Genomic DNA, 144,179 nt, shown 5'->3' on the forward strand with positions numbered 1-144,179 from the left:
TTTGAGGATTCTCCATACTTCTTTCCAAAGAGGCTGTATTAGTTTGCAATCCCACCAACAGTATAAAAGTGTTCCCTTCTCTCTACATCCACACTAGCGTGTGCAGCTTTGAGATTTTGTGATGTGGGTTGTTCTCACTGGGGTTAGGTTATGATCTCAAAGTGGTTTTGATATGCATTTCTCTGATGATTAGGGATGAGGAGCATTTTTTCATGGGTTTGTTGGCCATTTGTCTGTCATCTTCAGGAAGGATCTGTTCATGTCTCTTGCCTGCTGATAAATGGGATTGTTTGACATTTTCTTATTGATTAGTTTGAGTTCTCTGTATATTCTAGTTTTCAGCCCTCAAAGGTTATTTTAACTTTATGGGATAAAAAAGAATTATAGATAAAACTGAATTGATGTAGCAAGTTGAGGAAAGAAGGAAAATGGGAAAAGTTACAAGAGGTTATAAAAGGTTTATGGAAATCTTATATAGCCAAAGCTAATTGAGATTGGATGACTTGTGAGGTTTTATTAAAATTAGCTATTGTATTAATATCAATATATTGTTACAAAGGTAGAATTTAGATTTTTCTTTTGAACAAGATTTTTGTGTAGTATTAATTAGAAATAGTAAAAGACTAGTTTGCCTATTGAATGAAAAGAAAATAGGGGACACTTTGCCTCTGTTGTCTTTTTTTAAAATATATTGTTTTTTAGAGTCTTGCACTGTTGCTGAGGTTAGAGTACAGTGGCAAGATGTTAGCTCACTGCAGTCTTAAACTCCTGGGCTCAAACAATACTCCTGCCTCAGCCTCCTGCATAGCTAGGACTACAGGCACACACCACCACACCTGGTTAATGGTTTTTTGTGTTTGTTTTTTGTAGAGATGAGGTCTTGCTCTATGGCCTAGGCTTGTCTTGAACTTATGGCCTCAAGCAATCCTCCTGCATCAACTTCCCAATGTGCTGAGAGTCACAGGTGTGAGCCACTGCACCCAGCCTTATGTTGTCTTTATTAGGTCTTTTGAATGTTTGGAAAACTTAGTTTCCTTTCTATAAAAGTTTTTCTTGCTTTAATTTTTTTTTTTTTTTTTTTGTAGAGACAGAGTCTCACTTTAGCACCCTCGGTAGAGTGCCATGATGTCACAGGACTCACAGCAACCTCCAGCTCTTGGGCTTTCGCGATCCTCCTGCCTCAGCTTCCCGAGCAGCTGGGACTACAGGCGCCCGCCACAACGGGCGGTTATTTTTTGGTTGCAGTTCAGCCGGGGCTGGGTTTGAACCCGCCACCCTCGGTATATGGGGCCAGCACCCTACTCACTGAGCCACAGGCGCCTTGACTAAATGAATGACTATTCTTTTATACTTGGGATCCTCTTTTAATATCAAATGTTTTAAACCTTTTATATAGCAAATCAACCTTTCATATATGAAAAATGTCTAAAAATAAAATTTAAAATTATAAATTAAGTCTTTTTGACATTTAATTAACTTTTGGACATTCCCAAAAGAGCCCCCGAAAGTCCAAGAGAGACATGTCAGGATTATTTGCTATGTTAATCTTACAGAAAGCATTGCCAATTAAGGAATTGTGTTTAACTTTCTTTGAGTTATATTTATATAGATATATTATTAAAGTGCTCCAAAATTGTATGCAATTTCTACAAATCTAGTATATCTTGATATATGAGAAAATTGATTTATTTTGATGTTCTTTTTTCTATTATAATAGTTCCTTGCAAATCCTAATGTGTTGTGTCTTCCAGGAGGCTCATGTAAAAGACTCCGACAGGTACTCTGAAATACAGACCTCTGCTTATGATGTTGAAATTATACAATTGGATTGTGTAAAATTTAAAAAACTAAACTCCATAAAAAAAGGACTCATAAAATTGCTAATCTAACATCGAACGGAACAAGAATTAGTTACATGAGACTAAACTGATGCAGTACTAGAATGATGTTTATGATGTTTTACTTGAAACATTGCTGATTCTTTCTCTGTTTTGTTTTCTAGAGTCTTTTTTTCTCTTAAGGGTCTTAAGTTTATAGTAATTGGGTGAACTATACTTTAATGAGCAAAACTAGAATATTTATATGTCGCTCTACCTGAAATCTCCAGAATTTGGAAACTATTTAGGAGTATTCTTATTTTATGACAATATAGTTATTTACATAAGTTTAATAAGAATATGTTTTCTTTTGTAACAGGACATAATTAGAAACATTAGCTATTTTGCCAATGCTTTGACTAGAGTGTCATATTTTCAAATGTGACCAGGCTGCTTTGAGGAACTGAGGTTGACTTTAAAGGCAATGGAGTTGGGAAAAGACTAGCCCTGTGCCTTGTCAACATTGTTCCTTTACACTTGCAGGGGTATTTGATTTGACGCCCATGGGCTATATGCAGATTGCTTGTCTGTGCTGTCAGATATCATACAAATAATGCACAGACCTTGTTTCTTTTCTCATCAGCTTGCACTAGTGCTTGTATATTTAATGTGTGGCCCAAGATAACTCTTCTTCTTCCAGTGTTCAGCAGAGAAATAAAAAGATTGGCTATCCCTGCAAATATACAGGGGTCCTGACCTTGTAGTAAGAAAAGAATGTCTTTATTTTTTTCCAAATCAAACTTGAAACTGAATCAAACCTTCACACGTATAACACTGGAGTTTTACAGTAATGCAGCATCCAGAAAAACCACAGCATTAATACAAGTTTCAGCACTTTATGATGTTAAAGGATAAATAAATGAATATTTTGATTAAAGTGGAAATCACATAAAATAAAGGTACAATTTATCATATTAATATCTTTTTTAAATTAAAACTTCTAGAAACATTTTAAGCCTAAGTAAAACTAGGACATGAAACAGTCTTAATTCAGAATTCATTTTAAAATGGCAATGCTAAAGTTGAGAATACACGAGAAATATAAAGTCTCTTTGAAGGGAACATGACTTCCAAGTTAAAAATAAACATTGGTTTTGTGAAATTCAACTATATAACACACCTAAACTTTTTACAGTCTGTTTTTACTTAATGGTAAACAAAAACTACCTTGAGCTTTAAGTTTCATTTTATGAAAGACTATTTTGTAGAGCAGTTTTAGCATCACAGCTAAATTGAGAAGAAAGTGCAAAGATTTCCCATATACCTCCTGCTTTGCACATGAATAGCCTGCCCACTACAAGAGTATACTTGTTACTATCACCTGAACCCACACTGCCATATTTTAATCACCTGAAGTCCACAATTTACACTGGAATTCACCCTTGGTGTTGTACTTTCTATGCTTTTGACAAATACATTGTTATATATATCCACCATTATAGTATCACACAGAGTATTTTCACCACCCTAAAAGTCCCCACCGGAATGGAGAAGCATGAATCCTATGTATTCAACTTTGATATGAGGACAATTAATGACACGGTAGGGGTGGGGGAAGGGGAGAGCAGACTGAGACAAAAGGAGGGAGGGAGTGGGGGAAAGGAAAAGAATGTCACTTTCAGATAGCCACAGGAACCTCAAGATATTTTGACAATACCAAGAAGAGAGGAATTCACCCAATTCGTGCAGATATTTTAGGCCCTGTCTGATTATTAGAGTAGCAAGGAAGGAGAGAAAGGAAAAGTTAGTCAACTGGTTCAAACAAACAGCCCTTGATTGGACAGAGCTTAGGAATAGAAAATAGCCATCAATTTTCCAGGGTTTCACAAGTACAAAATGACCTTTCCTCCATTATATAGAAGTAAGAACAGAATGAACACTGACCACCCAGCCTTTGACCTCAACAAATAAAAAGAGCAACTGCTTGAAGTTTGGGGCAATTGCTCTTTTCAAGACGGTCCACTCTACTCCCTTTCTTGGGAGTGTACTTTCACTTCTGCATGAACCTTGCCTAATCCTGTCCACTTTCACTCAATAAACTTGTCACTATCACTTAGTTGTTTACATGTCCTGAAATTCCTTTCTGTAACATTAACAAGAACTTTTATGCCAGTGATATGATAGCAAATCCTTGAAATGCTTTCCCAGCTTTAAAAGGCTTTTTAAAAGTCTAATCTGAGTTTCTTATGTAAAATTACAGCAAAGCCAACTTTAAAAGACCCCAAATAGCCAGTCACTATTCTTACTACTCTTTATGAAAACAACCGGGCATAGTGTATTAAAAGTAAAACTTATCTTGCAGATAAATTGGTCCTACTATGACTTTTCTTCGGTAGGAATGGAGGGATGGGGAGAGAAAAATTGTTTGAGAAGAAAACTATAATATATCTGTTTTTAGATTGTAGCCCTAACCATTGTTTTTAAGTTCTTATTATTTGCCTACAATTTTGACTGAAGCCTGAATTCTTTCCTGGGTAGAAATCTCCAAACTAACATTTCCAGATTTTTCTGTTTTTCTGACTTGGACTCACTAAAATTGCTACTACCTTTTTCCTAAAAAACTGCAAGCTGAAGCTTACATAGAAACAACCCTATGACATACAAATCACCGACTAGAAAAATCTGTCAGGTTGACACTGCCTATTTCTAATTTATAAAAAACTGGTATAGTCTGCTACAAACATTAACTCTATGTTTCTTCGCTTTGAGAACCCATCTACTCATAAAATGCCATCCCCTTGAAATGAGATACAACTGTTTAATTGGACAGGACTATTCTAAGAGATGGAAAACTGGTTTAATGGGATCCTTTGCCACTAAGCTATTAACTCAATTCTTCTCTCCATGGGCACCAACTCAGCTTTCAGTGAGTGAAGCCTCTAAGGAAGTTTCAGACAAAATGATTTGGGGGTACAGAAAAAGGATTCCCTCAAACATGGTGCTTTGACATGCTGAGTGCTTTTAGAAATTGAAAGTGCTCACAAATAATCCTCAAAATCAATGTCTTTCTAACCTTATCTTGTCCCTCCCTCCTCCAAGGGTAGGGAGGGATTCTCTGTGGAATTTCTTTATCTGAGCAATAAAGCTTCTTACCAAAAAAATAAATAAATAAGCACAATTAATCGCTGTCTGTTCCCTCCCTGAAGTCTCATCTTTTTCAAAAAGAAGACTAAGGAATGACTTTTATTTTTTTTGTAATTTACTTTTTTTTTATTTCAAATTAACATAGGGGTAAAATTTTTTAGGTTACATTGTTCTCACTTCCAGGGTAAAGTACCCTTTGTAAAAGAGCCCCTCACCCAGAGGGTATGTTATATACCCTCACAATGTGCACATTAGGTGAGATATCGCCTCTTCCCCTCCCTCCTTCTGCCGATCATCCTCCTCCCTCTGCTCTCCCTCCTCCCACTTCTCTCTACCCCAAACTGGATTATATAAGTGTTCTATTGTTCTTATGAGCATGTAATTGTTTACATATTGATTTCATGTATAACACTGGATATTTATTTTCCATTCTTGAGATACTTTACTAAGAAGAATGTATTTCAACTCCATCCAGGTAAATGTAAAAGATGTAAAGTCTCCATATTTTTAAAGACTGAATAGTATTCCATGGGATACATATACCACAGCTTGTTGATCCATTCATGGGTTGATGGGCACTTCCATGACTTGGTAATTATGAACTTGAAGGAAAGTACTACCAAATCCAAAAGGGAGGGGGACCAGATATGTAGCAGCACCCCTCGCCCCCTACCATAAGAATGTGACCTTTTGTAACTGTCCTAGGAAATAGCCCGAGCTGAACCAGATAACCGGTAACTGGTTCTGAAAGAAAAAAGCTAAGCAAATGTTTAACTGCTGATCTTGTCTTAAGACAGATGAGTAATGAACCAGAGTTCTTCTTATCTGGAAAAGCCCCTATGTCTCCTACTCCTCCCTAAAGCCCCTGCTATGTCTGCTACCCCTCCCTAAAGCCCCTGCTATGTCTGCTACTCCTCCCTACTTTGTGGTTTTTGCCTTTATAAGCTTGTGAAAACTGCTGTTCAGGGCTTGACTCCTCGGCTCCTAAAAGAGTTGTGAGTCAAGCCCCAGCATGCTGGAATAAAATCCTCTTGCTATTTGCATCAAGCGCCGTCTCTTGCGGTTGATTGGGGTCGTCGGAGCTCAGGGCAGAGTGGGGGGGTCCTGCCCCAAGTCTTTCAAACTGAGCCGCAATAAACATTTTGTTGGAAATGTTTTTGTGGTAAAATGATTTTTATTCTCCTGGGTAGATACTTGGTAAACATATTACAGGATCAAATGGAAAGTCTACTTTTAGCTCTTTGAGGATTCTCCATACTTCTCTCCAAAAAGTCTGTATTAGTTGGCAATCCCACTAGCAGTATAGAAGTGCTCCCTTCTCTCCACATCCATGCCAGCATCTGTTCTGTGACTTTGTGATGTAAGCTAATCTTGCTGGGGTTAGGTGATATCTTATAGTGGTTGTGTTTTGCATTTCTCTGATGCTTAAAGATGATGAACATTTTTTCACATGTTTGTTGGCCATTCATTAGTCATCCTCAGAGAAATTTCTGTGCAAATCTCTTGCCACTTACAGAGAGAGTTGTTTGCCCTTTTCTTATTGATTAATTTGAGTTTTCTGTAGATTCTAGTTATCAGGCCTTTGTCAGATTCATATCATGCAAAAATCTTCTTCTATTCCCAAGGCCATCTGTTTGTTTTGTTTGTGGTATCTTGAGCTGTGCAAAAGCTTTTCAGCTTAATCAAATTTAAGCATTTAGATGCCTCATCAGGAAAACAGAAAGAGAACAAACAAGTCAACAACCTAATGGGCCATCTCAAGCAACTGGAAAAGGAAGAACAATCTAATCACAAACCCAGCAGAAGGAAAGAAATAACCCAAATTAGAACAGAATTAAATTAAATTAAAAACAAAATAAATGACTTTTAGACATGGTCAATCAAATGTATTTCTCTCCTGATATATAGCTAATCATCACAGACTAAGACTGGCCTATTTATTAGGATTGTTCCTTCGTTATTCAAATTTGACCCATCCCTGAAGCCTTGGATATACATTGACATTTTTTGGTTTGTTTGTTTGTTTAATCAAGCCTTCCTTATATAGACACATTAACATTCAACAACTCCCACCCTGTGACATGACACTCTAGAAACAGGAAAACAGATGACAAATCTGTGGCCAGTCAATGGATGATTGATCAGTGACGCTTCCTCATACCAGATCCTGATCAAAAGGAAAAAATGTGAAATGTGACATACGAGATGGCATCACTCTGGTTCCGAGTTCTGAAATGTAGTCCAGAAGGCATTCTAAGAAGGATAAGTGTCTTTTTTTTTTTTTTTTTGTAGAGACAGAGTGTCACTGTACCGCCCTCGGTAGAGTGCCGTGGCGTCACACAACTCACAGCAACCTCCAACTCCTGGGCTTAGGCGATTCTCTTGTCTCAGCCTCCCAAGTAGCTGGGATTACAGACACCCACCACAAAACGCCTAGCTATTTTTTGTTGCAGTTTGGCCGGGGTTGGGTTTGAACCCCCGCCACCCTCAGTATATGGGGCCGGTGCCCTACTCACTGACCCACAGGTGCCGCCCAGAAGGATAAGTTTCAACCTTGAAAAAATAAAACAGGAATTTGCCTTGAACCTTTCAACTAAACTGCAATGACAGCAACATCCTGGAAAACAGCTGAATTTCACCAGCACGGTGGTTCCTGAAGAGCAATAACCAATGAACTAAGCTATGTACTGAGCCAGCCACCCCCACCAATGATAATTCTTTCAAAACAACTTATGCAATAACCCTCAGCATCCTTTTAAAAATCTCTACTACCCTTCCTTTCTTCGGAACAATGTGGCCTCTAGCTGAATTTGTGTCTCTGAATTCTACTTTTGAAACTCCAATAAATACTCTCCTACTGAATTGCAGTCTAGTCCTTTGCTTCTTCCTGGTTGGCATAGTGCACTTAAAACTCTACTTCTAGTTCTTTAAACTTTTGATAGTATCTCTTGGAAAGAATGCAAATGTGAGCAACACAGATAACAATCAAGGTGGGATGTGTATAGGCAATCTTCCTAGACATGCAACCTATGCAGTCACAAAGGCCTTGGGCTTGGAAGGACCAAGTACTTGGATTAATGGTGTGTTATCATGGTTTTGAAATCATTAAGACCTTAAAGAAAATCTTAAAAATTAAAGGGGATGCTTTGGTCATGGTTGGGTGATTCCTAATTCAATGTAATTTAACTAAAATCACAAGAGATTTTTTAAAGGAACTCAACAGGTGCATTCTTAAATTTCTATGCTTAAGGATATCCAAGATTTGCCTTTGCTATATCAGCTGTCAAAAATCATTATAAGACAACATTAATGTGACATTTGTATAGAGATAAAGGAAAAACTGAAGCAGAAATAGAGTATAGAAAACACGGACATGAATATCAAGCAATGATATATGCAAAGAGTGGTACTATAGAAACAGATTATTTAATAAATGATTCTGGGACACCTGGATATCCTACCATGTGCTGTACTCAAAAATCAGTTGCTGATGGATTAAAACTTTAATATAAAAAAAAAAACTTACACAGGAACTCCCTATTAAATGGAAACTACCTGATGAGCACACTCAAGCACAGAGGAACTCACCAGAAGGGGAAGGCTAGAGCGGGGGTTGTGCGCAAATCTACCTAAGGGGTACAATAAATACTATCTGGATGATAGGAACACTTATAACCCTGACTCAAGCATATCAAAATTGATACATATAAATAAATACATTTTTACCCCCATAACATTTTAAAATAAAAATATCTAAAACATAGGGCAGCGCCTGTGGCTCAGTGTATAGGGTACCAGCCCCATATACCAAGTGTGTCATGTTTGAACCCAGCCGGGGCCAAACTGCAACAACAACAAAAAAAAATAGCTGGGCATTGTGGCAGGTGCCTGTAGTCCCAGCTACTTGGGAGGCTGAGGCAAGAGGATTGCCTAAGCCCAAGAGCTGGAGATTGCTGTGAGCTGTGATGCCAAGGCACTCTACCGAGAGCGACAAAGTAAGACTCAGTCTCTAAAAAAAAACTAAAAAAATCTAAAATATAATAAAACTTTCTTTTTGAGACAGAGTCTCACTTTGTCAACTTTGGTAGAGTGTCATGGGGTCATAGCTCATAGAAACCTCAAACTCCCGGGCTCAAGCAATTCTCTTGCCTTAGCATCCCGAGTAGCTGGGACTGTAGGTGCCCACCACAGCACCCAGCTATTTTTTTTTTTTAGAGACGAGGTCTTGCTTATGCTGAGACTAGTCTCAAACTCCTGAGCTCAGGCAATCTGCCCTCTTGGGCCTCTCAGAGTGCTAGGATTGTAGGTGTGAGCCACCACACCTCACAAAATATAATAAAACTTAACAAGATTTAAAACAATATAGGAGGATATATTTATAAACTCAAACTAAGAAAGTAATTTTTTAACTAAGACTCATAAAGTAATAACAATTAATTCAACTCCATTAAAATTATTAAGTTTTGTTCATTACAAAAGACAGGAAAAAAGACAAGCCATAAACTCAGAGAAGATATGTGCAACAAATATTCCCGATAAAATGTTAATAGTTAGAGTATAAAAAGAATTCCTACAAGGCGGCGCCTGTGGCTCAAAGGAGTAGGGCGCTGGCCCCATATGCCGGAGGTGGTGGGTTCAAGCCCAGACCTGGCCAAAAACTGCAAAAAAAAAAAAAAAACAAAGAATTCCTACAAATCAACAAGGCAAAAAATTGAATAGAAATTGGGCAAAGACATGAACAAACATTTCATAGAAATGGAAAATGAATGGTATATAGCTATGTAAAAAGATGTTCAACCTCATGAATAATCAGAGAAATACAAATTATACCACAATTAAATATAATTTTATACCCATTAGCTTGTAAAAAATTAAGAAAGAACCTGATAACATCAAATGTTTGGGGGATGCATATCACTGAGAACTGCTATTGGGAAGGGAGTATGAACAAGTATAAATACTTTAAAAAACCATCTGGCACCATGTTGTGAAGTTTAACATTCACATGCTCTATGAACCAGCAATTCCACTCCTCAGGATATAACCAGGAGTATTTGTACACCATGCTCATGGCAACACCATTCATAACAGCAAAAGAAAGAAAGAGAGAGAGAAAAGAAAAGCACAAATGAAATGGCCAACAACTGGTGAATATAGACATAAAGCAGTATATTCATACAATGAAACATTAGAAATCAGATAAAATGAATTTGATGTAACCAACAACATGAGTAAATCCTATAAACATAATATTGAGAGGAAAAAAGCAAGTCACAAGACTACTACAGGATTTCATTTTTATAAAGCTCAAAAATAAGCAGAACTTGTGTATCATAAACACAAAATTTAGGCTAATACTAATAGTTAGCTTTATAACTATTAGTTACAAAGAAAGAAGTGTCCACACAAGTGGACAAACCACCCAGCATCTTTGCTAAAACAGACAAGTTTTCTTGTTCTCTCCATTTTCCAGAAGATGAAACACAGGCAGTCCCCGGATTACAAATGAGGAAGGTTCTGTAGATTTGTTCTTATGTTGAATTTGTATGTAAGTTGCAATTACCTATTACCTGTAACAGCCTCTGTTCATAAGTGCAAGTTAAATGTCATTTGGATGTTTGTAACTCAGGGACTGACTGTAATAGCTTCCATCCATAAGTGTGAGTTGTATATAAGCCGGATGTTCATAACTCAGGGACTGCCTGTATTTCTAGTTCACTGTTTATTTAGTATACTCCAGCTTTATGTGCAGTCCCATGAGTTTATCTTCTGTCCTTCCACAGTCATTGTATCCTAAACTCTTTTGTTACTGAGATTGGAAAACATGATGGCAACAGCTTCAACCCCAGTTCTACCTTACCTCAATGGTTTTCAGCTCCATTTAGTTTGTTCCCTGAGAATTGCACTTACTTTCTTTTGACCTCAGATATGCTTTTTAGGAGATGTCTGTGAAAGTGTATCCAATGTTCTCTGGTAGTTTCTGCCATGGTACATCATAAGTCACATTTTAGTTTCTTACATGAAATTAGTTTTTTCCAGTTTATAACTTCTAATTTGGTCAATTATGGTCATCAAATACTAAAAGGAAATCATCAAGACCTCTATTTTTTCAGATCTGTTGCCAAACATATGCATATAATATTGATTTATAATTCTCTCATTATATATATATATATATATAGCTGTAAAGGGAGCTTCTTATGCTTACAAATTATGTTAATTTTGCTTTCTCACTCTTTTCCTTAATTAGTGTTGCTTTGGTTTAGCTAATTTATAGGCATTATCAAAGAACAAGCTTTTGCATTTTACCCTATCTTCTATGATTTTTTTCTAAGTTATTAATTTTGGCCTTTATTTTTTGAATTGCTTTTCTCCTAGTTTCTCCCGGCTTCTCTCATTGTTCTTTTGCTAATATTTTTAGATAAATACGTAGTTTCTTTACTATTCACATTCTTTTTTTTTTTTTAAATGACGATACTCATGGCTATGAATTTTCCTCTGAGAATATACATTTTGGCCACAGCCAAGTAATCCACAACCACTGTCTAAACAGGCTCACCCAGCTGCCACTGTCACATCCACTGGATGACCCTATCCAGAGCAATCCCCCACAACAACAGCCCCCATGGAGAGTGTCAGAACCAATACCCAACTTGAACCTCTGACAACGAACTGGGGAACATCTCTCCACCCAAAACAAAGACCACCAGCACTAGCTCAAACTGTTGCAATCACAGCAGAATGAGCTAAAACAGAACAGCTCTTCTACAGGCTCTCAATGCACACACCCTCCCCTGATAGATTGACATTTCAGAGCAGGACACAAAAGGTCCATCTATGATACTCCCTATCTAATTAAACAGGAGAGTTACTAGCAAAGGAGAACAGATGCCTTACATCCCTACTAACCCAGAGTGGAGAGAAGAGAAGCCTGATGAGAATAAACCTGCAAAAGAACTCTGGAAACATGAAAATAGTTTGATACCCCCAAGGGATTACAATGGAGCTATCGTAATGGATTCCACCCACAAGAAAGTTGCCAAAATGACAGACAGAACGGGAATTCAGAATACATATGGCAAATAAGATGAATGTAATTGAAGATAAACTTGAAAACCAACGAAAATGAGCCAAAAAAAAAAAAGTCAGGCAATCAATGAAAAAGTGGCTGAAGAGCTAGACAACATAAGGAAATATATAATAGAATGTTAAAAAATGAAAGAGTCATTTGGAAAATTTCAAAACACAGCAGAAAGCTTCAACAACAAATAAAACCAAGGAGAAGAAAGAATTTCAGAGCTTGAAGTCAAGGTTCTCAAGATAACCTACTTACTCAAAGAGGCAGAAAAGAATTAAAAAATGTCTGAGCAAAACCTGAGAGAGATATGAAACTATGCAAACTGAACCAATTTTCAAATTATAGTATCCCTGAATGAGAAAAAGAAAGCACTAAAAGCATGAAAAACCTTTTTGAGGGAATTCAAAATACCAGGAAAACGTCTCTAGTATCTGCAGAGATTCATTCAGACATACAGATACAGGATAGTATTGAACACCAGGAAGATTCATACCCAATAAGACATCTCCAAGACACACAGTAATCAACCTGGCCAAAGTCAAAATGAAGGAGAAAATTCCATAAGCAGTAAGACAAAAGCAACAATTAACCACAAAGGAAAATCCATCAGTCTAATTTCAGACTTCTCAGTGGAAAGCTTATAAGCTAGAAAGAATTGGAGCCCCATCTTTAACCTTCCTAAGCAGAACAACCACAAGGCTAGAATTTTCTATCCTACAAAACTAAGTTTCACAATTGATGGAGAAATTAAGTCTTTACCAGACAAGCAAACACTGAGGGAATTTTCCATGACCAAACTTGCCCTCCAGGAAATACTCAAAACTGCCTTATACATGAATCTGCACAACAGATACTCACCAGTGTAAGACTGCTCCCCGCAAACCCGTAAAACTCACAAATCCTATAAAACAATACCACAAGTGGGGAAACAAAGCAATAAAGTACTGTTCAACTCTCATTGTTTTCTAAATAGTTTTCAATTTTCTTGTTTTTAATTTATCCAAAGGTTATTTAGGAAAAACAAAAGAAAACAAAGAATAATGTATTAGGACATCAAAGACAAATTTGCCAAAGTATCCAAGTTCTCTTGAAAATCCTGGAACCTCAGAATCAAACTATTTATTATTTTTCTTGATTAGAAATAACAAATTATGCTTTCTGAAAAGTGAGCAATGGAAGCCTTTGAAAAACAGAGGCAACAGAATATATATAATGGACTACTGTATGTAAGGAATATATATTTACTCTTAACAAAAAGATATTGTCACTATCTCAATGACATCCAATCCTTTGCCCTAATGTAATTTGTATCTGAGTTAAGTACTTTTAGTCTTAAAAAATAAATCCAAAACATTTTAAATAACTGTTTAGTACTTTTAATTTCAAAATAACTGGTGCAAAACTATAAACCAACCTATGTCTTGTTTCATATACTTTCTTCCCTTTCATTTTGACTTATTTTTCTCATATTGTGTAGAATTTAGAATTTTATAGATATTTAATCAAAATAAATGCGACTCAAATTTAAAAAGTTTATAATATCTAAATTGATAAATGTCACCTTTATGCTACTTATTTTCAATTTTATTTAAATTGGATCAGTAAATATAATCCATAAAGAAACTATTTTTAAAATTTTGTTTCAACTTTTTTTGGACCAGCTCATGATTAATATTTTAAATGTTCCATTACTTCCTCCATTTTCCCCACAGAATAGTATGCTCATCAATCCACACATAGCTATTAGCTCAAGTTTATTGATTGTGTTTATTTAAATCTTCTATCAAACAAGAATTGTATTCAACTGCTAGAAAGAGAACCAATAACAAGATAGAGGTCATTTTTTTTTCCTCACACACTGAAAAAGCAAATTTGGCAATAGATAGCCCAGAACTGATAAGGTAGCTCTATGGTATCATTAATGCTCTTGGTTCCTTTTTATCTTTCTGCTTCCCTTTTTTTTTGAAGACACAGGCTCTCTCTCTTTTACCCTGGCTGGATCACAGTGCTGACATAATAGCTCGCTGAAGACTCCAACTCCTGGGATAAGCGATTCTCCTGCCACAGCCTCACAAGTAGCTGCAACTACAGGCACACACCACCATGCCCCACTAATTTTCCTTTTCCTTTCTCTCTCTCTATTCCCCCCCTCTGTTTTTAGATACAAGGTTTTGCTACGGTGCTCAGGCTAGTCTTGAACACGGGGCCTCAAAGTGATCCTCCTACCTCAGCCTCCCACTGTGCTGAGATTATAGGCATGAACCACCATGCTAAGCCTACAATTTTGAATACTACCTTCCATCCTCAAAGTTGCTTCATGGCTAGGTGATAGCTATTGGAGTTTTAGCTATCACATCCAACATTCCAGGCAAAATAAATATGAAAGAGAAGGGGCAAAAAATATTTTCCGGTTGAGTTCTCCTTCTTTAGAGAGCTTTCCTATAGGGATGGCACCTGTGGTTCAGTGGGTAGGGCACTGGTCCCATATACCAAGGGTGGTGGGTTTGAATCCGGCCCAGCCAGCTAAAACAGCAGTGGTAAATACAACAAAAAATAGCTGGGCGTTGTGGTGGGCACCTGTAGTCTCAGCTTCTCAGGAGGCTGAGGCAAGAGAATCACTCAAGTCCAAGAGTTGGGGGTTGCTGTGAGCTGTAATGTCACAGCACTCTACTGAGGGCGACAGAGTGAGACTCCATCTTGGGGGAAAAAAAAAAAAGCTTTCCTACAACACCCACCCTATGATTGTTTATAAGTCAGTGACTTCCCCCTCTATGTATGTATTTAGCTACTATATTGTTTACTGCATGTAGGTTTTGTGTTCATAAAACCTTGCCTTTTATAATTCCATAACGTTATTTGTCCTTTTTAATGCTTTTAACTTTAAATTCCACTTGCATTATTTTGTTGTTGTTGTTGTTGTTGAGAAAGAGTCTCATTTTGTTACTCTCCGTAGTGTGCCGTAGTATGACAGCTCACAGCAACCTCCAGCTCTTGGGCTTAGGCGATTCTCTTGCCTCAGCCCCCCCGAGTAACTGGGACCACAGGCACCAGCCACAACACCCGGCTATTTCTTTTTTTCAGACAGAGCCTCAAGCTGTCACCCTGGGTAGAGTGCCGTGGCATCACAGCTCATAGCAACCTCCAACTCTTGGGCTCAAGTGATTCTCCTGCCTCCGCCTCCCAAGTAGCTGGGACTACAGGCGCTGGCCACAATGCTCAGCTATTTTTTTTGGTTACAGCCATCATTGTTTTTTTTTTTTTTTTTTTTGGTTTTTGGCTGGGGCTGGGTTTGAACCCACCACCTCCGGCATATGGGACTGGTGCCCTACTCCTTGAGCCACAGGCGCCGCCCACAGCCATTATTGTTGTTTGGCGGGCCGGGCTGGATTTGAACCTGCCAGCTCAGGTGTATGTGGCTGGAGCCTTAGACACTTGAGCCACAGGCACCAAGCCCCGGCTATTTTTTTCTTGCAGTTTGGCTGGAGCCAGGTTTGAACCCACCACTCTCTGTATACAGGGCCAGCGCCCTACTCACTGAGCCACAGGTGCCGCCCCCACTTGCATTCTTTGTAATTTGCATTTGCCTAATATTTTTGCCTATCCCCTTAATTTCAATATTTATCACTTTATTTAAGTGTATTTTTTTTAGAAACAGAGTCTCACTTTGTCACCCTCAGTAGAGAGCTGTGATGTCACAGCTCACAGCAACCTCCAGCTCCTGGTCCCTCCTGAGTAGCTGAGACTACAGGCACCCAGCTATAGGCACCTGGCCACCACAACACCCGGCTATTTTTTGTTGCACTTTGGCCGGGGCTGGGTTTGAACCCACCACCCTCGGTATATGGGGACAGCACCCCACTCACTGAGCCATAGGTGCCACCCTATTGAAGTATACTTTTAATGTAATTGACTCTGTATGTTAATGAGAGAGATAAGTCCTTTCAAATACAATAGAACCTCTATAAGTTGACAACTCAAGATACCGTAACAAAATGAGCAACATACAGAGGTGGTCAACATAAGGAACTAGGCCTACTGTACTGATACATACATGTGCTGCATGTCTAGTCTATGAAAATTAGGTCAACTTAAGAAGGTGGTCAATGTAGTGAAATGGTCAACTATGGAGGTTCTATTGCATAATGTAAAGTCTGTTGTGCTTTATTTTACTTTGCGTCTTACTTTTTATTTATGTTTTATTTTGTATTGTTGTTTTCTACTTTTTCTTTCTGCTAGTACATATATATATTATTTATTCAAAAGAATATATCAAATGTTGTCTCCATCAAAAGACTTGATTTCTTCCCCCACTTTTCCCTATGCTAGTAAGATGAAACATTTAGAATACTTACACTTCGCCTTACTATTTTCTCCTTATCATTTGAAAGGCTTTTATTTCCTCTCACCTCCCATCTTTCAGCCTAACTCTACATTTAGTGCTGGAACAACTGGATATCTACTTGAAAAAAACGGAAGCTCAACTTATACTCCCAAACCTATACAAGAATTAAATTGAAATGAATAATAGACTTAAACTTAAAAGCTAAAACTAAAACTTCTAGAAGATAATTTAGGAAAAATCATTTTCCACCTTTGAGCAAGCAATTTTTTTTTAGGTATCACATACAAAGGACAATCTATAAAGAATAAATAAATTATAGTGCATCAAAATAGAATAATAAAAGAAAAAACCAAAATGGGCAGTCCTAGGTATGGTGGATGTTTGTAATCCCAGCTACTCGGGAGGCTGAAACAGGAAGATCATATGAACAAGGAGTTTAACTCTAGTCTGGGCAACACAGTGAGAGCCTGTCTTTAAAAAGAAACATGGAAATAAAATTTTCTGGGCACAGTGGTGTGTACCTACCTGTACTCCCAGCTACTCATGAGTCTATGTCAGGAGGATTGCTTGAGCCCAGGATTTGAAGGCTTCAGTGAAGTAAGATCGTGCCATGCACTCCAGCCTGGTAACAAAGTGAGAACCAAAAACAGAGGGAAAAAGATATTTTGGCAGTTTGCCATAAAAATACATAAATGCGTAATAAACATATGAACTTAACACAACTACTCATGAGGGAAATATAAATTAAAACCCATATGTGGTATCATCATACATCTATTAGAATGGATATTATTTTTAAACTGATGTTTATTTTCCGCCAACCTTATTTCTGTCTTGTTTAAGAACTTGTAGAAGAACAGCTTAAGACCACTCAGTGGTTATTCCTACCAATTCAGTGGCCTGAGCAGTGGGAGCTGCTGACCAGTCTTCCATGGCAGGCTGGGTACTCCAGTCTTCATTGGAGAACTGCTGAATAGCACAGGCACTTGCACACCTCTGACCAGTCTGCAGCCTCAGATGGAGGAGCAGTAAACTCGGGAGCTGGAGCAGTCCATTCACTCTGAAATTCCTCCTTGGTCACAGCTTTCTCAGCAGCAGCCCGCTCTTCCTTTTCAGTCTGTTCAGGATCTCTGTAGAAGTAGAGATCAGGCATGACTTCCCACAGGTGTTCACGGGAGAGGGTGCCAGGCATGCGGAGAACTTCCCAGGCCAGCATCTACCACATCAGACCTACTGAGTGGGCTCCCGTGTTGTTGCATGGGATGGCCATGTCCACATAATACAGAGAGAATCTGTGTGACTCAGAGCAATGCTAGGCAGGTTAACATACGACGCTTCTATGAGAGGCTGCTGGTCAGCCCTGGGATCAGTAATCACTAGAAGACGCGGCTCCTGGAATGCTGCCTGGACCTGGTTAGTGAAAGTTACGGGAGTGAAGCGGCCAGCAATAGGAGCAGCTCCAGTGACAGCAGCAAACTTTAGCACAGCTTGCTGGCCAGTATTCCTAGAGGATATGACACTGACATCGGCAGGGTTTTCAACGACAATAATGTACTGAGCTGCCAACAGAAGTTTTTCCCAGGTCCTCTTCAGATTTATGATGTAGATGCCATCACTTTTCCTTTTGTAGATGTCCTGTTCCATTTGGAAGTCAAGGTTGGTGCCGCCTAAGTGGGTTCCTGCTGCAACAAATTTGAAGACATCCTCCTCCTTCATCTGCAGGATGTTAAGGGCTCCGGACATTGTGGAAGTTTCCCTTTAAGTTATAGTGGGAATCCAGAACAATGCCATATGGACCCTCCATGAGTAGGGCAGAAAGGGGAGAATGGACATTTTTTTAATGACTATACCCAGTCTGGACAAAAATGTTGAGCAACATACATTGCTGGTGGGAATGCAAAACAGCTACCTTCAAGAATCAGATGGCAATTTCTTACAAGGGTAAGCACACATTTGCCATACAACCCAGCAATCAAATTCCTGGACATTTACCTGAAAGGCACTAAAACTTGTATTCATATACATATTTTTATGCCAATATTTATACCAGGTTTATTTATAATCTCCCCAAAGAGGAAACAACCCTGTAGCCTCCAAATAGTGAATAAACTGTGGTAGGAGTATATGTATGCACATAATATGTTACTACTCAACAATATAAATAAACTTATGCCACAACATGAATAAAGTTTAACAACAGTTTATTAAAGACAAAACTTTAGACTCCAAAGACTACACATTATGTGATTCCATTAAGGTAACATACTGAAAAGGCAAAACTGTAGAGAAAGAAAAGAGATCAATGGTTGGCAGGGGTTGGGTGAGGGAAGGAGGGCTTGTGGTTGTACAACTGTGACCATTCATCAAAACTCATAGACCTGTACACTGAAAACATTTAACATTGCATTTATGTAAATTGTACCTCAATAAAAAAGGAAAGTAACAAAAAAAATTATATACTCTGTGGTTACCTCATTATTAACGGTAATAAAGTATAGAATCTGTTTCTTCCTAGGAGTCCAGTGAATAGAGTTCATAAAATCTTTAAGAATGAGGGATAGTTTTGCCAGAACCACAAGAAGTTAACCAGAAGTCAAAATTCCTACAGAGCCTTGTGTGAGCCAAAGCCAGTAACATATTCTTTAGGAATTTAACTACTTTGCTTGGAGTTGGTAATTCTAGCAGCTCACATTTTGCATGTCCAATCAGCGTCTGTTTTCAGCAGCCATTTGACTTGGGGGCAACACTCAATCAAGCCTGTCTCCCCAATGTTCAGCTTTCTGGAAAGGTTATTTTTTCCTAATTCTATGTCTTCTGCAGGCCTATACTCAGACTCATCTCTGAGTGCTGCAGCTGGGCAGTGCAGCTTCTCTTCTGCCAGGTCTTATCTGACTTCCCTCACCTATCTGGCTTATGGTATCGTGTCTGATTCTGGCTGTGCATGCAGGAGGAACCCGTTATGATACACAAAAGTAGGGAGGTGGAAGTCTCAGATGCCTTGCTGCGTTTATTCCTCACCTGTACCCAACAGAACTAAGGTTGAACTCTCAAGGCTATACATTTGTCTCCTTTCCAATACCATCCACGTATAGCCCTCTGCCATCTTTCACTATCTACATTTTCCCATTTTTTTTTACCACGTAATTTTTTCTTTTAATTTTTTTTTTTTTTTTTGGCCAGGGCTGGGTTTGAACTCACCACCTCCAGCATATGGGACCAGTGCCCTACTCCTTGAGCCACAGGTGCCGCCCTTTTCTTTTAATTTTTAACAGTGATTTAGTTTTTTTTTTTTTTTTAATTTTTGGGGATTCATTGAGGGTACAAGAAACCAGGTTACACTGACTGTATTTGTTAGGCAAAGTCCCTCTTGCAATCGTGTCTTGCCCCCAAAAGGTATGGCACACACCAAGGCCCCACCACCTCCCTCCTTCCCTCTCTCTGCTCATTTTCCCAGTTTTTATAAGAGGAGTTCAGATTCCCCATTTGCCAGTTCAGATACCATAACCTTAAGCCAAGATTTTAAAACATTCTCAGAGGAAGAAAACAAAAGAAAGCAAACAAACTAATCTTTTCCCAAGACTTGTGGCCTTGAAAAAATACCATTTAGTACCAACTGTCTGGTCTGATTGACAATATCACCAACTCTAATATCAGCTGCCTCCCACTCCAGCAAGGTCATCATCTCCCACAAATAAAACCATATCTAAATAAAAATAAAGTATTTGATTTTCTAAAGTTACAAAATAAGGAAGTATTTTAATCATTTAGGTCTTTGGTCCCCAACACCTGGGCTGCAGAGCAGTACCAGTCCATGGCCTATTAGGAATTGGGCTGCACAGCAAAACATCAGTAGAGCTTCATCTGTCGCTGTCTCCCATCACCCCCAAATGGGACCATCTAGTTGTAGGAAAACAAGCTCAGGGCTCCCACTGATTCTACATTATGGGGAGTTGTACAATCATTTAATAAATATTACAATGCAATAATAGAAATAAAGTATACAATAAACATAATGCACTTGAATCATCTCAAAACCATGCCCCCTTGGCTCAGCATCTGTTGCTCAGTGGCTAGGGTACCAGCCACATACACAGGAACTGGTGGGTTCAAATCCAAACAACAATGACATCTACAACCAAAAAATAGCTGGGTGTTTTGGTGGGTGTCTGTAGTCCCAGCTACTTGGGAGGCTGAGGCAAGAGAATTACTTAAGCCCAAGACTTTGAGGTTGCTGTGAGCTATGATGCCATGGCACTGTACCGAGGGTGACATAGTGAGACTTTGTCTCAAAAAAAAAAAAAAAAGCCCCCCTTCCACTGGTCTTTGGAAAAACTGTCTTCCATGAAACCAATCCCTGGTACTAAATAGGTTGTGGACCACTGCTTTAGGTAAATCCTCTCAAGGCTGTTTTAGTTCATTACCATTGGGAAGCACAGATCATCCTGGAAATGCTGAAACTTAAAGATTAATTGCTTATACCCATCTAGTGTCCAAAAAGCTTCAGATTTACCTAATCAAAACAACTGGATACACTCATTCATATTTTAAACAAAATTTTAAATAGAAATTATTTTTGTATCTTTAATCAATGGAAATTTTAGATCACATTTACAAATGAGGTCTGACAATTAAGTTTATGAACTCATACTAGAAAAAGTGCTGCATACCTCATTACTGAATATCACCATGGTAACCATCAAATTACTTCTCTTGGGATTCTGTGCACCAATACCAGTGCCTAGTCTACTTTTCAAAGCAATTTTGGAACTCTTTTTCTGGAATTCCTATCAGAGCTGTCATCATATAAGGTCTGACAAGTTCACAAACTTGCCACTGTGCGCTTACATTGGCAGCATTGTACAAACAACTCTGTAAGGTTTCCTAACCTTAGGATAACAGTGTCTTATAGCTGTGTTAGTGTTGATGTGTGGTGGTGTCTTGCTGAGCAGCATTCCTAAATGTTGTTGGGTGCTTTTGTGTGCTGTACGATGATTTATTGTTTTGGTGGGGTCCTAGTCTATGTAGAAAATTATTTATAAATGTCTACCCTCTGACTACCATTTAGATTCAAGTCATCTTTAAAAAAGAAAGTTTTAGTACACATTTTAAGAGTTATTCTTAACTAAAAACTTTAATTTGGATCCCATTTTCTCCTAAACTACTTTTTCAGGGAAATTCCACAAAACAAAAGTTTTTAAACTTTACTTGTATAACTACTAAACTTTCCTACATTTAGCCAGGTGTGGTGGCTCATATCTATAATCATAACACTTTGGGAGGCTAAGGCAGGTGGATTACTTGAGCTCAGGAGTTCAATACCAGCCTGAGCAAGAGTGAAACCCTCACCTCAACTAAAAATAGAAAAATTAGCCAGATGTTGTAGCAGGCACCTGTATTCCCAGCTACTCAGAAGCAAGAGGATCGCTTGAGCCAAAGAATTTGAGGTTCTTGTGAACTATGATGATACCACATCAGTCTACCCAGGGTGATAGAGTCAGACTCTGTCTCAAAAAAATAAATACATAAAAATAAATTTTCCTGCATTTATAACTTTGTGTATTTATGCCCCTTGGTTTTATAATCTGTGTATTTCAGACAATTTCTACAAGGAGAGTCAGCTCCATGGAAGTTAAAGCTTTCTCTTATTTGCTGTCACTATTTCTCAATTTGAAAAGCCTTTGGACTTATGAGGTTGTTCTCAGGACCTCCCTAATCTCTGTTACTATCTGTTGTATCAGGCCTTGAGGCAACTATTTGAGACACCTATTTGGGCCTCTACCAGAATATCAGAGTTTCCCGGCCTTTGAAATTTCAACTCCCTTTTGGTGCTAAAGAATAAAAATAATAAAAATTATAATTGGCTAAAACATAAAAAGTGGACCAGGAAGTAAGATACTTCCATGCTTTCAAAACAAGAGAGACCTAGAAAGATTTGGTAAACAGCACTAATGGCCATCACAGCATGGGAGTAGAGGGAGCATTACTTGACATGGCTTTGCCCTTGCTTCTAGGTTCTATCTGGGGATGCAGTTGCCAGTGGCACTTTCCATGTAGGTAGGGTCCTCCTAGATCAGAGAAAGTAGCTAAACTGTTGCTACTTATATCACTGTCCTTTAATTCTCAGGCTCACACATCACCTGGATAATATGAATAAACTGAGTCCTTTCATGTAAGGTAGGGTTTACAAACATCAAGCTCTCCTCCTTGACTACAACTCAGAATCAGGCAGGGTAGGAAACAGTCAGTATTCTGAGTAATACTTTGTACTCCACTTTTCTGGTGTCCTGGAAAGCTCATTTCCCCTTGGTGACTCTTCTCATGAGCCCAGCTAGAAAGTTGGTGAGCTTCTTTCATCTATACACTCAAGTTTTTACTCTTCTCAGGGAGATTTTCTGCTCTAATTTTTTTTTACTATTGATGCTCCTCCATCTTTTCCATTTTTTTTCACTCCTGGAACTCCTACAGCTTGCACATTAAATCTCCTATATCTGTCTTCAAAAATATTCTTTCTTTTCTCTCATGATTTCCATCTCTCTCTAACTTTTCTTTGTATTTTAAGTTATGTTCCAGGCCACAAATTTGGATCTGAATAGTGAGTGTTCTTTCCTTCAGTTTACCTACTATATTGTTTAGTTGGGAAATTAAGTTATAAATTTTCAGAATTCTGCTTTGTGCTTCTCCTGCACTTCCTCAAATGTCCTTATTTTCTACTGAAGTCATTCTGAACTTGATCTTAGTCAAAAGGCCAAGAAATGATATTGAAGTCATACTATTTATTCTATCAAATCTGTTTACCTGGATGTGTCCAGTGGATCTTCCTCTCTCTGGCTGCTGAGCTCCTGAGCTGGTGCTTATTTTTGTTGCTGTTGTTTGCTCCTTGCTCCTCAGTTCTGGACTTTAGAAAGCCCTAAGTTGAGGCAGTTCTACAAGTGGAGGCAGGGTAAAAGACAGCCCTGTGAGTCAAGAGTACAGAAACACAAAGTCCCCTGTAAGCAGTCATTGAGTATATCTCCCTTTTGCTCTGAATATGAAGCTTATCCTGGAGTAGTGTTCTCTTGCTCAGCTTAGGGTTCCTGAATGCTGATCTCTGGGTATTCCTTCATCCCATGGAGGAGAAAATACCATACCAATTCCCTCCTGCAGAGCCTAAGGCTCTAGGTATCTGCAACAGCTAGAGCATCCATTTACCTCAATACAGAGAGATTAGAGTTGGGATCTATACAACCCAAATCTCCCTCTTCACTTCCAAAACTTTGTAACTCCACTAATGTTAGAGAATTTTTTATTTCAAGCCATAAATCAACTTTCAAATTTGAAACTCTACCTGATTTTGCTCTGGGTTTATCATAAGCCTTTTCAGAAATTTATTCTGATAAATAAGCTTTTGATTTAAGAAAAACAAAAATTTATAAGATTCATGCCATTTTATTTTATTTTTAGAGACAGAGTCTCACTTTATTGTCCTTGGTAGACTGCCACGGCATCGCAGCTCACAGCAACCTCCAGCTGTTGGGCTTAGGTGATTCTCTTGCCTCAGCCTCCAGAGTAGCTGGGACCACAGGTGCCCACCACAATGCCCGGCTATTTTTTTGTTCCAGTTTGGCCAGGGCTGGGTTCGAACCCGCCACCCTCCGTATATGGGGCCGGGGCCCTACTCACTGAGCCACAGGTGCCGCCCTGTGCCATTTTAGTGTTTCTCATACAATCACCTTATCACAAGCCTTAACTGTCAGTGATCAGATTAATACCAGCTCCAAAGGCGAATGCTGACCAATTGATCTCTTCTGAATAACCAATTGGTCAGTTTCCATGAATAATAATAGTGTGTTTAAAATGTAGCTTCTTATTTTCCTTTTTACAAGACAAAATCATCATTTACTTGGTGAGAGTAACATTTTCGAATACACATCTTTCAAGCCAAACTGCTTTTCATTTCCTTTTTTGCTGTATTGTATTATACTTTGGTCAGCATTCGTATGTCAGGCTTCGTATACTAAAAGAACCCAACAAATAGGACTCAGTTCTACAGTAAGGTCTTGCGAAATACATCATGGTATAAACCTGATTCTCAGGTCTTGCCAACCTAGATGTAAAAAGAGAGTTACAATAGCAGCTGCACATTAGTGTTTCTCTGATCATGCTCCTATATAATTCTGAGAAAGCATTGGCCTCTTTGGCTTCTCAAAATTCAATCTGTTTGAGTCCCCTGGCTGTGATCCATGTGTTCTCCCAGAACAAGCCTTCTTGGCTGCTGTGGAATTTTCTATTTTCCTCTTTTCCTGTACTGTTATCTCCTATCCCTAAAAGTACTCTACTATTGCCAACCAGAAGCATCATTGTTAATTATCTCTGCCCTCTAATTAGACCACTGCTGTTCCTGGCATCCACTAACACCTTCATAGATTGCTCAGGCCTATTGCTGCAAGTACTGTGATAAGCACATTGAAGATGCACATTCTCGTCACAACTAACACAGCTGGTATCACCTCCATTGCTTATAGAAAATCTTAAGGTTAGTGCTATTGATACTTTATATTTTAACAGGCTTCTTGTTCTTCCTGACAAATTGACTCATGGTGGACCTTTCCCCCATCTATTTTTTTTTTTTTGTAGAGACAGAGTCTCACTTTACTACCCTTGGTAGAGTGCTGTGCCGTCACATGGCTCACAGCAACCTCCAGCTCTCAAGCTTACGCCATTCTCTTGCCTCAGCCTCCCGAGCAGCTGGGACTACAGGCGCCCACCACAATGCCCAGCTATTTTTTGTTGTTGTTGTTACAGTTTGACCAGGGCTGGGTTTGAACCCGCCACCCTCGGTATATGGGGCCAGTGCCCTACTCACTAAGCCACAGGTGCCACCCCTCCATCTGTTTTCTAAGACATACTTAAATTTTACTTGTGAAAATACCTTAGGTTCATACCAGTACATTTGGATCCCATTCATTCTAATTATAGTTGCTGTTATTTAAATGCAAATACTTATTTTGTAATATAATATTTTTTCCTGAATTTTTTTTAAGACAGAGTCTAACTCTGTCCCCTGGAGTAGAGTTCTGTGGTGTCATAGCTCACAGCAACCTCAAACTCTCAGGCTCAAGTGATCCTCTTGCCTTAGCCTCTGAGTAGCTGAGACTATAGGTGCCCACCACAAAGCTCAGCTTAGGTTTTCTTTTTCTTTCTATTTTTAGAAGAGACAGGGTCTCACTCTTGCTCAGGTTGGTCTCAAACTCCTTAGCTCAGGTGATCCACTCACTTCGGCCTACTAGAGGGCTAGGGTTACAGGCATGAAGCACCGAGCCTGGCCTAGACTTCTTGTTACTTGAGAAAATAATAATTAAAAAAACCCTTTACTTCAAGTCAATATTTGTCAGGTTTAAGTGATATGTACCTAAATGTAACCAGACTTATAAACAGAGCTGCACTTGTAACACCTACTGACCCAGTAAGTGCAGTAGGTAGTGACATTCAGTAACCACTTTAAATAACCTCTGAGAAAAAAAGGAGGATGAGAAATATGGCAGGGGATTGGAGATGTATGATATTCTACATTTCAAAAGGAACAGATAGACCTCCCAGCTTAATTGGTTCCTGGAAAAACTCTAAACACAATTCTTACTAAACAGATCCACACTTCTGAAACAATTTGCTTACTGCACTTCAGGTAAAAGTTCATTTAACTTTGGCAGTTCATCAAGCTGAAATGAGTGCTCAATCCAAGGTCCATTACAGCTTAGAAACATTTCTCCACCCTGGTGTTAGGAACCCTCTTAAAGCACTGCTTGATGTGAGAACAAACCAGTCATGTGTGCTGCTCCTCAGAGTGAGGCAAAATTCTGTGTGGGATTGTGGCTGATGGTGCCACCACATGCAGAGGGATAGGTCCACAATCCAGTTTTAACATTATTGCAAAAAACCTTTATTGCATGCAGATACTGGTTAAGCTCATTATATAGAATATTTCATTTGAGGCTTATAATGCCCCCAATGAGGTGCACACGTTATCATTCCCATTTTATAGATAAGGAAACTAAAGTGCAGAGAGAGCAAGTAACTTTCTCAAGAAGATTGATTAAGGAAAAGACTCCTTTCTAACTCAGAAAACTTTAGTATGCTATCCTTTGCTTGGATCCATTGTGCACCTGGGACAGACTGCTATAGCCTCCACCTCCTTGAAAACTGCCATTTTCTTATGTTACTGGTCACTGGCATTTTGAGTTTCAGAGTCAATATCCCCTCTACAGCTCATGTAACATATGAGCACAACAAATAGCATTTGGCAGGTCTGTAGTCCTTGGTATTTCAATGGCATTGAAACTAATCTTTGCTTTAGTTCTTTGAATGGGTGGGCATGACTCACTGTAGCCAAGTTTATCCCTGGTTCTTCCTAGTTTTTATCTATTAGTCTGATTTCTTGGTTTTGTACCTCAGATTCCACAAAGGTTATATGCACTAGCAGTTAGAAGTGCATATATCTCCAAGTTACAGAAAAGCCAATTTTGGGATATATAAGCAAATAGAGATTTATTTGTCTTACACAAGAAGTCTGGTTCACTGATGCCCCTGTGATTCTCTTGACCATAGTCTCAAGGTTTCCCTATCTTTCCGTGTGATGTTCATAACAAAAGCAGTCATTACATAGGAAAGACATTTTCCAAATTTGTTCTTTTTTTTTTTCAAAAAAGCAAAAGCTTTCCCAGAAACTTCCCAGTAAATTTATGTTTATTATCTCATTTGTCAAAAACAAAGATACATCATGTGGCTATTCTACCTGCATAGATGGCAGAAAACATGCATATTTAGGTAAGTTTTTACCCCTTATTCCCTCCTACAATTTCCCTTTTTGGATGCCAATGACTTTTACATCTCCTTTTTCCCCATGAGAAAGGGAATTTAAAATAACTATGATTAATATGTTAAGGAAAAAATAGGACACATGCAAGAAGAAATGTATAATGTAAGTGAAAAGAGGGAATCTCCAAGAAAGAATCAAAAATAAATTATAGAAGTAAAAATACATATTATGGTTCAGCGCCTGTGGCTCAAGCAGCTAAGGCGCCAGCCACATACACCTGAGCTGGTGGGTTCAAATCCAGCCCTAGGCCCGCCAAACAACAATAACGGCTACAACCAAAAAATAACCAGGCGTTGTGGCGGGCACCTGTAGTTCCAGCTACTTGGGAGGCAGAGACAGGAGCTGGAGGTTGCTGTGAGCTGTGATGCCACAGCACTCTACCCAGGGCAAACAGCTTGAGGGTCCGTCTCAAAAAAAAAAAAAATATATATATATATATAGTAAGAGAAACAAAGAATTCCTGTAATGGGCTTATCAGTAGACTGGACAAAACTCAGGAAAGAATCAGTGAAGTTGAAGATATGTCAATAGAAACTGAAATGCAAAAATTAAAAATAATGAAAATAGGAAACAAAATATCCAAGAACTGAGAGACAATTATAAAAGGTGTAATATGCATAATGAGAATACCTGAAGGAGAGAAAGAACCAGTATAAATATATAAAGTAATAAAGGCTGACAATTTTCTACAACCAATAACTTCACACAAAACCATAAATCCAGGAAGCTCAGAGAACACCAAGCAGAATAACCATAAAAGGCATACTATGTCCAAACTTCAGAAAACTAAAGACAAGGAGAAAAATCGAAAGAAGGCAGAGGAGCATAGAAATTCATATAGAAAGGAATAAGGAAAATAATTACATCAGATGTCTCATTAGAAACCAAGAAAGCAAGAAAAAATGAAGTAAAAATTAAAGTATTGAAAGAAAAATGTAATTCTGTACATAGTGAAATTATCCTTCAAAAGTGAAGAATAAATATATTCTCACACAACCAAAAACTGAGAGGATTTGTCACCAGTACACATGCCTTGAAAGAAAAGTTAAAAGAAATTCTTCAGAGAGAAGGAAAATGAGGTAGGTCAAAAACTGAAATCTACATAAACAAAGGAGGAGTTTTCAAAATGGAATAAATTAACATTAAAAATTCTTTACTTTTTTAAATCCTAATTAATCTAATAGACATAACTACTTTTTTCAAAGCAATAATAGCAACAATTGAGTGATTATAGTATGGATAAGTGAAGTGAATGGCAACAAAATTATAAGGGACATGAGAGAGGAATTGAGAATACTCTATATTAGTCTATAATAAGATGCCTCCACTACCCATGAAGCACTAGAATTAGACATTCTCAAGCATGAACTTTGTAGACAACAACATAGTGTCACAATATCATATAATTTATATATATAGTTTATTTTTTATCTATTATTATGCACTTATTTTATTTTCTTTTTTTGAGACATAGTCCCACTATGTCACCCTCAGTAGAGTGCTGTGGCATCACAGCTCATAGCAACCTCAAACTCTTGGGCTTAAGCATTTCTCTTGCCTCAGCCTCCCAAGTAGCTGGGTCTACAGGCACCCACCACAATGCCCAGCTTTTTTCTTGTTGTAGTTGTCATTGTTGTTTTAGCTGGCCTAGGCTTGGTTTGAACCCACCAACTTCGGTGTATGTGGCTGGTGCCATAACCACTGTTCTATGGGTGCCAAGCCGAGTATTATTGTTTTGGGGTTGGCTTTTTTTAAGAATGTTTTTGAGTTAGGGTTGGTTGAATCTGTGGATGTGGAACCTACAAATATAGAGGGCTGACTCTGGATAAGAGGAACCAAAAAAAAGAGGTCAAAATTAGACCCATACAAATATAGTCAACTGATGATTGACAAAGGAGCAAAGACAATTCAATGGAGAAAATATTGTCTTTTCAACAAATAGTGCTGTGATAACTGAATGTCGATATGCAAAAAAAATTTAGAGACATATATCTTTCACAGAAAACTACTTGAAATAGAGTAGTTTTGTACACCTAAATGTAAAACACTAAACTATAAAATGTCTAGAAGATGACAAGAGAACATCTAGGTGAACTTGGGTTTTGTAATGGCTTTTTGGATATAATGCTGAAAGCATCATACATGAAGGAGAAAATCTATAAGTTGACTGATTTTTTTAAAATTAGAAATTTCTGCTCTGTGGACCAGGCGCAGTATCTCACGCCTGTAATCCTAGCACTCTGGGAGGCAGAGGCGGGTGGATTGCCTGAGCTCACAGGTTCAAGACCAGCCTAAGCAAGAGGGAGACCCTGTCTCTAAAAAATATCTGGGCATGGTGGCAGGCGCCTGTAGTCCCAGCTACTCTGGAGATTGAGGCAAGAGGATAGGTTGAGTCCAAGAGTTTGAGGTTGCTATGAGCTATGATGCCACAGCACTCTACACAGGGCGACTAAGTGAGACTGTATCAAAAAAAATTTGTTTTCTGCTCTGTGTAAGATACTGTTAAGTGAATGAAAAGACAAATCACAGACTATGAGAAAATATTTCCAAAACATGTGTCTGATAAAAGGATGATATCTAAAACACACAAAGAACTCAAAACTCATCAAAATGAAAACAATCCAATTTAAATATGGGCAAAAGATCTGAACGTACCCCTTATCAAAGAAGATACACAGATGGCAAATAGGTATATAATGATACCCAACATGTCACTAGAGAATTACAAATTAAAACAATGAGATTCTACTGCCCACCTATTAGAATAGCCAAAATTCAAAACACTGGCAACATCAAATGCTGGCAAGGATGTGGAGCAATAGGAACTCTCATTCATTGCTGGTGAAAATGAAAAATGGTACAGCCTTTGGAAGACCATTTGAAAGTTTTGTACAAAGCCAAATATAGCATTATCTTATTATCCAGCAATTGTGCTCCATGATATGTACTCAAATGAGTTGAAAACACGTCCTCACAAAAATTTGCACCAGAAAGCTTACAATAACTTTACTTGTAATTAAGAAAAAAAAAATTAGAAACAATCAAGATGCTCTTCAATAGTTACAGGACTACACAGTGGCATATCCATACAATGGAATGTTATTCCATGATAGAAAAAGGCTATTATGAAAAGACATAAAAGAATGTTAAAATGCATACCGCACAGTGGGAAAAGAACAGTATGAAAAGGCTACATACCATATGATTCCAAATATACAACATTCTGGAAAAAGCAAAACCATACAGACTGTAAAAAGGCCGGTGATTGCCAATGGTTGGGGGTAAAGCTGAAAAATAGATGAAGCACAGGGAATTTTTAGTGCAATATAAATATTCTGTATTATACAGTAATTGTAGATACATTATGCATTTGTTAAAACACACAGAATTGTACAACACAAAGAGTGAACCTTAATGTAAACTATAGACTTTAGTTAATAATAATATATCATTTGTAATAAATGTAGCACAGTAATACAAGATGTTATAATTACAATAGGGGAAATTGCAGGAAGGAGGGGAGGTTAGGGTAGTGGTATGGAAACTCTCTGTACTATCTGCTTAATTTTTCCATAAATCTAGAAGTGCCCTAAAAAATGAAATCTATTAACTAAAATTTTTATAACAAAAAAGGCAAGGTCAAGGTGAGGTGATATTATAAGAAAAAGCATCATGAGAGACTTTTGCTGGGTCCTGACGGGTACATAGAATTTCTAGAGTTGGAAGGGGTAGAAGGCATTTCACCCCTTTTCAAGGCCTCAGCCTTGAGACTGAGGCATGAAAAAGACTGAGAGGGCTCAAACTGTGAAGAAGCAGGAAATAACATGAATAAATCAAAGCAAAGACAACAGGCAGTAATTTAATGGAAGCCAGGGGGCAAGGCAGGGATAAAAACACTTAAGTATCATTCCAATATCAGATAAATACAGGCATGGGAACCTACTTGACCTCAGCCAGGTCCTCAACACATATTCGTTCATTTATTCAATATTTAGTAAACATCTACTATGTTTCAGACATTATGGTAGGCACTGGGAGAGAGAAGTGAATAAAACAAATGAAAATCTCTGTTTTTACTGAGCTTACATCCTAGTGAGGAGAGACTGACAGAACTTGCTTGGTAATTTCAAGAAACATCAAAGAAACCATTATGGCTGGAATTGAGTTAAGGGGTAAGGTAGAAGGTGAGATAGAGAAGATAACAAAAACCAGGGGGCAGAATAAAGACTCTGGCTTTTAATCTGAGAAATTTAAGTAGCCATTGGAAAGTACTGAGCAGCAGAGTAATTTGATTGACACCTGAACAGGGGCATTCTGTCTCCAGTGCTGAGAGTTAATAAGAGAGGTCAAGAGTAGCTCCAGGGATACACTGGTGAAGAAGTTGCTGCCATAATCCAGGTGAGGATGATGGCTTGGACTATGGTTTTAGAAGCACAAGTTGTAAGATACAGATTCTGGAGTCTGCTGATGGATTAGATGTGTGAGACAAAGATAATCAAAATGACTCAGTTTTAACTTGAAAGTAAAGATTGACAGTAACAGAGAGAAAAAGAGAAATAAGAATATAGGAAGAGCAGGCTTATGAGTAGGGCTGAGCTCAGTATCTGAATTCAGGTAAGCTATGGTGAAAGGAGAATTTCAAAAGCTAGAAATCAGAGTAAGACTAAAATACAGAATCAAGTGGGCAAGACTGTTATAGTATGTACCAGTAGTGAGAATAAACATTTATTCATTCATTAAACATATCTTGAAATCAACATTTTTAATGTGACAGGGACACAAAGATAAATAAGACATCTTCCAAGTCTGGAAGGAACTAACAATCCATTGAGGGAAACAGAAATATAAATAAATAATTCTGGTACATTAGGCACCATAGTGGAGGTATTCAACATTTATTGAGTCTCTGATATATGCCAGCCAGTGTGTTGAGGAAGCAGGAAGTATGCATGAAGTTCTATAGGAGCACAAGAGAAATTTTTGCAAAGGTTGGTACAGACATTCGCAAGGGTTTTTACCACAGTATGAAATCAGGGAGTTGGCAGTAACCTAGATGCCCCCATCACTAGGGATATGCGCCAGTAAAATCTATGAAATATTCAGCAGCAGCCAGAAGCAACTAAGTAGGTGTATACACAACATTGTGGAAATAGCTCAAAAACACAGTGTTGAGTAAAACAACAGGGAACAGATTTACAATCCAATATGATATCTGTAAGTGTAGAATACATACACAAAACACTACTTGTTTTAAATTATCAAGGATCTATATCAAACATACTGTAGTTTGTGCCTAGAAGAATAGAGTGGGAGCTGATAAAGATGAGAAAAATGAATACAAAAGGGACTTTGTAGGGACTTATAATGACAGTGTGCTGAGAAATGAGGAGCAAAGTTAACTCAACTCTCTGAACCTGAGGAAAAATAACTACCTAATAGGAATCTGGCTGATAACCTTAAGGAGCTGGGCATTTTGGGGGGGTCCAGGAAGCACGTGCAGAGACTTGAAAGTGCATCAGAGATTCAGGGAATAGTACCAGGTTGAACGTGACTTGTAAAGGTGGTTGGGAAGAGTTGACATATTTGCAAGTCCTGGGTAATTACTTAATATCTTACATGTGGAAGGTGTAATCATTCTAATCGATACCTTCCCTTGTACTGCATTGGGGTTAAAGATAATGCTCTGCTCCCATTCAGCCTATGGTGGGATTCTCGTTCAGCCCTATTAGGGTCTTTGCCTCCTGTGACTACTACAAAGTAGGAACTCCAATAAGTCACTCCTGATAACTATGATCTCCTTGATCTACCTCTTTAAGCTGGAGTTCTACTAGCAGCAATGTCGCTGCTCTGGCTGGGAGTGGGGTGGGGAAGGAATAAGAAGCCCAACAATGCGTGTCATTCTGGGGTACCTGCCTTGGACAGTTCACTCCACTTTTGCCAACCCATTGTTGCCAGTTAACTCTCACCTGTCACATTACAATTGGAATCATTTCCCCTTTTCTGACTATCCCTCTTTAACCCCAGATTGGGTCATGTTCCACTGTCATAGCTTTGCCTATCTTCACAGCCTTTAGCACCGTTGCAAGTCCGCATTCACTTTTCTGATAATTCACATTCACGTACTCACCTAGGGTTCCAAGTTGAATGCTGGCAGTCTTCTCTTTTGCTTACCAATGTCTTACTAGTACTTACCACAATGCCTGGCATGTGGTAGGTGCTCAATAAGTTTCTCAGTTGGTTACAAGTATTCCAAACTATGGGAACATGGATTGGGTCGATATAAGCACAATGCAGAGGAACAAAAAAGGGGTGTTTTTTATACAGAAGAGGGTAATGAATTGCAAGAAGGTCCACTAGTCTTGGACACTGCTTTTGTGACTGCTACCCCCATGCCTGCGCCACCCTCTGGTACAGACAGGATGGGCATACAAGTAGGGGCAGAAATGCAGTTTAAAGAAATTAACCAGTGCTTGACACGTTCTTTTTTTTTTCTTTTTTTTCTTGCAGTTTTTGGCCGGGGCTGGGTTTGAACCCGCCACCTGCAGCATATGGGGCCAGCGCCCTACCCCTTTGAGCCACTGGCACCGCCCCTTAACACGTTCTTTTTTAACCAAGTAAGAATTGAGGAAATGCGAGTATATTGGTCAGTGTCGGCTCTGAGGAATGGCTAACATTTCCAGAGATCTTGACGCAGTGCATTGACCCTGAAAAGGCATAGGATGTCCCCACAGAACAGACCCTAAAAGCTCTTGATGGGGAGGGCGTGACTCCTCGCCCTCTGCCTCTAAGGGTCGCACAAGCCTGGGTCATCGTGGTTGCCACTGTTACTAGCTCAAAGTCTTCTCCAATCGAATCTTTCACCATTATTCTCATCCTCCACCCTCCTCCAGCTCAGTCAGACCCTGCACTGCTTTGAAAAAACCAAACCAAGGCTCGGCAGCCATAGCTCAAGCGGCTAAGGCGCCAGCCACATACACCTGAGCTGGCGGGTTCGAATCCAGCCCAGGCCTGCCAGACAACAATGACGGCTGCAACCAAAAAATAGCCAGATGTTGTGGCGGGCGCCTATGGTCCCAGCTATCTTGGGAAGCAGAGGCAGGAGACTTCGCTTGAGCAAAGGAGTTGGAGATTGCTGTGAGCTGTGATGCTACAGCACTCTACCCTGGGCGACAGCTTGAGGCTCTGTCTCAGAAAAAAAAAAAAGAAAGAAAGAAAAAAGAAAAATGAAAACCAAACTAAATATCCCCCTCCAATCCAAGCGAGGTGGAACTCAGATAATCGGATGCAGTTGATCTCCAAGGGAAGCCCTGTCCCTCCCATCTATTTGCACCTCGATATAAATGGGCATTCTGGCCCTCGTCAGGCGACGCAAAGCGGCGCAACCTGTCACCTCACTTCCCGCCTTCCCGCCCTCCACCGAGCCCGCGCACGTCAAGCTCACGCTTTACGTGGGACCGGCACGCTAGTCGGCTCCCAGCAGTGCGCATGCGCGCGCGTCCGACCAGCTAGGAGAGCGAGGGCGGGGCTGAGGGGATGAGCCGGCAAGAGGAGGGGCGGTGTCGGTCACGTGAGTCCGTTTCACTGTTTACACGCGAAGCGGGCCGAGCGTTTGGCCTCAGTCAGGCGCTCGGCTCCGTTTCGGTTTCACTTCCGGTGGAGGGCTGTCTAGGAGCGGGCGGCAGGCCGACGGCTATCGCGGGCGGCGGCGGTGACGGTGGCGCCGCTGCTGGGGGGCGTGCGGCAGCGCGGCGGCGGCGGCGGCGGCGGCGGCGGCGGCGGCAGCAGCGGCGGCGGCGGCGGCTGGGCCTCGAGCGCCGTGGGCTGCAGGCGCTCGGCTCGAGCAAGGCTGACGAGAAGATGGAGGAGCTGGTGGTGGAAGTACGAGGTTCCAATGGCGCTTTCTACAAGGTACTTGGACCCATCTTCGACCTCTCTGCCCTCCCTTTTATTTTCGGCGTTGGCAGGGGCCAGGCCCGGGGGTCCTCATCCCTAGCGTCGCTCCGGGGTACCAGGGCGCCTTCGGCGGGATGTTGTTTGGGAAGGAAGGACTGGACTTGGGGCCTATAGGAAGCCCCTCCAGCCCCACTCGATCTCCGACGAGAGGCCCTAGCGCCTATCGGAATGAGAAACGGGCATGAAGAGGAGGCTGCCCTTTCGAGGCCAACCTCTGCCAGGAAGAGCTGGGGATGGGCGAGGGCGAGGGCGAGCGGCAGGTAAGAGATCCCGGCGGGAAGGGCCGGGATCGGCGTTAAGTGACGGCGACCAATTATTCCTTCTTTCCTAAATATCCTCTCCCAGTGGGATCCAGGCCTGACGTGTGGGTAGTTGTGGAGGAGCTGGGGGCGCTTCAGTCCGGCCGCCTCTTGCGGCGCCAAGAGGATGTAAGGTCTCCTTTAGCTTTGCTTTTCCGGCTGGCTTTGGGACTTCGGAGAGCTCCTCTGTTCTGGGCGAGGGGTGTGGAGATAGAGTAGTAAGAAGCGATAGTCAGCACCAAATTACAATAACAATTGATTTTTAGTGCCTTCTCTTTGTAGATTTCAGAGGTGATTATAGATCCAAAACTTTCAGAAAGACCCCAATATATATAGAGCAATGAATTAAAGAAGTTGGTCATCGTGAATATTCGCAAGCCTCCTGCCTTTCTATAGGTGGGGGTAAATTCAGGAATACAAATGTTTCAGTGTCTAAAAACATTAGCAGTTCTGATACTTAAAAATTGTGTTGTGTGAGTCTCTAAAGACCTAAATATTTCTCATGAAACTTTAGAAATTAACTGAGTATATTTTTAATAGGAATTTAAAAACTGAGTGATTGGAAATATTTGTTTTGGGCTCTTAAGAACATGACCATATTTCCTTTGAATTTGTAGTGTTGCGGTGGACTGGATTTTTGGAGCGTTAAGTGCTTTTTTAAGTTACACAGTTGCAGATGAATTAATATCTTGTGTTTATTTTTAAAGGGAAGATTAAAAAATAATGGGTGTGCCACAAAAAGTATACACATTTAAAGCGATGTTATCTGTTAACTTTCCAAAGTTGAATTAAATTATGATAGAAATGTGTAGTGTGAGGTTTTCAGCACCTCTTTTAGTTGCAGAAGTCAAATATATATTCAGTATTACAGTTTTAATAGTTTTTTCCTCTCTTAAAAGGTGTATACATTTTAATGATACCTGTATTTTGATATAGCAGTAGTGTGTTTATTGATAGGTACCCATTATAGAGCTAGTGATCTATAAATTCTCATTTCCTCTTGAATGTTGTTAACTTCTGTAACTAATATACCACCTTGCTACAGTATTTTTGGCAATAAAAGGTGCACATGGAAGGAATCTTGGGAAATGACTTTTACCATTGTCCACAATTGTTAAAGTTACTATAGGATAACTTGAACATTTCAAATGGGACACATTTGGCTATAGAAAAATAAACAATTGACTTTATTTAACATACTGTATTATATGTGTACCAATTTTGTGGAGACATTTGGAGATCAGAATATTTCAGAAGTGAGTAAAGTATGTAAACTGTTCTGTACTTTTAGCAGAAAGATAAAACCCTTTGCTGTAAATGGAAGCAAAAAATAACCCTGCATTTGTGTTCATGGCAGTCTCACCAATATAAAATTGTTTCAGTTGACTCTATAGTCAGAGTTTTAGCTGCGTTTATTTCATTGATCCATAATTTCTACCAGTTGGTTTAAGATTGTTCAGGGTCCAGGATTGGTAGTTTTGATCACTAGATTTGTGGCACTAACTGTAATATGTATGTGAGTAGGGGCTAATGGCTAAGCAGTATTCTAATTGATCTGTGATATGAGGTTGGATTGTACACCACTGAAGTTTGCTTGCCATGAGGGCAAGTAGCACATCCTGATCTGGAAGGATTTATTATTTTCTTCTCTTCTAGCAGCCTATGATCTGCTTCAGTGATTTTGCTTGCACATTGACTGGAATATAAGAAATGACCTCTATTTTTGCTGTTAATTCCTCCTTTTTGGTTTTGTTTTTTAACAAAGTTGCTTAATTTGAAGGGGAATTAAAAAAAAAGAATAGGTTGTGCTTTAATTCTGTGAAGGGAATAATACTTGAACAAATATGTGCAGAGAAATTACTGTTACGCTTGTTTAATTAAGGTGGATTCCTAAGAATACCTGAATGATCTATATTGATGGAAAAAAAGTTTCCATAATGAAAAAGGTTGAAATTTTTATATTACTGTGAGTTATAAAAGTAAAAAGTAAACTGAGTTGCTTGTCCAATGAGATGGACAGGAAATAAAGACCAATGAAAAATGAACTGCAAAGAAATGTTGCATTTATGGAAAAAGAAGTAGAAACATTGCTCAGAAAAATTTATAGAAAAGCTTTAAAAAAAAAAAACTAAGCATATCAAATGACTTTAGTATAATCAAATTCAGATTTTCTGTGCCTATCAGGACCACCATATTCCCAAGGACAATTCTCCATCTTCTGAACATGTTGTCCAAAGTTTGCAATATAAACTGGATAGAATATATGCTGGGAACTGTTTGATTTTTTTCTCGTTAAAAAAATAGTTAAGAATGAATAGAACCATGAAACTTAAACCATAAGATTGTAACACCTCTCTTGTTCCCCCCACCTCTGGTGTATATTCTTAAAATCTTTAAAGTTAGATTTAGTAACACTTGCTACTACCTTTATGCTTAGGCATTTCTTTGACTTAGAAAAACTTGGTTAAATGTACCACTTCCAGAGCCCTAGGGGCATGTTTTTTTAAAACATGAAGACACTGCTCATAAAATCTTTACAAAACATTTTGTAAATGAATAATGTCAAAATAAAGTCTTTATTTTCAGGACATCTGCCCTAAATAATGTAGTTTTCTTTGGACTAGGAGTTACAATGTGTTGAGAATGGTAATGAATTAGCTCCATTTTAGATGTAAAATGCTTATCATTGCAATACAAACGCACTAATCCTCAAACTCATAGGTTTTATGTACTAGTATTAAAATTTCTAAAGATGGATAAATCACATGTTGAAGACATTAGATACAAAACCTTTTTTTTCTGAAAATACAGTGGTTCATAGCTGATTCATTATTGTAATACAGTGTAATTATGCTAGATTGCAATTTCATTGTTAGATTATACTTGTGTTTTAAGTTTGGGATCTGAGGACAGATTTTTTTCATTTGGTAAATATTATGGCAACTAGCAGCTAAATATGATAAAATGTACAATCAAGAGGAAAGTTTTTTTTAATGAAGATATTAGTAGTAGCCTAACATGTCATTTTAGCTACATTGCCTCTTAGAAATCACTGTTTTACTTCAAATAAGCTTGCATAAGGTTTATAAATGTATAAGTTTATAAATAACTTGTATAAAATGCAAATAAACTTGCATGCATGTTTTCTCTGAAGTTTCTTGAGCTAACTTTGCATAAAGGTGTTATTCTGTACTTCCAGAAAGTGAATTATTCATGTCAGCCATGTTTTTTTTCTTTCCAGAGTCCAAGTTAGTGTAATTTAGGATCTCTGTGGATACATCATTTTTTCCCCTTTTTGTCTTTTTTTTTCAAAACTGTTTTTCTTTTTCTTTCTCCACATATTCTAAACCTTTTTTCTTTTTCTTTCTCCACATATTCTAAATCGCCTTTTGAACTGTGCATTTTCCAATTCCATATTCAAGTATTCTTATAACCTCCAAATTATTAAATGCAAAATTCAGTAGTATAGTACTTGGGTTTCTGATTCTTGCCCATAGGAACGTGCTTTCTGAGATGATTAGAATTATGGTTATAATAGTTAACAAGTGCTGAGTGTTTTCTATGTGCTTTGCCTCTGTTAATTTATTAATTCTCCCCCACAAATTTGAGGTAGCATTATTGCCATTTTTTAAAGCTGAGAATATAGATATACAGAGATTATGGTAACCGATTTACTACTAAGTGTCAGAACTATTAAGAGTGGGATTAGAAACCAGGCATCTGACTTTCTGATATGATTTTATCTTGAAGAAATTAATTGAATTTGATTTCCTGCTCATGTTTCAATTTCATTGGGATCTTTGATTGCATTTGTTACTACAGTACTGCCTTAGGATCCTATAACTGTAGTTGTAAGGTTATGTTACCAAATTTTCTTATAGATAATGAAATACTCAGTTTATGTATTAGCTTCCTTTTGTATTAACTTTTGCACCTTGACATATATCACTGTAATTCATGTGAATGCCTGTTAAGGAAAGATAAAGTTAGAAATCTCTGCATTCATTACTTTGGGATCTCATAAAAACTGAAGTACTCAAAAGTTACGATACAGACACACAAGAAAAATTAATAACTCATTAATACTGTTTTCTCTGTATATGTCTGTGTTGTCGTTTGGTGAGGATGAGCCAGAAAGAGTTGTACTTTTCTTGTAATTTGTGATAAATGCTTTTATGAAGCCAAGTGTTCTGGACATATGCTGTGATTGGAAGGACTATTGATGAAGTTTATTGTTGCTGTTTGTTCATTTGCTTCTGTCATTAGTGTCTACATACAAAGGGGGGCAAAGTGATAACTCATTTTATGTATGAGGCCTTTGATTTCATTCATATTTTATAACATTTCATATATCCCTATCCTCTCCTGCAGATATTCTTTAGGAGGAATATTTTACAATGCTGTAAGTTTTTTTTCTAGTGAAAATTATCATAGCACTACATGTGCTGTCTTCAGTAAGTGGTAAAACCCTAGTAATACTTTGGTAGTTGTATTTAGTTGTGGTCGGGGACTCATTCTACTTCTATACTTAATAACCTTTTTTGTCACCATTGTCTCCTATTTGTAGGATAACTAAGCTAAGGGGTGTAAGGTATAGTAGGGGCAGTAGGGGAATGAGAGTTTACCCAAATAGGAATGGCCTTTCTGTCTTTGTTTCATTAGTCCTAGTAATGTAATGTTTGAATTGGATGCTCTAGTCGTTATATACTTTAATTAAGTGATTTTGTGATTGCCTCTTTGGCCCAATTGGCAATAAATTATGGGGATCCCATAATGATTTTTTTTAATTTCCTATATATTCCCTCCAATGGAAAGCCTGTGTCTGTTAACTGTACTTTGTCAGCTTTTTCAAACCCCAAATATTGTCAGCTTTTTCAAACCCCAAATATTTTCCATCACATTACTTTCTTCCCACTATCTAAATAACCTTTTAGTATTTAATATCTTTGTGGCAGTGTCTTTTCTTTTTTTTATTTTTTTTAATTAATATTAAATCATAGCTGTGTACATTAATGTGATTCTATTTTTAAAGCTTTTTTTTTTTTTTTTGAAAGAGTCTCAAGCTTTCACCCTGGGTAGAGTGCTGTGGCATCACAGCAACCTCCAACTCTTGGGCTTAAGAGATTCTCTTGCCTCAGCCTCTCAAGTAGCTGGGACCACAGGTGTCTGCCACAACACCCAGCTATTTTTTGGTTGTAGTTGTCATTGTTGTTTGGCAGGCCCAGGCTGGATTTGAACCCACCGGCTCCAGTGTACAGGCACTGAGCCTTTTAAAGCTCTTTTTAAGTGTTCTTTTTGTTGAGATTGCCCTCTTCCAAGTGCAAGAGCATTTATGGTTCTGCATCTTTTATAAGATAAGCTCTTGCCTATTTTATCTTTCATTTATTTAGTACGGCCTGTGTAATTTCATTACTCACAACAACCTTAGGAGGCTGGTCCTGTTTCTTACTTGCAGACAGGAATTTTGGGGGTCCAGAGATCACTTCTTGGGAGTCCCATAGCTCTTATGTGGTAAAGTGCCAACATTTTGAACCTAGGTCTGATTCATAGCACCCACCACAATACCCGCCTATTTTCTTTTTTTTACAGAGATGGGGTCTTGCTGTAGCTCAGGCTGGTCTCAAACTTCTAAACTCAGGCAGTCCACTTGCCTCGACCTCCCAGAGTGCTAAGATGACAGGCGTGAGTCACCATGCCCAGCCCACAGCAAAACTCTTAACCATTGGGTCCACTGACTTCCATAAGAGCTCTAGCTCTCATCTAGTACAATGTACTTCCCTTTGCACATTGATTTAAATTCATTCAATTTACCCTCTTCGGAAACCTCTCAGGAATCTCCTTAACCAACCAAACACCCAATTTTTTTCTTTTTTTTTTTTTTATTGTTGGGGATTCATTGAGGGTACAATAAGCCAGGTTACACTGATTGCATTTGTTAGGTAAAGACCCTCTTGCAATCAATCATGTCTTGCCCCCAGAAGGTGTGGCACACACCAAGGCCAAACACCCAGTTTTGATAGGGATCACAGCAAAATATAGTTTTCCAAGTTAGTGATGGGTGGTGTAATAGTGCTGTAGAGGTAGCCAGGGGAATAAGATATGGGGAGGTGATGGAGGGTTATTGGAGAAATTTTGATGAGAAGCAGGAAGAGGGAAGCCTTGTTAGAATGAAGGTTTAATAAAAGGCCCTAGAACACACATAGGAGGATGTATTTGTTCTTGGTTTGAGTGCAGGCCAGAGGTAACATATGCCTTCTGCCTCTGTATTCACTTAATATGCAAATGGTGACTAAAAATGACTGATTTTGAAACAGTCATATAAACATCCATATACAGATAAGCCTCATTAACTCAGAAGGCAGTGGCGCTATTGGGCTCTGATGATTACTCAGACCATTTCTGATACTACATCCGGAATTGCATTCAGAGCCTGCAAAAAACTTCTAATTTCTTTTTGAATAGTCACAGCACTTGCAGTTCTTCCTCTTTTGAGGGAATATTTGATTTTAGGAAATAGGCAAATGTGGTGAATAAATACGATCAAAATGGGCAATGTAATTTAGGCAAATACAGCAAAATAAAAATGTAGCAATGTAGTCATAAGGCTAACATTGGAGTGGTTTTTTTTTAAATTGGTGCTGTCTACTAGTAAGATGTATGTGGCTGTTGAGCACTTGAAATGTGTCAAGAGTGAATGGGAGACTGTATTTTATTTTATTAATTTATATGCAAGTAGCCAAACATAACCAGTAGCTGCCATGGTAGGACAGCATGGGCGATAGTGTTGAAAAGATGCTTGATTCATTGAGAACAGTTCTTCACCCAGCTGTAACAAGGTTCTATGAGTCGACTAAAGAACTTAACATTTTTAGCATATAATATATAATAAGGAACTGCCAAGATATGCCAACATTGTAAAATTTCATTTTATTTTTTGTTGCCCTTGGTAGAGTGCCATGGTGTCACAGCTCATAGCAACCTCAAACTCCTGGGCTTAAGCGATTGTCTTGCCTCAGCCTCCCAAGTAGCTGGAACTATAGGTGCCTGCTCCAAAGCCCGGCTATTTTTTTTTTTTTTTTTTTTGCAGTTTTTGACCTGGGCTAGGTTTGAACCTGCCACCTCCGGCATATGGGGCCCCTGCCCTACTCCTTTGAGCCACAGGCGCTGCCCAAGCCCAGCTATTTTTAGAGAGAAGGTCTTGCTCTGGCTTAGTCTGGTCTTGAACTCCCAAGCTCAGGTGTTCCACCTGCCTTGTCCTTCCAGAGTGCTAGGATTACAGGCAGGAGCCACGGCCAAACACTATAAATTGTAGACAATGATGAAGACAAAAGCAATGGCCCTTCTTTATAGATAAGAAATCAGTCCCCTCCTAATAAGAGTTTTGATTTTAATTCATAATATACTATCCCCCAAAAGCAGATTGGTAATTTGTTATTAGCCATCTTGCAAAGACAAGGGAGAAATGGGGCCAGGAGTAAAAACCTTTCTACTATCCATGGTTTTTAATGTTTAGATTATAAAACTTAAGAACCTAAAAGTGACCAGTTCCTTCCCCTTCAACTCACAGTTGGCTTCACTGTTGAATAAGGTGAGGCAAGCAGCCCATTAGAGTCCTGGGGACATGTACCCTTATGAAATCTAGTATGTTCTGTAACATCATTGTCAATATTAAAGTAGAGTTCTCAAAATATGCTGTAGAAATAATTTGGCCACTTTGGGTAGGATGCCATTATAATCCACTTTGATTTTTAAAGGGAACTTTGCTCTTTTAGCATAGCTTGACTTTTATTCATTTAAGCTTTATTTCAGAAGTTTGGTATCTCTCTTTTAAGTTACTTCCTTCCATGTTGGTGTTTTCTAGGGCCCTGCCTCAGCTCCCATATTTTTTCTTAGTAGCATCTAATTAATACTTGACTCCATATGCTTTAATTTGATATTTTAGGAAGTTTAATATTTTAAAAGAATCCTTTTATGTCAGGTCTTTGAAGGCATATTTGTTTACCAAGACGTTTGTGTTGAATCATTTGTTTAAAATATTTATTGGGTACCCATTATATGCCAAAACTTGTGGCAGTTGCTGAGGGCACAGAAGTTAAAGAATGGTCTTAATCTGAACTAGGTAGCTTCCTAATATCCAAAATGGATCAGTGGTTCTCAATCGTCCTAATGCCATGACCCTTTAATATAGTTCCTCATGTTGTGGTGACCCCCAACCATAAAATTATTTTCGTTGCTACTTCATAACTGTAAATTTTGCTACTGTTATGAAGTGTGATGTAAATATCTGATATTAGGCGACCCCTGTGAAAGAGTCAAAGGGGTCGCGACCCACGAATTTGTTTTCTTCTAAGAGTTTTATAGTTTTAGATCTTTTTTTTTTTTTTTTTTTTTTTTTTTGAGACAAAGTCTCAAGCTGTCGCCCTGGGTAGAGTGCTGTGGCGTTATAGCTCACAGCAACCTCTAACTGTCAGGCTTAAGTGATTCTCTTGCCTCAGCTTCCCAAGTAGCTAGAGCTACATGTGCCCACCACAATGCCCAGCTATTTTTTGGTTGCAGTTGTTTAGTTGGCCTGAGCCGGGTTCAAACCTGCCACCCTTGGTGTATGTGGCTGGCACTGTAACCACTGTGCTACTGCTACAGGCGTCAAGCCAAGTTTTAGCTCTTATATTTAGGTCACTGATGCATTTTAGTTAATTTTCATATATGGTGTGAGGTAGAGGTCAAGATTTAAAGTATATATTTTTTTGCATGTGAAAGTTCAGTTGACCCAGGCTCATTTGTTGAAAACACTATTTTTCCCCCATTGAATTGTCTTGACTTCTTTGTTGACAAAGGATTAATTTCTGTCACACTCAAGTCGTTTCTCAGTCTCGAAGCCTTTGTGCCCACTGCGTCTTAGACCTGGTGAAAGGCCTCTGCATCCTCAACTCCTTTTTGTTTGATTCAGTATGAACCTTACCTCCTCTGGGTGTCTTCCCTTATCTTATGAACCTACCACCACCCTTACATATACCTTTTACCTAAGTCTGAGAGAGGAGTCTCTTAGTCCATGATCCATTTAATAGCTATTCATCGTACCCATACTGGACACTTTGAAATATAACTAAATAAAATAAGACCCTTAGGAAGCTTATTGCTAGGGAAAAAATGGGCTATAATAAACGAATAGGGTAAGTTTGTAGTAGGGATAAGGATAGGATGCTATCTATTGTCATGGATGCAGAGAACAAGAATTTAACCTACTCTTCTGGGTTTTCCTATTGAAGGTGACCTCCGAACTGAAATCTTTAAAAGACTAATAGGAAATAGCTGGGTGAAAAGAGAAGGACAGTAGGAAAGAAACTACTGCATATGACACAAGTAGTTTAGCCCTGCTGGATCACAGACTCTTAAGGATGTGAAAGATGAAGCTTAATGGGTGGGGGCAGATGGTGAGACAGCCTTAAACAGCCAGAGAAGGTCTTGCCAGCCATGGTATTGCAGATAGGGAGAAACCACTGAAGGAGAGAAACATGTACAAAACAAATTTAAGGAGCTTAAATCTCTCCAAGCCATTTTAAAATGAATTAAGATATAATACCCTTTGGATTTTTTTTACACTTCATCCTACTCTTCTAATTGTTAAGAAAAACAAACCTAAACCCCCCTTTTCTGTACCCTCTAAAAACTTCATTTTATAGAATTATAGACAACATGCTGATTAAAGAATTCTTGATAATTAGTTAGCTATTACTTTTGTTCTTTCTGCAGATTACTAGCCATTGTGTTATCAGGTATAAAAGATTAAGCCTCTGGATTTTATGTTATTTTTTCTCCAAGTGGCTGTGAGATTGAGAATTTAATTAAACTCTAATAATTGGACTTTTTAGTGGTGTTTGCAGCATATGACTGTTATATTTAATCATTCATTGTTGTATTCTCCTAAAAATTTATTAAGGAGAAAATGATAGGGTACAACAGACCTATACTGGTTAACATATGTATCTCTAGGGCCTAGCCCGTAGTAGGTAGCAATACAATCATAACTAATGAATGGTCCTCAAAAATTGACCTTCATTCGAAGCTCCATTTTATTCCTAAAAACACACAAACAAATCTCTAAAATTTAACTAAAAACAAAAGTGGTCTTTAAGCTTAAATGTTAATTTAACTATGGTGTTTTTCTTACAGGCGTTTGTAAAAGATGTTCATGAGGATTCAATAACAGTTGCATTTGAAAACAAGTAAGTCTCTTGATACAGAATTTTTTCTTTTTTTTTGAGACAGAGTCTCACTATGTTGTTCTTGGTTGATAAGGAATGTTAATGTTCAGGTGCTTTTATATTTTATGCTAATTCCTTTTATTCTTCATTTTAAAAATTCAAGTCCAGTTTGAATATTTTTCAGGATTGTATCTTTATGTTACTGATCAAGAAATTTCTGAACAACTCAAGATTAAGCCAGTGGAATGGCTTTTTCTGTTACTGACCTCAAAGGTCCTTTATTGTGTAATATTGATCCTTACATCTCAGCTCCCTTAAATATGAAGAAAAACCAGATTATTCTGTATTGCAACTGAAATTTGAGATATTAATGTCTATAATGTTTAAAAGACAGAGATGAAAGGATTAATGAGTATTGGTAAAAGAGAAAAAACTCCATGTGAGTTTGGTAACATTAAATCTAAGACTGATATTTTAATTTTTTCCCTCACAACACATAGGGAACAAAATGTCTAGTGTATTTTATCAGCAGCAATCATGTTTATCCATTGCCTTATTTTTTTGTTTCACATGTTTATAATCAATAATAGCAATAGCTAATCTTTTCTGGATGAGAAAATAAAAACACTTACAGGCCTAGGAATATTAGCTATATTAAAGCATCAATAGTGTATATTGGTGTTAACATTTTATTGGGGGGCAAGTGTTTTGACTACATTTTTTGAATGCTAATGAAGGTTATTTTCATGGTAGCAAGGCAAGATTGTAAAGTACAAGTAAACTCCTTGGTCAAAAGTGGAGATGTGGCCATAATCTTAGGATTTTACTGAACTCTGATGAATAGTTAACTATTGTAATTTTTGGATTTTCTGTACTGAGAGAATTAATAGTATATCAAAAGCAGTCCACAAATCTATATAGAGAGAAAGTAGATTAGTGGTTGCTTAGTGCTTGGGGTGGCGTGCTGTGGGGGTAAGCCATAGCTAGGATTTCTTTTTGAGATGATGAAAATGTTCCAAAATAGACTAGTAATGGTGGTACATATTTGTGAATATACTAAAAACTATTAAATTGCACATTTAAATTGATGAATTCTATCTATGCGAATTGTATCTCAGTAAGTCTGCCAAAATGCAGTATGTGATCCAGATGTTATTCAGCAATGAATTAAAACATCTTCTGAAATAATTTAAAAGCAGATCTACATTTCAGTGTCTAGAAAATAAATTTTATAATTAGACTGTTAACAGATTCTTTTTTTTTTTTTTTGCAGTTTTTGGCCAGGGCTGGGTTTGAACCTGCCACCTCCAGCACATGAGGCTGGTGCCCTACTCCTTTGAGCCACAGGCGCTGCCCTTGTTAACAGATTCTTGTGGCTAGCAACAAGACAAAGTTAGATACTTAGATGGCTGATACAGATTTACAGGACAGAGATAAAAGGATTGAGAGTGTACAGCCCTATTCATGCCTTTAGACCAGTGGTTCTCAACCTTCCTAATGCCGCGACCCTTTAATAAAGTTCCTCATGTTGTGGTAACCGCCAACCATAAAATTATTTTCCTTGCTACTTATAATTGTAATTTTGCTACTGTTATGAATCATAATGTAAATGTCTGATATGCAGGATGGTCTTAGGTGACCCTGTGAAAGGGTTGTTCGATCCCCAAAGGGGTCGTGACCCACAGGTTGAAAACCACTGCTCTAGACTCATAATCTCAGTTCAGAATAGAAGTTTGAATAGTAGAATAACTTTCCTTGAATACATAAAGACAGAAGCTTTAGAATTTGCCTCTTTGCTGTTTCAAGAATCCATGGTTAAGTAATAGACAACAGCATCACACCTGTAATGAAGGTATTTTTGATAACTGGGAGAGTAACTTTTTCCTTGTTATTCTCTTTACCTACTCCTATTACTAGGTAAATACTCTTGCCTATAAATAGATAGTTATTTGTATTTGCCACTGTTTTATCCTGTAGTCTGTAATCCAAAATTTAAGCAAACACTTATTTTCTCTATGCATTTAAGAATTCGTCTGATTTATACAAGGTTAGTTTTTTTTTTTTCTGGTTTTTCAGTCAGATTTTTACTGTGAGCTTAAGTTATTCTATCTTTGGATCTTCTAATTATTTATCTCTTTTACCATGTCTACAGTAAAGCCTCTCTTCAATCCCTTTGTCATCCTAGAAATTTTAAATAGGTCATCTGTTTTCCTTTTGTTCATGAAGTGTGTTTAAGATACAAAATTTGAGTTTGAGGACATTACGAAGATTTAATAGGTCTCTACCAAAGAAGTTTTGCCCTTGTATGTTTTCTTTTGTTTTTCTATTAAAAACAAAATAACAACAAAAAAAATAACAAAATATTTTATAGAACTTCAGAGTATATTTACCTTTTCTTTTCGTTCAATCATGAAGAAACTCCAGTTATTCTGACACCAGGTTGTTTTAGGTGCTTTGCTCTTAGGTACTTCCTAAAACTTCCATAAAGCACAAAGGTCTTTGTATTTCACATTTTTGAAAAATGAATTTAAATCTTTACTTCCATGAAATCTGACAATTAAGTTTGAAAACTCAATCTAGAAAAAGTGCTACCCACCTGATTGCTGAATATCACTATGATCACCTTCAAAGTACTCCCCTTGGAAAGTTATGCACCAGCTCTAGTACCTACTCCACCCTTCAAGCAATTTTGGAACTCTCTGAATTAACCATCACAGCTGTCATATAGCACACAAAAACATGCAACAACAATAATCAACGCCACTTGGTAAGGCACTGTCACATAGCAACAAGAACACAGCTTTGAGACACTGATATACCAAGGTTATGAAACTTACGGAGTTGTCTGTACAGCACTGCTAAAGTAAGTACATGGTGGCAAGTTTGCAAACTTAATTGTCAGGCCTTTGTGTAACAACAGCTCTAATGGCCATTATAGGGAGTTCAAAAATTGCTTCTAAGGGTGTAGTAGGCTCCAGTGTCAGTACTTGGGAGGCAACTGCAGTGATATTTAGCAGTTAGGTATGCAGCAGCACTTTCTCTAGGATGAGTTCACAAACGTAATTGTCAGACCTTGTATATACTTAAGACTTAAAATAATTCTTCCTTCTTGGGAACCAAGAAAATTATTTATTTATATATATGTATGTATAAAATTATGTGTTTTGCAAGTAAAATTTTAGCAATGAAATTTAGCAATGAATTAGCATTTATAATGTGTTAAAAGTTAGAAACTTTTAAACAGTATAAAAAGCCTTTTCTGAAGTAAAGACATTTTTTCTTAGTTTCGTAGTTTTCTTTCTTTTTAGTTTTATAGTTTTCATCTGTACATAATAATTCATAGGACTTAATAAGATTTTCACAAATACTTATTTACTTATCTTCTTATGTAATAACTTTTTTTTTTTTTTGAGACAGAGTCTCACTTTGTGCCCTGAGTAGAGTGCTGTGATGTTATACCTCACAGCAATCTCAGACTCGAGCTCAAGTGATTCCCTTACCTCAACTTCTTGAGTAGTTGAGACTATAGGTGCTCACCAGAATGCCTGGCTGTTTTTTCTATTTAAATAGAGATAGGGTCAGGCTCTTGCTCAGGCTTGTCTAGAACTCCTGTGCTCAGGTGATCTACCTGCCTTGGCCTCCCAGAGTGTTAGGATTACAGGCGTGAGTCACCATGCCTACTTTTTTTTTTTTTTTTTTGAGATAGTCTTACTATGTTACCCCAGGCTAGAGTACCATGCTGTCAGCCTAGGTCACAGCAACTTCAGACTCCTAGATTCAGGCCCTCTTCTTGCCTCAGCCTCCCCAGTATCTCGGACTACAGGCACCTACCACAACACCCAGCTAATTTTTTATATTTTTAGTAGAAATGAGGCCTTACTCTTGCTGAGGCTGGTCTTGAACTCTTGAGCCCAAGTGATCCTCCCACCTTGGTCTCCCAGAGTACTAGGATATAATAAACTCTTCTTTAACAAGTAAAAACAAATTAGCCCTTTTCTCAATAGAATTTAACTACAAAAGCCCTTTAGTAAAACATTGACATACTATATAGAACATATCTCAATATTTGCTAATGAAACATCCCAAAAAGAATCCAGAAGTGACTATTCCAACAGTTTAATTTTCATAGTTTTGGCTAAGTCTGCCTTTTAATATTTCATGTCATGGATATAAGACCAATTTGGTATCTTTCAAAATTGTTCCATATTATTTTAAATTTTAAAAACATAGGCAACTTACTTGAACTCTATAGGTTGTCTCCACCGGGTTTCTATGGTTTAGGAGACCCCACCATCCCAGTGCATGCTGATAACATTGTGCTGATCAGCACCCATAACAAAGATCCTCCTGGGATCTAAAATTTAAAGGGGGACAAGCGAGTTGAGTTGTGAATTGCTAATGTGTTGACTGTCCCATTTTGCTTGGGAATTAGGGGGCAGTTTCTGTGGTCTTTGGAATGTGGTTAAAATTCCTTTGCCAGTGAAAAATATATTGATATTACTAATAGTGGTACTAACATTTAATTTAAATATCAAAGGAAGTTTCTGTTATGGTCTTTTAAAATTCCTAGAAGTTGAAATTATTGGGGAAAAACAGACTTTTTTTTTTTTTTTTCTTTGTAGAGACAGAGTTTCACTTTATTGCCCTCGGTAGAGTGTCGTGGTGTCATACCGCTCACAGCAACCTCCAACTCCTGGGCTTAGGTGATTCTCCTGCCTCAGCCTCCCGAGTAGCTGGGACTACAGGCGCCCGCCACAACGCCCGGCTGTTTTTTTGTTGCAGTTTGGCCGGGGCCGGGTTTGAACCCGCCACCCTCGACATATGGGGCCGGCGCCCTACTCACTGAGCCACAGGCGCCGCCCAGGAAAAAAAGACTTTTGAAAATCATAATGTTCTTGTGTTTCGAGAAATATTCCAAATGGAAGTACAAGTCTGGTGTGCTGCATGCAAACTTCCTTGAAATGTTCCAATGTTGCCATTATGCTGCACTCAGCAAAAACTGACCCATTTTAAAGCATTTGCTTCTTTAAAGGAGAAAAAGTGAGTCACAGTTACCCAAAAGTTGATGGTAGAGTGGTCACTGTTTCAGTTAAACAAGAAAAGGATGTTAAATAATTGAATGTTTGCTTATTTGCAGCTGGCAGCCAGAGAGGCAGATTCCATTCCATGATGTGAGATTTCCACCTCCTGTAGGTTATAATAAAGATATAAATGAAAGTGATGAAGTTGAGGTGAGTTCCCCTCCTGTACAGTTATTAAGCACTGAAGAAGTTGGGGGTATTTAATTTGCCTGTGCCTTTTTTTTAGTACTTTGACTTTAATACTATTTAAAATACCTTGAAAATTATATCTGAGATGGACATGTGTTTTTTTCCCTAACCCATCTTAATAATAATTTGAAACAATACATGATGCCTGAATTTGGCTATTTGAACAGCATTCCACACATACATTTGAAAGTCAATATCTGAAGTTCCTTTGCCCACTGGTACTTTTCCCCCCCTTCTCTCAATCTTGGAGTCTTTATTTGAATGATATATTGTTCATTTGGAACTATGTTCCTGTTTTAAGCAAATGGATTAGCAAAATTAATTTTACAAAGGAAAGAGATCATGCTTTATTATAGATCAGTTTCCTAAAATTTCTTTACCTAACAGTGAATCTTTCTGGTATATTTTTTAAAACAACCTACAAACTTTAGTTTATACATATAGACAAAACCTCTTTTTTACAGGATATACTGTGAACCACCTGCTCATCTACCATTGAGCTTATTTCTTTCTTTGTTGGAAATTTATATGTAAGGGGCATACCTTATGCGTGTATAGTTAGTTTTTGTAGTATCCTCTCTCTTCTTCCTCCACTTTCACACACTTCATTTTGAGCTGCTTCCCTTCTTTCTCCACAAATCTAAACACAATGTCTTATTAATAGTAACTTTATGAATATTTATAATATGAAGGAAGCAGCTTAGTAAACATTTGTATAAATAAGGCAAAATGGTTATAGTTTGGGTTCTTATTTGCTGCACTAGCTACTAAAAGTGCAGTGAAACAGGACAGAGTCCTCTGCCTTTATTTATGTATTTATTTTCTTTTTTGCTGGACACCACTGATTGGACAGAGTCGGCCTTTGAGGTCACATTCCAGTGAGAATAGCTAATATGACAAGTGTGAGTAATACAAAGGAAAAAAACAAGAGGATAGAAGGTAATGTAGGGGCAAGAGTACTGTTTTAGAGAATAGTCAGGGAAGAAGTCTGATCATCAAGGCCTATGTTCTTTTCTGGATGGTTTTAAAGTAGAAGTAGGATAAAGTGTTATTTATTCACCAAAATGTACTAAGTACCTGTTATGTGTAAACAACTGGACTTAGTCTTGCAATATATCCTAATAGGGAACAGAAACACTTTCTATACTTGGCTGTCTACTTCCTCAGGAGACTGCAGGCTCTCTAAAAGCAAGGTTGAGGTCTTCTGGCCTTTTTATATCAGGAGTACTCATAATAGTGTTTGATGGAGGTACAAAAGGGACTTGTTTTCTTTCAACTTAGTCACATGACAAGTGGGAGCCCAATGTGATAGTGTTGCTAGGATGCCCTTACTGTATCCCATAACACAGTGATTCTCAACCTTCCTAATGCTGCGACCCTTTAATACAGTTCCTCATGTTTTGGTGAACCCCAACCTTAAAATTATTTTTGTTGTTACTTCATAACTGTAATTCTGCTACTGTTATGAATTGTAATGTAAATATCTGATACGCAGGATGGTCTTAGGCGAGAACTGCTGACATAACGATTAGCTGAGATATTTTTCTGGCTGGAGCAGACTTGAGAGAGAATGATGGAGGCAAGAGACAAAGATAGGTTAAGTTGTATTTAGTTATTGTGTAACCATTAACTTCAGTTGTAAAAGGGCGACAAGAGTTTGAGCCTTGACTTGCTTGTCAACCTTAGACTCTGTGCCTCTCTGTCCTTTCTGGGCTTCTCCTCCCTCTCTTGTCCTCTCTGCTTCTGAGTAATTCTGTTTGTCTCCACGTATACCGTATTGGCTCTTTTCCTGTTAACCTTAGTTTGCCAGTATCTTCATGAAAGGTTCCATGCTGAACATTGTAAGTGAACTTTGAAGTGGTCACCAGAGATATTGGTTAGAAGAACTGGTCAAGAGTATGTGAGAGCAGGAAGGTGGTATCCAGGGATTGCCAGTATGGAGTTGTCCTTTATAGTGGAGAGAAAGCAGGATACCAGAGATTGACCTAGAATATGTCCATTTAGTCCCCAGGAGATATGAATGCTAGGGTGGCATACTCAGTGGGTTAAGTGCTCAGTGGTTTTACTCATTTAGTGGCCAAGCAGCCAGGCAGTAGACCAGAGTCAGTAATTCCCAATTTTTGCTTATTAAAATAAGTTTGTACATTTTTAGATAGACTTTTATAGATCACTACCCAAGGAAAGTATGTCTGTGTTTATGAATGGTTACCTTTTCTTTAGCATCTATATTCAAAGTACTAATTATTACTAAAGTAGAATAGAGAAATAGAAAAACTGTTTTTTACATGGAGCTCCCAGGCAATCTAAGGTAGTTTCTGTTTATGTATCTCTGTCTAGTTCAGAATCCTAGACAGAGGTGCAATTTGGTTGAAGGTATATGGTGTATGATGTGAAAGACACCTAGGGGTATTTTGAGAAAATTTCCTCAATTTCTCATGATCTGTAGATTCCAAAATTATGTTAATCATGAACTATTCTGTGTTGTACTTTTTGTGTAGGTTTATTCCAGAGCAAATGAAAAAGAGCCTTGCTGTTGGTGGTTAGCTAAAGTGAGGATGATAAAGGGTGAGGTAGGAAAATGCTTATTTAAATTTCTTTCTTTATCCTATCCTTTTCTAAACCCAGGTTCTACATTTCAGTCTGGATTTCTATTTTGAAATAATATCTAATGTTATGTCAATTTATTAAAATGTTTTCACTATGTGTTTGGTATGTTTCATGTGTTTCAGTTGATTAAAGTTTTTTTTTTCCCCCTGAAGATAATTTATTTTAAAATAACTGAAGAGGGATAGCCTCTTTCTCTTTAAAAACTTTGACTAGGAATGACTTTTATTTATTTCTTTCAGTTTTACGTGATAGAATATGCTGCATGTGATGCTACGTATAATGAGATTGTCACCATTGAACGTCTAAGATCAGTGAACCCCAACAAACCTGCAACAAAAGATACTTTCCATAAGATTAAACTGGACGTGCCAGAAGACTTACGGCAAATGTAAGTTGATATGCCCAAAATGTTGAGCATTTAACATGTGATTAATTTAAGAGAATATACATTTTAAAAATAGTAGAAATTGAATTTCAAATTTAATGAACTTTGGCAAAATGGTTTGGCTTATAAAAGTAGTGGAGGAAAAAACTTTCTAAGCTTTTCCTACTTACATAATCAAGACAGCCTTGCACTTGTTTAAACATACTTGACTAGATATATGGCTGATGTATACTAGCTTTGTTTATGAATTTTAAGATTTTGAAATTTTAAAAGACATAATTATAAGAGGGAGTCTGCAATTAATGTAACCTGGTTCTTTGTACCCTCAATGAATCCCCAACAATGAAAAAAAATTAAATTAAAAAAAAAAAAAACAGACGTAACAGTTCTGTCAAAGTCACAAGTCAAATTATAGGCTACAAAGATTTCTCCAAGTACTTTCCATTTTAGCTAAAATGTTTCCAGATAAATACGATATTAGAGCTAAAGTAGCTTAAAGGGTGATGATCTTTGTATTGTAATCCTTGATTTGAAAAAATGTTTAAAGACTTTTTTGGTAAGAGATTGCTTTATACATATTTCATCAGGTAGTAAGTTTGATTTTGGTATGTTGTGCCTCAGATAAATGTTAAATTCCAGTTCAAAATACATAGAAATCTTCCTTTTTTTTTTTTTTTTTGAGACAGACTCTCACTTTGTTGCCCTCAGTAGAGTGCCATGGCGTCATAGCTCACAGCAACCTCAAAGTCTTGGGCTCAAGCGATTCTCTTGTCTTAGCCTCCCAAGTAGCTGGGACTACAGGCACCCGCCACAATTTTTAGAGATGATCATGGTCTCGCCTTTGGCTGAGGCTGGTCTCAAACCTGTGAGCTCAGGCAATCCACCCGCCTTGGCCTCCCAAGTGGTAGGATTACAGGCATGAACCACTGCACGTGGCCCAGAAATCTTCCTTTTTGATTCTAGAAATTGTGTGTGTGTGTGTGTGTGAATTTTTGTGCTTTCTTATTTTTATATATTTCTCTCAACTTGGTTGGCAGTTTTTTCTTTTTAAAAGCAAACAGCAAAACAAAATCTGATAACCTTGTAGCAATCCCTAAAACTTTTTAACGTTGGCTCAAGAAAACTACTTATATAGAACTGAAATCAGGAAGCCTGCAGAGTAAAGTGGTTCTTCTAAATATGTTTCACTGGTGATGCAAGCCTACCAGTAATCCATTCAGAGCATAACTTCTTCCTTTCTCTGTATCAAATGCTTGGCTTGGCTGAATATTTCAGAGATATATAACAAAGGAACTAAACTTTTAAATGGGTATAGTATATTTTACATATATCAAATTTAATATGAATCCACAATTCTTATAAATCTGTCTGCATGAATTCATCCTAGTAGTTAACAGTTATTTATCTTAACAGTGGATATTCCTTTTATTTCTAGGTGTGCCAAAGAATCAGCACATAAGGACTTTAAAAAGGCAGTTGGTGCATTTTCTGTAACTTATGATCCAGAAAATTATCAGCTTGTCATTTTGGTGAGTGTTTTTGAGTTGTCTATTTTTTTATTTATTTTATTTAATTTGAAGTATTTGCTTTGATAATACTGTTGCTAATTTAAATTTTTTAGTCCATCAATGAAGTCACCTCAAAGAGAGCACATATGCTAATTGACATGCACTTTCGGAGTCTGCGCACTAAATTGTCTCTGATATTGAGAAATGAAGAAGCCAGTAAACAGCTGGAGGTATGTCACTTTCCCTAGCATTGCTTGTAAGGCTATCTATAAATTATAACTGTACAGTTCCAAAATTTGAATAAGGGTAGCTTGTCATTTATTTACTATTTCCTAACAATTCCTTATATCCTATAGTTTGTAAATTTAAATTGTATAAAGCATAAACTTACGAAAGTTTTCATGCCAGAGGTTCTAAAATTGACCAACAGTTTGTGTATATTAAGGGACTCGTGGTCACTTCACTTCTTACTAGAAGTTTGTCAAAGCTGCTAATAAAATGAGGCAATGCTTCTTCCATGTAACATGTTACCATTAAAGTACTAGAGAATATTTAAATATCTAATCATAATCCTTTCGTTATATATGTTTATCTCTGTTTAAAAGGGTATAGAACTTCTTCATTCTAATTGGTTGTCACTCTTTAAAACTCCTCTGTCTTCAGATTCCTGCCAGAGGCTATTTCCCTAACTTACTATTTCGTCTCTTAAGGTGCATTTTATCTACTTTTATTAATCCTCCAATAATTTCCATCACCATACATTTATTTTCATTGATAACTATCTAGTACTTCCATCCATTACCATAGTAACTAAATGGATTTTAGTTTAATGTGCCAACTCAAGTATATTACTGTCAAATTCCTGAGTTCTTTATCATTATTCATTTCATTAGAGGATAAACACCATGCAGTTAAAATAGGAAAGATCAAAAGGAGTTTCAAACTACATTTTGAGAGAAGGTAGACACAGCTGTATTCTTACAAAATTCTGCAAAATTTTCCACCTACCAACTTGATGTGTGATTGCTGAACTCTTAGCAGGAGAAGAAGAGTTTAATCTCCTCATGCTACTTTGTTTTTCTTATGGCCAAGGAGCTGTTTGTTTTTTGCTCCCGTTCTTTCTTGATGTCCCTGTGTTCACAGTTTTGTGGTTTCTTTAGCTATTCAATAGTTCATAACTTTTAGGCCAGAGCTGCTTCCTTATGCTTTCATCATGAGTATTATGGAAATATACTCCTATGCCTCTTCTTTAAACATTTAATTCTTCTTAATAAATGATTCATTACTATACTTTTGGCTTATCATTTATCAATGAATTATCAGTGAAAAAGAATGAAATCAGGTTAATGAATCAGGACTCAAAAAAATAAGAGTTCTTAAAAACTCCTAGGAACATTTTATTCATTTTATTAGTCTAGTCTTAAAAAAATGGGTATCTCGTACTTTTAAAAAATGTTTATACTAGTTAAATTGATTCATTCAAATTATCAGGTGTAATTGAGTAATGAGAAACTAGTATGCATGCCTGTCTTTCTTCACTACTAATATTAAAGAGATTCACATATTCCTATAAGAAATTCCCATTTTTCAACATGAGCCACTAATATGTTTGGTTTTCATTAATGGCATGCTAGAACTAAACTTTAAATTTTGATGATGCTATTTAAAGACAGTGATTATCCACAAGTTTGGAGTGTCAGTGTAACTTAGTTTTGCCATCACTGAATATTTGAGTGGATCCCAGATCACAAGGTCTTACAGACTCTGATCTCACTTTTGGTTTCAGATGCATATTTAAGATAAGTTTTAAATCATTGATATTCTGTGATCATTTAATTTACTGAACCAACAATATTTTATTCCTTTCCTTAGGTTCTGGGAATGAGGGTGTATATTTAATGTAATTTCAACAAACCTAAGTATAGATCATAATATTTAGTGAAAGGTTACAGAAATGAAACCGATGTTTAGAAAAAAATATAAATTCTCATATTCTTTAATAAATGAAATGAATAAAGTTTTCTGTAAAGATATTTTAAATTTTTTTACGTAAATAAATAACATTGAGTCTGTCAGACCCAGTGAGCTGGTTTTTATTTGGGAATATTGATGGGCTTCTTAATTATTACATTGTTGATGTTATTGGTTAACTAAGGCAGCCTTGCAAATAGGTTTTCAAAAGTTACCTTGGAAAATTGTTAACAAGCTCTTTCTGATTAACAAAAATATATAAAATGGCATAGATCTTCAGTAACCTAAAAGCCCTTGTGCTGTGGGAGATACTTTCTCAAATAGATTAGGTTTTCAACTGAAACTAATTCATCGGCCCCTTATATACAGGGTTAAGATAATTTACATGGCTGGCCTAAATAGTTGTTTGATAATTAATAAGCATATTCATCAGACATGTGTTTCTCTTCAGAGTTCAAGGCAGCTTGCCTCAAGGTTTCATGAACAGTTTATTGTACGAGAAGATTTGATGGGTCTAGCCATTGGTACTCATGGTGCTAATATTCAGCAAGCTAGAAAAGTTCCTGGGGTCACTGCTATTGATCTAGATGAAGATACCTGCACATTTCATATTTATGGAGAGGTAAATATTTTACTAAATGGTTTTATTCATCTCAAAAGATTAGTATTTCGGCTGGCTAATGTTTTGTCTTAAATCTTTTCTGCTTTTTAAATTAGGATCAGGATGCAGTGAAAAAGGCCAGAAGCTTTCTTGAGTTTGCTGAAGATGTCATACAAGTTCCAAGGAACTTAGTAGGTGAGTCAGAAATATTTGTTGACATACACTGCAAAAATAAAATTTAGGTAAACTATACCAATAGAAATCCATTTTTTTCCTTACTGAAGGGTATCATTTAATTGAAATGTAATCTTTGAAATAGTTTGTTATTACAATGAAGATAAATATTTGATGTAAGTATGATACTCAAAGATTACATTTTCAGAAGATATGTGAAGGAGACTGCTTTGCTAGTTGGAATGTACTAATGTCTGAAAGGATAAGTTTTGCCTAGCCTCATTTTCATACATTTTTCTAAAAAAAGTCTTAAAATTGAATATATTTTTTCAACATAGTTATATTTAAGGGCTTTATAATTTGGAATAGATTGCTATTTGATCTTCCTAATGGGACTATAAAATGATAGCATTCATTTTAATTAAGTAACATAGGTTACTTAAATCTAGTAAGTTCTAAAGTAAGAAGAAACTCCAAATGTCTCTGGGACTTTCTTCAAGCTCAATGATAATTCTCCATTTTAACTTGAGTACTGTAGTTTCATGACCATTACCATGATGAATCTCAGAAAATACTTAGGAACTCCTCACCAGTATACCCAAATGCTGCAGATGTCTTTATCAGGACATCAAAATTAGGTATTTTGTCAAGACCACTATATACATTTTTAATTTGTAAGTAAAATTGGACATCCTCCATATACATTTTCTCTTTTAAACTTGAGATTATGACAGTTTATAAAAAGTAATGCATGTTCTTTGGAAAGTTTAAAGAAAACAAGGACTTCTCATGTATTTTCTACATAGTTTCAATACTTTGGTCAGCATATAATCGTAAACATCTTCCTATGTCATTGAAAAATACTAGGAATTATATTTCTCTTCTAAAGAAGATTAGCTTGAAGATAAAGTACATAAAATACTAGTGAAATAATGCCAAATTATTAGTTCAGTTGTACACTAGAGAACATGACTATGTAATGTTATTGAAGTAATTTGCATACCAGTTTGTATACAAAATGTATGTATACCAAAAGGTGAAGTAATCTCAGGACAGTGAAGTGATGATGATATTTTCTTTATAGTTTATCAAACAATTGCATAATTTTGTAGTTAATGTATTAGAAATATAGGAATTCTTATGAAATTATAACCAGTAGTTTTGTTTTTATCAATACCAAATAGATAGAGACTTCTCAGATTCATTAAAGTTTGTTTTGAAATAGTAGGATGGTAGAAGAAAGTGTTTTGGTATTGGAGTTAGAGCTAGATTTTAGTCCCTACTTTCTTCTTTGATAGCTGTGTGACCTTAAGCAATTGACTTAGCCCCCCGAGTCACCTTTTTTTCACCTGTCAACAGAATTTTTATGATTAAATGAGGGAGATTATACATGTATGTATGTGTACATCTAGCATAGTTTTGGACCACAACAAGGGACTCTTTTTTTCTTTCTTTTCCATTATTCAAGACAACTCCATTTCAGTAGATCAAGATTGTAATAAATTGACATTTGGAATTTGGAACAATGGTATAAGGTAGAATTGGATTGTGTGCTATTAAATACTAAAAGTAGATTCTGCCTGTGGTCTTACCTGGGAAGAAGAGGATCCCATAAGTAATAGGAAAGCCTACTGAAATAAATCAGTCTGGTTTTTGTTATGTTGTTTCTAGTTAGTAAAAAGAGAGAATTCTGTTTTAGAGATGGTCTGCTGCAACACTGGGAATGTTGGGAATTTTCAGAAAGTGTTTTTGTGTAAGATGAAACAAGGCAGCTCTTAAGGAGGTGTCATGATCTGTACTACATGAGTTTTGTTTGAGTCTCCCAATGTTTTATGATCTCTATTTTTGACAAACTCTCTTCAGTGTGCATGCTGATTTATCTTCCTTAAAATGTGCTTTTCTTTACCTACTTAGACAATAAATTGATTTAACTATTCAGTCAGCTGCATTTAACACATTGTACTTAGGTTACCTAAGATATTATTTTTCTATTTTTTTTTTTTTTTGAGACAGTCTCACTCTGTCACCCTGGTAGAGTGCCATAATATCATAGCTCACAGAAACCTTGAACTCTTGGACTAGATTCTCCTGCTCAGCCTCCCCACTAGCTTAGACTATAGGCGCCTGCCATGACACCCGCATAGTTTTTCTATTTTTATTAGAGACAGGGTCTTGGTCTTGCTCAGGTTGCTCTCGAACTCCTTAACTCAAGTTATCCACCCATCTCGGCCTCCCAGAGTGCTAGGATTACTGACATGAGCCACCATGCCCAGCCAAGATATTTTCTTAATAGAAACATATTGAAATTTCCTTTTGCTTTTAGCTGAGCCATTTGGATCTTTTTAAAAAATCATTATTCCTGAAAATAATAAATGTTTAAATACAAAGTGTAGGAAGACTCCAAGTAGTTCCAACTTTTCCTCTTTTTGTTTGAAGAGATGAAGAGCAGAAATAATTAACAAAAGGGATGTAGATGGGGAGTCCTGATTTAGTGGTTATCAGTTCCGTTTCCTCACGGCTGACCAGTCAAAAGAGGTTATGGGGTGAGTGAGGCAGCTACACACAGCAGGAATACCAAGACCACAAGACCCTGCTGTGAGAAGGCCTTTCATTGAGTTCTTATCTAGGATTTTCTCAAAGCAAATTTGTGTTCCTCTTCTTTCTTCAACTCTGCCTTAGGTGAGATGATGGGGGCATGCACACAATGGACATGGCCAATGTAAGGATACTTAGGTTACCTTGGGTGAGCCCTTGGAATCTTATGTAGTTCACAAGCAGATTTCTAGAATCAGTAGTTCTTAATGTTTGTAATGTCTTGGTGTGATGATGACTGTGAAAGCAGTTATTTCCCAGTTGTGTGTATGATTGAATTTTATAAAATGAGGGGAAAAAATCAAGTGTTTTTTTATTACTGGCACTTGAAGTCTTTGGAGTTTTACCAGATGTTATTGAAGAATGCTTTAACTGGTTTTAAGCTTTTTCATAATGGTTTTGAGTTTTTTTGTGTTTGTTTTTTTTTTTTGAAACAGAGTCTTGCTATGTCGCCCTGGGTAGAGTGCTGTGGCGTCACATCTCACAGCAACCTTGGGCTTAAGCAGTTCTCTTGCCTCAGCCTCCCAAGTAGCTGGGACTACAGACGCCTGCCACAAAGCCTGGCTACTTTTTGTTGTTGTTGCAGTTGTTTAGCTGGCCTGGGCTGGGTTCGGACCCACTTCCCTCTGTGTATGTGGCTGGCGCCGAACCAAGTTTTGAGTTATCTTTAAGTGAGTTTTCTTAACCTTGTAGTCTGTGACTAATCCCTTCACCTTTCATTATTTTATTTTATTTTTTAATTTCAGAATATTACAGAAGTAAAATGTTTTGGCTACATTAATTGCTTTTATACCGTTTGAGTCAAAGTTATCAGTGTGTTCATCACCCAGATAATGTGCATTGTACCCATTAGGTGTGAATGTACCCCGCCCCTTATAACCCCTCCCATCTACTTACTTTCTGTTGAGTTTTACTACCACGGGATAAGTTAGTTCCAATTTATTAGTAAGTACATGTTGTGTTTGTTTTTCCATTCCTGTGATACTTCCGTTAGAGGAATGGTCTCCAATTCCATCCAGTTTGTTATAAAAGGTATCAGTTTATCAGTTTTTATGGCTGAGTAGTATTCCATGGTATACTTAAGTATACTATATTTTATTAATCCACTTGTGTATTGATGAACACTTGGGTTGATTCTTGGAGTTTGTGAATTGTGTTGCAATAAACATTTGAGTACACGTGTCTTTTTGATAAAATGACTTTGAGACAGAGTGTCACTTTGTACCCCTGAGTAGAATGCCATGGTGTCATCATAGCTCACAACAACCTCAAACTCTTACACTTGAGTGATCCTCTTGCCTTAGCCACCCGAATATTTGGGACTACAGGCACTACTACATCAGCTAGTTTTTCGATTTTTTTAGTAGAGACGGGATCTCAATCTTGCTCAGGCTGGTCTTGAACTCCTGACCTCAAGCAGCTTGCCTATCTCAATTTCCCAGAGTGCTAGGATTATAGGCATGTGCCACTGTGTCTGGCCTAAAATAACTTTTTAAATATCCAATAGGGGTGGTATGGGGATAGGGAAAATGAAGAAAAAATAAATAAATACCCAGTAGTGGGTTTGCTGGATTAAATGGTAGGTCTACTTTTAGTTCTTTGAGCTATCTCCACATGACTTCCTGTAGAGGTTTTACTATCTTGCAGTCCTGCTGTGTATAAGTGTTCCTTTCTCTCTGCATCCATGCCAGCCTCTGTTGTTGTGGGATTTTTTGATTAAAGCCATTCTCACTGAGGTTAGGTGAAACCTCAACTGTGATTTTGATTTGCATTTCCTTGATGATTAGTGACATCGAGCATTTTTATATGATTATTGGCTGTTAGTCTATACCTTTTGAAAAGATGGCATTGTTTGACTATTTTTCTTACTGATATGCTTGAGTTCTTTATAGATTCCTGGTTATCAGCTCTTTATAAGATGTTTAGCATGTAAATATTTTTTCCCATTCTATGAGTTGTCTGTTCACTCTATTGTTTCCCTAGCTGTGTTCTTTAATTTAATCAGGTCCCATTTGTTAATTTTTGCTGTTGCTGTAATAGCTTTTAGAATCTCTTCATAATTTTTTTTTGCGTTTTTTTTTTGTTTGTTTTTGGCCGGGGGTGGGTTTGAACCTACCACCTCCAGCATATGGGACTGGCGCTGAACCCCTCTGAGCCACAGGCGCCGCCCTCTTCATAAATTTTTTATCTAGACTTTACGTTTAGAAGAGTTTTTCAACATTTTTTCCTAAGTTTCATGCCTTAGGTTTAAGTCTGTTATGCATCCTGAATTAACTTTTGTGAGTGGAGGCAGGTACAGATCCTATTTCAGTTTTCTACATGTGGTTATCCAGTTTTCCCAGCACCATTTATTGAGTAGTGGTCCTTTTCCTCCAGTGTATGTTATTTTCTGCTTTGTCAAAGGTCAGATGGTAATATGAGGATAGTTTTATGTCTTGAGTTTTCTGTTCTGATCCATTGGACTGTGTCTCTTTTTGTGCCACTACCATGCTGTTTTGGTTAATATATCCTTGTGGTATGACGTGAAGTCTGGTTAAATGATACCTCCTGATTTCTCCTTTTTGCTTAAGGTTGCTTTGGCTATTCAGGCTCTATTCTGGTTCCATACAAAGCACTGAACTATTTTTTCTAGATCTGCTGAAAATGTCATTGGTATTTTAATGGGGATTACATAGGATCTGTAAATCACCTTGGGTAGCATAGGCATTTTAACAGTGGTTGATTCTGCTGATCTGTGATCCATGAGCATTGTATATTTTTCCATTTGTTTACATCCTCTTTGATTTCCTTCCTAATAACTTGTAGTTCTCCCTGTAGAGGTCTTTTACCTCTTTGGTTAAGTATGCTTCTAGGTATTTTATTTTTTGTTGTTGCTACTGTGAAAAGCTTTCACCATTTAATATCCCACTATGATTTGTGAGCACTGCACAGGAGTAATAGTCTCTTAACACATCGGCCCAAAGAATTTGTATTCCTTTTAGATGTATATGTAGCTATTTAAGACATTTTTAAACTTGAGTATCTTTTATAATGTAACATATAAAATTCTATAAATATTTACAATAGATAAAGAAGCAGATGTATCAAATACAGATAAAGGTTGAAATTGTTGAATATACCTTAGCCAGGACTCAAAGTGCACCCACTATTACAAAAGCATTCTCCTTAATAAAGTATCACAAGAATGGAAAATAAGTCTCTAGTGTATTAATACTAATGTTGATACCAATAGATTAGTGATTTTCAACGAGTGTGCCATTGCACACTGATGTGCTATGAGAGGATGTTAGGTGTGCCACAAAAATTTTTAAAGATTGTTAATTATTTTTGAAAGAACTTCAAAGAACAGTTAAGTATATTCTTTTTTTAACTCTTTTTTTTTTTGATCAATATAATTTAAGTGTGCTTCAGAAGCTTAACTGTAGGTTCAAGTGTGCCATGAGATAAAAAAGGTTGAAATACACTGCAATAGATAAACAACTACATGCCCACATGAGCGAAAGACACAAATAAATGCAAGTGGGTGGGGAAGGGGAGAGGGGATTGGTAACCTCTCACCTAACATACACAATGTAAGAGTATATAGCACACCCCCTGTGTGAAGGGCTCAACTACAACTTGGACCTTACCTAACAGCCAGAAATGATGTCAGCTAATTCTTTATACCCTCATAATAATCTGAAATTTTAAAGAAAAGCAATCCAGGTAATCTAAAACATTTGTATCCCCTTAATATTTTGAAATAAAATTTTTAAAAGAAATTTTAAAATAAGCAAATATATTTGCTGTTATCTATCCTCCTTTTCCTTAATTCCTTTTACAGAACTTGGAATAAGAGTGATACATAACACAGTACCAGTAGGTTTAAAGTGTAGCCCTTTATGCAAAATAGGAAGTTATCTTTGAATTGACTCAAATAAAAAAAAGAAATTCTGAATAATCTAATCAGTTTCCAAGTATGAATCAGCTCTAGTACCTGACGACAAAAGGTTAAGCAGTGATACCCTAATTAAGCAGAAAACTAATTTAACTGTCTTCTTGAAAAGAGTCTCTACTTTGGTTTAGAAATTTTATAATTCAATATACACAAATACCTACATACACATATATATATATATGCTTACTGGTTTGAGGTATGTGTTTTTAAAACCAAACGTGAATTATTCATCTCTTAGGCAAAGTAATAGGAAAAAATGGAAAACTGATTCAGGAGATTGTGGACAAGTCAGGAGTTGTGAGGGTGAGGATTGAGGCTGAAAATGAAAAAAACGTCCCACAAGAAGAGGTATGTTATAGTGCGAATGTTTTTGCTTTGTCTTGAAAAAGTAAGCATTTTTTATTGTTCTATTTGACTTCTTAATTTATTTAGAGACCTCTATAATATGCACATAATGCAAATGCACATATTCTGGTTATCAAACTTACCCGATATAATTAATGTTATAACATTATAGTTGTAGATATGGCCTCTATCTGTTCTCAGATAGTATGACTTTGGATTAGTCACTGATTTAACTTTTATTTCCTGATCTTTAAAAATAATCAAAAAACTTTTTTTTTTTTTTTGGGCGGGGGGGGGTGAGACAGAGTCTTGCTCTGTTGCTGGGGCTAGAGTACCCATGGCCTCAGCCTCCCGAGTAGCTGGGACTACAGGTGCATGTCACCACGCCCAATTAATTTTTTTCTATTTTTGGTAGAGACAGGGTCTTGCTTTGGCTGATCTCAAATTCCTGAGCTCAAGGGATCCTCCCTCCTCAGCCTCCCAGACTGCTAGGATTACAGGCATGAGCCAACATTCTCAGCCTCAAAAAATCTTAAAATAAGAAACATACATCACTGGGTCAGGTGTTAATGACAACAAAATGGAATATATATGTGGAAATGCTTTGTTTATAAAATACTTTCCAAATGTTAATGTTGCTGACAAAGACAAAATTGGAACATGGGTTAGGTTTTCTGGCTTTCATCCTTTGGCTTTTTAGTTTGGGGATTGGGTGGTATGTGTGTTTAATTCTGTGTACTTTAAATTTTTTCCTGGGCATAATCTCTCTTCTCCATTGTTCTTACTTTTAAATGTTATTACCTTCACTTTTACCTTCATGAGTATATGTTTTTCGGTAGCAACTATTGAACTATCTGTATGTAGTGGGGAGGTGAGGATGTGCCCTTCTGTGTAGTAGTACTGTTGTTTAAGATACTGTCCCCACAAAATGCCATACTTTTCACATACTATCTAACCTTGTTTTGTGAATAATACTTTCAGCTGAAGTTAAATAAATCCTTTAGGGTCTTTTACTGCATATTTTTTCATACTTTAATTTTATATGCCAAAATTGTTTTTAACAATTTACATTCTTAAAATGTGATTATTAATATAATAATGAAGTTAAATAAAGTCTTAAAAATTGGTTCTTTTTTCCCTTTTGTATCTTGTGTTTTTTACCAAGGAAATTATGCCACCAAATTCCCTGCCTTCCAATAATTCAAGGGTTGGACCTAATCCCTCAGAAGAAAAGAAACATTTAGATATAAAGGAAAACAGTGCCCATTTTTCTCAACCAAACAGTACAAAAGTCCAGAGGGTAAGAATTATTTGTCACTTTGAATTACACTTAAAATAATTTCTTTGCCTCAGTTCTCACAATTGGTGTTTTCGGTGTTTACCTTGGTTAGACATGTAGGCTATTCATGTTCTTTATTTTCAAATGTGATTGCCATCTATGAAATATTACAAACCAAAATGTTACAGACTTTTCAATTTATTTACAGTGATAATTCTTTTGCCACAAATGCTGTAAACATAAAATAATGAGGTTTGCATTTAATGGTCATATTTTTCTTTTGAAGGTTTATTTTTTTCCCATGCTATATCTCTTTATTTTGTAGGTGTCGTAGTTCAAAATGTACCTTCTATTAGATGTATTAGTTATTACTTAAAGCCATGTTTTAGAAACTAGTTATCACATTTTGTTTTGAGACAGTCTTACTTTGTCACCCTCGGTAGAGTGCCATGGCATCACAGCAACCTCAAACTCTTGGGCTCAAGTGATTCTCTTGCCTCAGCCTCCCAAGTAGCTGAGACTATAGGCACACCAGAACGCCCAGCTATTTTTTAGAGATCAGGTCTTGCTCTGGCTCAGGCTATTCTCGAACCCGTAAGTTTAGGCAATCCACCTGCGTTGGCCTCCCAGAGTGCTAGGATTATAAGGCATGAGCCACCCCATTAGGCCTAGTTTTCACTATTTGAACTAACCTGTTTAGAAATGAGTTTAAGAGTCCTGCAGTGAAAGTCCTGCATTCAGGCTTCTGTACATTATTTGTTATAGTTAATGATATCACTTGTATTCCTTGTACTGTGTACTGCTTTAGATGTTGGTGGCTTCATCAGTTATAACAGAGAATCCCAGAAGCCTGAGCTCAAGGGTTGGCAGATAGGAAGACATTCCTTGTAAAATACATTTTCAGCTTTGTGTTTGTGTTTATTCCCCTTGTTAAGAAAGAGGACAAATGATATCTGGGTTGGAGGCTGATGGAGAACTGTTTATGGGTATGTGGCTCCATTGCCCTGGGGTTAAATCTCAGTTGCCTCTATGCCACTTATACGGCTTTTCACAGTTACTTATCCAGTGTTGTCTATTGCACTAGGCAAGTTTGAGCCATACTGAACAAGTTCTCCAGACAGCATCATATTCTCTGTTGCTTCTAGACATACGCATAGGTTTACTCTGCCTAGAGCATTTTTCCTCCTCTACTTGGTACCTCACTTTGACCTTACTCCTTATTAAGCTTTCCTTGTACACTTGCCCCTGAATGGGTCAAGAGCCTTCCCCTTTCCTGCTCTTGTGTCCTCAACCCTAACATAGCACTTACACATAGACATTTACATATTGATCTTCCTCAATCACATTGTAGTTCCTTGAGGGCAAGGACTGTTTATGGAAAAGATGTTGTGGCTCAAAAGAGATTAAAAGAAAAAACGCCATTTTAAAAAGAGGACCGTCACTGCAAGTGGATTGGATATCCCTTTCTGCTAGGCAGTTCGGTTCTTATCCAGAACCTATCCAAAACAGGAAGTAATGTTTTCCAGGTGTCCATGTTGACAGCCACCATTCTGATCTTGCCCTTCTTCATTTTAATTTACTATTCAGGTCTACTGACAAGGTGGATAACTTAGAATGGCCCTTAGAACATGTTGCAAGAGAAAACAATTTATATATATATAAAGTATAGTGAGTATACTATAGGGAGTATATATAGTGAGTATATATAGTGGAGTGTATATATATATATATATATATATATATATATAGGGAGTATATGTGTGTATATACATATATATATATAGGGAGTATATATAGTGAGTATATATATAGGGAGTATAGTGAGATTATATAGCTCACTGAAGCCTCCCAACTTTTAGACTCAAGCTATGCTCTCACCACAGCCTCCAGAGTAGCTGAGACTACAGATGTGTACCAGCAACCCCTGCTAATTTTTTTTTTTTTTAATTTTTTGTAGAGCTGTGTTGCCCCGTCAGGTCTCAAACGCCTGGCTTCAAGAGATCTTCCTGCCTCAGTCTCCCACCATGCCTGGCCTAAATGTTTTTAAATGATTTGCTTTAAAGTCAGTCTTACTAAATCTGTAACAGGATTTTAGGCTTATTTTGGTGATATTTGACCCAGAGGGATGGATACAGCATTCTATCATACAGTATTTTGGGAAATTACAGGGTTAACAGATTCATTAAAAAAAGATAATTGGGGAAAACCTCAAGACCCAAAAAATGATGTTTTTGAGAAAAGATAACCTAATTCATAGGCCTGATTATTTCCATACTTAATATATTATTTGATGTAAGAAAAAAAATCTGTATGAATCCCATGGGTTTTCAGTGGTACCTAATTCTTCAGGTGGTCACTGCTACCAGAAGGTAGTGCCTTGACTGTTGAATGATTAGTCTGTAAGCTGTATTTCCTAATTGTTCAGTTTTGTTCCCTATCAATAGCCACGTTCATGTGGAGGGTAAAAGAAAAACCTGTTCCCGCCCTCACATACCTTTAAGATTCTGTATACTGAAAGCAAGCAGGCAAAAACAACTCAACAGTAGCCACACCTATCAAATAAATGCTCTTTATAAAAGAGTGGTACTTTGAACAAAGGTCAACTTCTTCACTTGTCACACCTTTCAACTTTGTGTAGAAAATTAATTATAATCTACATCAAAGCTACTTGATGCTTTTCATTAGTTATTTGCGAGTATCAATAAACGTGTGTATGTCTTTAATAGCAAAATGTTGAACTTTTTTCAATTTTGAATGTTTGTTATAGTTATCACCTATTAATTTTGCACAACTGTCACTAAGCTTCCCTATACCTTATGATAAGAAATATGGTTTTTTTCTCATAGTTTGTATAGGCAAGTTGGAAGTGTAAATTTTTAGTATATGCCTTTAAAAAAATCTATCCTTATGTTAAGTAATATCCATAGAGAGATCAAACTTTCCTTGTTATTCAGCCATTTAAAATTTTCAGACTATTTTATTGAAATGTATGTGGGGTTGCCAAATTTTACACTCATGGATGGGCCTAGATTTCTTTTTCTCACAGGTTAATCAGTACATTTTTATGTATCCTAATTTATTTTGTGTTTTATTTGTATTCTATTGACTTAATAAAATGGATCTTTTTTTTTTTTTTTTTTTTTTACTTTTGTCACCCTGGTTTACAATTTTGAATTTTTTTTGAAGAATTTGATTTCAGTAAAGCCTGTAGTAAATGAATTAGAACATTTTAAATTATTCATTTTGTTTATGCATCTCATGTTAAAGCTTGCATATAATCTTTGGTTTTGGTAGCATTTTACTGTATTCTCTAGTACAGGGGTCCTCAAACTGCGGCCCGCGGGCCACATGAGGTGGTGTGATTGTATTTGTTCCCGTTTTGTTTTTTTTTACTTCAAAATAAGATATGTGCAGTGTGCATAGGAATTTGTTCATAGTTTTTTTCTTTTTTTAAACTATAGTCCGGCCCTCCAACGGTCTGAGGGACAGTGAATTGGCCCCCTGTTTTAAAAGTTTGAGGATGCCTGCATCTAGAACATAATAATCATGCATTTAAGGGGTTGCTAAATTGATTTGTTCTTATTTACTATAGATGTGTAAAGTATGTCAACTTTACTTTTATCTTCATATATTGATTTGTATTTTCAACAGACATTTGTGTACCTGCTATTTTCTGGACAGCTAGGGATTCAGTCATATTCATTTTTCAGATTAATCTATCAATCATTTTATGAGACCATTATTGCAATTTCTTTTTCAGGGTATGGTGCCATTTGTTTTTGTGGGAACAAAGGATAGCATCGCTAATGCCACTGTTCTTTTGGATTATCACCTGAACTATTTAAAGGTGAGAACAGAAAGAACTTCAACTTCTAATCCTTTTGTACTAAAATATAAAAACTTTATAGTAAATACTTCAGTAGCTAGGATCTGTTCTAGCCTGCATATAACAATGTATGACCTGTAAAAGATAGTACAGAAAGTACTGACGTTGTTCAGCTTATATTCCTTTTGAAAACACATAACATTTTTTCATCATTATAAATTTAAGTACCTATATACCAGTTCTCCATATTTCCCTTTATTCTTCTGTTAAACCCTTGTTATCAATTTAGCCAATTCTCTACATAGCCTTTTAATCCAATTGATAGTTTCTAGCTTTTGTGAGTTTTTTCCAGTTCAAATTTTATGTCTATGGCACTTGACCTTTGTTGTCCCCTTTATGTTATTGATCAAGGAAATTGCAGCATTTCATAAAGTCCTCTGTTTCAATGTTTGCCCTTTGTATTTTTATCTATACTGTTATTCAAAATACAAACTAGTTGTGTCTTGTAAATGCCCATTTTAGTTAGTGTTTGTAGAGTTATGCCGCCTCTAAATAGCAAACTGGAAGGTAAGAACCAGGAGGGTTACAAAGTATACTGGAAAGAGCACTGGATTGACAATCTAGTGATTTTCTTTGATAGTCTTTCTTCAGCCATGAGCTACCTGTGTAACTTTAGGCAAGTCACTTTCCTAGAGTAAATGCTTTTTGAAATTACTTTTGGCCAAAATATTCTATTATTTAATGAAATGTAATCTTATCCACTTCATTTTTATATTTTCTTCTTCAAATCCATACATATCAGAATTATAAGACAGTATTAAATAGTCTTTTAAAAATAATTCAACTCTTATTTATGGCACTACTTTAAGAATATTTTTTGCTGATTTCTTGAAAGAAATAAGAAGTAAATAATTTCTACTTGTATGTAAATAAGAGTGAAAGGAGAAACAGTGCCATAGCTAACCATGTCATTCGTTCTTATGGTGGTCAGTTAATAATTAATAGTGGGAAGGTTTCATCCAGCAAGGTTTGCATGGGCAGGATACCTCTTTGATTTGCTTAGTTTTTTTTGTTTTACAGTGTGCTTTATTTGTAATCTGTTTTATGTGTTTTTCTTCATATTCTTAGCTTAAATAATTATGAAGACCTGGACAGTTAGGATTGATTATATTGCATCAAATCCCTTGTTCCGTTGACTAATGTTCTTTCTTAGATATTTTGATTTATTCTTCACAATTATTACCTTTTTGGGTTATCAGCAGCTGTTCTGTTGCCATTCTCTCATCACTAGATCTTCTCTTGTTTGGGCCTGGCATTTCTCACCAAAGGTGATTTGCTTTGCCCCAGTGAGATAACCTGGATTGCCATTCTGTTTTGCAAGATAATACCCATTCCAGGAGCTATTACTGTACCTTTGGAGGAAGCCACTCACTCAGCTGCAGTCTCTCCTTTGCTCAAGTCCTATGTAAAACAGGTTCTGTTTTAGAGCAAGTATAAAATTCACCTAGATCCTTACCTGACCTTTCTTTTCCAGAAGCTGCCACAATCAGATTTTAGAAATTTAGCATTATAGGTGTTTCTCCAATGAGATTCGTATGGACAGTTTCTATGATAACATCTACTTGATACCCAGTACTATAGTTACAGATCTGAATCCCGGTAGCCAATAAATGAGATGTTTATGGGTAGATTGTAAGAAGAAGGGTTAGAAATTAGATTTCATCTGGATTTAATAGAACCCAACATATCAGAAGCACTTTCTGTAAATGTAAGGGTCTGTCAGTGGACCTCAGGTGTTTATTTTAATCAACTAAATGTATATTGTTTGTCATTCTTACTCTAGCAGAGTTGTAGTCTTTAAAAGGTTTTCAAGGCATAATGTAAGACCTAGCTGTTTTGGTCAGCTATTAAATAGGTTTTTTTTTTCCCTCATATAAGGAATATCAGCAATTTTAGTTCATGAAAAATAATTGTTCCTTATCACATCCAAATACCTACTATAGTAATATATGTTCTTTTAAAACAAAAGATGGCCCAAACTCAATGCTTTTTTAAATTAAGATACCAACTGACAAATCTATTTTAATTAAGATTATTTATTAAGTGCAATTTTTAAGGTTACCTGGTTAAACCTTAAATGTCATTTATATGTCTTTGTACATTGTAACATTGTTTTATTCAATATCCTATCATCAAGAAGTCCCCAAAGTAGCAAATCTGTGCCTTAGCAGTAGTATAATTGGATAATAGTGCCAAATCAAATAACTTTAAATTTTATTCAGTATCATTTTAATGATGAGTATTTTGTTTATATCTCTAATTCTGGACATCTATAATCTGTTATCTATAGTAATTTTCTTTTTAAGGACACGATTCAATTTCCTGATAATTCTGTGTAACAGTGTTTAACTATAAATTTAGAACTGAAATTGAAATATTTCCAGTATACTTTTTATCTGATGAGAAGGAGAAAGGTTTTATTAAGTAAAATGTCAAATTATTTTTACTGTTATCTTGTATATTTTAAATAGGAAGTAGACCAGTTGCGTTTGGAGAGATTACAAATTGATGAGCAGTTGCGACAGATTGGAGCTAGTTCTAGACCACCACCAAATCGTACAGATAAGGAAAAAGGCTATGTGACTGATGATGGTCAAGGAATGGGTCGAGGTAGTAGACCTTACAGAAATAGGGGGCACGGCAGACGCGGTCCTGGATATACTTCAGGTACAAACTAAGCATTTTACTCAGTAACTTTATTTGTTCCTAGACTTAATAGCTGCTAATCTCTAATATTCATTAGAACCCCCTTATAACAATTTTTCACTACTTGGTTTCCAATTCACAGTGGGTCAAATTGTGTTGCAAGACACATGTAGAGTAAAAACCTGATAATAACACACAGAGTTCACAGGGCAGGTGTGAGTTCTGTCCATGTTCTGATTGGGGATAAATCTGCTTAAGCCCTTGTGTGTAAATGACTTTCTTAAGGCCCTTCCTAATTTTATTACTGTATAGCCAAAACTTTTTTCATTTGTGTATTGTGGCTCATTTTTTGTCAGGCATGTGCTGGTCATACTTGCTGGATGGACTGTGTAAATCAGGGGTCTGCATCCTGTGGCTCATAAGGTGATTTTGAGTGGCATGGCCAAAGTCAGCCCTAGGCACAGTCAAGAAGTAGGCGAAGTTTCTCTTTGCCTTTCCAGCTCTTCTGTCCGTGCTTCTTTCTTCTCTCCCAGTACCTTTCAGTGAACCTGGTCCCCACCTGCCAGTGCCTACTGTCTTTCTTGCTCAACTGTGAATCTGCTATGAAACTTGCTAATGATGGTATAAGGTGTAATCCATCTGACAGATATTTGCATTTCAAAAAGGAACTCTTTAAGATGGAAAAGTCTTCAAGATCCACAGGAATGAAGCTATAATGGTGAAGCTATAATTGGTCATTAGCTCCAACAGAGGAAGAGAGAGAGGTAGTAGAGTTGATACTCTGGAGCTGGGGAGAGACACCTAGTCCTAAGGCCAACCTTGAACCTAACAACCCCTAACCCCTCTCCCACTAGTCAGTTCTTTTTACCAATGGATTTTCACCTCACTATGGGGCTCTTTTCCCCTCCTCCCATAACCTGAGGGTCATTAACCCTGTTAGGCATAAAGAGTTTATTATAGTAATCATTTATTAATTATCAGTTATCCATTAAGAGTGGGAGGGAATGTTGGACATTAAACATCAGGCAGGTATACCTCCCTTTAGCTAGATCCAATCCCTGACCCCACAAGAGACCCTTTACTGAGAGTTATCATTGTCTTGGCTACCCTCTCAAAAATTATAGGAATGTGTATATTTCCTTCTTTCCTGGGCCAAATCTTGTCAAAAGGAGCTCTCTTTATAAAGGTTTTATTTATCAAGGCATATTTAGCTGTTGTAGACAGCTTTTCCTCCAGAGAGCACAGATGTTTAATAATGTGGCATACTCAGGTTCGAACTTAGGTGGCTAATAAAATACCTTTCTTTTTAATAAGAACCAAAAATGTTTATGAGTAACATTACCTCAAATATTGCAAAGCCCTTCATTTTGGATTTAAAATCATTTCTTTTACAAATTGGAAAGTGACAATACACTAGTGGGCTTATAAATTGGGAAGAGTATCGGATTACCCTTGAAACAGTCTCTGGAAGTTTCTGTTAACCTCTTTTTTTTTTTTTTTTTTTTAAGTCAGACAATGGTATATAACTTTTAACTCTCGATAGGAACTAATTCTGAAGCATCAAATGCTTCTGAAACAGAATCTGACCACAGAGACGAACTCAGTGATTGGTCATTAGCTCCAACAGAGGAAGAGAGGGAGAGCTTTCTGCGCAGAGGAGACGGGCGGCGGCGTGGAGCAGGAGGAAGAGGACAGGGAGGAAGAGGACGTGGAGGAGGCTTCAAAGGTACAGAAGTCTTCATTTTTAAGAAATAAAGATGAATTATAATAGTTGTTTGAAAGTCCATGAAAAATCTTGGTGATGCAGTGAGGTATTATCCAGAGCCTATCCCTCCTGTTTTTAGCTGATCATCATAGGAAAGGATTGGTCTTTCATTTGTGTAGTAAGTGACAGATTATTTATTAGGCAGCTTTCCCTATGGTTCGTGTAGAATATATGAATGAACGCTGGCAACTAGTTAGCTTCTTTAAGGATTCTAAACAGCATCTGATGAATAATTCTCATTGACCTATAATGTAGCAGGTGCACAATTTTATTTTAATTATTTTTTTGAGACAGAGTTTTACTGTGTCTCTTTGGTAGAGTGTCATTGCATCACAGCTCACAGCAACTTCAAACTCTTGGGCTTAAGTGATTCTCTTGCCTCAGCCTTCCAGTAGCTAGGACTATAGGTGCCTGCCACAAGGCCTGGCTATTTTTTGGTTGTAGTTGTCATTGTTTGACAGTCCCAGGCTGGATTCGAGCCCGCCAGCTCTGGTGTATGTGTCTGGTGCCCTAGCCACTGAGCTGTCAGCACTGAGCGGAGTGTGGAATTTTAATATCTTTGGAATATTCTGTTGCTTAGTAGCAGGCTGTATTAATTGGCCATCATGTAAGTGGAATCACTAGGTAATTGATTATATTTCAGATTCTATGGTTGGTCTGAATAGAGGATGTAAGAATAAAGAATTTTCATTAAGCATTTCAGGATCAGAAACCGTTGAACCTTTAAAAAATATTCCTATAGGAAACGACGATCACTCCCGAACAGATAATCGTCCACGTAATCCAAGAGAGGCTAAAGGAAGAACAGCTGATGGATCCCTTCAGGTAAAACCTGTGTACCTTTTTCATCTAAATTGTTTGAATATGGCAGTTTAATATTTATGAGTTTTATTTGACTTTATTTTTAAACATGTTCAAAGATTACAAATTTGGTTTATGTGAACTATTTCCCCTGTAGCATTACAATTGTGGGGCAATCTTAGTACTTTGTGACAAGTATACAAATAAAAGGATTTCTCTAGAGAATATACAGTCTAAATAAATATTTATGAAGACCTTAGCAGCCACATTATGATTTTAATATCACATTGATGGAACCCTCTGTCACCCAGTTCTCCAAGAAAAGGAACATTCTGGTGTAGACTAAGAGACCTAAGTAAGCCTAGTGGGTCCCTTTTCCCCTTAGTTGCAGGGATAAAGTGTTCTCTTTGAAGAGAAAGTAAGGAAAAGAAGGTGTTTCTTTCACAACTAATAATCATGATAGAACTGATGATATTCACCTAGTGTCCACGCCAATCAGCCGGCTGCTTATTTATAGCCAGTGGTCTGTTCTCAGGGTCCCTTCTCAGTAGTTTATCACTAATGCTAAAACCCATTGTTAGATAATTTTAAAATTATCCCCTGAGCACATCCAGGCATAACTTTGCTAAGTGCTTTGTGTATGTTTTATCTCATTTAATCTTACAGTAGCCCTTTGAGGTAAGTAGTTTTATCCATTTTATAGGTGAGTAAACTGAAGCTTCAGTCCCTTTGCCCACATAGCCAGCAAATGGCTGAGTGATATTCAGACCCTAGTGTCTGATTCTGAGGATCCATGTTGTCTTCTACTTTTTCTGTAACTTTTAATTCTTAAGCCAAGTAGTTAATGGTTCTTTCCTGGCTATAGATTGGTTTGGGACCAACACTCAGTATGTACACAGCTATGATTTAATAAAAAATAAATAAATAAAAAATAAAAAAAGAGATACTTTAAAACAGAAACTTTATGATGGAATATTCCTTAGAATCCATAGCAGCTCTACATGTTAACTGTTAGTGGTTTCTTAAGGACTAGCATAGAAAGATTAGCAAATTTACATACATACTTGTCTTTTACAAAGAAAGATAGAAGGTATTTATATACCAGTTTTGTAATTCTCCACTTAAACTGATACGTTTGAAGTTAGATGTCTGACCACATTGGTTAAAAGGATGAGTATTTATAATTAAAATGGAATACTCAATAAAAATGTGGTGTTGTCTATATGAATATTAAATTAAATACAAATCAAAGCACTTGGCAACCAAATATTTAAAACATCACCTGTACTCAGCATTTAAACATACTTTGAAATTACAGCCATTTGGGGATACTTTTAGCATTTGTACTTGAAACAGATCAGTATTTTTAGTTGTTTTAGGTCCATTGGTCACTATTATCTTCCTTCAGTACAGCATCTGGAATTCACTTAGCAGTGTGCAGCATTGGCACTTAAAATATTTTGTTACTCTTAGAATATTTTAAAATTGCATTAATTGTTGTATTCTCTTAGGATTCCAATCATTCCACAAACTATCTTCAGATTTCTTTATGCCATTCTATCCTTCAGTTTAAGCTGTGAGATCATCTGAATTGTCTTAACAAAATATAAGCTATTAGAAACCAAAGCTTGTATTCTACTGTAAGATGATGAGACCTGTCAGTATAGAGAAACTTAATCATGCCTGTGATAGATATAAAAGTATAAACTAAAGGCTGGATAATAAGTGAGTTAATTGAGCTCTTACCCTGGTATAGTCAATAGGAAGACATTATTTTGTGTCTCTCCTCCTAGGTTTCACAATCTCTAGAGCCAGGCATCCTCAAACTTTTTAAACAGGGGGCCAATTCACTGTCCCTCAGACCGTTGGAGGGCCAGACTATAGTTTTAAAAAAGAAAAAAACTATGAACAAATTCCTGTGCACATTGCACATATCTTATTTTGAAGTAAAAAAACAAAACGGGAGCAAATACAATCACACCACTTCATGTGGCCTGCAGGCCGCAGTTTGAGGACCCCTGCCTAGAGAATAACTTGGTCCTTTTGAACTCCACTGTTAGAGCCATGTATATCTTCCAGTTAATCAGTAGTAGTAATTCAGTTTAACTGTTTGTTTTCCATGGTTTTATTCTGCTTAGAAGAAGACATATTAGAATTGTGGGTTTTTCTTTAACTTTGGACGCATTAAGATGACTGATACACTCCAGTTAAAGGTGAAGGTTTTAAAATAATAAACCAAATAAAGATCCTACTTTACATTAATTTCTAACACTTCTGTTCTCATCTCCATTTCTCTTTTAAAATGTGTAATTTACACTTCAGGTTTAAATTTCTTGTCAGGCCAATTACAGATTACAACAGGATATGGTCTGTGTATATAACAACTATAACTTGTTTTAGATCAGAGTTGACTGCAATAATGAAAGGAGTGTCCACACTAAAACATTACAGAATACCTCCAGTGAAGGTAATCGGCTGCGCACGGGTAAAGATCGTAACCAGAAGAAGGAAAAGCCAGACAGCGTGGATGGTCAACAACCACTTGTGAATGGAGTACCTTAAACTGCATAATTCCGAAGTTATATTTCCTATACCATTTCCGTACTTCTTATTCCATATTAGAAAACTTTGTTAGGCCAAAGACAAATAGTAGGCAAGATGGCACAGGGCATGAAATGAACACAAATTCTGCTAAGAATTTTATTATTTTTTTATTTGTTTATTTATTTATTATTATTATTATTTTTTTTTTGCTATTGGCCATAAGCAACAACTTTCAGATTTGCACAAAAAGATATTTTGAAATTTAAAACATTGCTTTTGAGTATACTTAGCACTTCAGGGCAGGATTTCAGTTTTATTTTTTAAAGTACTGAACGGTGATTTTCTTTGTTGATTTGGACCATTTTCTTGCATTGGGTGATAACTCACCAGTACATTTTCCGTTTTTCTTAATAAATAGCACTTATGGTAATCATATTTGATTTGTTTTCAGTTTCATATAGAAGTCCCCATGAAATGCTACGTCATTTCATGTCCTGTGTCTGTTTATGTTTTGGTCCACTTTTCCAGTATTTTAGTGGACCCTGAAATGTGTGTGATGTGACATTTGTCATTTTCATTAGCAAAAAAAAAAAAAGTTGTATGATCTGTGCCTTTTTTATATCTTGGCAGGTAGGAATATTATATTTGGATGCAGAGTTCAGGGAAGATAAGTTGGAAACACTAAATGTTAAAGATGTAGCAAACCCTGTCAAACATTAGTACTTTATAGAAGAATGCATGCTTTCCATATTTTTTTCCTTACATAAACATCAGGTTAGGCAGTATAAAGAATAGAACTTGTTTTTGTTTTTGTTTTGTTGCACTGAAATTTGACCAATAGTGTTATTGAAAGGGATTTGTAATCTTTCTGTATAGACAGGAGAAGAAATAACTATCTTTTCAATTGAGAGAGGCTAAAATGTTTTCAGCTGGGAACAAATCTTCCTGGTCGAAAGTTGGTAAGATATGCCTGCTCTTTGGCCTGATGACCAATTTAACTTAGAGTCTTTTTTTATTTTGTCCTCCCCAAGTTTTGTGAAGTTTTTCATATTTTAATTTCAAGTTTATTTCGAGGATATATAGGAAGGCCATTTCCATGTATGCATAACAATCCTGTAAAGTACAGGTACTTTGTCTAAGAAACATTGAAAACAGGTTAAGTGTTTTGTAAACTTTGAAATATAAGGTCTAAAGTATAAGCAGAATTGGAAAACAGACTAGAATTAGTTAACATACTTCTTTTCTTATTTTTTTCCTTTTGTTTTTTGATGTATTGGGTTTTAGTTTTGTTTTTGAGTCTTTTCTTAAATGAATGAAATTTACTGAGGAAAAATATGTGAAGGACCTTCACTCTAAGATGTTATATTTTTCTTAAAAAATAACTCCAAGTAGGGGTACCACTGAATCTGTACAGAGCCGTACAAACCGAAGTTCTGCCTCTGATGTATTTTGTGAGTTTATTTCTTTGAATTTTCATTTTACAGTTACTTTTCCTTGCATACAAATAAGCATATAAAATGGCAACAAACTGCACACAATTTCACGAATATTAAAAAGTCTTTAAAAAGGTATTGCCAAACATTATTGTTGATTTCTAGTTATTTATTCTGGGAATGTATAGTATTTGAAAACAGAAATTGGTACCTTGCACACATCATCTGTAAGTTGTTTGGTTTAAAATACTGTAGATAATTAACCAAGGTAGAATGACCTTGTAATGTAACTGCTCTTGGGCAATATTCTCTGTACATATTAGCGACAACAGATTGGATTTTATGTTGACATTTGTTTGGTTATAGTGCAATATATTTTGTATGCAAGCAGTTTCAATAAAGTTTGATCTTCCTCTGCTAAATTGATGTTGATATGCAATCCTTACAAATGATTGCTTTTAAAATTTTAAGATAGGCAAAGAAATCTATAGAAAGTATTCTGTTACAAAATGTAACTGTTACCATTGGAAATTTCACGTCATAGGAAGTTAGCCGTTATCTACCAACTTTCAGGCACTTAATCTTGTTTAATAAAGTGAAAAAAATCAACAAAATGGTACAAAAACAATGTACCATTACAATATGCACTAAGTCTCTTTTTTACAAAGGCTGAAGTCAGCAAGGCGCTAACTTGCTTAAATGTGAATTACTAACTTCTAAAACTGTAATTTGATTCACATGTTTTCAAATGGAGTTGGAGTTGATTCATATTACAATATTTGTGTGCTAAATGTGTATGTTTTTCAGTTAAAAGTCATGATGTTTTTAAAATCTTATTAAAGTTTCAAAAATCTGGAGATTGTTTATCTAGATGTAAATTTTTATTAAAAAGTTGCACTTATGAAAAAGCAAAAAATTAGTCTGACAGATGTTTGCTCCTGGTTTTGAATTTCTAAATATGACAAAAATTAATTATATGTGGGGGAAAGTTATGAAAAGCATATAAGCATTTCGTATAAATTTATGAGCCCAAAAGAGGAAAAAATGAAAATATTTGAAATTAATTCTTTGTATTCCCAGATAAGATTTTAATACATTAATTATATATGCTGCTGCTGAAGCATATTAAACACATACTCCTGTCTGTGCACACATAAACATACCCTGCCATTGGAAAATATTAAGTGTCTATGTAGTAAAAAAATAAATAAATAACTTTAGATGTTAACTTCTCAGTAACAAAAAACTTGTGGGGAGAATGCATCTGGGAATTGGCTTTTGTGGTCACATCAGGAAACTATGGCATGGCCTATCACCTAAAAAGGGGGTACAAATGGAGAGATGTCAAAGTTCTACCCAGAAATAGAATCTAAAATGATGCAGGACAGTCACTTCTACGTTGATAGGGAATTTTAGGAGGATATTTTATTTTTTGTTTGTTTTGTTTTTCAGAAAAATGTCTCTTTGTTTTCTGCTTTTCTAGTTTTTCACTCTAGTATTTTTCTGGTTCTCTGTGACCCCTTGTGCCTAGCTGGGCTGATTCCCTTAGTGGTGAGTAGGAAGAAACTATCCTTAAATAACTTGTTTGGATTTTCCTTGCTTCACAATAATTGACAGTACTACAAATGAACAGCCTATTGACACATTGAAAGGCATTTCTCTCATCTGATCATGATCTTAGAGCTCCTGGTAGTTTGAGATATAGTGATTTTGGAGTCAACATACTGGTTCTGATCCCTTTTGAGCCACTTTTCTGTTTCATGACCATGAACAGCCTCTTGAACTTGGGATGCTTCTGGTAACTAGTTACTCTGAGGTAATCGGTACCAGATGCTAGTCTGGTTGTTCAGAAGGCTTATCAAGCACCGGGATTTAAGTCTTGAGCATCGTTTCTTCTGTGTGTTTATCTGAGGCCATTTAAAAAGCTTTCAACTTCTCAGAACTTTCCATAAAGAAAACAGGGAAATCTATTCTTTCATGCTAAGGATTTTTACGTTAGTGGAAGAGGCTTGCTCTTCTTTCTTTCCCCTGAAGTACAGACCCAAGACATAGTCAGTAGTGTCCTGGCTTTTGCACAAAGGAATGGTATCCAGTGCCTCTTCTTGCTGACCCTTTGCTGGTAAGTTTCCATCATTAAAACTATGTTTTAGTCCACGGCTTTGTGTAGTTTACCTTAGTCCACTGCTTTCCAGGTAGTGCCCAACATGAGACAAACTTCCATTTACTCTACCTGTGGCCTTCTGGAAATTGTACAGGGGATGAACTGAGCTATACCGGTAAAGAACAGCATTCCTCTTGGGGCTGGTGGTGGGAAACCTGTCTAACCTAAAGTCACTGGTAAACATGTTTATCACAGTCCTTATTTATGTCTGTGCCACAAAGGTCCTGGAAAGTCTACCATCTAAGGCAGATTGAGATAGTTTCATACTTCGACATTCCCTTACAGATCTGCCAGCCATTGTGAGCACTAAGGAAAAAGGTGGGAAGAAAAGACCCTTCGGTCCCCAAGTGCTATTAGAACAGTTGACGGAGCCTAACCTTTAGATTTGAGACCTGTCATTGTACAGTGTGCTACCCATGATCCTATGGGGAAATCGAGATACGGAATATGAGGCTTCGGTACGCGAACAGGGAATTGAACTCCTAGCAGTAATCACAGGAGTCCCTTGAAGCTTTAATTTCTTACGTGATTTAAGAGGCTACACCCATGAAGTAAGTGAAGGTAAATGGAGTTTCCTAAGGGTTGTCTTGTAGAATGAATTGGCTATCCTGAATTACAGGGAGGGAGCAGTGGGCCTGCCCTGTTGTTGAATTTCATGATCAGGAACATCAGATTCATGTAACTACTAGATTTCCTGACACAGTGCAAAGTGGAACAACCCTATTGAGGTAGAGCTGCTTTGAGGTACTTTAACATGATTGTATGAAAATCCTGTGGGCATTAGGAGAACTTATGACCAAATTACCTTAATTCAGAGAATGCAGTGGAAGTTGACAGGATCTTATATGACTTCCTTAACATTTCTCCTCCTTCCAGAATGTAAGGGACAAGTATCTGGGGCTGATTTATGTCCTACCCAAAAGAGGATGAAATAAGGAGCCCTGGAAAAAATGACCCAAGTCTCAGAAAAAAATGAAAAGACAGAGAAGAGCACCACTCCACACTTAATTCTGAAGCTCCTTCAGGAAGTACATTATGCCTCTTGGTCTTGAGTAAAGGGATCACTCACTACCTGAGGAGACAGATGGAAAAGGTAGAGAAGCTGATAGGCTGATGAGTAATCTAAATCACTTGAAAGATATTCCAGAGAAAGGGTGAGAGTTGAGGTCACAAAAGTGGCTGTTTTTTAGAGTAAGCATTAAGGAGGTCTCTGTGAAGAGTTGATGCAAGGAGGTCCTAAGTAGGAGAATTCCCTTTGCAGATGGAAGCAGTTTGCTTTCCCTGCTGGCCCCCAAATCTCCAAGACCTCATGTGTCCTTGGAGAAGGATCTAGAAAAGGAAGGTAAGTAGTCAGCTACATCTTAACACTACTGAAACAGGACTTGTATTAGTCACTCCCTACCCTCATGGGCCTCTGTCACCTGGGGGACTGATTTCTAGTTTGAATGCTAGAAGGCTTTTCAATATGAACTTTAGTCCATTTAAATGAAAAGCAAACTTGACCCATGCCCTGATCCTCTGCCTTCTTAAAGAGGATGCTAATTTTATTCCCTAGTTCACGTAGCCTGGAACATAGATGGGACAAAAATTCAATAAACCTAGACTTACAAAATGTTGGAGCCCCAAGCAGCTGTTATTGGACTTGAAGTTCACAGTAAATTTCTCTGGGAGAATTTGGAGTCCCTTAAAACTAAGATACAGCACAATTACTGCAGATGCTATTGGCTCTTTTACTGAGACTGTTCTCAATCCCTTTGTCAGACTGCATGATAGATACGGATATGCTTTGTCCCCTTAGCCCAGCATAATACATTGACCTGCTGGATGGGTGCAGGGATAGTAATCTCTACTGATAAATGCTATCAGTTACTCCTATTGAGTCTGCAGAACCTCCTGTACTTCCAAAGTCTGTCAGGATTATACAGTAAAGCAGTGTTACATACCATGAGATGAGGAAAAAAAAAAAAAAAAAACATTATCCCATACAAGGTTAATTGCCATTGCCAGAAGTGGGTAGGGTAGGCCATACTATCTTCCAATTCCACAGTCCTGCTTAGCCAGTGAACAAACTCAATATTCTTGGCTACTGATGATGGATTGCTGTGGTTTTAATTGTGGCCACCATGTGCCTGATAAACACATGACTGAATTGGTTGCAGCCATTACTAGCATGTGGTATGTCCTAAAGGTGCACTGTCCAGTGTTCTCAGCCACTAGCCACACATGGCTATTGAGCACTTGAAGTATGGCTGGTCCAAATTGAGATGTAAAACACACAAAAGCTCTACAGACTGAAAGTGTAGAACGCACAAAAGATTGTGAAGACTTAGTTTGGGGAAAAAAAAAGACTGAAAAGCACCTCATATTTATTTAGCTGTTGAAAAGTTATTATTTTGTATCTATTGGGTTAACTAAAATATATCACTGAAGTTAATTGTACCTATCTCTTTTAAACCATTTTTTTGAAAGTGAACAGTAGATAATTTAAAATTACATCCACATATCTTGCTCACATTATATTTCAGTTGCACAGAATTGCCTTAATTACTAATAACCTCTTCAAGTGTCTCCAGAAAGAAGAAAGAAATTGTTTTCACCTAGCAGAACATGAAGCTCACCTCTACTTTCCTTCCTTGGGGATTTTGCACAGTCCTTGATCAATACTTAATAACTGCGATACACTAAAGAGTTGGGCAAGCCCATTCCATATATTTATGACACTTTGGTAGTGACCCCCACAGAGGAAACTGTTCTCACTGTGATACATGCTCTCTAAAGACAGCTGTCTACAGGGCTGTGCCTGTTGCTCAAAGGAGTAGGGCGCTGGCCCCATACATAGGAGGTGGTGGGTTCAAACCCAGCCCCGGCCAAAAACTGCAAAAAAAAACAACTGTCTACAGGTGGCTGTGTCTACAGTAAAGCAGTGTTACATACCATGAGATGAGGAAAAAAAAAAAAAAAGCATTATCTCATACAAGGTTAATTGCCATTGCCAGATGAGCCTTGAATTCAGATAGAGACTAGGAAAGGGAATATAAAATCAGTGTCAGACTGGGCATGGTGGCTCATGCTTGTAATCCCAGCACTCTGGGAGGCCAAGGCAAGTGAATTGCCTGAGCTCCTGAGTTCAAGACCAACACGAGCTAGAGCAAAATCCTGCCTCCAAAAATAGCTGGGTGCTGTGGCTGGCGCCTGTAGTCCCAGCTACTCAGGAAGCTGAGGCAAGAGAATTGCTTGAGCCCAAGAGTTTGAGGTTGCTATGAGCTATGATACCACAGTACTCTACCCAGGGTGACAAAATGAGACTCACTGTCTCAATAAAAAGAAAAATAAATAAATAAATTTAGTGTCCACAAATCAGTAGCCTTCATATATGCCAACAACTATCAAGCTGAGAATCTGGATGTTATGGAACAGTTTCAGTATGATAGACTATTCCTTTTGTAGATCTGGTAGAATACACCTGTGAAGTCCTTGGGCCTGGACTGTTTTTGGTTAGGAGAATTTTTATTACTGTTTCAATCTCACTACTACTTATTGGTCTGTTCAGGATTTCTATTTCTGATTCAAGCTTGAGAGGTGTGTTTCCTAAAATTTATCCATTTCCAATAGATTTTCTAGTATGTATGAATTTTTCCTAAGTTTTAGATGATATTTTGCATTTCTGTGGTATCAATTTTAATAGCTACTTTTTCAGTTCTGATTGAGCTTATGTGAATCATTTCTATTCTTGGTTAATCTAGCTAGTGGTCTATCTTTTTTTGTTTACTTTTTCATAAACCAACTTTTCATTTCATTGATCATTTGTATTTCTTTTGCTTCAGTTTTGTTTAATTCTGCTCCAATCTTTGTTTTCTTCTGCTAATTGTTTTTTCTTCTTGTTCTTCTGATTTGTTCTTGTTTTTCTAGTTCTTTGAGGTGTGTCATTAAGTTGTTCATTTGTGATCCTTCTGTCTTTTCAATGCAGTTGGTTCTATGGACTTCTATCTGAGTGCTACTTTTACTATATCCTAAAGGTTTTTGGTAACATTTCTCTGTTGTCATTTGATTTGAAAAAAAAAAAAAAATGTCGTTCCACCTTGGTTTTATCATTCAGCAATATATTGCTAATTTCCGTGTATTAGTATCATTTTAAGAGTTCCTGTTGGAATTGATTTTTAGGTTTTTTTTGTTGTTTTTTTTTTATTGTTGGGGATTCATTGAGGGTACAATAAGCCAGGTTACATTGATTGCAATTGTTAGGCAAAGTCCCTCTTGCAATCATGTCTTGCCCCCATAAAGTGTGACACACACCAAGGCCCCACCCCCTCCCTCCATCCCTCTTTCTGCTTTTCCTCCCCCCCATAACCTTAATTGTCATTAATTGTCCTCATATCAAAATTGAGTACATAGGATTCATGCTTCTCCATTCTTGTGATGCTTTACTAAGAATAATGTCTTCCACGTCCATCCAGGTTAATACGAAGGATGTAAAGTCTCCATTTTTTTTAATGGCTGAATAGTATTCCATGATATACATATACCACAGTTTGTTAATCCATTCCTGGGTTGGTGGGCATTTAGGCTGTTTCCACATTTTGGTGATTGTAAATTGAGCTGCAATAAACAGTCTAGTACAAGTGTCCTTATGATAAAAGGATTTTTTTCCTTCTGGGTAGATGCCCAGTAATGGGATTGCAGGATCAAATGGGAGGTCTAGTTTGAGTGCTTTGAGGTTTCTCCATACTTCCTTCCAGAAAGGTTGTACTAGTTTGCAGTCCCACCAGCAGTGTAAAAGTGTTCCCTTCTCTCCACATCCACGCCAGCATCTGCAGTTTTGAGATTTTGTGATGTGGGCCATTCTCACTGGGGTTAGATGATTCTCAGGGTTGTTTTGATTTGCATTTCTCTAATATATAGAGATGATGAACATTTTTTCATGTGTTTGTTAGCCATTCGTCTGTCATCTTTAGAGAAGGTTCTATTCATGTCTCTTGCCCATTGATATATGGGATTGTTGGCTTTTTTCATGTGGATTAATTTGAGTTCTCTATAGATCCTAGTTATCAAGCTTTTGTCTGATTGAAAATATGCAAATATCCTTTCCCATTGTGTAGGTTGTCTCTTTGCTTTGGTTATTGTCTCCTTAGCTGTACAGAAGCTTTTCAGTTTAATGAAGTCCCATTTGTTTATTTTTGTTGTTGTTGCAATTGCCATGGCAGTCTTCTTCATGAAGTCTTTCCCCAGGCCAATATCTTCCAGTGTTTTTCCTATGCTTTCTTGGAGGATTTTTATTGTTTCATGCCTTAAATTTAAGTCCTTTATCCGTTTTGAATCAATTTTTGTGAGTGGGGAAAGGTGTGGGTCCAGTTTCAGTCTTTTACATGTAGACATCTAGTTCTCCCAACACCATTTATTGAATAGGGAGTCTTTCCCCCAAGGTATGTTCTTGTTTGGTTTATCGAAGATTAGGTGGTTGTAAGATGTTAGTTTCATTTCTTGGTTTTCAATTCGATTCCAAGTGTCTATGTCTCTGTTTTTGTGCCAGTACCATGCTGTCTTGAGCACTATTGCTTTGTAGTACAGACTAAAATCTGGTATGCTGATGCCCCCAGCTTTATTTTTATTACTAAGAACTGCCTTAGCTATACGGGTTTTTTTCCGGTTCCATACAAAATGCAGAATCATTTTTTCCAAATCTTGAAAGTACAATGTTGGTATTTTGATAGGAATGGCATTGAATAGGTAGATTGCTTTGGGAAGTATAGACATTTTAACAATGTTGATTTTTAGTTTTATTATGTTGCAGTCTGAGAAAGAATATGGCTTTTGATTTGTTTTATTATTTTTTGTTGATGATTAATATAAGGGCACATACAATTAGGTTATATTGTTTGCATTTGTTAGGTAAAGTTCAAGTTGCAGTTGAGCCCTTCATGCAGGAGGTGAGTCATATACCCCTACATTGTGCCCAATGGGTGATAGCTTACCACACCTGCTACCCCCACCCCCTCTTTAATTGAAATGTGTTCTGTTTTGTTTTTTTGCAGTTTTTGGCCGGGGTGGGTTTGAACCCACCACCTCCGGTATATTGGGCCGGTGCCCTACTCCTTTTAGCCACAGGCGCCTCTCTAATTGAAATGTGTTTCTCACTCATGTGGACATATAGATGTTTGTCTACTGGTTACATATTATTGACTACATTGGATTCTTGCATTTCCATTCTTGTGATACTTTACTTACAAGGATGTTCTCCAAATCCATCCAGGTAAATATAAACAATGCGAAGTCTGCATATTTCTTTATGGCTGAATAGTATTCCATGGTATACAAATACAACAGTTTATTTATCCACTTATGGCTTGAAGGGCACTTGGGTTGTTTCCCACATCTTGGCAATTGTGAATTGAACTGCTATAAAAATTCAAGTGCAAATGTCCTTATGGTGAAATGATTTCTTTTTCTTCTGGTTAAATACCTAGTAATGAAATTGCAAGACCAAATGGAAGGTCTATTTTTAGCCCTTTGCATATTCTTCATACTTCTTTCCATAGAGGCTGTATTAGTTTGCAATCCCACGAACAACATATAAGTATTCCCTTATCTCCCCATAGCACCATCTGCAGCTTTGGTGATGTGAACTATTCTTGTTGGGGTTAAGTGATATCTCAAGGTAGTTTTCATTTGCATTTCTCTGATGATTACGGACAATGGGCATTTTTTCATGTGTTCTTTAGCTGTTCATGTGTCTTTTTAGGAGGAGGTTCTGTTCATGTCTCTTACCCAGTGCTAAGTAGGGTTGTTTGCTCTTGTTGGTTAGTTGAATTCTCTGAGATTACAATTATTAGGTCTTTGTCAGATTTGTAACATGAAAATATCTTCTCCCATTCTGAATGTTGTCTCTTTGCTTTAGTTGTTCCTTAGCTATGCAGAAGCTTTTTAGCTTGATTAATTCACATATATTTATTTTTGGTGTTGCTGCAATTGCCAATGGGGCCTTTTTTGTTGTTGTCAGACAGAGACTCACTATGTCTCCCTCAGTAGAGTTCCATGGCGTCAGACCTCACAACAACCTCCAACTCTTGGGCTTAAGTGATTTTCTTGCCTCATCCTCCCAAGTAGCCGGGACTACAGGCATCTGACACAACACCCGGCTATTTTTTTTCTTTTGCAGTTGTCATTGCTGGTTAGCGGCTAGGGCCAAGCTTGAACCCACCAGCCTCTGCTGGCGCCATAACCACTGTGCTATGTGTACCGAGCCAACCAATGGGGCCTTTTTAATAAAATCTTTTCCAAGGCCAATATTGTCAAGATTTTTTCCCCATATTTTCTTCTAGAGTTTTTATTGTTTCGTGTCTTAGATTTAAATATTTTATCTGGGGGGAAGTCCTAGCCATCACAGTCAGGCAAGAGAAGGAAATCAAGGGTATTCAAATGGGGTCAGAGAAAGTCATACTCTCACTCTTTGAAGATAACATGATTTTATACCTGAAAAACCTCAGGGACTCAACTACAAAGCTCTTAGAAGTTATCAAGATATACAGCAGTGTCTCAGGATACAAAATCAATACAAGTCAGTAGCTTTTATATATGCCAACAATAGTCAATACAAAAATATAGTCAAGGAATCTTTTCCTTTTACAGTAGTGCCAAAGAAGATGAAATACCTGGGAATTTACCTAACAAAGGAAGTGGAAGATCTCTACAATGTGAAGTATGAAACCCTGAGAAAAGAAATAGCTGAAAATGTTAGCAAATGGAAAAAATATACCATACTCATGGCTGGGAAGAATCAGCATTGTTAAAATGTCCATTCTACTCAAAGCAATATACAGATTTAATGAAATCCCAATCAAAGCACCAATGTAATACTTTAAAGAATTTGAAAAAATAGTACTTCATTTTATATAGAATCAGAAAAAAACCTCGAATAGCCAATACATTACTTAGAAATAAAAAAAATCAGAAGGCATCACATTACCAGACTTCAGATTATACTATGAATCTATAGTGATCAAAACAGCATGGTACTGGCACAAAAACAGAGAGGTGGATCTATGGAACAGAATAGAGAACCTAGAGATTAACCCAAGTGCATATTGTCATTTGATCTTTGATAAGCCTAACAAAAACATACATTGGGGAAAAGATTCCCTATTTAACAAATGGTGCTAGAAGAACTGGCTAGCAACCTGTTGAGGACTGAAACTGTTCCCACACCTTTCACCACTAACAAAAATTGATTCTCACTGGATGAAAGATTTAAACTTAAGACATGAAACTATAAAAATACTAGAAGAGAGTGCGGGGAAAATGCTTTATGAGGAGGACTCCCCTGGCAATTGAAGCAACACCAAAAATAGGTTACTTGGAGCTGATCAAGCTAAAAAGCTTCTGCACAGCTAAGGGCACTGTAAGTAAAGCAAACAGCCTCCAGAATGGGAGATTTTTGCAGGTTATGTTTCTGACAAAGGTCTGATAATTAGAATCCACAGAGTACTCAAACTAATCAATAAGGAAAGAACCTTGAACCTTGTTCAAGGCAAGAGACTTGAACAGAAACTTCTCTAAAGATGACAGGCATATGGTCTACAAACACATGAAAAAATGTTCATTATATTTAATCATCAGAGTAATGTAAATCAAAACCACTTTGAGATATTACCTAACTCCAGTAAGATTAGTTCACATCACAAAATCCCAAAATTGCAGATGTTGGCATGGATGTGGAGAGAAAGGAACACTTCTACACTGCTGGTGGGACTGCAAACTAATACAGCCTTTTTGGAAGGAAGTATGGAGAATTCTCAAGAAGCTAAAAGTTGACCTGCTGTTTGATTCTGCAATATCATCACTAGGTATCTACCCAGATGAACAAAAATCATTTTATAACGAAGACAGTTGCACCAGAATGTTTATTGCAGTCCATTTCACAATAGCCAAGTCATTGAAGCAGCCTAAATGCCCATCAACCCATGAATGGATAAACATATTGTGGTATATGTATAACATGGAATACTATGCAGCCATAAAAAGATGGAAACTTTACATCTTTTATGTTTACCTGGATGGAGCTATAACATGTTCTTTTTAGTAAAGTATCTCAAGAATGGAAAAAGAAGTATCCAAAGTATTCAATACTATTATGAAACCAATATATAATCACCTACACAATCAAACAAATGATAAAACACAATGTCCAGAAGAAAAGAGAGGAGAGGAGGGAGAGGGGAGGGGATGAGGGAGGGTGAGTGGAGAGAGGGTATTTGGGAGGATCTCACCTAATGTACACAATGCAAGGGTACATTTCAAAACAACTAAGAGTATATTATAAATGTGTTACCACAACAATAAGTAAGTGAGGTGATGGTTTTGTTAATTAATTTGATTTAAGCATTCCACATTGAATATCAAATCATTGTATTGTACCCTGTAAATGTATACAGTTATGATTTAATAAAAATTAAGTGAAAAATAAATATTTTATCTCGCTTGAGTCAATTTTTGTAAGTGGTAATATGTGCAGGCCCAGTTTTAGTCTTTTGCATGTGGCTAACCAGTCGTCCCAGCACCATTTATTGAATAGAGATTCTTTTCCCTGTATATGCTTTTGTTTGGCATATCAAAGATCAGATGGTGATATGCCACTGGTTTCAGCTCTACTTCTCTATTTTATTCCATAGATCTATGTTTCCATTTCTGTGCCAGTACCATGCTGTTTTGATCACTATAGACTTGTAGTATAACTTAAAGTCTGGAATATAATGCCTCCAGATTTGTTTTTATTGCTTAGAATTGCATTGCCATTCAAGTTTTTTTCTGGTTCTATACGAAACAAAGAACTTTTTTTTTAATTTTTTTTTTTTTAGAAACAGAGTCTCACTTTATCACCCTTGGTAGAGTGCTATGACATCACAGCTCACAGCAACCTCCAACTCCTGGGCTTAGGCGATTCTCTTGCCTCAGCCTCCCCAGTAGCTGGGACTACAGGTGCCTGCCACAATGCCCGGCTTTTTTGTTGTTGTTGTTGTTGCAGTTTGGGGCTGGGTTTGAACCCACCACCACCGGTATATGGGGCCGGCGCCCTGCTCACTGAGCCACAAGCACCGCACAAAGAACTTTTTCTTTACGTTCTTCAAAGTATGATGTTGGTTCTTTAATGGGAATTTCATTAAACTGTAGATCACTTTGGGTAGTATGGACACTACATGTTGATTCATCCCAGCCATGTGCATGTTACATTCTTCCATTTGTTAACATCTGCTATCTCTTTTTTTTTTTTAATTTTTTTATTAAATCATAACTGTATACAATGATATGATTATGGGGCATCATACACTCACTTCATAAACCATTTGACACATTTTTATCACAGTGGTTAACATAGCCTTTCCGGCGTTATCTCAGTTACTGTGCCAAAACATTTACATTCTACATTTACCAAGTTTCGCAAATACCCCTGTAATATGCACCACAGGTGTGATCCCACCGATTCCCCTCCCTCTACCCACCCTCCCCCCTTTCCCACTTCCCCCTATTGTTAAGTTGTAGCTGGGTTATAGCTTTCATGTGAGAGTCCCAAATTAGTTTCATAGTAGGGCTGTGTACATTGGGTATTTTTTCTTCCATTCTTGGGATACTTTACTAAGAAGAATATGTTCCAGCTGCATCCATGTAAACATGAAAGAGGTAAAGTCTCCATCTTTATTTAAGGCTGCATAGTATTCCATGGTATACATATACCACAATTTATTAATCCATTCGTGGATCGATGGGCACTTGGGCTTTTTCCATGACTTAGCTATTATGAATTGGGCTGCAATAAACATTCTGGTACAAATATCTTTGTTATGTTGTGATTTTTGGTCTTCTGGGTATATGCCCAGCAGAGGAATTACAGGATTGAATGGCAGATCTATTTTTAGATCTCTGAGTGTTCTCCATATATCTTTCCAAAAGGAATGTATTAATTTGCATTCCCACCAGCAGTGCAGAAGTGTTCCCTTTTCTCCGCATCCACGCCAACATCTCTGGTCTTGAGATTTTGTGATATAGGCTAGTCTCATTGGAGTTAGATGATATCTCAAAGTAGTTTTGATTTGCATTTCTCTGATGATTAAAGATGATGAGCATTTTTTCATATGTCTGAAGGCCGTGCGCCTGTCTTCTTCAGAGAAGTTTCTCTTCAAATCCCTTGCCCAGCCTGCGATGGGATCCCTTGTTTTTTTCTTGCTGATGCGTTTGAGTTCTCTGTGGATTCTGGTTATTAAACCTTTGTCAGAGTTATACCCTGCAAATATCTTCTCCCATTCTGAGGGCTGTCTGCTTGCTCTGCTTACTGTGTTCTTAGCTGTGCAGAAGCTTTTTAGTTTGATCAAGTCCCAGTAGTGTATTTTTGAAGCTGCTTCAATTGCCCGGGGGGTTCTCCTCATGAAATACTCACCCAGACCAATTTCTTCAAGGGTTTTCCCTGCATTCTCCTCTAGTATTTTTATAGTTTCATGTCTTAAGTTTAAATCTTTAATCCAATGAGAGTCTATCTTAGTTAATGGTGAAAGGTGTGGGTCCAATTTCAGTCTTCTGCAGGTTGCCAGCCAGTTCACCCAGCACCATTTGTTAAATAGGGAATCTTTTCCCCACTGAATGTTTTTAATTGGCTTGTCAAAGATCAAATAGCAGTAAGTAGCTGGATTCATCTCTTGGTTCTCTATTCTATTCCAGATATCTACTTCTCTGTTTTTGTGCCAATACCATGCTGTTTTGATCACTATCGATTTGTAATAAAGTCTGAGGTCTGGTAGTGTGATTCCTCCTGTTTTGTTTTTATTTCTGAGTAATGTCTTGGCTATTCGAGTTTTTTTCTGATTCCATATAAAACGAAGTAATGTTTTTTCAAGATCTTTAAAATATGACAGTGGAGCTTTAATAGGGAGTGCGTTGAAATTATATATTGCTTTGGGTAGTATGGACATTTTGATAATGTTGATTCTTCCTAGCCATGAGCATGGTATGTTTTTCCATTTGTTAACATTTTCAGCTATTTCTTTTCTTAGAGTTTCATAGTTCTCTTTATAGAGATCTTTCACGTCTTTTGTTAGGTAAATTCCCAAATATTTCATCTTCTTTGGCACTACTGTGAATGGGATAGAGTCCTTAACTGCTTTTTCAATTTGACTGTTGTTGGTGTATATAAAGGCTACCAATTTATGAATGTTGATTTTGTAACCTGAGACGCTGCTGTATTCCTTGATCACTTCTAGGAGTTTTGTAGTAGAGTCCCTAGTGTTTTCCAGATACACAATCATATCATCTGCGAAGAGCGAGAGTTTGATCTCTTCTGACCCTATATGGATACCCTTGATCGCCTTTTCTTCCCTAATTGCAGTGGCTAAAACTTCCATTACAATGTTGAAAAGCAATGGAGACAATGGGCAGCCTTGTCTGGTTCCTGATCTGAGTGGAAATGATTCCAATTTAACTCCATTCAATATGATATTGGCTGTGGGTTTGCTGTAGATAGCCTCTATCAGTTTAAGAAAAGTCCCTTCTAGACCAATTTTCTTGAGTGTTCTGATCATGAAGGGATGCTGGATATTATCAAAAGCTTTTTCTGCATCAATTGAGAGAATCATATGGTCTTTGTTTTTTAATTTGTTTATGTGCTGAATTACATTTATAGATTTACGTATATTGAACCAGCCTTGAGACCCTGGGATAAAACCAACTTGGTCATGATGTATAATTTGTTTGATGTGTTGTTGGATTCTGTTTGTTAGGATCTTGTTGAATATTTTTGCATCTATATTCATTAGTGATATTGGTCTATAATTTTCTTTTCTTGTTGGGTCTTTTCCTGGTTTGGGGATCAGGGTGATATTTGCTTCTTAGAACGTGTTGGGTAGTCTTCCTTCTTTTTCTACATTTTGGAACAGGTTGAGTAATATAGGTACTAATTCCTCTTTAAAGGTTTGGTAGAATTCTGACGTGAAACCATCTGGTCCCGGGCTTTTCTTTTTAGGGAGGTTTTGTATAGTTGATGCTATTTCTGAACTTGATATGGGTCTGTTCAACATTTCCACTTGATTCTGGTTAAGTCTTGGAAGGTGGCGTGCTTCCAAGTATCGGTCTATTTCCTTCAGATTTTCATATTTCTGAGAATAAAGTTTCTTGTAATATTCATTAAGGATTTTTTGGATTTCTGATGAGTCTGTGGTTATTTCGTCTTTGTTGTTTCTGATTGGTGATATTAGAGATTTTACTCTTTTTTTCCTGATTAGGTTGGCCAGAGGTTTATCTATTTTATTGACCTTTTCAAAAAACCAGCTTTTTGATTTATTGATCTGTTGTATTATTCTTTTGTTTTCAATTTCATTTAATTCTGCTCTAATTTTGGTTATTTCTTTTCTTCTACTGGGTTTGGGGTTGGAATGTTCTTCCTTTTCCAGTTGCGTGAGATGTCCCATTAAGTTGTTAACTTCCTCTCTTTCCGTTCTCTTGAGGAAGGCTTGCAGTGCTATAAATTTCCCTCTTAGAACTGCCTTTGCAGTGTCCCAGAGGTTCTGATAGCTTGTGTCTTCATTGTCATTTTGTTCCAAAAAATTGGCGATTTCTTTCTTAATCTCATCTCTGACCCAGCTATCATTCAGCATAAGGTTATTTAACTTCCATGTTTTTGTATGGGTATGCAGATTCCTGTTGTTACTCAATTCAAGTTTTATTCCATGATGGTCCGAGAAGATGCATGGAATAATTTCTATTCCTTTAAATTTACTGAGGTTAGACTTGTGACCTAAAATGTGATCAATTTTGGAGTAAGTTCCGTGGGCTGATGAGAAGTATGTGTATTCAGTTTTGTTGGGATGAAATGTTCTGTAGATGTCTGCTAAATCTAAATATTGGATGGTTAGGTTTAAATCTAAGATTTCTTTGCTCAGCTTCTTTCTGGAGGATCGATCCAACACTGCCAAGGGAGTGTTGAAATCTCCAACGATTATGGAGCTGGAGGAAATCAAGTTACTCATGTCTGTTAGAGTTTCTCTTATAAATTGAGGTGCATTCTGGTTGGGTGCATAGATATTAATAATTGAGATCTCGTCATATTGAGTATTATCCTTAACAAATATGAAGTGACCATTCTTGTCCTTCCTTACTTTTGATGGTTTAAAGCCTACTGTATCTGCAAATAAAATTGCAACACCTGCTTTTTTCTGATTACCATTTGCCTGAAATATGGATGACCATCCTTTCACCCTGAGTCTGTATTTGTCTTTTAAGTTGAGATGTGACTCTTGTATGCAACAAATATCTGGCTTGAGTTTTTGTATCCAGTCAGCTAACCTATGCCTCTTTAGAGGACAGTTTAAGCCATTCACATTGATGGAGAGTATTGATAAGTCTGGTGGAATTTTGGGTATCGAGTTTTTCAAAGGTCCAGTGGACATTTTTAATCCTTTCACCAGTGTGGAGGTTGGAGTTTGATCCGAAGTTTCTGAGTGAGTTTACTTTTGTGGTATAGGATTGGGTTGGTCATTGTGGAGGATAGGTCTGAGAACATCCTGAAGAGCTGGTTTACTTATGGCAAATTTTTTCAACATATGAATGTCATTGAAGTATTTAATTTCTCCATCATAGATGAAACTCAGTTTAGCTGGATACAAGATCCTGGGTTGAAAGTTTTTTTGCTTTAGGAGATTAAAAGTTGATGACTAGCCTCTTCTTGCTTGAAAAGTTTCAGCAGAGAGATCTGCAGTTATTCTAATATTCTTACCTTTGTACGTTATAGTTTTCTTTCGCCGGGCTGCTTTGAGAATCTTCTCTTTCATGTTAACTTTAGTGAAGCTAATTATGATATGTCTGGGAGATGGCTTATTGGGGTTGAATCGTGCTGGGGTTCTGAAGCTGTCTGCCATCTGAATTTCAGATTCTCTAGGCATGTCTGGAAAATTTTCTTTCATAATTTCATGTAGAAGGGCCTCTCTGTCCTTGGCAGCCACTTCATCATTCTCCAAAATTCCTATAACCCTTATGTTGTTTTTTTTCGAATTATCTGAGAGCTCTCTGAGTGAGTGATCCGTTTTTGCTCTCCATTTCTCTTCCTCTTTGAGAGATTGGGAGCGTTCAAAGACTTTATCTTCAATGTCAGAAATCCTTTCTTCTGCTTGCTCCATTCTGTTACTGAGGGATTCTACTGTATTTTTCATATCTTTGAGGGCTGTAAGTTCTTGTTTCAGTGTGTCTAAGTCTTTGGTGGTTTTGTCTTTAAATTCGTTAAATTCTTGAGACAATTTTTGAATTTCTCCTCGAATTCCTAATTCCATTTTATTAATCTTGTCTGCAAACCAAATTCTGAATTCGACTTCTGACATCTCAGCCAGTTGTTTATGAATGGGATCTTCAATCACATCTGCTGTATCTTTTCTTGGGGGGGTTGATCTATTCTGGTTTTTCATGTTACCAGAGTTTTTCCGCTGATTCCGCCCCATGGTTTACTCCCTTTGGTTTTTCCCCTGGGGTTTTATCGAGGGCCCGTACAGTGTTGTGGCCTGAGAAACTGGGGCCCTGTCTGGTGTGGTGGAGCAAAGTGGTTCTGTCTTGTTTTCAGCTGGTTTCTGTTCGATCCTATTGCAACTTCTACTCTGGCTTGAAGTCTCAGCTTTTGTTTGCGTCCTTGTGATCACAACTTGCCTCAGCGGTGTTGATGTGCGTTCTTCAGCCTTCTCTCTTGGTGAGGCTCAAGTCCACCAGGATACTTACTAAATTCCTGTCCCTTAACTCTCCTTCTGGACGGGAGCCTTTGTTGAAAGCTGGCTTCAGTCCGCCATCTTGTCTCCCACCCTGCTATCTCTTTTCTCTGGTTGTCATAGTTCTCTAAGTAGAGAATCCTTCACATTGTTTGTTAGGCATATTCCAAGGTATTCAATTTTCTTTGAAGCTGCTGTGAAGGGAATTGTGTCTTTGATTTGATTCTCAGCTTAACGGTTGTTGGCATATATGAAGACTATTGATTTGTGAACACTGATTTCATATCCCAACACATTACTGTAATTATTGATCACTTCCAGGAGTCTCATGGTTGAGTCCATGGGGTTTTCTAAGTATGAGATCATATCATCAGCAAAGAGTGAAAGTTTGACCTCCTCTGTCCCCATTCGGATACCTTTAATATCCATGTCTTGCCTAATTGCATTGGTTGGGACTTCTAGCACTATGTTGAATAGTAGTGATGACAGTGGACATCCTTGTCTGGTTTCAGTTGTAAATGTGTAAGTGGAAATGCTTTCAGTTTTACTCCATTCAGAATCACGTTGGCTGTAATTTTGTCATAGATGCCTTTTGTCAGTTTAAAAAATGTCCCATGGCTCTGCATCCATACCTCAGTGGTTAGGACACTAGCCACATACACTGGGGCTAGCGGGTTCAAACCCGGCCCCAGCCTGCTAAACAACAATGACAACAACAACAACAAAAAACAGCCAGGCATTGTGACGGGCACCTGTAGTCCCAGCTACTTCAGAGGCTGAGGCAAGAGAATTAATTAAGCCCAAGAGTTAGAGGTTGCTGTAAGCCGTGATGCCATGGCACTCTATCCAGGGTGATGCAGTGAGACTCTGTCTCAAAAAAAAAAAAAAAAAAAAAAAAAAGAAAGAAAGAAAGAAATGTCTCATCTATTCCTATTTTCTTATGTTTTCTTATCAGAAAAAGATGCTAAATTTTGTCAAATGCTTTTTCTGCATCTGTTGAGAGGATCACATGGTCTTTGTTTTTGTTTCTCTTTATGTGGTGAATTACATTTACAGATTTGTGTATGTTGAACCAGCCCTGTATCCTTGGGATAAAGTCCACTCAATCATGATATATGTGGACTTTATAAAGTCCACTCATGGACATGATATGTAGACATGATATATATATATATATATATATATATATATAGCATCACTATATGTATGTAATATATATATATAGTTTTAATATATATCTGTATTCTATTTGCTAGGATTTTGTTGAGTATTTTTACATCGATGTCCATTAATATTTATCTGTAGATTTCTTTTTTGATTGTATCCTTTCCCGGTTTTGGTGTCAGTGTGATATTTCCTTCGTAGAAGGAGTTAGGAAAGATTTGGAATAGGTTCTGCAGTATAGATATGAGCTCTTCTTTGAAGGTTTAATAGAATTCTGGAGTGAAACCATTTGGTCCAGGACTTTTCCTTATTGAAAGATTTTTTTATTGTTGCAATTCTGGTGCTTGATATTTGTCTATTTAAGAGGTCTAACACTTTCTGATTAAGTCTGGGGAGGAGGTATGATTCTAGATATTGGTCCATTTCCTCCCCATTTTCAGATTTCTGAGCATTGAGGGGTTTTGTTTTGTTTTGTTTTGTTTTGTTTTGTTTTGTTTTGTTTTGTCTCAGTGATAATGTTTTGCATCTCTGTGACATCTATAGTTATTTTCCCTTTTTTGCTTTTTTTTTTTTTGGCAGAGTCTCACTCTGTCACCTAGGCTAGAGTACAATGTCATCATAGCTCAGAGCAAACTCAAATTCCTAGGCTCAAGCAATCCTCTTGCCTCAGCTTCCTTAGTAGTAGGGACTACAGATGCCTGCCACAATGCCTGGGTAGTTTTTCTATTTTTAGTAGAGATGAGATCTCCCTCTTGCTCAGGCTAGTCTTGAACTACTAAGCTCAAGCAATCCACCCATCTTGATCTCCTGGAGTTCTAGGTTTACATGGGTGAGCCACTGTACCCAACCCCTTTTTTCATTTCTGATTGAGGTTATAAGAGATGTTGCTTGTCTGTTTGTAGTTAATCTGGCCAGGGGTATAACGATTTTATTAATCTTTTCAAAGAACCAATTTTTGGTCTCACTAATCTGAATCATTCTCAATTTCATTTAATTCTGATCTAATTTTGGTTATTTTTTTTTCTGGTGCTAGGTTTGGAATTGGATTGTTCTTCTTTATCCAATTTCTTGAGATGCTTCATTAGGTTGTTGATTTGCACTGTTTTTTTGATGTGGGCATGTAATGTGATAAATGTCCCTCTTAGGACTGTCTTTGCATTATCCCACAGGTTTTGATAGCTTGTTGCTTCCTTATCATTTTGTTCAAGAAATCTCATGACTTCCTTTTTTACCTCCTCCTTGATCCAGATGTCATTTAGCATAAGGTTGTTTAATTTACATGCCTTTATGTGGGGATGAATATTTTTTTTGGAGGGGAGTTGAGTTCTACTTTTATTCCATGGTGGTCCAAAAGGACACAAATTATAATGTCTATGCTTGTAAATGTATTGAGTTTTGATTTGCCATCAATATTCTGAATTCTATTTGTCATTTTGACAATTTCATCATCGATGGTATTTTCAGCTGTATCTCCCCTGTAATCTTTTTGGGGAATTGATCAGCTCTGATTTTTCATGTTGCCAGCGTCCTTCTGCTGATTCCTCCCCATATGTGTTTTCAGTTGATTTATTTATTTAATTTTTAAGTTAAAGTGTTAGGATATACCTGACATTGTACCAAATTGTTGTCGAGAGATAATGTAGTTGGGTTTCTTAGGTGGCTTTCCAGTTGGGGCCTGGAAAGCAGAACCTGCACCAACTGAGTGGCACTCCTATCTGCCAGAAACACTGCCATTCAAGTGGAACTGAAGCCTGTTAGATGGCATGTCAGCTGGGCTGGTGATAGCACCAGCTGCCCTGAACTGCAGAGATCTCCACACCCCTTCTAGGACTTGCCAGTGCCATATGACAGCTCCTTATTCTACTAGCTGCTTTAGCAGGTATTAGGAATGTTTGGCTGACCTTATCCAGTGGGCTGGTATCAGTTTCATAGGCCCCAGGGCTGACACTCTTCTCTTCTATTCCAGAGCCTGCTGACAAAAGTAGCTACTTGTTGCTCTGTCAGGCATGCAGTAGACTATTAGGACCGTTTGGATGCCTGATCTGAAGGGCTAATGTCAACTTCAGAGATCCTGGGATGTGGAGCTCATCCACCCTGCCAGAGCAAAGAATCTGATTGCTACATAGTTACCCTGCTCAGCAGGGATTTTTGGCCATTTGGAGACTTAAATAGGCTGGCTGATGTCAAATTTCAAGGGTCCCTGCGTATGAAGTTCGGCAGGTCAAAGTGATGAAGCAGCTTATTTTTACCCTTATCCATGCAGCAGGTTTTATGGCTATTTGGAAATTAAAGCTGGTGGGCTGAAATCAGATCCAGAGGCCCCACAATGTGGAGCTCCCCACTTCCCTTCACTACTGGCTGTTTAAATAAGCCACTGCTTTTTCCTGTAGCCCTTCCTGCATAAAGCCCAAAGCTCTCTTTCAGGGCTGCATGGTATAGGGGCTCCCTGAGGACCAGTCTTGTTTTCTCTAAGGGGGTTGGGTTGGGATCAGGACCTCCAGGGGATGCTCCTAGTCTGGGGGCAGCTCTTGAATAGTGAGCTGAACTGTCTCAGCCAAAGTGTTGGTTCCACCTGCAACAGATTCAAAAACCAGAGGCTTTTGTCTTCAGTTGGGGGAGGGCAAACTGTACTTGTAGTATGCCTCTTAGGATTTCCCAGAGGAGTGTCAGCTAAGACTAGGCCCTCCCCTTTCCAAGCCTTATGTGTGGAGCTGGGGGCAGAACCTCCAGGAGATTCCCCCATGCCAGGGGAAGTGTACAGATGGTGGTTGGAACCACTCCATAGTGTAAGGATAGATCCCCTTTACCGGGAGGCAGGCTAGTTGAGCCACACTTTCCTCCTGCAGTGGGAAGAGGACAATCCAAGTTCACTGGGCCACACACTGCAGATGCCCTCCTGAATTCCCATCAGATATGATGGGGAGGCAGGGCCCTTCTTCCTTCACTTTTCTTGCTTGCCAGTCCTTTCAGCCGGATGACAGTGAGAGAGAAATTGGCCTGTGCAATATTTGCTTCCATAGTATTGCAAGACCCCATAGTGCTGTGGGGTCTGGGTAGCACCCAAAGTCCCTTTGCCTCTTTGTTGCCTGGGAATAGGGTAACCCTTCCAGGCTGGCTCAGATGGGCTAGTGTTCCCTACTTGTCCATGCAGAGGGAAGCAGGTCCCAGTAGGGATTGCTTTGTCTGGTAACCAAAGAAAAGGGAGGATGGGCTGTTGCTATAAGCTGGCCAGGGCCAAAATTACTCACTATTCTGCCAGATAGGAGGCAGACCTAGAGGAGGATATGCCTAAGTTCAGAAAAGCTGGGTCTTTGGTGCCTTGTGCCTCTCTTCTCATGGGGTAAGAGTTCCTGTGTCTTTGGATTAGACAGTTGGGAAAGTCCCTAGTTGGGGAATTCTCAGTCCTTCTTATTGCGGCTCCCTCCCGTGCCATAACAAATCCTCATAGTGTTTTCTTGTCTGGAAAATATTTTATATCTCCTTCATTTATGAATCTTAGTATTCCAGGATACAAAATTCTTGGCTGACAGTTACTTTTTTTAGGAAGACTAAAGATAGAAGCCTAATTTCTTCTGGCTTATAAGGTTTACTCTGAGAATTCTGCTGTTAGTCTGATGGGTTTCCCTTTGTAAGTTACTTGATGCTTTCATCTCGAGGCTTATAGAATTTTCTCCTTTACTTGATTTTAGCCAGTCTGATGACTATGTGCCTTAGTGACATACTGTTTACAATTAAGTTGATGCCTTTCTTGTATCTGGATGTCTAAAGCTCTAGAAATACCAAGGAAGTTTTCCTCCATTATTCCCTCAAGTAGGATTTTCATCAATTTTTGCTTTTTCTTCTCCCTCAGAGATATCTATAATTCTTATGTTCATTCATCTAACATAGTCTCATGATTTTTGAAGACTTTGTTCATTCTTCTTCATTCTTTTTTCTTCATTTTTGACTCACTGGATTAATTCAAAAGTCTTTTCTTTGGGTTCTGAATTTTTTTATGCTTGAGCTAATATGTTCTTAAAGCTTTCCACTGAATTTTGTACTTCCTTAAATATGTCTTTCATTTCCATAAGTTACTTTTTTGAATTGCTTACTCTTTAGTGAATTTTTCATTTATATCCTGATTTTTTTAAGTTTGTCTTTTGTTTGTTAATTTTCAACTTTCTAATTTATCTCATTGAGCTTGCTTGAAATCTGTATTTTTAATTCCATATCTAACATTTCATAAATTTTCTTTTGATTGGAATCAGTTCCTGGAGAGTTAGGGTAATCTGTAGGAGATGTTGAAAGAGACTGCTTTTTTGTATTGCTAGAGTTCTTATGCTAGTTATTTCTCATATGGAACCTTTTTGCTTAGTTCAAAACAGATAGCTTTAAGGTTAGCCTGATCTACTCTGCTGGGAATTCTAATGTTCAGTGTAAGGAGGGAGAGGTATGCTGTCTTTTACCTCATGCATGTAGATACTCATTATGGTGTTGCTGGCAATTTTGGTTGGTTGGACCTCAGATCCCTGAAGAAATGTTCAGGTTCCAACAGTGGTGGACTAAGTTAGGTAATCCTTAGTTCCTAGGCCCTTGGATGGCCTGCTTGTGTGCTGGGGGAACCAGATGAAGACTGGGATGGTTAACTTTCCCCCAGGCCTCCCAGATTTCCTGCACTCTCTGTGATAGTGAAAGATACATTGATCTGCTCTGGAAGAGTACTCAAGTAGGCTAAGGGCTGATTCACTGTGAGCCTGGAATAAGAGGAGTGGGCCCCTCGTGACGAGATTAATATTGGCAGGCAGATGTGGGTCACATAAGCCACTCACACCTCCTCTCTCTCTGCAGCAACAGTGGTCTCTGTCTTCTGGGGGCACCAGAGTGCCCAGAATCCCAGCCCACACCCTGACTCACTTGAAGCTGAGGTCATAGAGCCAGCTCATCCCACTGTGTGCAGGGCTACCAGACTGTCTGTAGGCTATGGCTGATATGCTCCAGCCAGAGATATGTGACTATGCCCAGAACTTGACTCCAGGGAGGGTAATAGGAGAGACAAGAGCTCAGGGAGAGAATTGTTAGCCCAGCCTTCCCTAAGGACAAGTGGTAGCTTTATTCCTTAGGGAACACAAAAGCACTTGCCATGGTTTTTACAGAGAAAGGAATGTATCCCAAACTCTGTGAAATTCTGGGTGTGACAGTTGCTTTGTTGAGGTGAGGCTTAATTATTCCCCTTAATTGTTGAACCTTCATCCATCCTGAGAATAAACAGCCACAGCCACAGCTGCCTTGGAAGCAGTGGGCTGGGAGGAGGAGGAAGATTAGATCCCAAATGGTGGGGAGCTGTTTCCCTTGTCCCCTTTGTCCTAAGGGGCCATATGGCATGCTGTACTCTCCTCTCAACTAGAAGTGGTCTTCCCTGAATGTCCATACTCCAGGAGACCTACAGTTTCCCTAGTACCCACCAGTCCTCCAAGGGTGCTGCAGTCTGAATGGGTACTGGAGAGGGGCAGTAGTTGTGGATACAGTAGGGTAGAGACCCAAGGGCAGAGATTCCTCTGTTGAACCTGCTAGCAAAACACTGACTATGAAGAAAGGGAAATGAGACACACCTGTGCAGAAGCCAGATGTAGTGAGGAGAGGATTATTAGGAGTGTACTCTCCAGAAGCTTAGAACTGACTGTTCTGGAGTTCACTTGCTCCCAGAGCTCATGCTTAGGAGTAGAGGCAACTGTGTCCATAGTGATCAGTAGTTGAGGGGAGACCCCAGTCTCCACATCTCTTCATGGGCTGCCCAGCTTTAAACTCCACAAATTGTGTCTTGAGCCTCTGACCCAAGAAGGTGGGGCCTCTTCCAGGCAAGCAGCATAGGCAAGATGCATGGTGGAGTCCTGTGTGCTCCATCTCAGTCTCACTGAAGCTTCTATCAGGGCAGTGGAAATTGTCCTAGGAGTAGTGGGAGAGCTTGGGCTCCTGTGTCCCAAATTAGGTGGGTGTGGCTGAGCTCAGCCTGAGTGCAGGGGGCTAACCAGCTTTAGACTCCAAAACTGACACTTTGGGCCTATGACCAGAGAGGGTGGGACCCCTTCCAGGTAAAACAGCATATATAAGATGAAAGGTGGGGTGCTCACAACTTGTCACAGAAGCTCTAGCAGAGCAGTGGGAATTGTCCTTGGTGTGTATAGAAGATTGCAGGTTCCACTGTCCATCCTCAGCTGGGTGGGGCTGCATTATCTCTAACTCAGCCCTAGGATGGGAAAACTCCGTGTCTTCAAACTCTCAAAATGGCGCTCTGAACCCCATGATCAAAGAGGGAAGGGTCCTTCTCGGGTAGGCTGCGCTGATAGGAAAATGAAGTGCAGTTTTCTCAAGGCTCAGTTCTATAGCTGCTGGCTTCAGGAAGGTGGATATTCTGGACACTGGTATTAGCCTCTGCTACTGAAGCAAACTGTTCCTACCACAACGAAGAACTATTGTCTTCCAGTCTCTTTCTAGAGCCTCTTATTGGCAGAACCTAATAGGTAGCAGCAGATGGACGAATGTGATATACAATCTTAGCCCCTGCATCATACAGCAGAGTATATAGGAGGATGATATGGAACTAAGAACCAATAGTGCTGAAGAAACATAAAATGGAAATGGTGCATCTGATTGTGAGATAAGCCAACTACAAAGATAGGTGGTTGCCTATCCATGTTACTGAGATAGCTTCACTGCCTGGTTTGCAACTGGCTCAATGGGACCTCATTTCAAGATTTGGTACCATAAAAGGAAGCCTGTTTCAGTGGGACAACTTTCCTCCTTGGTGAACATTCAATAGAATACTAAACCAGGCCGGGTGCAGTGGCTCACGCCTGTAATCCTAGCACTCTGGGAGGCTGAAGCAGGTGGATTGTCTGAGCTCACAGGTTTGAGACCAGCCTGAGCCAGAGTGAGACCTCATCTCTAAAAATAGCCCAGCACTGTGGCAGGTGCCTATAGTCCCAGCTACTTGGGAGGCTGAGGCAAGAGAATTGCTTGAGCCCAAGAGTTTGAGGTTGCTGTGAGCTGTGATGCCATGACACTCTACCAAGGATGACAAAGTGAGACACTGCCTAAAAACAGAAAATAATAGAAAACTAATCCATCTGTTATAATGATGATAAGTGTTGACAACTCATGACATTTGCTGCTCTGCATATTGGATGGAATTTCGAGTTGTGCTTTTGGCAATAAAGCATTCTATTCCTCAGTGAATGAAATATACCTTTACATAGACTCATGGGCTGATGCTAATGGCCTCACTCTGGTCAGTCTGTTCAGCCACTTAAGATGAGACTATTAAAGTCATATGCATTTGGTGCTCCCTGTGGAAACACACACAACTCATAGGTAGGCTCAATTATTATAAGTCACATATGTTATTTGTCTCCTAGAAAGGACCACATTCTGACAAAAGCAAAGCATCTGGAATAAGAGAGTCATCTGAGCCCGTAGGCCATTCCATCCACCTTGACCTACTGGATCTATGTTCAGACCCACCACACTATTAAACCATTTGCATTTGTCATGCAAAGAAGTTACTAACACATTCAGAGTCTGTACTCTTTGGCAACTTCACAAGTAGGTAATTCAGGGTGAACTTGGCCTAGCACAGAATTCAGGACTTGCTCATACTGGTAGATCTATTTATAGGCTCCCTGCTCCTACAAAAGAGCCACACAGTGTGTCCTGACTGCTTTAGATACAGTCTCTAGATAATGGGGTTGCTTTCCATCTCCCCCAATCAGATAGTACACACAAATGTAAAGCTCTGACTACCTTTGCCATGTGTTTAGATTTTCTTACATGATACAATATGACAACTGAATTCATTTGTGACCACTGTCGAACAACAATGGGTCAATGAGCCTGTTGGCATGGCATTCACCGGCACTCCCATGCTTCTTTCCACTCTCACTCAGCAGGTACAATTAAGTACTAGAATAACCAGCTCAAGGAACAAGTACTTGGCTAACTAGCGCAACCTTTCTCAGCTGTGTATAGTGCCATATCCCATGTGTTAGTTCAGGCCCACTGAGAAGTAGATGCCAAGGCATAATTAGATGTGCTAGAGATTATGGGGGAGAAAAACCTAGGCAGGATAAAGGGGAGGGAGCCAGGGAAGGTCAAGAGATAATTCAGATTATGACACAGATCTGACATCAGTGAACAAAAAAGAAGGAAGGAGGATTGGGTAGGAAGAGCTCAATTATAGCATAGTTTCAATGAAGTTTCAACCAGGCTGATAAGAAATTCTAGAGCCAAAATCATCTGTTTGTTTTTTGAGTTTTTCTGTTTGTCTTAGAGTGTCACTTTGTCATCTCCATTTGAGTGCCCTAGAGTGTCATAGCTCACAGCAACCTCAAACTCTTGGGCTCAAGTGATCCTCTTACCTCAGCCTCCCACGTAGCTGTCACAATGCCTGGCTATTTTTAGAGATGTGGTCTCGCTCTTGCTCAAGCTGGTCTTGAACTCCTGAGCTGAAGCTATCCACCTGCCTTTGCCTCCCAGAGTGCTGGGATTACACTGTGCCCAGCCCCAAAGTCATCTGTTAAAGAAGATCTACTTGCAAGAATGGTTCTGCACTAGTAACCCTAGTGTGCTCAAACATTGGCTAGAAGTAGCTTGCAGGAAGTATGACCTTGGTACAAAGCCGGTGATAGATCAAGAAGGGTAGCAGCTGATGCTGTCAGTTATGCTCTCCACCACAGGAGATTGGAGTGTCACACTTTCATGGTCACCACACTATATAAAAACAATTGTCCCCCTCTTTCAAACCCACACTGACCATGAAGAGTAGCTGGAATGTTTTTATTGCATGGATTAAAGAAATGTGGGTGAACACAAATTTGGAGTTTCTTTGTTTTTTATGCCTTTGAGATGGCATCTAGTGTCTTTTCCAACTAGGCAGACAACTCTGACACTGGGATTGCCACACACACCTTTTTCAAGTTGAGGACACTGCTGTGGTTCTTATGCTCATATAGGAAGTCACCTCTGCACTGTGCTTGATCTAAAAGAGTTGCCTTTGGTAAAATGATTATTATCCCTGGGTCTCTGCAGAGATTTTCATTCCAAGAAATAAAAGAAGGACTGGTTCTTTCCTGAAGGAAGCCTATAGGCCTCAAATGATTGGACAATTGGACAGATCCAACCCTGGGAAGCAAATAGAGGATCAAGGGGCAACTAAATTCCTTGGTTTTTATTCCAGATATGGACCAACTATACCCATTTGAGGCAGTGACTCATGGTGTCTACTGTTACCCTAACTTGATTTGGCTGTGAAGGACCTTATCACTATCAAATAGTGCCTCCAGTATTACCTCTAAAGGCAGAGGCCTCAGCTACCATTTGCCTTGACTTATCTATCTCCTTGATGTCCCTGCCAAATGGATGCAGAGGATCACCTTGTACCCAAGTCAAATAAGCATTTGTGTATTCACTACTCATTTTTAGGACTAGATTTTCTTTCTTTCTTTCTTTTTTGAGACAGAGTTTCATTCTGTTCCCCTGGGTAGAGTGTCATGGCATCATAGTTCACAGCAACCTAAAACTCTTGGCCTTGACCAATCTTTTTGCCTCAGCCTCCTGTGTAGCTGGGACTACAAGCATGCACCACTACATCCAGCTAGTTTTTCTATTTTTAGTAGAGACAGGGTCTTGCTTTTGCTCAGGCTGGTCTTAAACTCCTGAGCTTAAGCAATCCACCTGCCTTAGCTTCCCAGAGTGCTAGAATTACAGGCATGGGGTTAAGACAGCTTTCCTTGCCTCCTCTGCTTCCTCCTTCACAGGGTTACTCACTTCCAGAGGGTAGCCATACAACTCTTCAAAAGTCAAAGAATTAATGGGCACAGGGCATATCCATATCCCCAGCTTCTGGCACCATCAGCAATACCTCCCTGGGAGCATTAGAGACATAATATATAATTTTACTTGGGTTTTTATCCCATCAAGAGGTATTTCTAAGGCTCACCTAGAGAGATTATGGAGAAGATGCTGGGGGGTCTCACTACCAAAGATATTAGTGACTCAGATCTTAGTCTGTGTTGCTGTAAAGCAGCGGTTCTCAACCTGTGAGTCGCGACCCCTTTGGGGGTCGAACGACCCTTTCATAGGGGTCGCCTAAGACCATCCTGCATATCAGATATTTACAATACGATTCATAACAGTAGCAAAATTACAGTTATGATGTAACAACGAAAATAATTTTATGGTTGAGGGTCACCACAATATGAGAAACTGTATTAAAGGTCGTGGCATTAGGAAGGTTGAGAACAGTGTAAAGAATATGTGAGGCTGAGTAATTTATAACAAAAAGAAAAGTTTATTTGGCTCATGGTTCTGCAGGCTGTATGGGAAACATGGCACCAGAATTTGGGTGAGGGTTTTAGACTACAGCCACTCACGGTGGAAGGCAAAGGGGAGCCAGCATATGCAGACCACGTGGCAAGCCAGCAAGAGATATGAGGAGGTTCCAGGCTCTTTTCAACAACCAGTTCTTGCAAGAACTACAAGTGAGAACTCACTCACTCCAGGAAGAACGGCACCAAGCCATTCTTGAGAGATCTGCATCCATAATTCAAACACCTCCCACCAGGCCCCACCTCCAAAACTGGGGATCACATTTCAATATGAGACTTGGCGGAAACAAACAAACCATATCCAAACCATAGCAACTTCCTATCTCAGATTGTGTTAAATATCTGCATGACTTAACAGTTTGCTGACTAGGCAGTGTGCACTGTGGCTAACCTGTTTCTGGGTAAATACTTCACCACAAGTGGAACAATACATCAACAACTCTTAGATCTAGCCACATGGCTCCAAACTACCCCAGTCTCAGCCTTGGGACTTTTTTTCTCATGGCTTGGCCTGGGTTTCACAATAGAGGCGCAGGGAACTTCACAGGTTTTCATGATAGCTTTTGTACTATTATTTAGGACCTTCCTCATTTTACAAAGATTTCCTTTGGCATAGTCACAAACTACAGAAACCCCATTGAAAATCCAATCGATTTCTCGCCCTAATGGGCAGGCACATCTCACAACAGAATGGGAGACCATGTGCTTCATCTTACTAATACTTTGGCTTGTATGTTACCTCAATTAAACCTATTTGCATGCCCATTCTACATGACACACTGGGGATTTCTTTCACTCGCCTTCCAAAGATAGATTAAACAGAGCAAAATTAGAACCAGGAAGGCCAGGTCACTGGAATTATGAGCCAGTACAAGAGTATTGAAAATAGAGAGGAATTTTAGGATTCCTATAATATTTAGGAGATAGAGTCAGTGGGACTTGGTGAAAATTATGTGAGGGGAAAAAGCAGGGAGAAACTAGGGTTATGATTTATAAATTTTTGGCTTGAGTAATAATTTTATTTTGGAGGAATTAAAATGTATTCATTCAACTGATATTTATTGAACATATATCATGAGTCAGGCAGTGTGTTTGATGCTGAGGATACAGAAGAAAGGGACACCGGGAGACAAAAACTACATACAACAAAAAATATTTACAGGGACAAATAGATATCGTGCCTCCTCATATGATGCACTGAGAAGGTCACAACTTCACTTCTGTAGGGTTTCTGCTAAAAATGAATAAGCTTTATCTAATGACATGGAAGTATCAGACAAGCCCAAATTGATGAAAATTATAGAAAATAAATTCTTTTCATTCTTCACAATTATTGAGATCAGATACAAAAAAATACTGATTAACTATTTTAGATCAAAAGATACTAAAATGACATGATACTTTAATGCAACATGTGATCCTGGGTTTGATCTTGAACTAGAAATTGTTGTTGTCTTTGGTTAAAAATGGTATTATTGGAACAATTGGATAGATATGAATAACGTCTGTAGATTATATAATGGGACAAATCTAATTTCCTATTTTTGATAATTGTACTGTGGTTATCTAAGAGAATGTTCTCATTTTTAGGAAATACACACTAAAGTATTTAGAAGGCAAAGAATGAGATATGAGCTGGAAGAAGATATAAACAGTAGCAGAGCAGCTATGCATGCTTAGGGTCTGGAATGAGTCTGCCTGAGTTTGAACCCCAGCAGTTATTTACTACCTATGAGATTTGAGGCAGGTTATTTAATCATTCTGTAAACTGAATTTCCTCATTGGTAAAATGGATGATGCTAAAAATAGCCCCCACCCCATAGAGATGGTATAAGGTAAAATTAATGAGCATATGTGAAGAACTAGTCCTGTGCCTGGCACAAATGTGTCATCAATACTGGCTGTATTTGAGCTGTTCTGCCTCTGTCCTATGAAATGTGACATAGAGAGAAACAGGACACAACTGCCTTTTCAAACACCTGTACTGTAGTGCACTGTAGAGGAAGCAATAACAAGGTTAACAGATAATAAGAAAACTATGTGATGAGCACCCTGCTAGGGATTTGAGCCAAGTTCAGCCAAGCCTGGAACAATGAATTCTATAGAGGGATGTCAGGAGGAGTTTCAGGTAGGGATTATGATTTGAATTAGATCATGAAAGGTGAACAGGAGCTTGCCAAAAATATACTTTTCCCACTTCTTGCAGGCCAAGGGCATCATGCAAAACTCTGTGCAGAAGCATCGAGTCCTAGAAGGGCATCGAGTAGTATAGTGTGGCATAGGCAATGCAGTAGTGGTTGGCAGGACAGCCATACTCACCCGCAAGGTGTGTATGTGGGGGTACATTGACTGCCAATCTGTTGACACAGGTTCAGATCCCAGCTTAAATACATTTGTAGCCTTGCGCAAGTCATGCCACCTCTCTGAAAGTGTTTCTCCTCCCAAAGGAATATATTAATATTTACCTCAGGGCTTCTAGGAATTAATATAAAGTGTTTAACACAGTGCCCAGCACATGGCCTGTACTCAATAAGTAAAGGCTATTACTACTAATGTTGGTGTTGGACATTTCTTGGGCTCCCCAAATTTCCTGGTTCTTCTTTCCTTCCAGGCATAGGCCTCCCCCCTCCCACACTTTTTTTTCTTTCTTGAGATGGGGCCTTACTCTGTTGCTCATGCTAGAGTGCAGTGCCATCCTTATAGCTCACTGCAACCTCAAACTCCTGGCCTCAAGGAATTCTCCTTCCTCAGCCTCCAGAGTATCTGGGACTACAGGTGCATGCCACTACATTCAGCTAAATTTCTATGTTTGTTTGTTTGTAGAGATGGAAATCTCACTATGTTCCCCAGGCTGGCCTTGAACTCCCAGCCTCAAGTGATCCTCCCACTTCAGCCATCAAAATGTTACGATTATAGGTGTGACCCACCACACTTGGCACTACCTCACTTGAGTGAACATAACCCTATACCTTTCTTTGTCTAATGAAGTGGAAGCGCAAAGGCTGCGTGTTCTTTCTGAGTGGAAGCATTGGAGAACCAGCATGGCTTGATTCTCTACACACCCTTTCCCTGATACATTGATTTGGAAGCTCAAGTTAGGATGGCAGCATCAAAAACCAGTGATATCTCTGCCAGTCCAGGTCTCAGGAACAATGATGAACGGTGTGTCCCTGCCAACCTGTGTTGGGCATGTAGCATGAACAAGTAATAAACCCTCGCTGTTTTAGGCACTGAGATTTTGGCATTTCAACATCTTTACCCACTCTCATTACTCCTGAAGAACTAATGACTTTTCTAGACACATTGGTGATCCATGCCAATCTCCAGATAACAGAAAATGGGCATTCCTTGCCTCTCCCATGTCGTCAGTGGAGTGATAAAATTGGATGCAAGGTTTGGAAGCATGTTTGTTTAACAGAGGAATAGCAACTCAATATAAACAAAGGAAAGCCAACAGGCACATGTATGGCTACTTCAAGACATCCTGATTTGGAAAAGCTCCCAAACTATGAGTAGAAGAGGCCACGAGCATTGGGCAGGGCATATTTTTCCCTCCTTCTCTAAATTAACTATGAACTTTTTATCGTATTCAAGCACTACAGGATTATCCGTACTGTAATCAAACCCTATGCAAATGTATAAGAGGGGGATTGAGCCTGGTCAGGGGGTGATATTTAAGTTTAGGCCTGAAGGAGGAGGAGGAGCTAGCTAAGGGAAAAGGAGAGGATAGCATGTGCAAAGGCAGAAGACACTGTTAGGAGTCTGCGGAAGCTTGGTATGACCAGAACATATGAATAAGGGAGAAGGCAGCAAGAGCTCAATTTGGAGTGGTAAGCTAAGTTCAGGGCAGGTGCGCTCTCACAAACCAGGGAAAATAATTCAAGTTGTCAGGACAATCACCAGCCATTGAAAGGTATTACTCAAGAGAATGACATGATCAAGTTTGCATGTTTACAAGTAAACATAGGCACAGTTTGGTGAATGGATTGGAGTGGGCAAGACCACAGGTAAGAGATGAGTTAAGAGACTATTTTAGGAGTCCAGAGACAGTGAAGAAGACAGAGCCCTGGATGGCTTAGAGACAGGGTGTATCAGCCAGTGTTCCCCTGAGGAACAAACTCACACATACACATATATACACACATATATATTTCACATATATATCATAAATATCACATATATATGATATTTATTTTTCTTTTAAGGAATTGGCTTATGCAGTTTTAGAAGCTGCTGCTGAGAACGTCAAAATTCATAGGGCAAACTGGCAAGCTGGAACTTCAGGCAAGACTTGACACTGCAGTCTTGAGGCAGAATTTCTCCCTCAGGAAAACCTTGGTTTTGCTCTTAAGTTTTTCCAACTAATTGGATAAAGCCAATCCATATTATCAAGGGCAATATTCTTAACTTAAAGTCAACAGATTATAGATGTTTACCCCATATATAAAGTACCTTCAAGCCACACCTAGAGAAGTGTTTGATTGAATAACTGGAAACTATAGCCTGGTCAAGTTGACACATGAAACTAACCATCACAGATATTTTGGGGGATAGAATATAGAAGCTTTGTTGATTGAATGAAAGGGGAGTAGGGAATATGGAGGAATCAAGGAGGATTCAGGTTTCTTAAACAATTGGATAAGTAGTAATGTTACTGATCTAAGTTAGAGAACAATGGAGAAAGTGCAGGCTTGTGGTGGACAATCATCCATTTAGGATGTGAACAGTTTTATATAAGTTCTTTAAGCTATCCAAGAAGGGATGCTTAACTTTGGTCAGAAGATAATTCTGAGCTGTAATTTTGTAAGTAATTTCGTAAGTTCACGTACTAAGCTAATATTTACACTTATTAAACAGCCGTGTTATATCTCAAAGTTGACACTCTTGTTCACTTTTGTAATTTTGAAACACAAATAAAAACTCCATTTTATGGTATCATAGAATAACAGAACTGAAGAAACTCAATTTCTGTGTCTTTGTCCATACAGTCACCTACCTATCATTGTTTAAATACAGGAAAATGTAGAGCCACAAATGTCAGGGACATGAACTGTACCTGAAGAAAGCTTGAATGATTTACATTGTGACAAACTTCTTCTCAAAGTGAAAACTTGTAGATGGGTCCACAAGTGCTGGAATCTCCTGTATAACTGGAAGATCTTTAACTTCCATGTAGAATAAAATGTTGATTAAAGGATATGTAATTCATATGTGCTGATTTGAAGAATACATATGTATTGTTGCAATTCAATACTAGTCACAGCAATTTGTTTAGAACCTACTCTGATACTTTTTTTTCTGAGAAGAGTATGTTCACACTGACCTTGTTTAGAATTGTTGACACATTTTTATTTTTCTTTATTTACTTTATTATTATTTTTACTTCTCTAGAGACAGTGCACCCTCTCATTGCCTACTCCCAAGTTGCTCTTCTATCATTGCCCTGGCCAAAGTATGCCACAGGTTCCCTTGGGGAGTCAGTTTTACAGAATTTTTCTAGAAATCATTCCTGGAAGCCCAGCTGAGCTTTCTTTCCCAGCCCTTCTTACGATTTTGTAATCACTTAATTCCCTATATTTAAATCCCTTTTTGCTTAAAATAACTAGTAATGCATTCTAACTAACTATTCTTTTTATCTGAAACTAAGCTTTGATTGATAAAGATATCAGGGAATAGAGATTTGTGCTTAGATAAATAGCTGCTGAAAACATTTATTTATTCCCTTGTTCATTTTTTCATTCAACAAATACTTAACATGGATCTCTTTCTCAATATAGCTATACGTATACGGTGTTCAAATTAGGGGGATTTTTTTTTTTTATTTTGGCCGGGGCTAGGTTTGAACCTGCCACCTCTGGCATATGGGACCGGCGCCCTACTCCTTGAGCCACAGGCACCGCCCAAATTAGGGGGATTTTTATAACTTAGGAATATATTTAGCCAAGGAGGTGTAAGATCTCTACACGGAGAACTACAAAATATCGATGAAAGAAACCAGGGATGACATAAACAAATGGAAAAACATTCCATGCTCAGGGATCAGAAAAATCAACATTGCTAAGATGTCCATACTGCCTAAAGTGATTTACAGATTTAATGCAATTCTCATTAAAATACCAATGTCATATTTTACATATCTGGAAAAAAATAACTCTAAACTTTATAAGGAACCAAAAAGAGTCCTAATAGCCAAAGTAATAATAAGCAAAAAAGAATAAATCCAGAGGCACACATTACCTGACTTCAAATTATACTATGAGGCTATTGTAACCAAAAAAATATGGTACTGATATAAAGGTAGAGACATAGACCAATAGAACACAATACAGAACCCAGAAATAAAACCACATAGCTAAGATTAACTGATATTCAACAAAGCAGACAAAATCATACATGAGGGAAAGGAAGCCCTATTCAATAAATGGTGCTGGGAAAATTGGGTAGCCGCATGCAGAAGAATGAAGCAGGATCCCTCTCTCTTGTCATATACAAAGATCAACTCAAGATGGATCAAATGGAAGAACTGAAACCATAAAAATTCTAGAAGAGAACATAGGAAAAACTCTTCTGAACATTGGCCAAGGCAAAAAAATTATTAGTAAGACCTGAAAGGCAAGTACTGTGACAACAAAAATAAATAAGATTTCATTAAACTAAAAAGCTTCTGCACATCAAGGGAAATAATCAACAGAGTGAATAGACAACATATAAAATGGGAGAAAATATTCGCAAACTATATATCCAATGAAGGAATAATATCCAGAATCTACAAACATTTCAAACAAAGCAGCAAGAGAGAAAACAAAAATACCCAAATAACCCTATTAAAAAGTAGGAATAATAAATGTACAGAGTTTTTTCAAAAGTAGACAAATGGCCAACAAAGACATGAAAAAATGTTCAACATCATCAGGGAAATGCAAATTAAAAGCACAATGAGATATCACCTTACCCCATCAGAATGATCAGCATTAAAAAGTCAAAAACCAACAGATATTGGCATGGATGTATTGAAAAGGGAATGCTTGTACACTGTTGATGGGACTGTAAATTAATATAACGTCTGAGCGAAACCTCTCTGGGTATTCCTCAAAGAAATAAAAGTAGCCCTAACATTCCATCCTGCAATCCTACTACTGGGTATCTAACCAAAGAAGAATAAGTCATTACCTCAAAAATACATCTGCGGGCGGCGCCTGTGGCTCAGTCGGTAAGGCACCGGCCCCATATACCGAGGGTGGCGGGTTCAAACCCAGCCCCGGCTGAACTGCAACCAAAAAATAGCTGGGCCTTGTGGCAGGCACCTGTAGTCCCAGCTACTCGGGAGGCTGAGGCAAGAGAATCGCTTAAGCCCAGGAGTTGGAGGTTGCTGTGAGCCGTGTGATGCCACGGCACTCTACCGAGGGCCATAAAGTGAAACTCTGTCTCTACAAAAAAAAAAAAAAAAATACATCTGCACCCACAAGTTTATCATAGCACAATTCACAACTGCAAAGATATGGAATCAACCTGCATGCCCATCAACACACACACACACACACACACACACACACACACACACTCACCATGGAGTATTACCCAGACATAAAAAGGAATGTAATAATGCCATTTGCAGCAACGTTGATGGAACGAGACCATTATCCTAAGTGAAGTACCTCAGGAATATAAAAACAAACACCATATTTTCTCATTAATGAGTTGGAGCTAAACAATTGTTACACAAGATCATGAAGTGGTGTGAAGAACACTGGAAACTAAGAAAGGGGAAGGTGGGAGAGAAGTGAGGTATAAAAACTTATGCATTAGGTATAACTACTCTGGTGATGGGCCCACTAAAACTCCTGACTTCAGCATTGTACACTTCATCTATGTAACAAAAATACTTGTACCTCCTTAATATTTTGAAATAAAAATTGTTTAATGAAGAACTGATACAATTATAAATAACAAATATAAGTGACCATAAGAAAATTTAAAAAATAAAAATAAAAGAATTGGGGTATTTTCTATGGAGAGCATTGAATTTGGGCTATGCAATCATATACTGCACATTGTAATATCCTTCTAGTTGAGATATGTTAGACAACTGTATTTGTTAGGAAACGTTGGGCTTACAGAAACAGAAGCTCTTAACTCAAAGTGGTTAAAACTATTGAGAAATGTATTATCTCACACAAGTGGAAATTCCAATACGGGTCAAGTTTTGTTGTTTTTTTTTTTTTCTGAGAGTCTCACTATGTTGCCCTTCATAGAGTGCCGTGGCGTCACAGCTCACTGCAACCTCAAACTCCTGGGTTCAAGCGATTCTCTTGCCTCATCCCCCCAAGTAGCTGGGACTATAGGCACTGGCCACAAGACCTGGCTATTTTTAGAGATGGGTTCTTGCTCTAGCTCAGGCTGGTCTCGAACTCCTGAGCTCAAGCAATCCACCCACCTTGGCCTCCCAGAGTGCTAGGATTACAGTCGTGAGACACCATGCCTAGCCCATGGGTCAAGTTTTGAGATGGCATCCAGAGTCTTCCTGTCCTTCTTGTCTGCCATATTCCACGTAAACTTGACCCTAATACTGGCAGAAAGATGGCTGCAGCTCATCCAGAGACAACAGTGATTAGTGGAAGAGGAAATATTAGTTCTCTCTTGGGAGTAAGTATATTGCTGTGGCATTACAGGTCCACTCACAGGTGATCTGTAGGATAGTGGGGAAGGGAAATCTTCCTGGTAGGCAGAACTTCCAAGCACTATATCTGGTTATCCCATCCAACTGGAAGTTGCCCCATTTGCCAGAAAGGAGAAAAGGGTTGTAACAAGGATCTAGATGGTTTATGGCAGAGGCTAATGTTGCAGCTAAATGGACTAGGTTTTGGGAAGGAGTAAGTTTGTAGGAGGACTGATAACAAGAAAATTTGGAAAACGGGTATGCAAATTAACCTAGAATATATGTCTTTTGTGCAAATAATCACCAAAAGTTTCTCTTTTTTGAAGAGGTGCTAAATCCTCAGGTGAACTTAATGCTCATTTAGTGGATTTCAATGAGACTCTTTCCTCAGTCACACCAATGAGCCCACCTGGGCTCATGCACAAAGTGGCCCTGGGGACAGAGATGAAAGTTATGTGTAGATTCAACAATATGGATTTCTCCTCATTGAAACTATTACTACTGCTTGAACGTCCAACTTGTCAGCAGCAGCCATCAATCCTTGGCCTCTGATTGTACCATATCTTTATGGGTACCATCCAGCCATCTTGAGATATGTTGATTACATTGGACCCCTTCTACTATAGAGTGGAAGATTATTTCTTGCTTTGAATGAATAAATTCTCCATATTGGATTTATTTTCCTGCCTCCCACACCTCTGCTAGTTCCATCATTTATAGATTTATTGAATACATTATACTCTATCATCATATCTCACACAACATTGCCTCCATCAAAGGAAATTATATTACCCTGATAGAAATGCAGCAATAGGACTGAGACCTATACTAGTAAGTACTTTTACCATGTGCTACTCCACCCAGAAGAAGGTGGCCTATGAAAATAATAAAATCACCACTTTGTGTGTGTGTCATGTGTGTGAGATGAGGTCTACTCCTGTCATCCAGGCTGGAGTGCAGTGGCATTATCATAGCCCACTATAGCCTCAAACTCCTAGGATCAAGTGATCTTCCTACCTTATCCACCCAAGTAGCTGGGACTATAGGTGCTTGCCACCATGCCTGGCCATTTGTTTTATTTTTTATTTTGTGTATAGATGGGGTATTTACTATGTCACTAAGGCTGATCCTCAAGTGATCAAGGGTATTTGCTATGTCACTCAAGTGATCCTCCTGCCTTGGCCTCCCAAAGTGCTTGGATTATAGGCATGAGCCACCTCCCCTGGCTTTGAAGACCTAGTTATGACAACACCCGGGAGAAAACACCCTGTGAGTTTGGGGTACCATCTTGCAGGATGTGTTGTACACTGTAAATCAGAATCACAGTAATCAACATGTGGTGTTGTTTCTCCTGCAACCAGAATACACGGGGCTGAGAACCAAGGGGTGATGGTGAGAATGATACCCAATGATCCACTTGCAAAAAATTTTGTGTTTTGCTTCTCATTACCACAGTTATTATTTTTGCTATTTTAGAAGCTAATTATTATTTGAGAGAGGAATATTTCTTTCAGGGAATGCGACAATGATTCCACTGAATTGGAAGCTGAGACTGCCACTCACGCCAGTAGGCAAACCAGCAAAAAAGAATAATTATTATGTGGGCGTGGGTGATTGATCTTGATCATTCAGTGCTATATTCATTGTAGGAATGAACTATAATTTGTTTCCATTTCCCTATTGAGATACCCTTTATGTCATTTTCACTGTAACAATGAACCTCTTTGCAGGTATCTCCTTGTGCACATAGGTGAAAGAGTAGATACCTAAAAGTATTAATAGAATTTCTGGGTCACAGGATATGTGAATGTTGAACTTTACAATGTGTTCTCCAACAAACCACAAAGTGATTGTACCCATTTGTACCCCCGCCGACAATGATTGAATTCCTATTTCTGTACATTCTAGTGAATATTTGTTGATATTTTTGCCAATCTGCTAAGTGTAAAATGATAGCTCGTTTTGATTCAATTTCTAGTCCCCTGATTGCCTGAGGTCAAGCATCTTTTAATGTTTGTCTGTGGTGACATGAAAAAAATAGTGTCAATTCTGTTTTCCACAAGAACAGTAGTTACATTCTGAACAGTGGCATGTACCATCTCATAAAGTAGTTCTTGTAGTCATTCCTATGCAACAGATTTTCATCCCTAATCAGGCCTGGGTTGGCTCCTATCAAATTTAGCTCCCTTTAGGGTTTAGGATAAAAGAGGAAAGTCAGTTTCAGGATTTTAAATTTATATCTGATAATCTATAAAATGGCTTTTTGTGGCCTCAATATTGAGGTAGTGTTGTGTGAACCGAGAGTGCTCAGGTGTAATTTTAGGGATTTTGTCCTTGAGTGAAATGTGGACCCTCAGGAGCATTGCAGTGTAGAACCGTCATGCCTCACCTGTTTGCAACAACCCAAACTCTACCGTCAAGTATGAGTCTTAGCATGTTAGAGCTGGAAGACGTTATAATTGGCAGAGGGGAAATTAAGGCTAAGAGAGCTCAGCCTGTGACATACTTAAGAGCTGTATTCTCCTCCCAAGTACTCCAGCTTGATCTTCTGAGCCCTCAGGGTGGCTGTGTGGTGTCTGGTCAGATAATCATTTCCCACATGTGCTATGATGTGAACAAGATTTTGTTGGGAGGCAATCCCCATGGGTCTATCAAGGTTGTATATATCTCAGGAGAGCTTTGGACTTTGTCTGTGACCCAGTAGTTGTGCATATTCTGCCAGCACTGATAAAACTGCAGCTGGTCACCTTTTCACTTCAAAGTAGAATAAAATCTGAGACACTTCAAAGTTCCTCACAGTTGCAAGCAGTAGTTTCAGAAGCTGTTAATAAGTGATTTGTGGAACCATGGTCTTCTGGTCAAATTAGTTTTGGAAAAGTTGAGGTAAAAAAGAAAAGATAAATGAAAAGTAGAGTATGTTCTTTTCCTGTCAGACCCCCCCTTTTCTTTTGTAATTGAGACTTTATTGGCCATGCTGAGCATCAGTACAGACATTTAAATTTGTACACAATTCTTAACATATTTATCCCAAATCTAAAATGCCATTTATTGAAACTCTTTTTCAAGGAGTTATTCCAGTGACTTTCCAGATTAAAATTTGGAGGCAAATTTTCCTTAAGAGGATATCAAGTACCAGTATCTTCAAATGTTGCTAAGCTGTTACATAAGTCCCGCCAATTCACAACTGATTACCACGTATACTACATACTCCAATTTTCAGTCCTTCATAGCACAGTAACCATGCTATTAGGAAAACAGGAGTACCACAACCAAAGATGTTACAGAGTGTGCACAATTCTCACAGGGAGAGCCATGATCACGGGAGTGGTTTTCTTTTTTTTTTATTTTTTTTATTTTTTTTTGTGGTTTTTGGCCGGGGCTGGGTTTGAACCCGCCACCTCCGGCATATGGGACCGGCGCCCTACTCCTTGAGCCACAGGCACCACCCGGGGAGTGGTTTTCTTTAGTAAATTATTCTGCTAAAAAGCAACATGGGAATAGAAGTAATTTAAGATGTTCAAGACATGAAATGCAGGACTGGGACTCCACATTGCCATTTAGTATGCTTTGTATTACAGGATATAAAAACTAACCCCCAGCTATGGAATGTTAAGCTCATACCCAAGACAAAGTTTCCCATCATTCAACATCCTACACTATTTTCTGGCTGTACCAAAAAGTAAACAACCAGAGAATGATTTCACCTCTTAAAAACAAACAAACAAACAAACAAAAAAAAAAAACATTTAAAAAATGAGATGAGGCAGGATTCCCTCCTTTTTAAAAATGTTTCTAGAGCTAAAAAAACTCGCATTTACAAAATAGTTGATAAAAATATTCCTCTGGATTATAGAAGAAGGGAGACAGGGACCACTGATGGACGTGGTATGTGATACTAATCAGACTTGGCTTCTTTCTCTCCTGCTTCGTCAGCGGCTGGACTCGCCTCAGTTTTAGTTTCCCATTTCCTGTAGGTGAATCTTCTTTAGTTTCCTTGTTAGCCACTTCGATCTGCTTTCTCTTTGCTTCCTTTTTCCCTCTTGGTTGCACTTTTTTTATCTGAGGATTTGCCCTTCGCTGCCGCTTTTTTTTTTTTTTTTTTTGGCTTCATTTCCACCTGTACAGGAGCAAGTTCAGCTGACAACCTGCAGATCTCCTCTTGGCCTCTTCCTTCCCCTTCCGCAGAGCTGACCTTCCTCTTTGGCATCTTGGCGGCCAGCAGGACTCATGCCAGGTGCCTGTGGGCCACGCTGCACCCAGAGCCTTCGCGAAGCTGTGCTGCCTGGTCGGCGCGGCAGGGGCGGTGGGAGGACCCCCGTGAGAACCTTTAATGAATGAAGGAGCACTATGAATTGCTTCCAATCACTGGCGGGTGGTGGAGGGCAGATAGAGTGTGCTAAGTTTCAAGAATTATTGGAATAGGAAAACTTGCCCTTCCCTCCCCCAAGGAATGCCCTTTAACTTTGGGGAAAAAGTAGAATTAAATTAGTATGAAGTCCTTTGAAAAGGGAGTATAATATAGTAAGAATAAGGATGGAGATGTAGTTAGTTGTGGGGGAAGTAGTTTTCACATCCCTTCTAGACAGTGGTAGGGTCATACGTAGCTATAGATGAATCACGGCCACAGTGCCCAAACCAAGGGAGTTAATGGGATTTTGCTTATGGGTCAGATTATAGAGCCAGAAGAGGAGTTATAAACAATGTCCAGCTCTCTCATTTTACACATGGGACACTGAGGCTTAATAAAAGAAAGGCATTGAGGTAAGGGAGTGGAGTTTTCACGGACTCTGAAGCCCTCCTACCCACCGCGGGACCCTTAGCTCATGTGTCGCCGAGCCACGCGCTGGTCACCATAAAGTTCAATCCCTTCGTGACCTCAGACCGCAACAAAAACCGTAAATGATATCTAAATGCCTCCCTGGTATGTACGCAGGAAGATCATGTAGTCGCAGATGTCCAAGGAGCTGCCCAGAAGCACAACGTTCTCTCCATGCCCATCCGCAAGGACAATGAAGTCCAGGTGGTTCGAGGACACTACAAAGGTGAGCAAATCTGCAAGGTAGTCCTCGTGTACAGAAGAAATATGTCATCCACATTGAGGGAGTGCAGTGTGAGAAAGCTAATGGCACAACTTGTCCACGTGGGCATTGACCCAAGCAAGGTGATCGGAAAAATTTGTTGAACACAAAGCTAAGTCTTGACAAGTTGCAAAAGGAAAAGGCAACTACAGGGAAGAACTTACTGAGAAAATGCGGGAATGAATATAATCTTTTGTGAAGCCATAGTTTAACTGTAGCTTTTAGCCTAGTGTGTGTTTGGAACTTTTCAAAAATGTCTCTGGAATATTCCATTTTCCTCCTGTTTTGTTATCTACCTGTAGTTCTATAAATCTACTTTTTCAATTTTGATTAATAATTTTATGAATAAAAATTGGAAATGTTTCTTAAAGAAAAAGAAAGGCACTTACTGAGGGCCACCCAGTTCATAGGTGGCAATTAGGGCAATAAAATATGTATTTCGTCAATCTTTGGTGCTTCTCACACATTATTCTCATATTGTCCTATTGTTTCAATTGTTCGTAACCCAATTTTGAGGTCTCTGAGAACAAATACCATTTTGTCTCACTTAAAAGCTTCTATTACAGTGTAACAATCTATTGACCATCTTTCATATTCACTACAGTCACCCTTGAGCACTGCTCAAGACAGCTTTGTACCAGATGGAAGTGCTTCTTATTTATAGGCGCTGTCCAAGATGGCAGCCACAAGCCATGTATAGCACTTGTTAACATGGCTATTGTGATTGAGGAACTGGTTTCTTCTTTTCGTTTTAAGTAATTAAAATAGACATTAAATAGCCACATTTGAACAACACCTGTTGTAGTGACTAACCGTAGAGATTGTAGCAGCTACAGTGTATGTCCTAGGAATGAACTTGAGGAGGAATTAGCAGCCATGGCTGAATACGTTATTCTCTTTTGTTGATCCATGCCATGCAGTGATGCTACTGAAGCAAGTCTCAAGCTTCATTTGCTTGTTCAACAAGCATTTAACAAATGTCTATAGGGCCAGGCCTTGAGTAGGTGTGGGGGTGCACCAGCTACTAAATAGGGGTGGAGGTGGGCATGCGGCAACTACTATCCAAGCGACTAAAAGGGGGCGGGGCCTGTGCTAAGAAGGGAGGGGCATCACAGTGCAGGAACCAGTCTCAAGCCTCGCGAGGACTGGCACTTGTAACGTGAGCGTCCCCAAGCCAGGGGTCATAGGCTGCCCCAGGGACTTCTGGGTTGTAGACGGTTGGGCTCTGAGGCAACGGCTCGGCTTGGCTGAACGCCAGAGCCATGCCTTCAGAGGATGAGCCTGAGAGGGGGAGGACTAGGTCCAAAACCCGACCACTGCGGCGTTCAAGGCTGGTAGCTTGCGAGGCTGGGTGCAACGTGGAGCACCCCGCTATTGGGGCCTATCCAGGGAGCGGCAACTTCGGGCGTGAAGACATCATGGCTGCCACTCCTCCGCCTCACTGGCAGGCATCTCTGCGTGGCCTTCGTGCTGAGAACGGCAACTCTCTGGGAAAGATTTGTACCCACAAGCGCATCGGGCTGTTTATGCTGTCAATCTGGGTCCTGCTGCTTTTGTGCTACTATCTGAGCCCAGGTGAGTATTGGTTCCAGGCTGGGAATTGGGTTAACGTGGGCTGAGGCGAGGGCGGGGGGCGGGGTAACAAGTTTTGCCAACCACAGACCTTCCCGCCACCTTGTCCCCCCTCCCCCGCCGCTGCTCCAGTTCAGAAAGCCATCCTGCCTTCGCCCTTCCCCAAACCCCGCCTTTTCTTGCCTCCCTTCCCGAGGCACTGCCCTTTCTCAGGTTTCGTTCTCCCTCTGCTGAACTCTCTTCCTTTGAAACGTCCTTCAAAAAGCCTTTCTCTCCCAGACTTCGTGAAAGCCTTCCCTTCCTCACTTCCCTCCTTTTTAAATTGAAGTGAAATTTGTGTCACATAAAATTAACTATTTCATAGTGAATAATAAAGGAGATTTAGTACATGTAAATGATGTGCGAGGATTTCTTCTGTCCAGGAAGTAAACCCCAAACTATTTTACAAAATGGCTGAACCATTTTACATCTCTACCAAAAATGTTCAAGGGTTCCAGTTTCATCAAAACTTGGTATCTCCCCTCCCTTTTTGTTATAACCATCACAGTGAGTGTGAAGTAATATCTCATGGTTTTAATTTGTATATTCCTAACGACTAATGATGTTAAGCATCTTTTTATATGTTTGTTGGCCATTCGTGTATGGAGAATTGTCTTTTCAAATTATTTGACCTTTTTAATTTGATTGTTTATGAGTTTTTTTGTTGAGTTGTTAAGAATTCTTTATACAGAGGGTGCCAAAAATATATATTCATTTAAGAAAGGAAGCAACTGTATTAAAATTGTAATATTCAAGTCAAGTTTACTTCTGCAATTACAAGAGGTAAAAAATAAAATATACAAGATAACAAGGATTGGCATATATTGAAAATTACAATTTTAATACAGTTTTTTCTTTCTTAAAATGTGTATATCTTTTTATGACACTCTCTGAATATGTATTTTAGATAGTGGACCCTTATCAGATATATACTTGTAAATATTCTCTCTCATTCTATAGCCTGTCTTTTTACTTGATAATGTGCAAAACTGTATGGTTTTAGCTCTCATACTTAGATTGTTGATCCATTTTGAGTTGATTTTTGTATATGGTGTGTGTTGGAGGTACAAATTCATTCTTTTTCCTGTTTGCTCCACCACTATTTGTTGAAAAGACTTTTCTTTCCTTATTGAACTGTCTTGGTACTCTTGTCAAGAATCAGTTGACCATAGATTTTGGATTTATTTCTAGACTCTCAATTCTATTCTGTTGGTCCATGTGTCTTTCTCTATGTCAGTACCATATGAGTCTAACTATGTGGCCTTTCGTAGAGTGTTGTGACATCACAGCTCACAGCAACCTCCAACTCTTTGGCTTAAGCAATTCTCTTGCCTCAGCCTCCCAAGTACCTGGGACTATAGGTGCCTGCCACAATGCCCAGCTATTTTTGTTGTTGTTTTTGTCATTGTTTAGCAGGCCCAGGCCGGGTTTTAACCCGCCAGCCCCGGTGGGTGTATGTGGCTGGCACCCTAACCATTGAGCTATGGGTGCCAAGACTCTCCGTTTTTTTTTTTTTTTTGAGACAATCTTCTCACTTTATCACCCTCGGTAGAGTGCTGTTGCATCACAGCTCACAGCAACCTCCAACTCCTGGGCTTAGGCGATTCTCTTGCCTCAGCCTCCCGAGTAGCTGGGACTACAGGCGCCCACCACAACGCCTGGTTATTTTTTTTGTTGCTGTTTGGCTAGGGCCGGGTTTGAACCCACCAGTATATGGGGCCAGCACTCTACCCACTGAGCCACAGGCGCCGCCCGACTCTCCTTTTTTTTTAACGGGTAAATAGTATTCCATGGTATGCATATACCACAATTCGTTAATCCATTCTTGGGGTGGTGGACATTTAGGCCGTTTCTAAATTTTGGCAATTGTAAATTGAGCTGTGATAAACAGTCTAGTGTAAATATTCTTATGATAAAAGGATTCTTTTTTCTTCTGGACAGATGCCTAGTAATGGGATTGCAGAATCAAATGGGAGGCCTAGTTTGAGTTCTTTGAGGTTTCTCCATACTTCCTTCCAAAAAGGTTGTATCAGTTTGCAGTTCCACCAGCAGTGTAAAGTGTTCCCTTTTTTCCACATCCACCAACAACTGCAGTTTTGAGATACTGTGTTATGGGCCATTCTCACTGGGGTTAGGTGATATCTTAGGGTAATTTTGATTTGCATTTCTCTGACAATTAGGGACAATGAGCATTTTTTCATATGTTTGTTAGCCATTTGTCTATCTTCTTTAGAGATGGTCCTATTCATCTTTCTTTCCCATTGATACAAGGGATTGATTGTTGGTTTTTTTCATATTGATTAATCTGAGTTCTCTGTAGATCCTAGTTATCAAGCTTTTGTCTGATTCATAATTTGCAAATATCTTATCCCATTCTGATGTCTGTCTGTTTGCTTTGGTTGTCTTCTCCTTAGCTGTAGAGAAGCTATTCAATTTAATTTGGTCTAGGTGGTAAGTGCGATTTTCAGTGGGTATGGGGAGAAAGGGGCAAGAGGTCCCCAGAGCTTTTAATCCACAGAAGAATTGAACACTGGACAGAGGCCTGCCTTGACAGAAAAAGGGAGTCTCAGTTTTGGGTGTGGGGACGGGTGAGAGTAGGGAGAGAGCTATAGTAGCCTGGCTGGATGAAAACTGGGGTAGCTTCACACAGAATTGAAAGGGAAGAGAAGAGGGAGGGAGGACAGGAGGTTTCTGGGTGAAAAAGGCTTATGCTGAGACTGACATTACATAATGTCCATCTGAGATTTCCTACTGGGCTTTCTTGGGGCTGGCTCTTTGAATGCAGAAGGGAGCCTAGGAGGGAAGAGAGATAATCTTGCCTATGGGCCCCTCTCTAGCCCTTTGGGGGATGGTTAGGGATTCTAAGGCTTGGGTATACTGCTAGAGAAGGTTGTTAGCCTGTCTTTGATATTGACTGGGGAATGAATTATCTGAGTGATTAAGCAAGAAGAGAACGCTCTCTCTTTATAAAGAGTGTGATTTAAGGGGTCAGGTGTAGAAACCCAAGTTGGAGGCGAGACGGATATGGCCGAATAAGAAGTGGGGTAAATATGTAAAGATCCAGAAACTAGATGCCAAGGGGGGGTTAGAAGTTTTGAGCTTGGAGTGAGTTAATGTAACTGGTTTCTAGATCCAGAAACTAGATGCCAAGGAGGGGGGTTTAGAAGTTTTGAGCTTGGAGGGGGTTAATGTGTTTAGATAAGCAGATAAAGAGGGGCTTGCTAAAACTGGGTGGAATAGGAGGGAAGAGAAGAGGAGAGGGAGGACAGGAGGTTTCTGGGTGAAAAAGGCTTATGATGTTCTCCAATGGGTGACCAAGGAAGGATCCTTGGAGGAATTTGTCAAAGAGGAATCCAAGGACTGCTCTTTGGAGATGCTCTGGAAAGAAATGGAGGAGAAAAATGACACAGCTGGATGGGGGCTCTGGGAGAGGGTAAAGAAGGTGCCTCATGCTTCCTTGGGTATTATCTGGAGTTTGAGGGAGGTTGGGCCTGTTAAGGTGGGAGCTAGACTATTGGGGTAGGGTAAGGTTTTATTTTTTAGATGTGGAACCAGATTTTGGGGAAACTCAGTTAGCTTAACTGCCATAGGAGTGGTGAGAAGGACAGGGTATGCTCCTTTCCATGATGGGGAGAGCCCCTTTAGGATACTCAGGTGAATTTTTAAGAGAACTTTGTGTCCAGTTATAAGTGAGGATGTTGCTTCCCCTGAGTAGGGTTGGGGTAAGGGGAGGTCAGAAGATTTCTGGAGAATATTTTGTGAAGTGTTACCAGTTGGGAGTTAGACCCCAAGTGGTGAGGAAGGTGGTGGCAGGTTTTCTTTCTTTCTTTTTTTTTTTATTAAATCATAGCTGTGTACATTAATGCGATCATGGGGCACCATACACTGGTTTTGTAGACTGTTTGACACATTTTCATCACACTGGTTAACATAGCCTTCCTGGCATTTTCTTAGTTATTGTGTTAAGACATTTACATTCTACATTTACTAAGTTTCACATATACCCTTGTAAGATGCACCGCAGGTGTAATCCCACCAATCAGCCTCTCTCCACCCCCCTCCCCGCTCCCTCCCCTCCCTTTCCCCCTGGTGGCAGGTTTTCTAACAGAAAAGGATGGTGTACATCAGTTCAAAAGGGAATAAGAATGAAAAGTTATAATAAAGAATTCAGCTTTGAGGTCTAAGACTGAAAACTGACATGGTGGCAGGAATGGTTGACAAGAGGGTGTAGGGTTTAGGCACTATAGGATGGATAGGAATTATTGAGGATATTAATGACCTTGAGGTCTTGAACTAAGCAGTAGGTGCCATTAAGTTTTTTAACTGGAAGGATGGGGGTGTTGGATGGAGAATGGAGAAGTCCTTTATTAAGAAGTTTTGAAATTATGTATTTTAAGCCTTGTATTTGATGTAAGGGGATAGGGTATTAGGGTACCCAAGGGTGGGAGGAAGGATTTTTTAAATGGATTTGGACAGGGGTATGATGGATAGCTATTGAGGGATTTTCCATATCCCAAAGAAGGGTATTAAGTAAATAGGAACGGCATGGTGGTGTTCTCTTGAGGGGGAAGGAATTGGGAGTCATGGAGGGTGAGGAGGAGGGCAGTGGCAGGCATCCATAAAGTTTGAGCTAGTTAGAAGGTGACAGCAGTGTGAAAGGTAGTTAATAGTGGGCAAGGCAGTGAGGAAGTGTGAGGAAGGAATGAGAGAAAGTGTGACTTTCAAATTGGCATTGGACTGGAGGGGTTTGTTTGGGGAGAAAATGAAGTTCCCTCAGCTCCTATGACCAGGAATTGGAAAATGTGTGTCAGCCCAGAATATTCAATCAGGGGAGAGAATGTTGCCCCCATATCCAGCAGGAAGAATACAGACTCACCTGAAATGGTGAGTACAGGCAGAATGGGGACCAAAGACCCCATTCTTGTCAAGGAAAACACCCCCAGAAAAGGGGGAGAATAAAAAAGTAAGCTAAGTGAGGTGGAACAAAGGAAAGTCAGCTAGTTTACTTTTAAACCAGCCACTGCCAAATTGCTTATCTGACCAAGTGTTCTGTTTTTCCTAGATGCCTGGCCTGTTGGGGATACAGCTTACTAACACCCCTGCTGGGTCTGTTGGTACTCTGAAGGAGTAGTGGCCACAGAGGAAGCTGTGTGCAAGGTCTAGTGGGAAACATTAACTAGGCCACCTTCTGCCCAGTTAACAGTCAAAGCAAAAATCCATTGTAGAGATTTATATTTGGCTGGGGCAAAGATGAAGGGAACAGCTCCAGCCCTGAAATATGGGTAGGAGGGCTTATATCCCTTATCCCAGAGGAAGATCCTGTGTGGTGGTGATGAGAGGAAAATTCCTCTCTCCCACCCATTCTTCAGAGGAGATTGATGTCTGTGGTGTTTTACTCCACAGTAAACTAGTGGGTATTAACACTGCTTAAGAATCCGTGTGTGACTACAGACAGGAGGCTGACTGCACATAAGGCTCAGGTTCCAGATTTCTCAGGACTACTCAGACCCTTAAAGTTAATGATTATAGAAACAATAGGAGGTGATATGCTCACTCAGAGAAACTGCTGATGTCTTTGTTCCCTTCCTCAGCTTACCCTCTGGGCTAATGAGCAAATAGCCTTCAATAAAAGTGGAGTGGAACAAACACTCGGGGCTACTCGCTGGCCCCCCACAAACAGGCAGTGGTCCCCTGTGCTCCCAACTTTGAAAATTCTATTCTGTGTGTCTTGTTTGTCTCTTGTAGTTTCTAACTTGACATTTCTTCAGTCCCTGGCCAGATCCACAGGTCTTAGTGGACCCTGGCCCTGGGGCAGGACCCGGGCAGGTGAGGGCTACCCTAGGCTCCTGCAGTGCAATGGGAATGGGAGCTTGGGGCCTCAGGTGGGCCTCGTCAGTCTTCCATTGCTAACCCCAGAAGGTCAGTGGCTGAAGTGGCCTGGGTGGATGCAGATAAACCTTGAGAGGCTTGGGGGCAGTTCATCTTCCAGTGTCCCTCAGTCCCACAGTGGGGGGGGGGCACAGTTTAGGAGGAGGATGAGGGTTGGGACATTGCTTGACCCAGTGTTCCTTCTTCTCACACCTAAAACAGGGACCAGGTGGTTTCTTGAAGGCAGGTTCGGTCTGTTTCTGGGTGCCCTTTGTAGTTTTCAAAATGGCTGAGGTCAATATTTGACATTTAGCAGGATCCCTAGCCTGCTTATGTAGATGGGCACACTCCTTCCGACTTTTAAAGATTTTTTTTTTTTCCTGAGACAGAGTCTCAGTATGTTGCCTTCGGTAGAATGCAGTGGCATCACAGCTCACAGCAACCTCCCACTTTTGGGCAAAAGCAATCTTCTTGCCTCAGCCTCTCAAGTAGCTGAGGCTACAGGTGCCTGCCACAACACCTGGCTATTTTTTGTTGCAATTGTCATTGTTGTTTAGCTGGCCTGGGTCAGGTTAGAACCTACCAGCCTCGGTGTATGTGGCTGGCTCCATAACCATTGTGCTATGGGTGCCGAGCCCCAACTTTTACAGATTTTAAAGGCCATTGTTATGAGGTGTTTTTAGGGAGTTTGGGAGCCTTCATTGAATTTTTAAGCTTAGTGCTGGTATCTAGAACCAATTGGGAAATAAACTATGAATTTAGGAAAAGGTGTCCCTTGGGAGTAGCAGGGTCTAAGCAGGTCTGTGTGCATAGAGCTTCAGTGAGACTGGCCAGGAATTGAACAGGATTTTCTTGGGGCTTCTGATAAATTTCCCTAAGTTTATTGTAATTAACTTCTTTGAAAGAAGCCTTTTCTAGGCTCAGGAGGAAGCAGGTAATCACATGGTTGCGTTTTGCCCAGTCGGGTGCATGGGCTGGTATTGCCAATTAGGATCTGCCAAAGGGATGGCCTTGGTGCCTGCAGTGCTGGTATCCTCAGTAGCATGGAGGTCATCTGCGTGCTGTGGGACCACCTGACAAACCCTTTCCAGCTCCTCTGGAAGAAGGGTAAAGTTAATTATCATGTGAAGAATATGCCAGGTGAGGTCATAGGATTGCACCAGGTACTGGAATTACTTTATATACTTAGACTAGGGATCTGTGGAGAAAGGACCTAGTCTTTTCTCAGTCTGTGAAATGTGTCCTGAGGAAAATGGGATATGAGCTGGAATTATTCCTTCAGCACCAGCCACTTCCCACAGTGGTAACAGAGGTTCAGCAGGTGGAGGGAGTGGGCAACCGTGGAGCATAAAGTGATTGGTGAGGTGGCAGAAGGGGGAGGGCCTTGGGGTTCTGGGGGTGGGTTAGAGGGTAAACAGTAGGAGCCTTGTGGTCAGCAGGATTGAGCGACTCTATGGAGAAAGGAAGATAGGCTGGCAGTTCAGGGGAAGATAGAGAGGGGTTTGAACAATGAGCATATGGTAATGGTGGATGAGCATAATCTGCATAGAGAGGGACAAGTGGAGAGGGAGAGAAAGGCCACCTGCCATTTCTTTGGAGGACATTGTTTAAGTCTTTTAAGATATTGAGGTCAAAGTACCCATTATCAGGCCAAACAAATCTATTATGCAATTTATATTGAGGCCAAGCTGTGTTGCAGTAAAATATGAAGTGTTTTGGCCAAATATCATTGTTGAGGTCTAATTTATTATATTGTCAAAGAAGACATCCCAGGGGTATTTTTGCTAGTGGGATAGAGAGACCAGCTCCCATTATCTCAGTTGTCTTCCCTTTTGTGGATAAACTTAGGTTTCCAGAATTCTAGAAGCCGAAACTAGGGTCTAGCACTAGGTCTGAACTAAAAACCAAAAAAATGAAACAGTTTGAGATCCCGCACCCCAGAAGGGAGAACAAAAGCCCTCTAATTAGGCATGAATTAATGAACTAAGAAAAGAAATGAGGAGGATGTGGGGACATAGAGGCCTGGAGGAAGGCAAAGAACTAGCCTGGGGGTGGGGGTGGGGGTTCTGTTTAAAGCTATTTAGAAACCTTACATTTGAACATTTGAATGGCAGCTGGGGCAGAATCCTCTGGGATTTTCTGACAGGCAGGTCAGCAGAATCAGATCTGGGCACAACTGGACTTAGGTCCAAGAAAATTGGGATGACTAGGGCCAGCAGCAGTGAGGTACAGCTGGGTAACCTGCCAGCCAGTCCCCCACCACACCTGAGTCATAGAACCATATGAAAGGTTTAAGTGATGCCTGTGGAGTTTAGTTCAGCTTTATTGAAAGGGGAGATGACCTTCCTGGGCAGTGCAAAGATGGCATCTGTACCAGGAGGGCAGTTAGAGACCACTTTTATATGGGGCCAGGGCGAATTCCACAGCTTGCCTGTCAGGTTAGGGTCTTTCCTTAGGAACTTCTCAGGGGGTGGGCTAGCCAGATCCTTGGTGTCTTTGTTTTAGGAAGAGAGTAAGAGAAGGAAGAGGGGAAAGGCCCCCCAACACTTCCCTCTCTGTTTTTCTTTCTTTTTTTTTTTTTTTGTAGAGACAGAGTCTCACTTTATCGCCCTTGGTAGAGTGCCGTGGCGTCACACAGCTCACAGCAACCTCCAACTCCTAGGCTTAGGCGATTCTCTTGCCTCAGCCTCCCAAGTAGCTGGGATTACAGGCGCCCGCCACAGCACCCAGCTATTTTTTTTTGTTGTTGCAGTTTGGCCGGGGCCGGGTTTGAACCCACCACCCTCGGCATGTGGGGCCGGCGCTCTACCCGCTGAGCCACAGGCGCCGCCCTTCTTTCTTTTTTTATTAGTTATTATTAGAGCCGATGTCCTTCTTCCCTTTCTAACTTACCTTCATTAATGCCTACCCTCTTTTCCTCAAATTCCTTCCCTTTTCTCTTCATTTACCCTCTTCCAGACCTTCACTCACTCCCCTCTTAGGAATCTTCTTTCAGTTCTCAAAAGGCCCCTCTTCTCCCCATTCAGGTTCTCCCTTCTTAACCACCTCCAAATATTTTCCGCTTCTTCCTCAAAAGCTTTCTTTTCCTCGTCCTGCCTTACTTGCCTCACTCTAGGTCTATCCTCTTCCTCCTCTTCCACATTTCCTCCCCTCAACTACTTTTCTTTTCCCCGCAGCTTTCTTGCCTTCCCTCCTTAAGTCTGAGAGGGCCTTCTCCTTTTCTAAAGGATTTTTTCTACCTAACCCCCCTACAACCTGCCCTTCTTTCCAGTCCCCCCTCACAGTGGTAGTCTATCTCATCAGGTGCACAGATGCCTTAAATTTCCCATAGTCTCCTTGTTTCAAACTCCAGCCCCAAGCCCAAAGACATTCACTATCCCCATCTCTAATTCCAATGGCTTCTTTCTCTCCACCCTCACCAGAGGCCTTTCATCCCCTCAACGAAGGTTCTCCCACAGTAGAGGAGGGAGGCAAAGATTGGACAAAGACATTGCTGGTAAAAGGCACAGAGACTTCTATACACTATGCAACAACTGCGCGTGTTTATAATATATATATATATATTTTTTTTTTTTTTTTTTTTTGGAGACAGAAACTTGGCTCTGTTGCCCCAGCTAGAGTGCAGTGGCATCATAACTCACTTCAGCCTCAAATCCTGGGCTCAAGCAATTCTCCTGCCTCAGCCTTCTGAGTAGCTGGGACTACAGGCATATACCACCATACCTGGCTAATTTTTCTATTTTCAATAGAGATGGGGTCTTGATCTTGCTCAGGCTGGTCTTGAACTCTTAACCTCAGGTGATCCTCCTGCTTTGGCCTCCCAGAGTGCTAAGATTGCAGGCATGAGCCACCTCGCCCAGCCCGGTTTATAACTTTTTGTGAGGGCTAAGATTCAAAGTTAAATAAAGTAAATTCTATGCTTTTTTTAACTACTTGAAATAAGTTAAGAAATATGAGTTCTGCTATTTTAAAATATTTAAGATACTTTTTAATGATCACTTATAAATCATAATATTATGACAAATTATTCATGTTTATTTTTTCTATTCATCTAAAATACCAAAGTATTTCTGAATTACTGTGTTTGTAAAAGTTAGTATAGCCTTTTCATCCCCTGAAAAAGTAAGTTAAAAAGCAAAACTATAAATTGTACCTTTTTTTTAGTCTGTGAGTTCTTCATTTTCCATTTCTATTTTGAGCAGAACTCCCCCCAAAAAGAATACTGTCTATTCAGTGTGATTTCTTTATTTCTATGAGAAGTTTTTTCCATTATAGGTTTAACATATTTTCTCCTAAAATAATCCATGATTCATCCTCTATATTGTCAGATTTCCTCAATTCCCAGGAGGTTATATGTGCTTGTGCAGATTCAATGTAATTTTGCAATTAAAATTATTTTGCTTAATTAATGCAACTAAATGCATTGTATTATGGGTTAAATTGTGTCCCCCCCACCAATAAAAATTTTGGAATTTTGTCCCCCCAATAGCTCAGAATGTGACTTGACTTGGAGATAAAGTTTTCATAGAGGAAATCAAGTTAAAATTTGGTCATCTAGAATACACTTTATACCAATATGACTGGTGTCCTTATGGAAAGGGGAAAATTGGATACATATATAGACGCTCTTAGAGGAAAGACTATTTGAACAGATACAGGGAGAAGATGGCTATCTAAGAGCCAAGGAGAGAAGCATTCCTTCATAACCCTCAGAAGGAACTAACCTTGCTAATGCCTTGATTTTGAAATTGAACCTCCAGAACTGTGAGGCTATAAATTTCTGTTTTAAGCCATTCAGTTTACGATGCTTTGTTACAACAGCCCTAGCATACTAATAGATATACACACCAAGTGTAAAATAATTTGATTATGGCTCTAAAGAATTACGATGAAAGCAGAGCACGTGGTCTTGGAGCTAATTTTTTTTTCCTTGTTCCTAGATAAATGCTTCTGGGTTCTCTTGGGCTTATTGTTACCAGGAGGAATTTAGATTGAGCAATCTGAGGTAACTCTGGGATAACTCCAGTTTGCATTGTCATTTGGATTCCTAAGCCACTTTGCTTTTCAGGTTATATTTTCGCAAATGGCATACAGATCAGTGACATGCCGGAGGAGGAGACAAGCAGATTGGTTACTGGGAGACTGATTCCAGCTCTTCCACCAATTCTCTGTAACCTAATGAATCAGTCCTTACTGCTCATTCTTTTCAGGGTAGATAAAAAGATAAGAAACAAAGATGAATTAATAGGTAAAATTTTCAAATTTCTTTAGCTCCATGGACAAAACTCAGAACTACTTTCTGTATCATTACATTAGAATATTTCATCTATTTCCTTGGGGAGTGAATGAAGGCCTGACTGCCTGCCATGTGCACGCACCTAATTGAGCACCAGCTTGCTCTTGCTTTAAATATGTGGACATGTGGTGTATTTGGAGGAGCCCTAACACTAAGAATTGGGACACCTGTGTTGTTCTGAATCTGCCACTAACTTACTATGTGACCTTTGATGAGTCACTTTACCTTTTAGGCTGGCTTCAGTTATCTTGCCTAAAAAATGAAGAAATTTCATATATGAATATTTCTCCTCTTCACTCATTTGTAAAACCTTGTTTCTCTTTATGCTACTAGTCATTCATATTTCCTTTAAACTAGCTCACGTTTTTATATAAATATATTTCTTGAAATAGTAACATAACATAGTTATAAATAGAACACTGGTGATTTTTGTTCTTAAGAGAATTATTTGTAAAAACAAATATCCTGAAAACAAAGTAATGTTATTAAAATAAAAATTTTAAACAATAAAAATAAATAATGAAAGACAAGTCATAAAATATTTACTTGTTTTACATTGTACTAAGTACTTCACGTATGACTTCATGTAATCGTTATAATCCTTCAAAATAAATACATATTATCTCTATTTTGCAGTTGAGTAAACTGAGGCAAAGAGAAATTTACTGACTTGCTCAAGTTCACTAACCAGTATATAGTAGAGTCAGGATGCAAATTCCTGTCTGCTTGACGCCCATACAGAAAGAGACATAGGTACAGTCTCAACTTAAAGCCCCAGCAAAATCCTTTTGAAACTGATATCATTATCCACTACTCTCATTCTGTTTCCTCAATTTGTCATTCAGTTTCTCATCTCATAGACCTTGCCTGCCCCAGAGATGGTCTGGCAACATAATTTGCAAAATGAAAACACCAGATACTTTGTTCACAATTGATTACAGATTTTAACATGGTGATAACAGAACATTAAACCAAGCATAAGGCCCCTCTAATTGCTGGGCCCTGTACCACTGCAAAAGTGACACATCCACAAAGCCATTGGCACTGAGTCTGGTTTTTCTTTTTCTTTGAAATGTAATTAGAATTTTAATTTTTTTTTTTTGTAACAGAGAAATTGAAAAACAAAAATTATTTGTGACAAGGAAACATATTTGGTTCTTCACTATTTCCTGCTGCCATTTAAGAATGCTTGCTACTACGCTTTTATTTGCTAAACATGCTAACAAGTGTAAGGATGCAAATTAGAGACCAAGAGGATGAAATATTTTGCATATGAAATGTGAAGGGAGAAGGGAAGGAGTCTGGAAGCTGCTTTGGCGGAGAAGACCTGAGGAAAAGACTTGGGTGCTGGCTGGTGGGAGACTTTGGAGAGAAGGAGAGAGAGAAAGGAGACAGTTGTCACAGGGAAGAAAGAACAGAGATAGAGGTTTACGAAAGTTCATTATATGGCAAGTTATGTCAGTGTCGTTTGGTGTCATGGTAGGTTTAATATGCTACTCATATATACTTTTAAATAAATACATAAATAGCCCAGGGTGTGGTGTCTGTGGTGGCTCATGCCAGTAATCTGGCTGAGGTAGGAGGATCCCTTGAGCTTAGGGGTTTAAAAATAGAAAAACTAGCCAAGTTTTGTTTCAGATGCCTGTAGTCCCAGCTACTTGGGAAGCTGAGGCAGGAGGATCCCTTGAGCCCAGCAGTTTGAGGTTATTGTGAGCTAGTCTGATTCCATGGCACTGTAGCCCTGGTGACAGAGTGAGACTCAGTCTCAATAAAATAAATAATAAAAAAATCAATAAATAGCAAAGATTAAATATAAATATTTATCTGTGTCAACCTAAAATTTTCATGTACTACAGCTGGTACGCCACACTTTAAAAAATACTGCTCAAATTAATTTTAAAATAATTTTATTTCAGAGTAGGTGAGAAACTAGGAGTGAAGGGTGGGATAAATATGTTTGAGACCTGTGGTTCAGACTGCTACTAATGGCACTTATCTGAGAAAAGATGTTTAATTACCTCCCCCCTTTTAAATGTCCACTGAAATGACCAAAAGATCAATAGAGGATGAAAACCTAAGAAGGGACCATCTGCCGTCTGTATGCCAGGAATTTGGAGGGTTTTCTGAATGACTGAACAGAGACCAGGCCCCTCTGGGAAGTCACAGCAAGTTGGTTTTCACCTCAGGCTAAGGTCAAGCCTGTTTGGTATGGGCTGGAGGCTAAGGCACTCTTTTTTGGGAGTCTCCAAGCTGGGGGAATCAATCTCTATCCTAGAGAGATTCCAGAGAACACCACACTTGCTGAATAAAAACTGGAGTAGATACTCAGGCCACAGTGTGCTGCTACCAGCCAGAACTTACCATCACATGGTGTGCTGAGTCTGTGGTAACAAGGACAGTCAAACTGGGGAGGGAGGACATGAAGTAAACAATGGACAGTACAGAACAAAGGGTCTGTCAAGACCTCTTTCATCTGCAGCTCCTTTGCTATGTCATGTAGCACAGTAGGCCTTCTAATCTGGCAAAGTATGCCTGGCAATATTAATCTCTCTCTTTTTTTCTTTTAAGTCTTTCTTTTTAGGTTCATAATCTCATTTCTTGTTCTCTGTGCTGGAAGCACTCTTCCAGGCCCTTTGTGTACCTGGCTACTTTTTTTTTTTTTTTTTGAGTGCCTTGAGGTCACAGCTCACAGCAACCTCAAACTCTTGCACCTAAGCAATTCTCTTGCCTCAGCCTTCTGAGTAGCTGGGACTACAGGCGCCCACCACAATGCCCAGCTATTTTTGGTTGCAGTTGTCATTGTCGTTTTGCAGGTCCAGGCCGGGTTTGAACCTGCTGGCCTTGGTGTATGTGGCCGGCACCCTACTCACTGAGCTACGGGGTGCCGAGCCATATCTGGCTACTTCTAATTCTGTTTTTTAAAACTTAAATATCATCTCAGAAAGGCCAGCTTTTATTTAAAGTAGGTCCCCTACCTCATTCTTTATTGGTATCCACTTTCTTCACAGCACTCCTTACAATTTGCAATTATTTAAACTGTTGGTTTACTTGGTTTTTGTCTATCTTCTCCACTGTATTGTAGTGAGTTCTATGAGGGCAGGGATCTTATCTGACTTGTTAACTGATATATACCCCAAATGTAGAATATAGTAGGTATTCAATAATGAGTAGGAGTTAGAAGAAAAGAAACAGGACAAAATGGGCTGTTTTTAATGTTGCCAAGATATGTAATATACAGTGAAGATAAAGTTTTCATGATTAAATGTTTATAAATCATGTTAGGATATATAAAACAAATACTTTAAGAAATTCAATTAGACATGGACAAAACCATAATCATGGTGGGAGATTTTAATATGTTCTTTAGTTTTTGAAAGAAAAAATAAAGATAGAGAATATTTGAAAAATACAGGTTAACGTTTATAATAGAGTTCATTGTGAGACTGCACTGAGAATGCACTTTCAAATGTATTTGTATGGAAGTTGGTCTCATTTAAATGAGAATTAAGACATTATCATTGATATAAAGAAGATATAAACATTTTAAGTGAATATTCTTGTGATTACATCTGATAATTGCTTTGTACTGGATGATTTCCTAGAAAAATTAAAAATAATGAAATCAACTTGTGACTTTGAAGAAGTAAAAAGTTAAGAAACTATCCCCCAACAAAAATATAGTTTCAGAGTCTTTTAAAGTATTCCCTAACTTATTGTTGGTTGTATATTCAATTTGTTGTCCTATCAAATACTGTTCCATGTTTTCCTTCTAAGTATATTTGTGTGCCCATTAACCATCCCTACTTCATCTGCCCACCCCCAGCTATACTTCCTAGGTTCTGGTAACCATCATTCTGCTCTTTGTCTCTATGAAATCAATTGTTTTTAATATTTAGCTACTACATATGTGTGAGAACATATGATATATGTCTTTCTGTGCTTGGCTAATTTCACTTACCATGATTTTCTCCACTTTGATCCATGTCATTGCAAATGCCAGAATTTCATTCCTTTTTTTGGCTATATAATACCCACTGTATAGATATATCACAATTTCTTTATTCATTCATCCCTTAATGGACACTTAGCGTGATTCCAAATCTTGGCTAGTGTTAAAAGTGATGCCATAAAAATTGGAGTGCAGATATATTTTTGATATACTGAATTCTTCTATTTCTATAATGGTTACACTAATTTACATGAGCACCAACAGTGTACAAGGGATCTCATTTTTCCACAACCTTGCCAGAATTTGTTATTGCCTTTCTTTTGGATAAAAGCATTTTAACTTGGTGAGCTATCTCATTGTAGTTTTGATTTGCATTTCCCTGATGACTAATGATGTTGAGCATATTTTCATATAACCGTTGGTCTTGTGTACGTCTTTTGAGAAATGCCTATTCAGAGCCTTTGCCCATTTTTTAATCAGATTATTTGATTTTTTCCTATTGAGTTATTGGAGCTCCTTATATATTTTAGATATTAAACTCTTGTCAGATGGAAAATTTGCAAATATTTTGTTCCTTTCTGAGGGTTTTTCCTTTACTTTGTTGATTGTTTCCTTTCATGTGCAGAAACTTTTAACTTGATGTGATTCCATTTGTCCAATTTTGCGTTGGTTGCATGTGCTTTGGGGGTTACTCAAGAAGCCCTTGTGGAGACAAATGCCCTCACACATTTTTCCAATGTTTTATTTAAGTATTTTTGTAGTTAGTTTTAGGTCTTAGATTTAAGTCTTTAGTCTATTTGGATTTGATTTTTGTATATGACGATAGATAAGGGTCTAGTTTCATTCTTCTACATATGAATATTCAGTTTTTCCAGTGCCATTTATGGCAGAGACTGTTCTTTGCCCATGGTATGTTCTTGGAAACATTGCCGAAGATACTTTCATTATAGATGTGTGGATTTATTTCTGGGTTCTCTATTCTGTTCCATTGGTCTATGTGCCTGTTTTTATGTCAGTAACATACTATCTTGATTATTATAGCTCTGCAGTATAATTTGAAGCAAAGTAATGTGATTCCTCCAGTTTTATTCTTTTGGCTTAGGATAATTTTGGCTATTCTGGGTATTGGTGGTTCCATATGACTTTTAGGATTTTTTTTTCTATTTATGTGATGAATGTCATTGATGGGGATTGCATTGAATCTGTAGATTTCTTTGGGTTGTATGGCTATTTTAACATTATCAAGTTTTACAATCCATGATCATAGAATATCTTTCCATGATTTTGTGTCCTCTTCAGTTTCTTTCATCAATGTTTCATGGTTTTCATTATAGAGATCCATCAGTTATTAAAATACATTAAAAACATAAGATAAATTATAACAGTAGCATTGGTACACTTACAGATACATTAATGGAACAAGATAGGAAGTCAAGAAACAGATTTATGATTATATAGGAAGTTATAATATGATGATATTATAAGTAGAAAAGGATGGATTTAATATGTGGTGTTAGGATAGGCGGAAAAAATGTATTCCTACTTCATAACACACTCTAAAATATATTCCATGTGGATTAAAGATTTTAAAAAAAGTAAAACCATAAAAATGTTAGAGGGAAGTATTAGAGTATAGAATGTCTTTCTTTTTTTTTGTAGAGACAGAGTTTCACTTTATCGCCCTCAGTAGAGTGCCGTGGCGTCACACAGCTCACAGCAACCTCCAACTCCTGGGCCTAGGTGATTCTCCTGCCTCAACGCCCGGCTATTTTATTTTTTTGTTGCAGTTTGGCTGGGGCCTGGTTTGAACCCGCCACCCTCGGTATATGGGGCCGGCGCCCTGCTCACTGAGCCACAGGCGCCGCCCTTAGAATGTCTTTCTGAACTTGACCTGAGAGGAAGAACTAATAAGAGATTGATAGATTTGATTACATAAAAAATTTAAAATTTCTGAGCCTCCCCTAAACCATAGAAAACGTAAAGATAACCAACTACCTTGAAAAAAATACTTGAAATGTGGCAGATTAAGGCTTACTTTCTCTACTGTGCAACCAACAATGTAGGAAAGATATAAGTTCACTGATGACTAAAGGTGCACATAAAATAAGACATTTTATTCTGGCCATCAAATTGGCAAATAACAACAACAAAGAAGGCAAGGGTGCAAGAAAACTGGCACTTGTCTACTACTAGTAGAAGTGTAATTTGGGGTAGCTTTACTAGAAGATTATTTTAAGGAATTTTTCATGAATATCTGTAAATATATAGTTCTGATGGTAATCATTGTAAACCAATGACTAATAATCATTGCAGTGTTCTTTATAATGTCAATAAATTGTAAACAACCTAAATCTTCCTATGAGGAAATGGTTAATTCAGTTAAAATAGAACCATATAATGGAATTCTGTGACATTTATTAAAGATAGTGTTGGGAGATATTTAATGATAAGGACAAATCTGTTTTTTTTTTTTTTTATAGGAGGGGATCATGCAAATACTACTAAAAATAGGTTCTTTGAAGTAGTGAAAATGAAGGATAAGGAATGATCTGAGGCCTTCATTTTTATCAGTGTATAAGGAAGCCAACATGTTCGCCAAGAGTTTCAGTGTTGGGGTCTGATTTAGTTGGAATATATAGAATTTCTAATTTGTCAATTGATTAGACCTCTAAATATCATTGTTATTTGTCAGAGGCCATTTCACTATTGTAAATTAGTTCACAGTGCAACAATAGGATGTATCGGCCTATAGCTTAAGCATTTTTAAATTTAATAGTCCTTCAGTTTCACAGAAGAATTGTATTCTGGTTATTAATAATACCTAAACTGAGATCAAAGTACAATACCTGCTATTAGACTTTCTATGATTAAGTTAAGCAAAGGTAATTACAATGAAAGGGTCATTAAAAGTGTTGAGAGCTTTTTGTATTGGGATTAATAATTTCACTTCTTCTTAAGGATTTGCAAATACCATGTCTTCAAGTGAATATGTCCAAAATGCTGATGGACAAACTCTGGACAAAGTTTCTGCCTGGGAAGCCCTGATGAGTTTTTTCTTTCCAACAAGTAAGTTATTTGATTTTTTCCCCTCCAATCAATGTCCTTGCTTTGAAAATAGTAATTAAATAGGAGATAGTGTGGTGTATCATGATACATTGGCACTGGAGTAGGACAGACCTAAGTTTGCAACCTAGGTTCTGCCCTTTGCCTTAGGCAAGACAATTATCACTGAACTTCAGTGTCCACATCTTCAAAATGAATATATTTATCGCAATGAATTGTGAAGATGAACGGAGGCAATATTTGTGAAGGAGTTTATCATTTAATAAAATTTTGTTACTCTTTCTAAAATACTTTTCTTTCACAGATGTCTAAATTTGCCATAATTTACCTGAATGGCTTTGTCTGAAATCTAGTCACTAACCCAGTATTGTAAAATTGATGTCTTCTGTGGCATTAAACAGGGTACTGTGTGGCTTTGATGTTATGGACTATACCAGATGTCTTCCCATCTGTTTTAATGATAAAAGTCTAGGTTTCATATCACACCATCTTTTTGTTATTCTGTATATAATGTGTTTATCAAGCACATGATGACTCCTGAGAATTATTAACCAGAAATAAACACTTTTCATTTTGTACAGCATGTGGTGCCCTTTCAAGGAGATGCTTCACGTAAATTGACATATGTGAATTACAAAATAAAGCTTTTATTAAAAATCATGCAGAATTTATTCTAACAAATTTGATATACATATATAAGCACAAAATTGTATTCATTGTTTAACTCCAGACACTTCCACTGAATTCTTCTGTGACCCTGCATAAATCTGTGTTTTTCTATACTGATTTTATCAAGTACAAAATAGGCATTATAATGCCTACTACCAATGAGAATAGCAAAATAAACAAGTTTCTGAAATAAGTTCAAAATATTGCCATAGTCAAATAGAATTAAAAAAGAAGAACTCTGGGAAGGTGTTATGTTCTGTAGGCTAAAAGAATGGTTTAGACAGTGCCAAAGTTGGTCATAAACAACAAATGATGATTTAAGGTTTAGAGTTAAGGTTAAGGTTTAGAAACTAGCAAATTTAAACTGCGACGTAGTTTCCTATAATAACTACATGAAACACACTGAAATCACTTTTTAAAATAGGCTAATCAAGATATATATATCTCCCAAATATTTCTCCAATCTGGTGCAGTAAATTTTGTCAAAATTAGTTATATTAAATAACAATTTACCCAACAAAATCACATTGTTTCATTTTAATGGGAACATCTGACCTGGGATGATTCAAATCTTTGAAAACATTATTAACTATTTATGAAATATGAATACTGTCTTATTTGAAAATAATAACTATGGGTTCATAAATGTGAAACACTTTTAACCAATTTATTTCTTCCTTCATATAATTGAAAATAAACACTCTTATCATTTAGGCATTAAAAACCAATCTGTTGTTTTCTCACTAGGCTGTTTGTAAAACATTCACCTCTTGCAGATTAAAATGATAATCTTTCATTTCAGATTAATATGAGGGTACAGATGATTAGGTTACATGTTTGTTCTTGTTGGGTAAGGTCCCTGGTGTAGTTGTGTCCTGCACCCAGGAGATGTACCGTATACTCTTACATGGTGTCCATTAGGTGGGAGTACACCAATAAAATGATAATCTTAAAACACACTGGCAGGGCATCTTGAGAGGTCACCTGATCCTTCTCCCTTTACACCCAATTATATACTTAAACCTGACTAAAAATTGTTCTACCCATTTTATTCTTTAAAATTACAAGTGCCTCTTGGTAATTAGAGTCTGAAAGTTAATTTTGATATCTAGCATAGAGTTCTATCAAACATAATTTAAGTATGAAGCAACAGAAG

The 144,179-nt window shown here is 38.4% G+C and overlaps 1 protein-coding gene across 6 annotated transcripts; it reads left to right on the forward strand.

Moving 5' to 3' along the window:
• The first annotated feature begins 34,857 nt into the window (after positions 1-34,857).
• FMR1 (fragile X messenger ribonucleoprotein 1) lies at positions 34,858-80,347 on the forward strand. 6 transcript variants are annotated; one of them, XM_053580035.1, is made up of 16 exons: positions 34,858-35,141; positions 45,656-45,708; positions 50,825-50,918; positions 53,456-53,527; positions 53,804-53,952; positions 55,385-55,478; positions 55,571-55,687; positions 57,880-58,050; positions 58,146-58,224; positions 64,971-65,080; positions 66,243-66,377; positions 70,117-70,203; positions 72,714-72,909; positions 74,432-74,614; positions 75,396-75,478; positions 77,906-80,347. In XM_053580035.1, the coding sequence occupies exons 1-16, from the start codon at positions 35,091-35,093 to the stop codon at positions 78,014-78,016; spliced, it is 1,785 nt and encodes a 594-aa protein (XP_053436010.1). In that variant the 5' UTR covers positions 34,858-35,090; the 3' UTR covers positions 78,017-80,347. The 6 variants fall into 6 exon arrangements, with proteins under 6 accessions (XP_053436010.1, XP_053436012.1, XP_053436013.1 ...); XM_053580037.1 differs by having other exon boundaries at positions 74,468-74,614; XM_053580038.1 differs by having other exon boundaries at positions 74,507-74,614.
• The last annotated feature ends 63,832 nt before the right edge of the window (positions 80,348-144,179 follow it).

Source organism: Nycticebus coucang, chromosome X (assembly GCF_027406575.1).
Source record: "Nycticebus coucang isolate mNycCou1 chromosome X, mNycCou1.pri, whole genome shotgun sequence".
Classification (NCBI taxonomy): domain Eukaryota; kingdom Metazoa; phylum Chordata; class Mammalia; order Primates; family Lorisidae; genus Nycticebus; species Nycticebus coucang.

Excerpts from the sequence above, each read along its gene's own strand:
- FMR1 (XM_053580033.1), top strand. The coding sequence starts at position 35,091 with ATGGAGGAGCTGGTGGTGGAAGTACGAGGTTCCAATGGCGCTTTCTAC. Across the intron at positions 45,709-50,824 it reads ACAGTTGCATTTGAAAACAA|CTGGCAGCCAGAGAGGCAGA; the intron begins GTAAGTCTCTTG and ends GCTTATTTGCAG. Across the intron at positions 72,910-74,431 it reads CGGTCCTGGATATACTTCAG|GAACTAATTCTGAAGCATCA; the intron begins GTACAAACTAAG and ends AACTCTCGATAG.